Source organism: Bubalus bubalis, chromosome 1, assembly GCF_019923935.1.
Source record: "Bubalus bubalis isolate 160015118507 breed Murrah chromosome 1, NDDB_SH_1, whole genome shotgun sequence".
Lineage (NCBI taxonomy): Eukaryota > Metazoa > Chordata > Mammalia > Artiodactyla > Bovidae > Bubalus > Bubalus bubalis.
The window spans coordinates 80,224,062-80,368,240 of record NC_059157.1 but is presented as its reverse complement, the minus strand read 5'-3'; the positions used below and the strand labels follow the sequence as shown (position 1 = coordinate 80,368,240).

Sequence of the window (144,179 nt, the reverse complement as noted above, 5' to 3'; positions counted from 1 at the left end):
TCAGTGGTTGATGACAAAGGGGGAGTTGGGCTTTCATTTTCCTCAGCAGGGTCTGAGCTCTGCTGGGTTAAAGACTCTCCTCATTCCACCTTGTATTCCACCCAACCCCATGTCTGGGAATATATCGTTGATTTTCTTGACAAGTGTGGGAAATAACTACACAGAAAAATGTTAAAATTCAGAGAAACCAGAAACTTGTTTCAGAGACAGTGTTAGTGAATCTGACTCTCTACACAGATCAATATTCAAAAAAGTATGGCTCTTTTCTTTCTTTTTTACAGACTTGTAACTTTCCTTATGGTAGGCAATTCTATGTATTTGATGAAAAACCATGAATAAGCATGATTGAAAATGTAAAACAAAACAAACAGACAAACAAAAACAAGTCCAAAATGAAACACTTCTTCAGCAACCAAAATGCCTAGACTACAACAAACGTTAACTCTGACCACATGCAAAGCACATTGCCTAGAAACCCAGAGCAGTGGGTTTGCCCAGCAACTTCAGATCCCACCAGTTGCTCCTGGGAAGAAGCTGACATGGTGACAGCAGCATGAAAGAAATACAGAAATGCAAGTCATCTGTAAAGGATAAGGAAAGGAACATAAGTGGATCTAAACATTTTAGTTGTTATATGATGTTTAAGAAACTATATAAAAGATGAAGCCCTGACTCTCATTGTTTTGGTCTAAGATTCATACTGTTTATGAGGGTTATACCATGTGTGTTATGGCTTCCACCCTTTCTGGGCAAAATATGTTCAAACATGATGTTAGCTTTTAGTAGTCAAATGGTATTAGGCTTGCTACTGCTGCTAAGTCACTTCAGTCATGTCCGACTCTGTGCGACCCCATAGACGGCAGCCCACCAGGCTCCCCCGTCCCTGGGATTTTCCAGGCAAGAACACTGGAGTGGGTTGCCATTTCCTTCTCCAATGCATGAAAGGGAAAAGTGAAAGTGAAGTCACTCAGTCGTGCCCGATTCTTAGCGACCCCATGGACTGCAGCCTACCAGGATCCTCCGTCCATGGGATTTTCCAGGCAGGAGTACTGGAGTGGGGTGCCATTGCCTTCTCCAGGTATTAGGCTTAAATATGTTCTATTGGCCTATATGTTTTATTGATCTCACAACCCTATATGTATTAAACTCCCCTTTGATTTCTCATTAGGAATAACTAGACAGATATAATAATTCCAGATTATAGAATGGATAGAGTGAGATCACCTCTTAGCTGGATTATTGCTATGTTGTACTTCTGTTTCAGTGTGGTCTGGCCAATCCTCAGATCATAGTTTACGCTAATAGAAAAAAAAAACTTTATAAAAAGTAGATCTGGTCTTGTCACTCTGCTACTTAAATGTTACTGATGGTTCATCCCTAAAATCATATTAAAATCTAAATTAGTATGTTATTGCTTTCCAGTAATTTGTTATATTTCCTCAGTATTCTGAACATGCAAAGCCATTTTAAACCTCCACGAGTTTGTCCCAGCTCTTCCATAGCCCTGGAATAATCATTCATCTCCTCTCAATCTGATAAGCATCCATGCTATGCTGTGCTGTGCTTAGTTGCTCAGTTGCGTCCAACTCTTTGCAACACCACAGACTACAGACCACCAGACTTCTCTGTCCATGGGGATTCTCTAGGCAAGAATACTGGAGTGGGTTGCCATGTACTCCTTCATGGGATCTTCCCCACCCAGTGATCCAACCCAGGTCTCCTGCATTACAGGCAGATTCTTTACCAGCTGAGCTACCAGGAAGCCTGATAAGCATCTACTCACACTTAAAAATCCAGCAATAATATTTGAGGAAAGCCGTCCTGATTTCTTCCAAACTAAAGTAACTATCAGGAGGGCTTTCTTCAAATATTATTGCTGGATTTTTAAGTGTGAGTAGATGCTTATCAGGCTTCCTGGTAGCTCAGCTGGTTATAGTAACTATTCGGAGAAAGCAATGGTGCCCCACTCTGGTACTCTTGCCTGGAAAATCCCATGCGTGGAGGAGCCTGGTAGCTGCAGTCCATGGGGTCACTAAGAGTCGGACAGGACTGAGCGACTTCACTTTCACTTTTCACTTTCATGCATTGGAGAAGGAAATGACAACCCAGTCCAGTGTTCTTGCCTGGAGAATCCCAGGGATGGGGGAGCCTGGTGGGCTGCTGTCTATGGGGTCACACAGAGTCGGACACGACTGAAGCAACTTAGCAGCAGCAGCAGCAAAGTAACTATTACAAATCCAATGTTCTAGATCTGGCCAAAGGAGGAGTTTAATAAATTTTGTTAACTTATGAATTAGAGTCCTTTTCCAGGACATACTTGAATCTCTGATATAAGTAATCTTCTGGTTATAATTTTAACTTCATTACATGTGAGTTACAGTCCTAAAGTAGGGGTAGTCAAAGAGATTTGCCATTTTATCATTATATAAAATCATATCTATTTGTCAACTTACATTTAAGTTTTGGAACCATCTTCCTCTTAAGGAATTTATGTCCTATCCCCAAACTGTTTCATGAAAACAGATTTCAGAATACAAATTTTTCCTTTAATGAGCATTCTGGTTTAATCCAGGTATAATAGAGAAAACTCAATTTTTCATAATTACATTAATATATGGGATAGGTTAATTTAATAAACAACATATGAGGAATCCATTTTAGTTAAAAAGAATAACAGACCATGTGATTATCTGGCAATTTTTATATTCTTTGTATTCTAGGTCTTCATATTTCTCTGATTCACTCCCATTCCCCATCTAACAGTCTAATAGACACTGTTATTGAATCAACTAAGACTTCTTCCTTGAATTGTACAAATGAAAATTAGTTATGAACTTGTGTGTCTTCTTTAGAATGCAGGCTACATGAAAGTAGGGACCTGGATATGGCAACTTGCTTAAAACTCTATCGTAGTGCTTTCCTCAATGTTGGAAATGTAGTAGTCTCTTTAACAAATATTCATTAAAGAAACAAATGCAAATATTGAATGTGCAATAAACATATTGGGCTTCCCTGGGGTCTCAGCAGTAAAGAATCTGCCTGCAAGGCAGGAGACAGAGGCGACACAGGTTCAATAACTTGGTGGGGAAGATCCCCTGGAGGAAGGCATGGCATCCCACTCTGGTATTCTTGCCAGCAAAATCCCATGGACAGAAGAGCCTGGCAGGCTATAGTCCATGAGGTCGCAAAGAGTCAGATACAACTGAAGGGACTGAGCAGGCACACAATATACATATTAATTTTTCCATTTTTAAAAATAGTCAACACAAAATTTTTCCATAACGGGTTTGTGGAGACTTAATTTAATAAAAACACATAAAAATAACCAGTGCTAACCTCTCAAACATTCTTTTAAATTTTCCTACAGAAGGATGTATTTAGTACTTATTATTTGTTAAGAACAATGTTTATAGTAAAGACTAGACCAACCTGGAGATATTTCTGCAACCAACATAAGCAGATACTTGTGGATCTATAATCAGTTTTGCAGAACATGAAGATTTCCAAACTTTATTTTGTTGCAAAATATCTGCTACTCCAAGTACTGACACAGTTTTAAAATGCAGACACATGAAACTCTACCTAATGAGTATGCAAATGTGGGTGCTTACAAATCTCCTTTGTGTGAGGACACATGGATATCTGGCATAAAATAAGATAAAACATTTATACCCACAACATTGCCAGGAAGGGAAGATTAGGTTCTTGTGTGCTAAGAGAAGGGTTTTTATTTTTTTTTTTTTATAGACAATGAGGTCTGAAGACAGAGAGAGAGCAAGAAAAGAGAGAAAGGAGAGACAGAGAGAAACTGTTTTGATCTCAGTAATTATCTCCTAGATCAATGGAATTTTTATTGACATATTGATGAATAGGTAATATTCCCATCAGGTTAAAAAAAAAGATGGTAGGATGGTGAAGTGACATTCAACATGAAGAAAGAGCATATTTCTCATTGAAGAACACTGAGGTTCTACTCACTTTTTAAAACCCAGTGATAATGCTTTTTAACAAAATAAGAAATACCTGCTTCAATTCTGTCATCTAAATCAGGGAAGAATTTTATTTTGATAATGTATGCAAATGAATTTTTTTTTTCTTTTTGGAGGCTGTGTTCAAGTGCGAATCTAGTCTGCTGCTGCTGCTGCTGCTGCTGCTGCTAAGTCGCTTCAGTCGTGTCCGACTCTGTGCGACCCCATAGACGGCAGACCACCAGGCCCTACCATCCCTGGGATTCTCCAGGCAAGAGCACTGGAGTGGGTTGCCATTTCCTCCTCCAATGCATGAAAGTGAAAAGTGAAAGTGAAGTCACTCAGTCGTGTCCGACTCTTAGCGACCCCATGGACTGCAGCCTACCAGGCTCCTCCGTCCATGGGATTTTCCAGGCAAGAGTACTGGAGTGGGGTGCCATTGCCTTCTCTGGCAAATCTAGTCTAGTGATTGATAAAAAAGTAGTGATGTGGGGAATGAGTTTTTTTCTTTTTTTTCTTAAGTTACTAAGACAAGTTTGACTATTTGTGACCCATGCACTGTAGCCCATCCAGGGAACTTGTAAGAACAAGAAAAAACAGCAATATATGTTGCTCTGTTGTTTTTCACTAATATTATCAAACTTAATAGCTTTTCTCTGGTGCATTTTGAAATCTAAAAAAGTACCTATATTAGAGGCAGCTTATTAATAGGAAATTGAGTGGGGAGGTTAGAGTGTAGTTCGACAGGGGAGTGAAAATGGGGACTATTTTTTTCTTGTTTACAAAGGCATGCTGTTCACATTTTTCTGATATGAAATAATAACGATGACAGTTGGTTAACATTTTGCTTACTCTCTATGTATGACCCTTTTGCATTATCTCTTTAATATTCATAGTAACCCTAAGAAGTTGGTTATATTATACTTGTGATTTTTTGAGTGAAAACATTGAGGGAGAGAATGGTTAAATACTCAGTCTCTGGTCACACAGCTAATAAACAGTCCTCAGATTTGAACTCTAGTCTGACTGACTCAAAAACCTCTCTTGTTGGCTTTGTTATTGCCACCACATCAGAGAAGGAGGGTAGCTAATCTCTGGGTGTGCTGAGTGACAAGATCTCAGGGAAGTGGTGTGAAGAGGGTGAGAAAGAGTTGAGGGACCTAAGTGAAGTGACCCAGAGAGAGAATGTGTATGGGCTCAGTGTGAGATCTAAAACCTATTATTTGATGGAAGTATTCTAATGATGAAGAAGCAGAGTTTACTTACATGAAATCCAGAGTCCCATTTTCCTAAAAAGAAGGTTATAAAGGGATAATTGAATGCACCATACATGAAGGCCCAGCCTACTTGACGTGTGATACACCTTAACATTTCTTCCTTAACATCTTTGAAGCTGATATTTAAACTCTGCACTAAAATCACTTAATCCATCACTGTATCCTATCCATGCTATATTTTGGATGGAACTCAGAAATTATTTTAAGTTACTTAACAATTCAATTTAAAGAGAGAGAAATTAAAATTAGTACTTACAAAAGAGATTCAAAAGTAATAACATCAGTTCAATTCAGTTCAGTTCAGTTGCTCAGTCGTGTCCGATTCTTTGCGACCCCATGAATCGCAGCACACCAGGCCTCCCTGTCCATCACCAACTCCCGGAGTTCACTCAGACTCACATCCATCGAGTCAGTGATGCCATCCAGCCATCTCATCCTCTGTCGTCCCCTTCTCCTCCTGCCCCCAATCCCTCCCAACATCAGAGTCTTTTCCAATGAGTCAACTCTTCGCATGAGGTGGCCAAAGTACTGGAGTTTCAGCTTTAGCATCATTCCTTCCAAAGAAATCCCAAGGCTGATCTCCTTCAGAATGGACTGGTTGGATCTCCTTGCAGTCCAAGGGACTCTCAAGAGTCCCTCTCAAGAGTCTTCTCCACCACCACAGGTTAAAAGCATCAATTCTTCAGCGCTCAGCTTTCTTCACAGTACAACTCTCACATCCATACATGACCATTGGATAAACCATAGCCTTGACTAGACAGACCTTTGTTGGCAAAATAATGTCTCTGCTTTTGAATATGCTATCTAGGTTGGTCGTAACTTTCCTTCCAAGGAGTAAGTGTCTTTTAATTTCATGGCTGCAGTCACCATCTGCAGTGATTTTGGAGCCCCCAAAAATAAAGTCTGACACTGTTTCCACTGTTTCCCCATCTATTTCCCATGAAGTGATGGGACTAGATGCCATACCCCTCTCCAAATGGACCTATTTACATTGTATTCACACAAATATAGTGGAAAGTCCTGGGTAGTTTCTTAATATTTAAAGTGACCACTGAAATTAAAGCATAAATGTAGTGCAAGTCTTTATAAATTTTTAAAGAAAATTTGGTCTTGAAGGAATTTTTGTTACCAGAGGAGGTACCCATTACATTGATCTAAGGACATGAAAACTATATCTAATTTTTTCTCTATGTTGTGAAAAGTTATTAGTTAACTCATGGGAATTCTCTGGCAGTCCAGTGGTTAGGACTCTGTGCTTTCACTACTGAGGACTTGGGTTCCATCACTGGTTGGAGAACTAAGTTTCCACATGCACAGTGTGACCAAAATAATAATAATAGTAATAACAAAATAGTTAACTCATGTGTAATAGAAGTAGACCCAAGGTTATAACTTAAGCACATGGTGATACTGTAGCACATTTATGTAAATTCAGAATCCATTAAATTCCTTAGGAGTTATTAGAAATTCATTTGCTGTTTCACAGATCCGATGCATTGGGATTTCAGATTTACCACCTGTTGTCTCTGTTGTTGTCTGGTATATGTTCAATAGCTTGAAAGTGAAAGTGAAGTTGCTCAGTCATGTCCGACTCTTTGCGACCCCATCTGTCCATGGAATTCTCCAGGCAAGAATACTGGAGTGGGTTGCCATTTCCTTCTCCAGGGGATCTTCCCAACCCAGGGATCGAACCCAGCTCTCCTGCATTGCGGGCAGATGCTTTAACCTCTGAGCCACCAGGGAAGCCCTGGTTCAATAGCTTAGATAGTGTTAAATGAGGTGGTATATTATGGTGGCTGGAAATGAAGACTCTGAGTTCTTACATACCTTGAAACACACATGACTTACTTCTTGTTAGCTATGTGGCTCTGAGCAAGTTCTTTATTCTGTACCTTAGTTCCTCCATATGTTCAAAATGAATGGTTATAGGACCTGGTTATTTGGTTATAAGGATAAAATAAAATAATCAGCAGCCACACTTGATGCTGAATATAACTAACTGCGCTGAACTTGAGCAATAATCATCATTCAAGGAGTATCATGGCTAGCATTGACAGAATAAGCAAATAAAAATAAAGGATCCCCAGTTAAGTTTGAATTTCAAATAAAAAATACACAGATAAATTTAGTGTAATTCTGCCCTATGTGATATTGGAAACATAACACTAAAATATTATTTATGGTTGATACTTTATCTGGCAATCCTAATCATAATGCTGATGATGGCATTCAATGATTTAATGTAAACAGTTTTGTTTGAATATATAAATAAAATTATTGACTGGAAATTTTAAAGTGACTAATATTCATGCATTTAAATATGTTAATTTTGCTACATAGGCTAACCTTCAATCTACGTGTGAGCATTCTAAGTTGCTTCAGTTGTGTCTGACTCTTTGAGACCCTATAGACTGTAGCCCACCAGGCTCCTCTCTCCATAGGGATTCTTCAGACAAGCATATTGGAATGGGTTGTCATGCCTTCCTCCAGGGGATCTTCCCGACACAGGGATCAAACCTGCATCTCTTATGTATCCTACACTGGCAAGAGGGTTCTTTACCACTATCACCACCTGGGAAGCCCAACCTTCAATTTAAATGTATTCTTATTCAACAATAGCTAGAGATCATTTATTCAACAGCTAGTATAGACGCTACTAGGTTACTTCCATTCGTTGGTAAATGAGACATCAAACAAGAAGAAATGACCACACAGAGTGATAGTGATCCAATTTCAAATCAGTAAAGGCTTTTACTCAGTATGGTACAGATACAGAGAGACCATGGGCTAGAGGTCCTTGAGAAATATCCTGCAAATAATGTACCAGATATTATTGCTCCATGGGTAGGATAAGTCCACAATGCTGAAGACCAGACAGGAAGATGATGTGATAATAACACAGATAAATATAAAATTACAACTGTGATAAGTATGCTAAAGGAGGTATCAATATGTGGTGCTGTAAAAGACAGATGAAGTTTGGATGTGGTCAGAAAAGTCAGGGAAGGCTTCTCTGGGAAGCAATAGTAGGATTGAGATCTAAAGGATAAGAAGGAGTTAAGTAGGAAACAGAGATACAAGAATATCATTTTAGGTAGAGAGAATAGCAAGCACAAAGATCCCAAAGAGGGAGGGAGCATGATGTTCAAAGAAACAAAAAGAGGACCACTGCAGTCAGAATGGTAGAGAGGAATGTGAAGAGTCTAAAAGGTAAATAGGGCCAACCCATTGGGTGGCATCACAGACTCAATGGACATGAGTTTGAGTAAACTCTGGGAGTTGGTGATGGACAGGGAGGCCTGGCATGCTGGTTTCCATGGGGTTGCAGAGTCCTACACAAATGAGCAACTGAACTGAAATTTGGGCTTCAAGTTGTTAGTATTTATCCTAAGTGCCATTGAAATAATTTGAGTAGAGTGAAGGGTTGATGAATATGTGTTTTTAAAGTATGTTCAGGCCGCTTTATGGACAGTGGCTTGGAGGAGCCAATGGGAACTCTGAATGGAATCAGTAGAAAGTTTTTCCTAAAAAATATAATTTAAGATAAGTCTTGGAGGATTTAAAATGAAGATGAAAAATAAGATGCAAAGGAAAAAGAAATATCTGCTTCAAATTCTGGATCCAGGAGTACACTTGTGTGATTGGAAGAGGGTCCATTCAGTGATGGAAGAGATTGTCCATTTAATGGAACATGGAAAATGTTTGTATTGATGGAGGTGGAGTAGAAGGAAATTCAAAAGCCAGTAGAAGTACCTTGTGAATAAAGGTAAATTGTTTATAGTAACCCTGTAAGTAGTGAGTAGTTACGGAAACTTTTTAGTAAAAACATAATTATGAGGAGTGCATTGATTTTTTTTTAAAGTTCATACAGTATCAGGAATACATAATTTAGGCTAGGAAATATAAATTGGAAACTGTGGGACTAGTTGGGGTTCCCTGGTGACTCAGATGGTAAAGAATCTGCCTGCAGTGCGGGAGACCTGGGTTCAATCCCTGGGTTGGGAAGATCCCTTGGAGAAGGGCATGGTAACACACTCCAGTATTCTTGCCTGGAGAAACCCCAAGGGTAGAGGACCCTGGTGGGCTACAGTCCATGGGGTCTCAAAGAGTCGGACATGACTGAGCGACTAAGCTCTTAGTTACATATCTGCTGCTGCTGCTGCTGTTTTCTCTCTAAGTTGAGTCGACTCTTTGTGACCCCATGGACTGTAGCCCACCAGCCTCTACTGTCCATGAGATTTCCCAGGCAAGAGTACTGGAGTGGATTGCCATTTCTTTCTCCAGGGGATCTTCCTGACCCAGGGACTGAACTCATGTCTCCTGCGTTGGCAGGTGGATTCTCTACTGCTGAGCCACCTGGGAAGTCCCTACTGTAGTACGATTACTGTGAAGAGGAAAAAGTGTGATTTATAGACTTGGTTTGGAGAGAATGGAAGCAGAAAGATAAAAATAATGATGAAGGAGCAAAGAAGAGGTTGGGAATTAAATGCAGTCATATATCAAGCCCAAGGGAGTAAAGAAAGAAATCCAAGGAAGTGAATTTCAAATGTAACCTGAATTTAAGTAGTTTCCAAGGTTTATCAATCAGTTTTGCTATTATCATTTATGCTGAGGTCACAAACTCAAAGCCTTGGTTTATACAACAGCACATGTTCATTTCTTAGGCTATAAGCAGACTGTGGAGTGACTGTGGCTGTGTGCCAGGCATCTTCTTCCCTAGATTCGGGCAGAAGGAGCAGCCCTATTAAGGACATCTGGTTCTCCTGGCAGAGGAGAAAGTGTGAGGAAGAATCATGAATTGTTCCTCAGAAGCTGCACAGGTGCTTTTATTGACTAAAGAAGTCATACAGAGAATCCTGATATCAAAGGGCAAAGAGTATAATCTCCTTATAGGGAGGGGCCATAAAAAATGTTTAAATGAAATTAAACAATCATTAGCATTCTGACTCAGCAATCCACTTCTAGTTACTTACCCAAGGGAAATGCAGACATAAAGCCACACAAATCTGTATGCTAATGTTTGTAGAGGCTTTATTCCTGATCATGAAGAATAGAAACAATCCTAATAGTTATCAACTAGTGAATGGAGAAATATGTGGTGCATCCATACAACAGAGTAATATTCAGCAATAAAAAATCAGCAAACTACTAATGATAAATGTAACACCATGGATGAATGTCAAAGACATTATGCTAAGTGAAAGAAGCCAGATTTAAATGGTTACATACCATATCACTTCATGTATATGACACTCTGAAAAGGGTAAAACTGTGGGAAAAGAAAACAGACCAGTGGTTGGAAGAGACTGGTGGTGGGGGAGGCCACTGACTACAAGAGGAAACAAGGACATTTTTGGAAGGATGATGGGAGTATTCTATATTTTAACTGTGATGGCAGTTAGACGACTGTATGTTCATCAGAACTCATAAAACTATACTCCTAAAGGGAGAAATTTTATTGTATGCAAATTATGCCTCTATATTGAGTAACCTGTATTTGTTAGTTAGTAGGAAATCACTTTTACTTCCATGAGTTACTTCATATATAATTAAAAAATGAATGGATGCCTAAAAAGAAGTAATTGATTAACAGAGACAAAGCAAACAAATGAATATGCAAATGTTCATTTATCTTCAGATGTTTTAGAGGGGGACAGTAATTCACAGATTTTGATATAGTTTCCTAAATTGCAACTTAATTACTAAATTTTACAATTAAGAAATTTAGCTCTTTATTTCCCTTTTAAGGAAATACCCTCAGCATGTAATGTATATCGTGGAGTTTATGGACTGTGAGTTTTACAAGAGAAGTGGGCCTCAGTAAATAATTATAAATTGCTTTTTAGTCATTTCAATTCCCAAAGAAATACTGCATAATCTAAATAAGGAATGCTGCATTTTAATGGACATAATATTTTAATTTGGTAGTTACACAAAACTGTGTTCTGGCAGTTTATAAATTGTATGAACATGTGCAAATTCAACTGACATGCATTATTCAAGAATGAATAATTGTCCAGAAAGATGAGCAGAGAGAGAAGAATGAAATATAATTTATTTGCCTCTCTCTCACTCTCATTCTCTTTCTCATTTCAAGATAGCACAGCAAATAAAGAAAAAGAGGGAAGGATTACTTGGTTACTTTTACTGGTGATCCAGTAGACAGGAAAAAATAAACTATAATAGTATTGGAGAAAAATAGTTCACATCATTGTTTCTGTCCAAAATAGTCATATATAATTTAAGTAATTCAGTCAACTAACTGGTGAACTAAGATAAATATCAGATTAATTTTTTAACTAAGTGTTTTGAAACAAAACAAAATTAAATCACACTGATTGCTTATGGGTATTTTCAGGGAGGGAAGAGGGAGGCTAAATTTATCAGTACTGATGTATTAGACACTTGTACTACAATGTACTGAACACTTCCATGTGCTCTGATTGTGAAAGATCATTTTGCAAAAAGAGATTATTGCTGATCACAATTCATGAACTCTTTTTGTGAATCCCAAGATAGCAAAGTAATGCTACAGTTCAGCATCTTTTGATTGATATGGACCAGAGACAATCAGAGGGTATGCTTTTCATTTCTATCTTGATTCTAGAATCCTGTGTAGAATTTTGGTGGGAAGAGTCTTTTTCTGTTTGAAATTAGAATCTAAATTATGTTCCCTGTTGGGGCAGCATTGTGACCCATCCTGTCTAACCATTCAACATTCCCTAGGCATCTTTAATAAGGAGCAGTACCAACTATTTCATGCCTAATGGTGTGTGCATTACAGAGGCACTGTTGCTTTTTGTTCCCCTCACTGTCACTTCTTTAATCACAAACCCTTTGAGAACCAAAGTGGTTGATTAGGAAGATATTTAGAGTAATCAAAAATCTACTTTTATCCAAGTACTCAGCTATCCTCTCAGAAAAATTGATAACAAAACACAAGATCAATTGTTTATATTCTTTTTCATATTCTTTCCCATTATAGCTTATTATAAGATTGATGGCTCAGATGGTAAAGCGTCTGACTGCAATGTGGGAGACCCAGGTTCAATCTCTGGGTCGGGAAGATCCCCTAGAGAAGAAAATGGCAACCCACTCCAGCACTCTTGCCTGGAAAAGTTGAATGGACAGAGGAGCCTAGTGGGCTGCAGTCCATGGGGTTGCAAATAGTTGGACACAGCTGAGCAACTTCACTTTCACTTTTTCAAAAGATATTGAGTATAGTTCTCTGTGCTATGCAGTTGCTTATCTGTTTTATATATGGTGGTTTATTTATGTTAATCCCAAACTGCTAATTTATCCCCCTCTCCCTGTGCTATTTATTTTGGTAACTATAAGTTTGCTTTCTATATTTCTGAGTCTTTCTATTTTGTAAATAATAAGTTCATTTGTGTCATTTTAAAATTTTGCATATAAGTGATATCATATGATATTTATCTTTCTCTGATTTACTTCACTTAGTATGATAATCTCTAGATCCATCCATATTCTGCAAATGGAGTTACTTCATTTGTTTTTATGGCTGAGTAATATTCCATTATACAGATGTATTATATACCACATCTTCATTTTCTATTTGTCTGTCAATGGACACTTAGTTGTGTGCATGTGTGCTAAGTCGCTTCAGTCATGTCCAACTCTGTCACCCTATGGACAGCAGCCCAGCAGGCTCCTCTGTCCATGGGATTCTCCTGGCAAGCATACTGGAGTGGGTTGCCATGCTTTCCTCAATGGATTTTCCTGACCCAGGGATTGAACCCACATCTCTTATGTCTGCTTTGGCGGGTGGGTTCTTCAGAGCTAATGCCACCTGGGAAGGCCTTCGTTGCTTCTGTGTCTTGGCTATTCTACATAATGCTGCTGTGAACACTGCAGTGCATTTAAGAAAGATCACATTTAACAAAAAGTGGGCAATGTTATATATTTAGATATCTCCACTCTTGTTTAGTATATTTTGTGTATATATATATACATATATATATATGTTTCATCCTGCTCCCAATGATAATTCTTCCCAATAATAAGTGATTTGTAATCCATCAGTAGGCTAATATTCTGGGTATTGTGTGCAATCACCGTCATGGAGCAACCAGATAATGTTCCCTGGGAAGACTAGAATGATGTGTGCAGGTCATTACTCTCAATCACCCCAAAGTCAGCAGCAGACAAGGAAGAGATTTCCATTATGTAGAGACTAGGCAATTGGCTGAAATTGAGTTTCTTGCCCAGCACAGCTCCTGGGCATTAGAATTGTGCTTCTCATAAGATCTTTGTTCCCACATCCTTGCCCTAAGAGTTTCTAAAAGCAGATCCACAGTAAGACCATGTTTAGAGACATTTGGCTTTTGGCTTCTTCAGGGCTCTAACTTTTCCCAACTTCCCCAAGAATTTTCACCCACACCCTTTCGTTCTCTCATAAATAAATACACAATTTTTTTTTTTTTTTTTTGCCTTCTCTTCCCTTATAATAGGACTATCAGACTCTTGGAGAGGAGCACAGTCATCTGTTAGAACAGACCCTTAAATGCATTAGCAATTTAAAAAATTATTTAGCCTTCCTTAAGGATAAAAAGAACTTTGTTTTAAGAAACACAGTGTTCTTGCCTGGCTCAAATTACAACAGGGAAAAGAAGAGGCTTCATTTTGTCCTGGGAAGGAGGACCTCTAAGGAGGAAATTGAAAGGCTTCTTCTAGTGTAATGCAAAGGAAACTTGGATTTTCATATCAAAAACATAAGCTGAATGTATATATATATTTTAAAATAAAAGAAGAAAATCTTAATTCACCCAATTTCCTTTAAAATTGTTGTTTCAGTCTCCTATTTTCTTTCCCCCTCTTCTTTTCCCTCTCCTGTTCCACATTTATATAAAGTATGCTCCATAAAGCAGTTCAGAAAAATTATTAGGATCCTAGGTCAAAGAGAAAAAAGTGAAATTAAAGAACATCATCTACTGATTTCCTCTTTCCTCCAAAAAGATGAAAGACTTTTAGTTTTTCAAAGGCTGCTATAAAATATCCAAATACTCACCAAGGCACAAAGGCAGTAAAGTATAGCTGAAAGAATATCTGAATGGAAGTACACTATTTTAATGACTTGGTCAAGTTTTTCAACTTTTTTTTTTTTTATTTCTCAGCTTCTTTATCTGAAAATGAACGAACTCTGCTAGATCCTATAATTATAGAAGTCTATGAATCTTCCCCATCTGCAGCTTTTTATTACCCTTAAGCATTAAAACAGTTTGATAATGTGATATATAAAACCACTCCTATTTATTGACTTCAGACAACTAAAATGTTGTACTAATGAGATTCAAATCTGCCTCTTTTACCCAGCTATCTACGCACATGCTTGCACTTGGACAGAATTCTTTAATGTCAGATAATCTCATACCAGGTATTTCACAATAATAATAAAACAAGGAATAATACCCACACACACACACACAAACACACACACACACACACACACGGTACAGTGGTTGCCACTGGCCTCCTTTCTTCTCTTTCCCCTATCAAATCTGCTCTTTGCTTAGTTTTTCCTATCAAGATGTATATGATGTAGAAGATGTAAGATATTAGTATTGCAGTGGTATGTGCATTTTAAAAGAGGACAAAGATGGAACTCTAACCTCGATATTTCAGTTACAGATGAAGGAGAGGGCAGGAGCATCACTCTTTGGCACCCCTGAAATCATTCAGTGATGATTCTGCTGGCAGAAAATTCGATGTGTTAAATGAGACTTTTGGACACAACAAGAAGAAAATGTGTCCAAAAGTGGCACAAGACCTAGGGAAATATAAGCTAAAAGAATATTGGTATGCAATATAGAGGAAAAACCAATCTGCCAAGATGTTCATTATGGGGTTATTTTCCAAATAACCCAGTCATGAAAACAACAATGTAACAGCCACATAGGAAGTAATTTAAATCATAAGCTATTCAGGTAGGAGAATTCATAGTTCTTTTTTTTTTATTTTTTTAAAATTTATTTTAATTGGAGGCTAATTACAATATTGTATTGGTTTTGCCATACATCAACATGAATCCGCCATGGGTGTACACGTGTTCCCCATCCTGAACCCCCCTCCCACCTCCCTCCCTGTACCATCTCTCTGGGTCATCCCAGTGCACCAGCCCCAAGCATCCTGTATCCTGCATCGAACCTGGACTGGCGATTCGTTTCTTATATGATATTATACATGTTTCAATGTCATTCTCCCAAATCACCACCCCCAACACAGAGTCCAAAAGACTGTTCTATACATCTGTGTCTCTTTTGCTGTCTCGCATACAGGGTTATCGTTACCATCTTTCTAAATTCCATATATATGCATTAGTATATCATATTGGTGTTTTTCTTTCTGGCTTACTTCACTCTGTATAATTGGCTCCAGTGTCATCCATCTCATATTTCTTGAAAAAGATGGTTTATAAAAACCAGAGAGTAACATGAGAAATGTTTACATATTTAAAAAGTAGTTTTAAAAATATTATATATACCACCTAAAAAGGTACAGCAGGAATATTTATCTGCTTCATTTTTTATACCCCTATATCCCAGGCTCTATGAATCACTCCATGAAGACCTACAAGACCTTCTAGAACTAACATCAGAAAAACATGTTCTTTTCCTCATAGGGGAGGACTGGAATGCAAAAGTAGGAAGTCAAGAAAAACCTGGGGTAACAGACAAGTTTGGCCTTGGAGTACAAAATGAAGCAGGGCAAAGGCTAATAGAGTTTTGCCGAGAACTGACTGGTCATAGCAAACAACAACAACAGAAGAGACAACTCCAGCAATACAAGAGACAACTCTACACATGGACACCATTAGATGGTCAATACTGAAATCATTGATTATATTCTTTGCAGCCAAAGATGGAGAAGCTCTATACAGTCAGCAAAAACAAGACCATGAGCTGGCAGTGGCTCAGATCAGGAACTTCTTACTGCAAAATTCAGACTTAAATTGAAGGAAGTAGGAAAAACCACTAGACCACTCAGGTATAACCTAAATCCAATTCCTTATGATTATACAGTGGAAGTGGCAAACAGATTCAAGGGATTAGATCTGATAGACAGATTGCCTGAAGAACTATGGACGGAGATTTGTAACACTGAACAGTAGGCAGTAATCAAAACCATCCCCAAGAAAAAGAAATGCAAAAAGGCAAAATGGTTGTCTGAGGAGGCCTTACAAATAGCTGAAAAGAAGAGAAGTGAAAGGCAAAGGAGAAAAGGAAAGATATACCCATTTGAATGCAGAGTTCCAAAAAATAGCAAGGAGAGATAAGAAAGCCCTCCTCAAGTGATCAAACAAAGAAATAGATGAAAACAATAGAATGGGAAAGACTAGAGATCTCTTCAAGAAAATTAAAGATACCAAGGGAATATTTTATGCAAAGATGGGCACAATAAAGGACAGAAATCATATGGACCTAACAGAAGCAAAAGGTATTAAGAAGTGGTGGCAAGAATACACCAGAAGAACTATACAAAAAAGATCTTCATGGCTCAGATAACCACAATGGTGTGATCCCTCACCAAGAGTCAGACATCCTGGAGTGAGAAGTCAGTGGACCTTAGGAAGCATCACTATGAACAAAGCTAGTGGAGGTGATGGAATTCCAGCTGAACTATTTCAAACTGTAAAACATGATGCTGAGAAAGTGTTGTACTCAATATGCCAGCAAATTTGGAAAACCCAGCAGTGCCACAGGGCTGGAAAAGGTCAGTTTTCAATCCAATCCTAAAGAAAGGCAATGCTGAAGAATGTTCAAACTACCACACAATTGCACTCATCTCACACGCTAGCAAAGTAATGCTCAAAATTCTCCAAGCTAGGCTTCAACAGTACGTGAACCAAGAACTTCCAGATGTTCAAGCTGGATTTAGAAAAGACAAAGGAACCAGAGATAAAATTGCCAACATCCTTTGGATCATAGAAAAAAGCAAGAGAATTCCAGAAAAACATGTGCTTCATTGATATACTAAAACCTTTGACTGTGTAGATGACAATAAACTGTGGAAAATTCTCAAGAGATAGGAATACCTGACCACCTGACCTGCCTCCTGAAAAATCTGTATGCAGGTCAAGAAGCAACAGTTAGAATTGGACATGGAACAATGGACTGGTTCCAAATTGGGAAAGGAGTACATCAAGGCTGTATATTGTCACACTGTTTATTTAACGTATATGCAGAGTACATCAGGAAAAATGCCTGGCTGGATGAAGCACAGGCTGTAATCAAGACTGCTTAGAGAATTATAAACAATCTCAGATAGGCAGATGACCCCACCCTTATGGAAAAAGTGAAGAGGAACTAAAGAACCTCTTGATGAAAGTGAAAGAAGAGAGTGAAAAAGCTGGCTTAAAACTCAACATTCAAAAAACCAAGATCATGGCATAGGGTCCCATCACTTCATGGCAAATAGATGGGGAAACAATGGAAACAGTGAGAGACTTTATTTTCTTGGGCTCCAAAATCACTGCAGATGGTGACTGCAGCCATGAAATTAAAAGATGCTTGCTCCTTGGAAGAAAAGCTATGACAAACTTAGACAGCATATTAAAAAGCAGAGACATTGCTTTACTGACCAAGGTCTATATAGTCAAAGCTATAGTTTTTCCAGTTGTCGTGTATGGATATGAGAGTTGGAGTATAAAGAAAGCTGAGCACTGAAGAATTGATGCTTTTGAACTGTGGTGTTGGAGAAGACTCTTGAGAGTCCCTTGGACTGCAAGGAGGTCACACCAGTCAATCGTAAAGGAAACCAGTTCTGAATATTAATTGTAAGGGTTGATGCTGAAGCTGAAGCTCCAAAACTTTGGCCACGTGATTCAAAGAACTAGCTTATTGAAAAGACCCTCATGCTGGGAAGGATTGAAGACAGATAGAGAAAGGGACAACAGAGGGTGAGATGGTTGGGTGGCATCACTGACTCGATGGACATGAGTTTGTGCAAGCTCCGGGATTTGGTGATGGACAGGGATGCCTGGCGTTCTGCAATTCACGGGGTGGCAAAGAGTCAGACATGACTGAACGACTGAACTGAATTGATTTCCTAGGCATCTTAAACAGTATCTAGCACACAGTAGGTGTTCAATAAATATGTGTTCTGTGATTTTATTGATGAGTCATTTAAAGTAAATATTGAATGGTGATATACAAATAAATGCAATGACAGATCTACATTAGGGTGTGAAATTATGGTACGTACTTTTTCCTGATTTTTCCTAACTTCTTCCTTTTTTCTCCCACTTTGCTGTCCATATATATCCTGTTGATATGCAGTCGTGCATATATTTTAGTCTTCCTCTACCTCAGTACATGTCTGTTTATGTTTGCAATCTGAACATAAATGATAGTTCAATGAAGCGGGAAATCAGGAATTTTTAAAAAGATGATATTTCTTTGAAAAACAAGATATCATGTGATATGTACTTTTTGTAGCTACAGTCCTGTCTACAGCCAGGGACAACTACATAGCACAGAAATGACTTCTCTCTGTTTCAGTCATGAGCTAGTTTTTCCATTGTACATTTATTCCACAGTTAATAAAACAGAGCAATTCTACTTGTTTTTTATGTTCTGCCAATGAACATACTGCTAAGAACAATAAGTATGAAATAAATTGCTGTGTTTTTTTCAGAGAGAATTAGTTTCTTACCATGAAGTTTAGCCAAGTCAGGCAAATTAAACCTAAACAATAAAGCTTCAATTAGACATGTTATAATGCAGACTTATGCGTAGAGTTTCTGAGTAGACTGCAGTTATGGAAATCAACAGATATGTAACAATACACTGAACCTCAGATTTTAGTTTTATTTTAGTAGCATATGAAGCCTGGGACAAACTGCACTATTTTCAAACTCAAAATTGCAACCTATAATTGCATCCACAGCTTGATGCACATCATTGTGGATGGTTCCTTTCTGTTCCAGCGTTATTTTTCCATCCATTCACTGTTTGCTTCTTCAGGAAATTCACTTGCTAGCTGTATAATCTTAGGTGAGTTGGTGAATAATTTTGGCTTCAGTTTCCTCATGAAAGGCAGGCAGTATTTGTCATTGTCTTATACGAGTTGCTGCGGTTGAGTAACACATGCAGCATTTTAAAAGTCCTGGCATACCTCAAAAGCGTTAGCTCCTTTTACTGTGCCCCAGGCGCTCTGCTAGGAATTGCAGGTATGGTGATGAAAAGGATGGGCTTAGTTGTGGTTCATGGCAGCCTGTATCAAAGTGGGTATCTTCATCAAAAGACAGTTCGCTATGGCCCTCTGGAGTTTCTGCATGGCTTATGAGCAGCAGCACTGACAGCCTTTTGTCCTGATTATCTTCTCAGGGATGTTTATATGGAGAACAACCTTGGAAGAGAGAGAGAGTGTCTTCCCCCAGAGAAGAGAGCTTTGGCTTGTTTTCTACCATTAAAAAAAAAAAAAAGCCTCTCTGGGACAAAATGTGGGCAGATTTGCTTGAAGCTAGTTCCGAAAGACTGACACTTTCTACATTTGAGATTCCTTTACTGCAACCCATTTTATGTACACATGTCACCTAGATCCTGTTATTCCTCCGTGTAATAACTGGGGTATCAGGCAATCAGGGCAAATGTTGATATTTAGATATAGTCATCAATGTGAATAATCTTTTATTTCTGATCCAGGACCTGTTTGACTTCTCCTAGCATCCAAGTTAACTTGTTAACTTGCAAGTTGGATAAAATTTCAGATTTTTCACAATTGCTGACTATCATTAGGTAAATTATCAGAAGTATATAACATGTCTGAATAAACACAAAAATGTACATACATTCTTGTGAGTGTAGAAAAATTGAGGATAGCTAAATGTTATAGGAATGTTGTACAGTAGGATGAACTTGGTATTAATCTATTAATTTATTGAATTGACACTAAAAACCTTAGAAACAGGATAATTATCTAATCAAAACTACTAGCTAATGTCAGGAGTTTATGCCAGTCTTGCCTACTACTTTTTCTTCACTGCATATTAGAATAACTGGCATATAGTATAGTATATTGCATATATTGTTAATAAATAAATATGTAACTTATGAATATATTTATTAATAAATGTGTTCTTTTTACTTCTTTCCAATTTCCCTAATAGGATAGGTGCCTTTGCATGGGAAATCCAGTCCTTTGTTGAATGTCATTTTTGGAAGTTCTTCCTTACTGTAATAGTCAAGCTTCCTTACTGTATTACATTGTGATAATATAAAAAGCACAACATAGGAGTGAATGGCATTGCATAATAAAAAGTTTATTTCTATGCTAATACCATCATTCAATATAAATTAGGAAGCTCACCTTCCTAGAGGCTTTCTCTTTCATGACATAAATCAGAAATTGGGGCTCTTCTGTAATGTTGTTCCTACCAGGGATAAAATGAAAATGACCACGTTGTCTCCAGTGTACTTAATTTGAACTCAACTTTCATTTCTTAAACTTAACTCATTGATTCCAGTTTCTTCCTTGGAACAAAACAGAACAACAACAGCAATGAAAATTTATTCTTTTCACATGATATGACATAATATTTATTTCCTTTGGTCTCTACTTTTTCTAGCCTCAATTTTCACAGTTTCCATAATCAGGCCTTACATGAAATCATCCTCAACTACTTTACCATTCTGATTATTTTTCTATGGCCATCTATTAGGTAGTCCATAGCATTCAAAGAATATCACTGAGAATGGAATATATCTCAGTATATTCAGATTTTTGTCAGAGAGATTAGAAAGGCCAATGCCTCTAGTCTTTCCTATTATCTCATGAGAATTATGGGACGCCAGGAGGGATAATATTTTTCAGTATTAGCAGATGCTGGCCTATCTCATTTCATTTTACCTGTTCACCTCTCCTCCCTTTAGGTCTCTAGACTTCAGGTGGGCATTGCCTCGAGGAGTGGTAGCTATGGAAACCAGACAACAAATATATCAAATTCTTAACTTCTAAATTCTGATAAGAACCATGCAAGAATACTTGATGATCAAGTTTTTCCTGACTTTGATGAGATAAGAACTCTCCAGGCTAGAAGAAATAGGGAAATGTAGAAGAAGCTAGAATATTAGACACTGGTAAAGGTATAGGAGAGCAGGTTTCAGGCGCTCTGTCCACTCCCCTCCACCCTCACCTTTAAAGTCAGTTCTAGAAAAGGGAGGAGGAAAAACAGAAGTCAGTCATAAGTGAAATTGGAAAAGACAGAATTTCCCAGGCCTCTGCCCTCTCTCCAGCATGCTGAGAGACACAACATCCTTCAGGTGGCTAGGTGGGGTGTCAGGCTTGAGAACTCCAGGCAACTGTAGGCTCCCGTGCATGGCCTAGGGCCACAGATGCATTGCTGTCCTGCCCCTGCCACACTCCACCTTCAATAGCCTAATATTTCAGGCAGGAGTAAACAGGAACGATCTGAAATGTCCAGTTTAAACCTGAAATCATTGAATACATCCAGGAAAAGTTGAAAAATTTCTGAAGTAACTTGAGTTCACTTATACCTAAGTGAACTTATATCTAGGATTAACTTGTTTACCTTTAGGAAGACTCAGAGTTATAATAGGAAATATGTCATATCTTAGAAAGATACGGCCAACTCTTTTGCATTTCTAAGGACACAACTTAAAATATTTTGACAACCATAGATGGTTTGTTGTGAATGGACAGGTACTGGATTTGGCTTTAGAAGATCTAGGTTGAATGAAGTCACCTTCTCTATGTATTTGGCCCCATGAGAATTTCTCTCTTAGCAACAGTTTTATCATAAAAAACAGGTATATATTATGACTTTCTCATGGGCAGAATGAGTGTATGAAATGAGGTAAGTGCCTAGAATATGATTTTATAGTGTATAAACTGTCATGAATTTATCACCATTAGCCTATTTCTACCAGGTGACTGTGGTCTTAAAATTAGGCTAAATTTAACATATGTGATTTGATGTTACACTTTGATATTGGATGTAGAAAAACACTCCAGTTTAGTGCTTCTTGAATTTAACATGCATAGAAACCACCTGGAAGATCTCCTCACAGTACAGTTTCAGATTCAGTAGGTTTGGGATGCAGCCTGAGGTTTCCTACTTCTAACAAGCTTTCAGATGATAATGAACCTGTTGAACTATAGACCACACTTGGAGGAGCAATGCTGAAGTTAATGATGAGGTTTTGCATAGTTCCTGAGCTGAAAGTAACAATTAATATTCAATATCGTGTCTTACATTGCCTTAGAACAGCTTTATCTCTCCCATCTGTTCATATCGAGCTCCTCATATTTGTAGCCTATCTGAAGCTGATTATGTCATGACCTGATTATCAAATGCTCTGAAATTACTTTTAGATTTTTAAAAATATTTATTATCCATAAAGAACATGGTGTACTTCCAGGGAAAGTATAAACAAATAGTTCAGTCCTTGAGAATTTATGGGTTTTAATCCCACAAAGTTGGCAGCTGATATGATATTATTTCAGTTATCCACTTTTAAGAAAGAATAAAGTTTATATTTGGATACTATAAGTAAAAAATAAACTGGACCAGTATTAAGGCAGCAGAGGTACTATTTTATTTAGATGGTTTGAGTGCATCCATATCCCCTCAAGATTCCAGGAAGGTGGTATACACAGAGGACAGGTTATCGTTCATGCTTTTGTCCCTCTGGTGAATAATACCACTACTGTCGAGAACACAGAACATCACTGCAGACATCCGAGATGAAAGATGTCTGTTCAATCACAAGAAAAAGTTGTAGACTAGAGACGGTGGTTTCCTATGATAGAATGGGTAAATTTATTCAGAACTGCTAAAGTTGCACATCAACTTTCTACAAAATCCTCTTTGAGACAGATTGTTTGGGTGATCATTTAATCACATGATATTTGATTTCCTTATCTATTGTGAGGATTAGATGAATTGCTAAAAGTAAATGTAAAGCATTTAAGACCTGCCAGACACATAGCAGACACTATGTAAAGGTTAACTATGATTATTATTGGTGTTATTTCTATTACTGTTATCATTATTTCTTAATTCCCCTTTCTTGATCAAGTTTCTGTTATGATTAGATAACTTTAGGAAGTCCAGCCATAACTATACCATCAGGATGGACTTGACTTTGCAATCTCTCTGGACACTAATATATAAAGGATGAGCTACTATAATTTATAATAACTGGAGATGATATACATCTCCTGAAATCTCAGTGGACTCTGTATTTTTCAGTTGCAACATAGTTGTATTATACTAAAGAGATTGCTTACATTAAAATCCTTAGAAAATAAAAAAAAAGTATTTTCAAAAGTATTACTCATCAACCAAACATTTTGATATTATTCCAAAGAAAATATGAAAATTAGGCTAAAAATATTTAAAGGTATATTTTCTAATATTCATACAAAAAGTCCTTTGCATTTGTGTTCTTCCTGTTTGATGTTTAAAGAGACCAAAGCAAGACCATTTATAGATTAACAATCCACAACATTCACTGATGACAGAGAGTCATTCAATTCAAATTTATCTAAGCAGGGTCACAGTGTACCCACTTTTGGTGCTGTAGGAAACACCAAAGAAATATCTAACTCTACCTCCTCCCTCATAGAATTTGTTTTTTGAATCTTTTCATGATGGAGGCAATTATGATAACTGAAATGATCAGTTCAAAATAAAGAACAATAAAAATAATAACTGTATACAATCAAGTCACCAAATATAAGGTGCAAGCAATACAAATTATAATGGTATAAAGAAAGTTAATTTTCAAACGTTAAGATACACTACCTAGAATCAGTGATACCTATGTTGCACGTGGAAGTAGGTGGGATTTTGAATATATTCCAGGTATCTATAGCCACAGGGATAATAACGTTAAAACATCCTTTCCAGTGTGACCTATTTATACAGTAAGAACAAAGTGGGCAGCTGGGATGCAGCTAAATTACTCTAAGGACTTGAAATGTGTGCATACCTTTGTAGGTGTGGAACAAACACAATGCATGAAAATCTGGCAAAAAAACTAGCAGCCAAACAGAGGAGTAATTTTTTGTTTGTTTATTTCATAAAAGCTATTGGCCTTCAACAGGGTCCAAAATGTTTTCCTTAAATACAAAGCCTCTTTTGTGCTTATAAACATAAATTACCTATGAAAATCATGATTTGCCCTCGTGTTCCAGGCCGACACCTCTTGTGTCAGTGAGAGCACAGCCCATAGTGTCTCCTAGTGCCAAGGGGTTGCGGGGAGGTGCGAGGCATCCTGTTTCCTCTCTGCCTTCTCTCCTCTGAATGACAGCAACATGGGCTTTTGGCTTCATTTATCCTAAAATATTTAAATCAAATTATAAAACTAATGTATTAAAAATGAGAAATAAATTCAAACCAGATTATGCTGGCTGCTGTGATTTATTAGTCCAATTGGTCTTTGTCTGTGGCTTGTTAGCCTGGTGGGTTAGAACACAGTGTTAATGACGCCAAGATCAAGGCTTTAGTCCCTCCTGGCCTATTTAGCTTTGTTCCATTCCAAGGACAGAACTGCACCCACACCAGGCCAGACTTCATGTGAATATATTCCACTTGTCACAAGCTGACAGAGAGAATGTAGTTAGATTACTCCACATCAGCCATTACTACCAGCAAAACTAGCAAAAAAACAACCAACTCAAGGTACACATTGAACTAATGGTCTGTCATTAGCTTCTATGAGGACAAATGATCCTTTCACGGTGAAGTACATACTCTTTGCTGACTTGTTAATGCAGGCTAAGAAGTGTCTTGTTATCTGTTCATCTTATCTCACTGTTCCCAACTTGGATTCCTTTATTATTAAATCTCTATTTAAGTATATAAATAAGTAGTACTATAAAATCTTACAATTCCAGCCAAAGTTACTAGAGGAAAAATAATCTCAACAAACTTTACACAGGGAGCCTGCTGACTGTTTCAAAACTGCATTCTAGTACTAAACAGAGGTACAAAGAGTTTCAGTGAACCTCCAGTGAGTGAAAAATTGGTGAAGCAGGTGATGATGCCATTTGCTGTATGTCCCTGCTGCATTGACTGGAGATAAAGTCTCATTTTTATTAAACAAACAAAACTAGAAGGACTGAAAATAGACTCATTATTAAATTGTAAGTAGATGAAACTTCATCCTTGGAGTCTTTACATGAGAGCTTCAACTTGTAACAAGCACTGTGTGCTCTGACCTAAACACATCATAAGAGAAGTAAATAAGACAGAGAAGTGGCACTTTATTAGATGTTTAAAGTCATCAGGAAAAAAAATACCATCTTGAATCAGAGTACAAATAATATCTCTGTAAGAAACCCTGCCTAAGAAATTCTTGCATGGATGTTTTTAAAACAATCTGCAGAGAGAACATGCTGACTCTTATAAGCTTAGCTATTAAATCTCACCAGGCTGGAGAGAATAGAATAATGCAAAACACAACAGGCATGTGCCATGCACAACTCTTGCATGTCCTGTGCCCTAGATTGTCCATGGATTCACAGGCCTGGCTGGTTGGCTTGTGCATTTTTAGATCAGAACTCTTAAAAGGACCCACAAATTATTTTTTTTAAGTATTTAGTTGTTCTGTAGTTTGTCTGTTTCACAACTTACTGAGGAAGGTTTGTGACAGGGAAATAAGCTAACATTTTGAAGTTCAGCATGAGTTGATTTCTCCCCTATGAGCTTTATATATTTTATTTATTAATCCTCACACAAGTCCTATAAATATAACTATCTCCATTTAGACATAAGAAAACTGAAGTTCAGACGTTTGTCTGGAGCTAAGGCTTGAAAGTATCTGAAGCTTACAAGTATCTTCATGTAAGTATCTGAAGGCTCTTTGTGACACTGATTTTATTTTATTTTTTTAAATTTTATTTTATTTTTAAACTTTACAATATTGTATTGGTTCTGCCATATATCGAAATGAATCCGCCACAGGCATACACGTGTTCCCCATCCTGAACCCTCCTCCCTCCTCCCTTCCCATTCCATCCCTCTGGGTCGTCCCAGTGCACCAGCCCCAAGCATCCAGTATCATGCATCGAACCTGGACTGGCGACTCATTTCATATATGATATTATACATATTTCAATGCCATTCTCCGAAATCATCTCACCCTCTCCCTCTCCCACAGAGTCCAAAAGACTGTTCTATACATCAGTGTCTCTTTTGTGGTCTCGTACACAGGGTTATTGTTACCATCTTTCTAAATTCCATATATATGTGTTAGTATACTGTATTGGTGTTTTTCTTTCTGGCTTACTTCACTCTGTATAATAGGCTCCAGTTTCATCCACCTCATTAGAACTGATTCAAATGTATTCTTTTTAATGGCTGAGTAATACTCCATTGTGTACATGTACCACAGCTTTCTTATCCATTCATCTGCTGATGGACATCTAGGTTGCTTCCATGTCCTGGCTATTATAAACAGTGCTGTGATGAACATTGGGGTACACGTGGACTCTGTTGGAGAGGGAGAGGGTGGGAAGATTTGGGAGAATGGCATTGAAACATGTATAATATCATGTATGAAACGAGTTGCCAGTCCAGGTTCGATGCACGATACTGGATGCTTGGGGCTAGTGCACTGGGACGACCCAGAGGGACGGTGTGGGGAGGGAGGAGGGAGGAGGGTTCAGGATGGGGAACACATGTATACCTGTGGCGGATTCATTTTGATATTTGGCAAAACTAATACACTTTTGTAAAGTTGAAAAAAAAAACCAAAAACTTATGGTTACCAAAGGGGAGGTGTTAATTTCTAGGATTGTGTCCGAATTTTTGCAACCCCAGAACTGTAGACTGCCAGGCTCCTCTGTCCATGGTATTCTCCAAGAAAGAATACTGGAATGGATTGCCAGTTCCTCCTTGAGGGGTTCTTCCTGACCCAGAGATCACTCATCCCTTATGTCTCCTGCATTGGGAGGCAGGTTCTTTCCCACTGGTGCCACCTGGGAATAACTGAATCACCTTGCTGTACAACTGAAATTAACACAACATTGTAAATGAACGATACTTCAATTTAAAAAATGTTTAAAAACTGTATAAAGTGTAATATGTAATATGACTTATGTACATCGTGAAATGATTACTATGGTAGGTTTAGTGAACATTCATCATCTCATATAAATACATTAAAGAAATTAAAAAAAATATTTTCCTTGTGATGAGAACTCTTAGAGGATTTACTCTCTTAACAGCTTTCAGATATAATGTCAATTATCTCTACATTGTTGCACATTACATCGCTAGTACTTACTTATAACTCGAAGTTTATACTTTTTGACTACCTTTATCTAATCCCACCTAGCCCCACCCCAACCTCTGGTAACCACAAATCTGATACTGCTTTTAATAGATTATGAAAAGAACCAAATAGAAGCTAAAAATTAATAGGACTTTTCAGGAAAAAAAAAAAAAAAAAACTTCTCAATTCTACCGAAGGAGGAAATTTTGAAGCTACTTCTTTAATCCCTAGCAATTAATTTTTTAAATGCACTTCAGAACTTTCAGGAGCTCCCTACCCACGTCTTTCCAAACCAGTTCTTAAAGCCAGAAACTCAGGTTCAGCAGGAAATTTTAATTAAATTGACCCATTAGACAAATAATTGATGAAGGAAATTTCTGTGAGCCTTATTAATTCTGTTATCTATCTTTTTATCTCTTTCACAGCACAAACACATAAAGTTAAATATAAATATAGACCATTTTGTCAGACTTAGTGCTCATTAACTTTTATATAAAGTATGGTATGATGATAATTTTTTTAAAAACATGTATTTTGGAATCAGACCTGGGGTCAAATCCTGACTAGGCACTCACCAGCTAGGTAATCTTTAAGCTATTTAATTTTTCTGACCTTTAGCTTTTTCATATCTAAAATGGTAACACCATCTAATTCATGGGATTTTTGTGAAAATTAAATGAGTAAGAGAAAAAGAATCTTAGCATAAATGCCTGGTTCATTGCAGGTGCTCATAAAATGTGAGTTCCCCTTTTCATCATCTTCCCCATGAAGACGCGAAAATATTGATCCATATAAACCTACTACATTATTCATCTTCTCATAAAGCACATGCTTTAAATCATCTAACAATTCTATAATGTATATTTTGGATGGTGAAACATCTACTGCTAAACAAAGCCTATCCCTATAACTGTGACAATATTGAACCTCAAATGAAATTATCCTTTCATAAAGCATACAATCATGATTTCATTAAGTATGATATAGTAGTGAATATGAATGAAACATGGGCTTCCCAGGTGGTGCTAGTGGTAAAGAACCCTTCTGCCAAGACAACAGAGGTAAGAGAAGTGGGTTTGATCCCTCAGTTGGGAAGATCCCCTGGGGAGGGCATGCCAACCCACTCCAGTTCTCTTGCCTGGAGAATCCCCCTGGACAGAGGAACCTGGCAGGCTACAGTCTATAGGTCGCACAGTCAGACACAACTGAAGTGACTTAGCATGCATGCATGAATAAAACATATATTTTACTTCTTCATGGATCATAGTGAGGAGACAGGAAAAAAAAGAGGGGGTTAAAAAAGCCTATATATGAAAATAGGATAAATACTAAGAAGGGGATGTGAGCAGGCTGTTATTGGAGAGATTAGTGGGGGCAGAATGGGGGTGCACTTTAAATTGAAAAATGTCTTTGAGGAAGCATGTTTAATCTAAGCTCTAGATGGTAAGTAGGCCAAGTGGGGGGAAATTTTTTCCAAGGAAAGGGTGCATGCAAAGACTTAGGGAGAGGGCTCATTGGACGGAAGCAAGTGGTAGGATGACATGTGCTAGAACAAAATTGCAGAGTGGATAGGAGGAGATGGGTAGAAATGGTACAGGTTAGCTGGCAGAGGCAGAGAGAAAGAAACACAGAGAGAAAGAGAAAGAAGGGAAGAGAGAATTCATGATAAAAAAAGCATTATATTCACCAGTGAGTTAAAACTTAGTAGAGCTAGCTGGATTAAGAGTCAGATGGGAGACATGAATCCTTTATTATTATTCCTTGAGTTGGTCTAAATTCCTACTTGGCTTCCCTGATGTCTAGGACTATAAAGAATCTGCCTGCAAAGCGAGAGACCCAGGTTCAATCCTTAGATCGGGAAATCCCCTGGAGGAGGAAATGGCAACCCACGCCAGTGTTCTTGCCTGGAAAATCCCATGGACAGAGGAGCCTGGCAAGCTACAGTCCATGGGGTAGCAAAGAGTGGGAAACACTTTCACTTTCTCTTATATATATATATCTTAATCTGAGTATGATATTAGCATTTAAAGATTGGTTTATGTATTTTTTTAAAACGACGTGGTTCCTAAACATGGATCAATTTTTCACCTGGTGGTCAACTGAAGAAAAGGCAAATTTTTCAATGCTGGAGGTTAAATTGTCTGTTGAACTTTCTGAGACACAGTACATGTGATTTTGCGGGGGTTTGAAGAAATGTTCAATAATAATTTGGGACATGCATAGTTTCACTTGCTTTATTTATTGACTTTCAGTTCAGTTCAGTCACTCAGTCATGTCTGACTCTTTGCGACCCCATGGACTGCAGCATGCCAGGCCTCCCTGTCCATCAGCAACTCCCAGAGTTTACCCAAACTCATGTCCATTGGGTCAGTCATGTCATCCAACCATCTCATCCTCTGTCATCACCTTCTCCTCCCACCTTCAATCTTTCCCAGCATTAGGGCCTTTTCAGATGAGTCAGTTCTTCTCATCAGAAGGCCAAAGTATTGGAGTTTCAGCTTCAACATCAGTCCTTCCAATAAACTGATTTCCTTTAGGATGGAAGGGTTGGATCTCCTTGCAGTCCAAGGGACTCTCAAGAATCTTCTCCAACAGCATAGTTCAAAAGCATCAATTCTTCGGCACTCAGCTTTCCTTATAGTCCAACTCTCACATTCATACATGACCACTGGAAAAACCATAGCTTTGACTAGAAGGACCTTTGTTGGCAAAGTAATTTCTCTGCTTTTTAATATGTTGTCTAGGTTGGTCATAACTTTCCTTCCAAGGAGTAACTGTCTTTTAATTTCATGGCTGCAGTCACCATCTGCAGTGATTTTGGAGCCGAAAAAAATAAAGTCAGCCTCTGTTTCCAGTGTTTTCCCCATCTATTTGCCATGAAGTGATGGGACCGGATGCCATGATCTTAGTTTTCTGAATGTTGAGCTTTAAGAACCCCATATAAGATATATTTCTGTTCCATGAGTCTTGGGCTCTGGGCTAGTTTTTGTAGTAACCTACAAAACTCTGCTAATTTTTGTAAGTAACTTGCATATAGAGGTGATTTGAAGATGGATTAGATCTCAGGATGAGGGGATAGAGTAAGATGAGGAAAAAAAAGCCCAGAAAAAAAACTAAAAAACTCGATATTTTGAGTTTAAGTAGAGGAACATTTGGTGAAGGAGATTGAGAAAGAATAGCCAAAATATAAGAAGACAGATTATCAAAGAAGGGCATAATGGTAGGATGTCAAGAGAAGAGGTAAATTTAAGGAGGGATTAATCCACAGTGTCAAAATTTACAAAGCATCAATTAGGATGAAGTTAAAGACATAAATTTAGAATTGTTAACATGATCATTACTGGTGACATTAATAAACTTTAGTGGGGTGATGAGGCAGAAATATGATTGTATATGGGTGGAAGAGTGAATAGAAAAGGAGAAAGTGGATTTTTGAGGGTTGGTAATGGTGGATAAGATAGGAGACAGTAGTTATAAGAAGATGTGGGTCAGCATGCCAGAGGAACACAGTGAAGTTGCTGGGCACTGAAGAGAGTACCCTGAAGGCAGGTGATCTAAGATGATAACTGCGTAAGTGGTTTAACTGTTTTACATGGGACTTTTGATCTTCTGTTTTTATGTCTATTCTACTAGTATTATCAGCATCACCTTTTGGTCCAGACAACTAGAGTCCCTCCTTGGCCCCTGAGATTTAGAGAGCCTCTCCTCAGAGGCAACTGTAGGGCAAAGGGGACATGCCCACTGAAGTCCTCTCTTCTAGCCTCTCCTGCCCCCCATTACACTGGTGATTAGTTTCCTACTGCTGCTGTAACAGATCACCACAAACTCAGTGACTTAAAGCAATATAAATTTATTGTCTTATAGTTCTGGGGGTCTGAAGTTCAAACTGGTGTGGTTGGCAAGATTGCATTTCTTCTAGAGACCCCAGGGGAGCCTACTTCATGCCTGTTCCAGCTTTTAGAGGCCATATACTTCTTGGTTCATGTTTCTTTTCCATCTTCCAGGTCAGAGATGGCCTGGAGAGTCTTTCTCACTTCCTGTCAATAGGACACTGACTCTTCTGCCTCCTGCCTACCCTCTTAAAAAGACACTTGTGATTACTTACACTGGGCTCACCCAGATAACCTGGGATCATTTTTCTATCTTAAAATCCATTCATTAGTAGGCTAAATTCCACTGCAATCTTAACTCTCTTTTGCTGTATAAGATAAACATATCCATAGGAATTATTCTGCCTAGAACACCTATGTTTTTGTACTCAAGGGTTGACAGCTTTGTGAGTAGATGAACCAAGTCTACTTCCTCAGAGCCATACTTGCCAGAGCAGGATGCATTATCAGTGGGCTCAGCTGAGGCCAGAGGGCTGGCCAAGAATCAACTCTTTATACCCTAGGAAGAATGTTTGGATACACATGCTGAGCCATCTAACACGTGCGCTGCAGATCTCATTTGTTTTCTCACACTAAGACTCTAAGCTAAAGACAAGCCTAGCTGTCATCCTTCTAAAACAAAAGGCAGCCCCTGCTTTGCCCTATCTTATCCCAAGAGATATTGGGGAGATCCACTTCAAGTTACCCCTCCAAAAGAAACTGGTTTGCAGGGTTCACCTCATTAAATTCCAGCTGGAAAATTTGGAAATATTCTGGGAAATTTTGTGGGTGGTGCCAAAAATATAGTGACTGTAAATCCTTGACTCAGAGAGATGGAAACATTGAAGGCCATCTAAGTATTCTATTGGTGGTTTCCCAGGTGGAGCAGGGGTAAAGAACATGCCTGCCGATGCAGGAGATACAAGAGATGTGGCTTCATTCACTGGGTTGGGAGGATCCTCTGGAGTAGGAAATGGCAATCTGCTCCAATATTCTTGCTTGGAAAGTTCCATAGACAGAGGAGCCTGGCAGGGCTATGTCCATGGGGTTACAAAGAGTCACATACAACTGAGCATACACTCATACAAGTATTCTATTAGAGCCACAGTGGCTGGGATATGAAACAGTAAGAGGATAAACACCAGATGGGCTTGAGTTTCACGTCACTCAACCAGAAGAGGAGTGGGGTAGACTGAAAGAAGAAAATAAAGATAAATGAGTAATTTTTGAGAAACTTGAACCCAGAAATACAAATCATCAAATTCCATCCTATTACTATGTTATTCCAAATAATTGTGACACCTCTGCATGACAGATATGAAAATGAGTACATCATTGGTCAGATTGAAATTTCTGGTCTGGATGACTCACTACTGTCAAATGCAATCAGCCTACATTCCCCCAACCCACTCCTTTTTCACAACTCTAGGTTCACCAAAAGATGATCTCATCTAGAACCTCTGCTTATATGCAGTAATGAATATGTACACATATGCACACCCACATATATATGTGTGCATGTAAATAAATAAATATATATATGTATATATATATATGTGCATGTGTGTGTGTGTGTGTGTGCATGTGTTTGTTTATATATATTATTGTGGGTGGTAGAAAACTGAACTAAGAGTCCAGAGACTGGGATGCTTTGATATTAGTTCTGCCTCCATTTCCTGTCTAACTCTTTGTGACCCCATGGACTGCAGCACATCAGGCTTCCCTGTCCTTCACCATCTCTCAGAGCTTGCTCAAACTCATGTCCATTGAGTAGGTGATGCCATCCAGCCATCTCATCCTCTGTCCCCCTCTTCTACCTGCCTTCAATCTTTCCCAGCATCAGGGTCTTTTCTAATGAGGAGGCTCTTCCCATCAGGTAGCCAAAGAATTAGAATTTCAGATTAGCATCAGTCCTTCTGATGAATATTCAGGATGGATTTCCTTTAGGATTGACTGGTTTGATCTCTTTGCGGTCCAAGGGACTCTCAATAGTCATTTCCAACACCACAGTTCAGAAACATCAATTCTTTGGCATTCAGCCTTCTTTGCGGTCCAACTCTCATATCCATACATGCCTACTGGAAAAACCATAGCTTTGGCTAGATGGACCTTTGTTGGCAAAGTAATGTCTCTGTTTTTGAATATGCTGTCTAGGTTGGTCATAGCTTTTCTTCCAAGAAGCAAGTATCTTTTAATTTCATGACTGCAGTCATCATCTGCAGTGATTTTGGAGCCCAAGAAAATAAAGTCTCTCACTGTTTCCATTGTTTCCCCATCTATTTACCATGAAGTGAAGTGACTAGATGACAGAATCTTTTTTTGAATGTTGGGTTTTAAACCAGCATTTTCACTCTCCTCTTTCACTTTCATCAAGAGGCTTTTTAGTTTTTCTTTGCTTTCTGCCATAAGGATGGGGTCCTCTGCATATCTGAAATTATTGATATTTCTCCCAGCAATCTTGATTCCAGCTTGTGCTTTACCTAGTCCAGCATTTTGCATGATGTACTCTGCATATAAGTTAAATAAGCAGGATGACAATATACAGTCTTGATGTACTGCTTTCCCAATTTTGAACCAGTCTGTTGTTCCATGTCTGGTTCTAACTGTTGCTTCTTGCCCTGCATACAGGTTTCTCAAGAGGCAGGTAAGGTGGTCTGGTATTTCCTTCTCTTGAAGAATTTTCCACAGTTTGTTGTGATCCACACAAAAGCTTTAGCATAGTCAATGAAGCACAAGTAGATGCTTTTCTGGAATTCTCTTGCTTTAGATCACTTGTTTGCTTATCTTTGAAAGAAGATGTTATAAACTAGGTGATCTTTTTTATTCTTTTCTATTCTAAAACCCTAAACTTCTACCTAGGGGAAGTCAGACATATCTTCTCTCCTACAAGGACTCCAACTTAGCTTTCCTTAATAGGAATTATCCTACTTCTCTGTCTGGGCATAATTTATCTTCATTTTCTTCTATCAGTGCAGGATAGGGAGGAAGAAAGACACCAAAACATATATATTGCATTATAGAAAATTTTGCCAAACACCTCCAGACTTTTGAGCCTATGACATTAGTGTCTAAGAACTATGTCTTATTCATACATTAAATATTTGCAACATACTAATCAGAGGCTCTATGGGGCACGAGGAAGATGCAGAAATTGGAGCATGAACATGTTCGAGCTAGTTCTGCTTTTATTTTCTAAGTCAACAAATAGAACCTGAAAACCTTCTAAATGTTAGATATACAAGATATATATGATTCAGTGATAATCTAGTGGAGGAGACATATCACACACATAATTGTACAAAAATAATCAGTTTTAGATATATTATCTGAAGATAAAGTTAGAAGTGTTAAGTGACTATACTTCTTCCTAGAAAGGGAGGTCTCAATTCAGATGGCTGAATGGACAGTTGCAGGAGATGGTGACATAGGTAAGAATGTTAAAGAGTTGGGACTGTTAAAGAATGTTAAAGAGTTGGGACTGGGGAAATTTTTCTAAAAAGAGGGGCAAGCATCATTACTTAGTTGGATTTGCAGTGACTGGAATGGAAGAGAATGGACAAATGGATCAGAAGAGGTTTGAACCTGGGGCCTGGAAATCAGGTAGGTGCCTCTTGCAGGATTCTGTGTGAGAGATCTCCCAGTGAACTAAGGATCATAGCAGCAGAGATAAAGAGATTAAGCAAGAGAGTCAGTAGAAAGTATAAGTGGGGATGAAATGGTCTCCAAGACCATATGTGGAGGCTGTGATGTTGGATGATACCCAGATTTCCAGCTCAGCAACTAGGATGGAAGTTTCAATACCTGAAATGGAGATCAAAAGAGGAAGATCAGGTTGGGGCTACGGGGACAATATTAGTGCCATTATGACTGAGGTCCTACAGAAGATCTGTGTGGAGCCATCTGGACTGAAAAGATGAAATTTGAAACAGAGAAGATGGGTATGACCAGTGGTTTTCAACTTGAGAAAAAGCAGTAATAAGTATTTTAAATAAATTTGTATATGTCTTACTTATTGCCACCCTATTTATCTAACTTATACACAGACCACATCATGAGAAAGGCCCGGCTAGAACAGTTATAAGCTAGAATCAAGATTGCCAAGAGAAATATTGCCAACAGCCTCAGATATGTGAATGACACCACTCTAATGGCAGAAAGCAAAGAGGAACTAAAGAACCTGTTGATGAAGGTGAAGAAGGAGAGTGAAAAAGCTGTCTTAACACTAAACATTAAAAAAAAACCCTAAGATTATGGCATCCAGCCCCATCACCTCATGGCAAATTGTTGCTGTTTTTCAGTCACTCAGTCATGTCCAACTCTTTGCAACCCCCATGGACTGCATCCCATCAGGCTTCTGTCCTTCACTGTCTCCCAGAGATTGTACAAATTCATATCATTGAGTAGGTGATGCCATCCAACCATCTCATCTTCTGTTGTCCCCTTCTGTTGTCCCTTCTCCTCCTTCCTTCAATCTTTCCCAGCATCAGGGTCTTTTCCAGTGAGTTGGCTCTTTGCATCAGGTGGCCAAAGTATTGGGCCTTCAGCTTCAGCATTAGTCCTTCCAATGAATATTCAGGATATATTTCCTTTGGGATTGACTGGTTTGATTTCCTTGCAGTCCAAGGAACTCTCAAGAGTCTTCTCCAACAACACAGTTCAAAAGGATTACTTCTTTGGTGTTCAGCCTTCTTTATGATCCAACTCTCATATCCATACGTGACTACTGGAAATACCATAGTATTGACTGTAGGGACCTTATATTTCATGGCAAATAGAAGGAAGAAAGGTGGAAGCAGTGACAGATTTCCTCTTCTTGGGCTCTAAAATCACTGCAGATGGTGACAGCAGCCATGATACTAGAAGATGATTGCTTGTTGGCAGGAAAGCTATGACAAACCTGGACAGTATGTTAAAAAGGAAAGACATCACTTTGCTGATCAAGGTCCATATAGTCAAGACTATAGTCTTTCAACTAGTCACATATGATTGTGAAAGGTAGACCATAAAGAAGGCAGAGCACCAAAGAATTGGTGCTTTTGAACTGTGGTGCTGGAGAAGACTCTTGAGAGTCCCTTGGACAGCAGGCAGATCAAACCAGACAATCTTAAAGGAAATCAGCCCTGAATACTCATTGGATGGACTGATGCTCAAGCTCCAATCTTTCAGTCACCTGATGTGAACAGCTGATTCATTGGAAAAGACCCTGATGCTGGGAAAGATTGAAGGCAGAAGAAGAAGAAGGGGACAGAGGATGAGATGGTTGGTTGGTATCACTGATGCAATGGACATGAACTTGGGCAAACTCCTGGAGGGAGACCTGGTGTGCTGCAGTCCATGGAGCTGCAAAGAGTCAGACATGACTAGGCAACTGAAGAACAACTGATAGGAATATATCCTCTGTTACAGAAAGCACAATGTCTAAGTGGTGAAAGCCCTTAATAAATATATTCTTAATTTTCAATTAATCAGAGAATGAGCAAGTGAATAGGAGCTACTATGAGTAGCTAACAGTTCCTATCCAGTTACTACAGTTTGTATATTTGAGTGTATGAGAGAGGGCATGTGTGAGGGTACATGTGTTTATATATTTGTGTGTCTGGCTAGTTATATATAACCATACACACATTTATATTTATAATATTATAAAAATTAATAATGTAAACAGTATGTTAGTACTATACATGAGTATTAGTCTGCTAGGGCCTCCATAACAAAACATCACAGACTGTGTGGCTTAAACATAGAAATTATTTTGTCACTGTTTTGGAGGCTAAAAATTTAAGATCAAAGTACCCTCAGAGTTAGTTTCTGGTGAGGCTTCTCATCCTGACTTGCTTCTCACTAGGTATTACAAGCCTGCCAAAGCAGACAGACCTCTGGTATCTCTTCCTCTTCTTATAAACACATCAATCCTAGATTAGGACCTTGTGTTCATGACCTTTATTAACCTTAATTACCTCCTGATAGACTGTGTCTCCAAATACAGTCTCATTGGGCGTTAGGCTTCAGCATGGTAATTTTGGGGGGCCACATCTGTCCGGAACATCAGTACAGTTGACATCCAGATTAACTTCTCAAAGGCTAGTTCCTGCAAACAAAACGAGATTGTTCTGTGTTACATATGGAGGGAGGGATACACTCGGTCAGAGACTTTGCTTCTTTACAAAGTAAGTATAATTCTTTTCTACTTTACTTGATTATATTGAAATACAATTATATTGGAGAAGATTGTAAACCACTTGCAAATAAATCTTTAAACAACAGCTGGATGTAGGTTTAATCGCGTGTCACTGTTTGTTATTTTATGGAAACCAGGTTGAAAAGGCCACAAGAGGTTGACATCCCACAGGAGGTCATACCGTGAAGGTGTAAACTTAAAGCGGAGATTGTAGAAAACCGGGCTGCATTCTTGGCATGTGTGCTCTTGCAAGGAAGTTAGCACTTATGGTTATATTTAATGTAGGAGCTAATCCCACTTCATTTTGCGCCTGCTTTGTTTTACCTCTCAGTACACTTGGCCTTCATTTAGCCTCGGCCTCTACGTTGGTGTTCCCTGTAAAATCTCGGTGCTGGGAAGCCCTCGCCCCGGCGGCCAGGTGACAGGAGATGGGCTGGGAATCCGCGGAGCTTTTGTAAGGGCGTGGAGCCTCTCGCATACCATTCCCTCCCACCATCACCCCACTGCCGGGAGGCGGAGAGGGCTTCCAACTTCGCTCCAATCGGCGGCCGGTCCTCCCCGGGGTCCCCCTGCTGGGCGACCGGCCCGCCACCGGCCGAGTTGGAGGAACTTCGCCGAGCTCCGCTTCAGACCCGCAGAAGAGAGCGCTCCCTCTCCTTCCCGGCCAGCCCCCTCCCAGTGCCCCCGCCTCCTGGTCCTCGCCCAGCCGGGAGCGCCGGTGATAGGACGAGCCCCGGGCGTGCATTGTGTATATGCAAACCAGAGCCCGGCTCCGCAGGTCTGCCCAACCCCGGCCGGCGCTCCGCAGCGGCTGGCGCGGCGGTGGGCGCCAGAACCCCGCACTGTCATGTCCCCGCCGCGCGGCGGGCCATTGCGTCCCCGAGTCGCTATATAAGCGCAGGCCAGGGGACACCCAGAGGGGCTGAAGATGAGGGTGCCCGCGCATGGGCCCCCGCTAACTGCCAACTCCTCCCGAGCCCGAGCGGCGCGCGGAGCCCGCGGCCGCCGAGGACCCGTCTTGGCCGCAGAAGCAGCTGGAGCTGCGACAGAGGCGGCGGCGGAGCCCGTCGCTCCAGCTCGTAGAGCCGCGGCCGCAGCCCCGGGGCCGCCGCTGCCCCGGCTGCCATGAGTTGTGCGGAGGTGATGTATCACCCCCAGCCGTATGGAGCGCCCCAGTATCTGCCCAACCCTGTGGCAGCTGCAACCTGCCCCACAGCCTGTTACCACCCGGCGCCCCAACCTGGCCAGCAGGTGAGTCACCGACCGGGCAGCCTGCCGGGGGCGGGGGCGAGGGGCACGGAGAGTATCGGTCTGGGGCTCCCGCGACGACGTCCCTCTGGGATGGGTGGCGCGGAGGATGCTCTGAGAGTTGCGGGAGCGCCCTTGAACAGAAAGCCATCGGAAGAGAAGGGCAAAGCAGAGTTTCGGGAAGGACGAGCAGCCAGGTGGCCGACGGGTGGGGATTCCAAGTGAGAAGTTACCTGGCTGGGGGCTTCAGTGAGCTGTGGTCATAGCCACCCTAGCTCTTAGGGCTCAGTTCTTTGAAGCTCACCAAGGGCACCTGTTTTAAGAATATGTGAGTAAACTTCCTTTAAACCAAGTATCTTGTTTCCTTTGAAAAGGTGGAGTGTACTAGGGTTTTCTTGATGAAAAGGATGAAATGCGTCACTGACACAGGGAAGGCTATCCGGATAGTGAGCCCACGGAATGTCTCTTCTGGGACTTTTTTGGTGGAACATGGGTCTAGTGTGATATTCGTCAAATTATATTAGAAGTTCTCTGTAAAGTCTGTCTTCTTCCATACTGTGACTTAGGGGGCAAGTATTGATCCCCAAATCCCTCATCTATTTTTAATTCCATCAAAGCACAGAGGTGCGATGGTTCAGTCTATTGGACAGAACCCTCTCCTTTCCCAAGCCAAGAAGTAACCTTGGATCACTGGATGCTGGATCTCCACCATGCCAAGAGTGACTTGAATGCTGTTAGATAAGAAGGGTTCAGGAACTAGGGAGATGATAGCGTTCCTTTAGAAGGGAGAATAGGGTTCTGGGGAATTTAGCACTCGGTATCCCTGGATGTTCCTTTCTGGATGCCACAGAGTGTCAAGGGTTAGTCAGCCTACATAAAGCACATACATGAGCACGTGGCCAGGGTGTACCAAAGTAGGGTCCTCAGACTCTGGGAGTTAGGCTGGGTTGGTTTGGTGAGACTTAAAAAAATGTGATTTATATACTCTGAGGTGGGATCTAGGTGCGCTTTTAATAATAACATCCACAGTGTTTATTGATTTTTTTTGTTTGTTTGGTTTTTAGTTTCTTAAAAACCCTGTGTTTTATTGTGGTCTTTAGGGTTTGGCTCTTTAATTAACCTGGTCATTTAAAATATTTCCTCTACTTCTGTCTCTTTACTAGATTTATTGTGCTACTCTTTGGAAAGAAATGATAACTTCTGTTTATAATTTAGGGACTGAAATTCAGCTGATTCTGGAAGGGTACATACTCTAGATTCATCTGGTGAACAGTATGAGCTTAACCAGGACAACTAAGGCAAAAGAGGAAGGAGCCTCACTCTGTGGCTTTTTTTTTTTTTTTTTTTTAATATTCATCAGCTTCAGCATTTAAAAGCAAGATTACTTTTAGGGAGGGGAATGGGAAAGCTTTGTGGTCAAGGGTAATAGGTTAAAACATTTTGGTTAGGCTCTTTGTTTACATTCTTTGGCTTTAATATAAAAGATATAGGTAATGGAGAAAACCATTTAAATCCAAGTCAGGCAAGGGATGCAAAGAGACATTGGATATCTGTTTGTGTGTTTTGTGAACACTCTGTTTCAGATGAACCACCCTCTTCTTTCCTTTCTTCCATTGCAGACACTGTAGAGGCCTTCAGTTATCAATTGAAACATAGATGAGCAGTAAACTCAAACTTTACTAAGCATTCATAAAGGTATTTTTCCCCATCAAAAATAACTTTAGCAGACTACTTTTGAGTAAGATTTTATTTTCTAGAGTTGTGGAAATAGTTGCATTAAAATATGAATATTTAGTGAGGGTTAGAATTGGAATAATTTTTTGAGCTAGAAAATAAAGTTTGGTACCAGAAAAATTGTAAATAACTAATCATGAAATATAGTTTTTAATAAAAAATGACTCCAATGTCTTATCTAACTTTTGCAGTAGCCCCGGAACTCAGTTCCCAAATTGCATTCTTTTGCTAAGACCATCAACAAATCAAAAAATGAGCTTTCTTTTTCACTTGAAATGTCTACCTTGATGAGTATCATATATTAGTAAATAGTAATTTCTGCTACCCTTTGGGCTTCTGTAGATATTGTTTAAGTAGGCGTTAGGCTGAGTTGAGCTTAAGAACTTTGTTGAGAAGTGTGCTTGAAATTTTTATGTTGCTTTTACTACATTAGCTTGTTTGAGATTATTTTGTTTTGTGGAGTAAAGAAACTATTTGACTATAACTGGCTAGCAAAATAAAAGACAGTAGTGTAACTCCTATTCTTTTACTGTCAGGAGTTTATTTTGATGACCTATATTTTCTGTTGGAAAAAAGATTAAATCAGGAAATTGTTATCAAGCTGACAACATTTTTAGACTATGTGGTGTGTGGGTGAAGTGGGACTAATATTGACTTGTCCTCAACGTAGTCATCTGAGAATACATATTTTGGTTGTTTTTGCATTCCATAAGTTTTTATCATTATTATCCATGAAGATTGTTTTCTCTGCACATGGAAAGTGACCCCTAGTAGCATCTTGCCTGAGAGACAAAAATAAGAGCTACAAGCCCTACTACATTAAAAAAATTGATTTGTTGAGGCCAAGAAGCAGAAAAAGTGATAGAGTGACAAAGTTTAATCATCATTTAGAAAATGTTAGAAAAGATAGCATTAAAGTTTTTCTGTCACTTCTGTATATTCAATTATTGTAGTGTATCTTTGTGATTTTTCCCTCAAAGCCATATAGCTCTGAAGTCCTTGTAAATTATTATGTCATAATGGTTTGTTACACTGGATTTTAAACTTAAGTATATTTTCCTTTTAATGTATGATTATATAGCAGAAAATTCTTTTTGAAATAGTAGAACTTCATACTCCAGGCACATGTACTCTCAGCTTTTCCCCTAAAAGCACAGAGTATGTTTGAAATCTTAAGTTTTATTTTTTTTATTTGAACATACTATACATTGTTGGTGGGTAATAGGTTAGCACCTTATGTAAATATACCTGTAGAGTCAATTTTATAGTCCTTGACGTTACTTCCTAGAAACTGCATGGCTGTGCATACATTTTAGTGTGGTTTCTAGAGCCAGCATTTGTTGAGGGCTGCTAAGCTCTCTGGTCCCTGTGCCCACCATTTCTTCCTAGCTCGAAAGTATCAGCGCCTACTATCTCCTCAGGAGAACTCTTGACCCCGTCTCTCAGCACATGCTCCAAAGGCATGATGATACTGCAGAACATGTACAGAAAGGAATGTACTTCTATCCTAGTAGTGACAGTAGGAAAAATGAAAAAAAAAAAAAAAAAAAACAACTCAAGATATGTGTCAGGAAAAATTGAGGGAAATAATGTGAAATCATAAATTCCCTTCATACACTGTGGATTCCTCATCTTGAATGCGGGCAATCTGTGGTTGTCTAAAATCTCCCTCCCCCTCCCCCCATACTCTCATAATGTTAACATTAGGGAGATACTTAAAGCAGAGCTTTCAGAACTGGGTAGTACATAGACGAGGCAGTGAAAACAGAGGAGAATAACCCTTGTTCACTAATTGTGCATAAGGGTTTTTAACAGTCACACTTTGGGCTTCATATATGAGTATATTTAATCTCCCCTCTTCCAGGGTGACAGCTGGGTGACTATACATGCATGCTTCCACTTAAGAGAATTAAAAGTCTTGGGAGGCAGAACTCCAGTTATAAGTTTGTAAGGGATTTTTCAAGCTCTTTCTCTGGCCTCTGCCACTTTGGTTAGGTCATAAAAAGCTTTCCGAGATTCTGTTTGTTAGGGAAAAAAACCCTGGAAAACACACACTTCAACCCCTCCTTTTCCAGATGCAGAAATGCATGTTTATAGGGCTGAAATACCTGACTAAAGATTTCAAAGCTAATGGGTGACAAAATTATGACCACCGGATGCCCTGCTCCCTAGTATAGCATCTTTCCACCATACCATGCAGTCCCCTAAGTTTTTTTTTTCTTGCTATTGTGCAATAGACTTATTTTTGTCTTTAGTGCTCCAAATCAACTTTTTGATAAAGAAGATTAATATGCAGTAGATTCTTTGGCCTTGGGGCTTGAAATTCTTTCCAAGTCCTTGGTAGTGTACGTTTTTAGTTTAGGCATTCCAAAGTCCTTTTGCAAGCATTTGTATAATGCTAATGACTTTTGCTATGCATGTTGCATCCTTTGTTGATGAAGCAGAATATCAGTTAGCAAATGAACATGTATTTATTTGAAAATAATATTCAGGAAGTGGTATTAACAGTCAGCTTTAGGTACCTTATATATCATTGCTATTCCAACATAAGTTTAGATTCATTAAGAGAAAAGCATATAATTACATTCTAAATAGTTTTAATACACAGGCCTCTTATTTAAGTGGGAGGATCTAATTTTCTTGCAACTGTAAGCAAGGACTTAAGTGGATTTGTAAGAGTCCATACAGGACTTCTTTGAGAAAGAACAGCCTCTCTGATTCCATACTACACAAAATAACTTGACTGTAGAGACTGAGAAGTTTCAAGTGCCTCAGAGCTTTATGCTCCCAATAACTTTCCAGCCAGAAAATTCAAAGCCAGAAGGAAAATTAAACTTTAAACTAACTAAACTGAACTGTTGTCTCTGGCAATCAACCAAAGCGGAGATTACAATACCGATAGTACAGGCAGGCTGGAAAGCCATAAATTCACATGCAGTAAGGCTTCATTCACCAGAAAACCAAATGCCAGGACAAGGAAGCATTCTGTGGAAATTTAAGTTAAGGATATTTTCTCTCAGTGCATGGAAGTCCTTCTTTACCTAGTGCTTGGTAGAGGCTCACATCTCACAGAGTTGGAGAGGACCGGGAGATGATAAAGGGAATGAGGGTGATCAGGAGGTAGAATGATCCTTCATGGTACCTCTTTTCACAACTACAGAAGAGATGTTGTGCTGACCCAGTTTGGCAATATGTACATTTCTATCTTATATCTTTCTGTGCAAAGGGGATTTTCAGTAAGACTAAAAATATTATGCTCGGCTATTATACAGAGTGAAGTCAGAAAGGGAAAAACAAATATTGTATATTAAAGCATATATATGGAATCTAGAAAGATGGTACTGATGAACCTATTTGCAGGGCAACAGTGGAGATGCAGACATAGAGAACAGACATGTGGTCACAGGGAGTAGAGAAGGAGAGGGTGGAATGAATGGAGATAGTACCATGGAAACATGTACACCACCATATGTAAAATAGCCAGTGGGAATCTGCTATATGACTCAGGGAACTCAGACCCAGGCTCTGTGATGGGGTGGGAGGTGGGAGGGAGGTTCTAGGGGGAGGGGACAAAAATGTATACCTATGGACTGATTCACATAGATGTATGGCAGAAACCCACACAATATTGTAAAGCCATTATCCTTCAATTAAAAATAAATAAATTAAAAAACAAAAACAAAACAAAGAATATTATGTTTGGAATGTTTAAGTCACATTCTAAAGTGAATTTGAGAAGTTAAGTGACTGCTGTTCTAAAACCTGGACACTTAACTTGAATCTCATTCTCATAGGCCCTATTTCCAGTTGGCTTTAAAAAGAAATCTCAAAACTGATAAATCTAGTAATATATAACAATTTATGGTATTATCTCTAGGAAAAACATCTTCATTCAAGAAACAAAGCTCTCTAATACTTAAGTTTCCCGACTCTGGCAGAGACCAGTGAAGGAAATAATTTTGGTCAAAACTCTGCACTGAATCTTTCAAAAAGCACCTCTTTCAGCAGCTGGTTTTCTACTTTAGCTATTCATTTAGGAAGATCCTAAGAATGCCTTGAACGATTAGATACCAACATTTGCTGCTAGAAGTAAGTCATAAATGCCGTATTTATAGATATTTCAGCAGATATCAGATTTATGCTAGTAATTTACAAGTATGATCTAAACTAGGGTAACTGAATTATTTTTCACTTGTCTCCTACTTTAGTAAAGAAGAAAAAAAAAAAAAAAAAAAGGAAAGGAAGAAAGGCCTGAAGTGAACAGGTGTCCTTTTCTCTTGTATTATTTTAGTGTGCCAAAACACTTGTCCTTAGTGGATAGGGTGAGAGGATTCGAAGGATGCCTCCTTTCCGGTTCCTGTGAAGACAGCTAAAGGAATTACCAAACTAATTCCTAGGAATTGAGCTAGATGACCTATGTCTGCAAAAGAATTAGTCTTCACTGATCTGTAGGTTTTTTTTGGCCAGTATTCTGAAAAATCAGAAGAGGCAGCCAATGTAAGAAACAAAATTAAGTGTGAATTTGTCTAGAGCTCCAGCATGTTGCTTATTAGGATAGAGAACTGTACAAGATCTCTGAGATAATCAAGTCAAAATTCCTCATTTTCAGAAGAGGAAGTTCAGGGCCAGAGGTTTTGGTTCTTTACCCAGATTTATGGACTAGTTGTGGTCAAATCTCCTTAACCATTCCAGTTCTTCTTTCTACTGTGTTCCCTTCCCATTCTGGGCTTCCTTAGAAGCCAGAAAAGCAATTAGTAATTTACCCAGTGTTGCTGTCTTATTTTCTCATATAAAAATTTTTGAATATTAGCTACTTGGAGAAATTAGACAATTAGCCAGGTAGATAAACCCTCAAGTTCTCTTTATCATTTTCCTTACAACCCTCTCTCAAATGCTTTGACTATCCTTTTTGTGGCTCCAAGTCTTTGCACAATGACTGACACAAAGTAGGAATTAACTGACAATTCCATGAATAATAGATAAATTTTTAAAAGTGAAATCATACCCTAAATCTTGTAATAGGATTATACAAACATACCAGAAATTTATACGTCAGAAATGTTGTTTCATTCAAAGCAGTCTGTTTGAGAGAGAACACATACCCTCATGATGCGATCATTGCTTAAAACATTTTGGGAATGCAAATTTTGAAATTCTCTCTCAGCCTGTGGCACATTTTTTTGAACATCTTCAAAACTGGAAAATTTTCATCCTTTAAGGGGGTGGGTTTGATTTTTTGATAATGACCAGAATCATTGAGCAGCAAGTGTGCTCATAAAGAGCCAGTGTTATTTTTGGTTTGCTTCTCCCACTGTTAAGAAAAATAAAAACAAACACACAAAGCTAACAAACAAATCTTGAGGTATGAATGTATCTTGTAAATTGACCCTGCTCATATTTCCAAAATAGTATTTTCAGAAAAACTTTATTTTGTTTCTAACTTGCTAAGGGGACAACATATTTCTAGATATAGAAGGTCAGGTTCCTCTAGGTATACATATATTTTGAAAAACAATGCTTTATTTAATAGTCATATTTTGATATGTTTGCATTCCTAATTTTTAAATGTTATAACTAACTTTTAACTTTTCTTAGCATATGATACCATGCTGACTGTGGGCTTCTGTTTGTTTATTCAATTAAATATTATATACAGGCTCATTTTCTTTAATCGGTTTTCTTGGCAGATGCTTTCTAGTCAGACAGGAATAAGTTCTAATCCCATCCCTGCCATTTACTAGTTAGATGCTGACCAAATAATTCAGCTTTTGCATATATAAATTGAGAATAATTATTTAGACTGCATATTTGTGCACTGGTGAGAGTTAGTGAAACAAAATACATCAAAGTTCTGGGAACTATCTTCCTTATCCTGATCCTCATCCTGACCTCCCTCCACCTGATTCCCCCTCCTCCAAATAGACTAAGGGCCAAAACTTCAAGTCTCTCTGAGATAGATTTAAAAATCTGTTATTCAAGTAAATTCAGAAAAATATGATCAAAGAGAAATGCACTACTTTATGGGATTTATAGTTTTGAAACATTGACTAGAGGCTAGTGGACCTTTCTTATAGGCCCTAACCATGTCTGTCAGGATGAGAGAACCATTGCCTTAGAGAAGAAAGTCAGTAGAGATTTTAAGTTATTTCTAAATATTCAGTGATTCATTAAAATATTTTTGTTTCCTTAGAAAAAAGTTTCCACATATGCACAGTGATCATTTGGCATTTTGTAGGCTTAAGCCTTGGGGAGTTAGTGGTATTTGGCTCCTGACATGGAAGTCTTTCTCTTGTCAGACAAATCCTTTCTCCGGCACATTCCTGTGTGAGTTTGTCTCTGTTGTGCCTGATGGCAGTCTGTGAGGTGGTTTGGTATGGTTTGCACTGCCTAGCCAGACTTCCTTCACACTGCTGCTTTCAAGTCTTTCAAAGTTAATTTTAACTTTGTGGTTGTTAGCTCAGTCATTGTTTCATTTAACTGAGGGTTATTTTACCTGAAGAAAACTTGTTACTATTCTGCCATGAGGGGTACATTCAATAAGCCAACTTGTAGTCTTTGAAATTCCTTCTGATGACTTATTTTTGTTAACAATTCTTAAGTGTCTAGTAAGAAAAGCATGAATACTTCTGACAGACTGGGCTATTTTTAGGGAGTGATAGTGCATTTTAAGAAAAATATGAACCACATTGCCTTTCAGCCTTGATTCAGGAAATCTATCTAGGTTCTGATGATTTGAGATTTATTTTCAACGTTTTGAATTTTGTATATTCTTTTCAAGAACAAAGATCGTGCTAGGGAAGTTTAATTCCAAGGAGCATACACCAAGTAAATATAGAATATGCCAACAGTGTACATAAGTAACATACTTAGATTTTTTTTTTTTTGAAGGCAAAGAATTGATTTATAGTCATAGAAGAACAGATAACAGAAGGTAGTCAGGGCTTAAGAATCAATGGGGAGGAAGATTAGAAAGGTGTGAATGTCAGCATGTGAATCAATTGCTGTTTTAATTTTGTGTTCCCATTTTCCTCATGATCACACTTAATGTTCAAGAAATGTGTGTAAGTTCAGTGTTGGCATTTTAGGAAGCTATCTGGCTAATCAGATACTTTAGAATTCTTATTTTAACCAGTGCTTTTGATGGTGAGGTCATAAATGTGCTTGTGTTGTAAATGTAAATATTTAATTGGTTCACTAAAATTTGTGAAAATTGATACAACTTTATCTCAAAAAAAGTGAAAGAAGTGACAATAAATATGCTTTATGTCTTGTCCATTGGTCAATAAATCATAGGCTCCTTTTCTATTTTATTTGTTTGATAGTCTCCAGCAAATTCATTTAATTAGTAGAAGATCTGCCCCAAAAAGCTAGGAGAGAGAAAAAATAATTATTTTATAATCATCCAAGTGTATTTAAATAAAAGCATATAATATAGATATTTTTGTAGTATTGTATTTGAAAGGAATATTCCAATATATATTTATATCTAACCATATATATATATAGATGTATATTATATATAGGAAATATAAAGATTATAGAGAATCAATGCATCCACTGACAGAGAATTGACAGATAAAAGGGATTTTGATACAATGGAAGATTTGGCTTATATTTTCCCATTTCATAGTGAAAAATGTGTAAATTTTAGATTAGTTTATTTGTATCCAATCACTTAACAATTGGGCAAAAAAGAATAACATGAAATTATATAGCAGTTAGAAAATTGTGCAATCTTTAATAGACTGAAAATGTATAGTTTAAATTCAACTGCCAGCAATGTAAAAATTAAGATAATTTTTATCTTTATTATTATTATCATCATTATTGATCATAATACTATGCTATATTTGCATACAATTATCATCATTATTGATCATAATACTATGCTATATTTGCATACAAATGGAAGCTACATTTGTATTTGATTTGCAGTTCAAGTCTTTCACATATAACTTATTTTATTTAAGTGTCAATTGCTAATTGGGATAAAATAAACACTTGCCTTTCTTTGGATAATTAACATAGCCAGGGCTCTTTCATTTAAAGAATAAATGTTAAACAAAGGAAACAAGTAGATGCAAAGCCTGACTCTCACAAACTGATTCTGTGCTGAACGTTAACAGAGAAGAAGAAATTGATTTAATGGATAATACTGAACACTTGTGGCAGTGAAGCCACTCTGTAGTAGTTTTAATTTTTTTCCCCATATAAAAACAGTGCTTCTTTCTAACATGCCTGAGAATTCGGCAGAGTGTGTGCATTTGCTTAAAACCGTATAACTTCGGTAAATGCACGTGTGAATAGAGAGTGCCATCAAGAAATTATACTATTCGTTTAACTTCATAATGGAATTTATAGTCAGGAGTAACTTTAGAGGTCAGTTAGTTCAATATTCTCATTTTATATATAACATGTTACTATGGTGTTTTTATTATTGAAGTTAAACATAAACATGTTCAAATCTATGCAAAACAAATTGTAAGAATTTTGTAACCACTCAGTCATTACCAATCACTTATTCATCAGCAAGGCATGTTCACTCACAGGGAATGAATTTTCTATTCATCATGAATCGATAACCCTACTGAAACAAATTTTAATTAAAAAGGAATATATATGTATGTATGTATGTATGTATATGTAGGTATACACACACACACGTATATAATAATAGCCCTAAATAATAACCAACAGCTTGTAATGTGGCTGAACATTTCAGAGCCTACCTCACATAAGAACAACATATTCATTGCTGGGGAAAAGTGTTCAGTTTTTTGAATGATACGTTTATAATCTGTGGCTATAGATTTTGAAGCTAGTAGTTACCATTAGAAACATTAAGAGTTTGGGTTCTGTGTTTCGATAACATTTGACAATCTATGCTTACTGATATTCTAGAATGATTCACTTCTTATCTACTCACATTCACTTTCCAGCATCCATTTTTCTCTGAAATAAGAACAATGGTATAACAAATGGTCAGGTTTTGTAGGTATACAGATGATAGGATGCTCATTTTGTCATTAAAATAATGAATTTTATAATTTTGTAGCATTATCTTTTTATATATATATAGTAAAATTGTTGATTATAAAAGCGATAGGTACTTGCTACAAAATATTTGGAAATATTGGAAAGCAGGAATAAGAAAATAACAACTACAAGCCTACCACCCAGAAAAAGAATACAAAACATAACATTTTGGTGATTTTTTTCCACACTACATATCCTTCCCTGCCCTCCTCTGACACACATGCGCACGCATGTGTACATCTGTATATTTTTCGTATTCATTCTGGGCCCACCACTTGTACATTCTGTGACCTTTTGCAAGGTCAAAATAATAACAATAATAAAAATAAAAATAATAAATAATAAAACAATAGTAAACAATGTTTGTTGTAGGATTGTAAAGATTAAATGGGGTAATAAATATGAGTGTCAGTCATAATATAAACTATGTCTATAGCTGTGATTATGTTATTTTGAAAATATTTTAAAATTATCAAGTGTTTTTCACTTTGATTTGAAAGCCATAGTAGCCATTGCTAGTACTTGTATTATTTTCAGTAAGTCATCATAATACCTTTTTTCCCTCCTTTTATGATAATGGTGGTAAGTGGAACATCTAAAAAATATGTTCCATGCAAAATGGATCTTCACACAGGCTTATTCTGTCATTTTAGTTTGATTTTTGAGAAATGAGTTCAGCACATCTGCCAAATCCTTTTATAAGATGCTACATTCCTGTTTTTATTTTAGTGTATTTCATTTATGAAAAGCTCTTTTCTTCTCCACCCCTCCCCCAGGCAGTGAGGCCTCCTTCTCTATTCCTCCCCATCCTGAACTATAATGTTGCTGTACATTAAATCTTTAAAATAGAAAATGCGAACAAAAGTGGAAGGGATCTGTCACTTTCTTTTTTAAAAATTCCTTCTTTTGGTATACCTAGGTTAAGAAAAAAAAAAAAAAACACACACAACTGCCTTTCACAGTCTGAGAATATGCCATGGGATAAAGGACATTTTTTTCCCCACCAAATCTGAAATAACAGTCTTTTTTTCAGGGTGGGAAGCAGAAAGCCGGTTTGGGGAAGCGGGTGGGGGAGATGGAGTAAAGCAAATGAAGAAGAATCAGTTTGCGAACATATGTTAATATTTAGAGTCTTTTTTTTTTTTAAGTGAACAGTTAACTAGTTAATGCTTTTTAAATTTTTTTTACAAACTGTCTTTGATACTGTGTTTTGTTTATTCCATCCCAGAAGAAGTTAGCGGTATACAGCAAGATGCAGGACTCTCTGGAAGTCACCCTTCCCAGCAAACAAGAGGAGGAGGAGGAGGAGGAGGATGAGGAGGAGGAGGAGAAAGACCAGCCTGCCGAGATGGAGTACCTTAACTCTCGCTGTGTCCTTTTCACTTATTTCCAGGGAGACATTGGGTCAGTAGTGGATGAACACTTCTCAAGAGCTTTGGGCCAAGCCAGCACCCTTCATCAAGAATCTGCCATTTCAAAAAGCAAGATGGGGCTAACCCCCTTATGGCGAGGTAAGAATTCCAGAGCAGATGCTCTCCAGGCCACTGGCTGTGTTTCGCAACCGTCTGTACCAGGTTCCAGCTGGAGACCTGCCCCTGGAGGACGGATATCCACTCGCTTTTTAATTTTTAAGGACAGCAAGGAATTTCTTTCAGACAAACAGCTGGATCAGTTTTGTCACATGTGGAATGCAGGGTTGGAAAGGATGCAGTCACACCCCTTAAATTCCTCATGGAAAGTAGTGATGCAACCGGCCTGAGTTTATAGTGGCAGGACTGAGCTGCGAAGCACCATTCCTTAAGCCCCGCTGGCCCAATTTGGATCTCTAAATAATGGGCGTGCCTGGATCAGTGTTTAAAAATTAGCTCTTGCTCATTCCACTAGGTGCTATGTGGTGACATAGCAGAGATCTGAGTCTGCCCCAGGAATACAGACTTTGAAAGCCTTCTGTGTTTGCTTGATGGCTTACTCTGTCCCACTCTGTTGTGATGTTAACTCTTTGTAGTGTACAAAACAGATATCAGTGACTGTATCTGCCTGATTTCTGCTTTTTTTTTTTTTTTTAACCTTAGTAAAGCAAAGCAATAGATTGGGCTTCTTCTCCTTTATTTCCCTGTCCATAGAGGTCACAGAAGTGTGTTCAAATCTGATTTGTGACTCACAGAAAATGAGCAGGTGACTACTTAATGGAGATAATTACAACATTAGAGAAAAAACAATCCATCATTCCAATGATCATTTTAGAGAAATGCATTATGAACTTTTCTTCTGAACTCACCTGGTTCCAAGAAGAATCTAGTGAAATGGTTCTCAAAGTGTGGTTTCCAGGACTGGGAACATGAGCGTTGCAAGGGAACTTGTTAGATACGCAAATTCTTGGGCTAAGCCCCAGACCCAGTGAATCAGCAACTCAGAGGTAGAGTAACCTATGTTTTAACCAGCCCTCCCAGGGATTCAGGTGCAGGCTCAGGTTTGATGGTTGTAGATCTAGTGCTGTGAAGATCACAGATTGCTGCTGCTGCTGCTACTAAGTCACTTCAGTCGTGTCCGACTCTGTGCGACCCCATAGACGGCAGCCCACCAGGCTCCACCGTTCCCGGGATTCTCCAGGCAAGAACACTGGAGTGGGTTGCCATTTCCTTCTCCAATGCATGAAAGTGAAAAGTGAAAGGGAAGTCGCTCAGTCGTGTCCGGTTCTTAGCAAACCCATGGACTGTAGCCTACCAGGCTCCTCCATCCATGGGATTTTCCAGGCAAGAGTACTGGAGTGGGGTGCCATTGCCACCTCCTAACTCAGACCTTTGAATTAGACAGAGGGTCCAGAAGAGGCTCTGGGAGTTACTGTAACAAGTGCCCCAGGCGATCCTGTGATGAGGAAAGGCTGGACACCTGTGTTAGGGGCGGGTGAGAGGTGATGAGTGGCCACTTCCTTCTCAGCATCAGTAGAAGGGTTCATACTTGCCTGTCTGCCTGCTTTTCCTTCCCTTTCCTCCTCTTCCCCTCATTCTATCCTTTCACCATCCCTCCCTTCTTTTCTCCTTCCTTCTAGTAAATATGAAAATGTTAATATACACAGAGACTCTAAAGAGGAAGGTGGAATCCATACTCAAGTGACCTAGACCTTGACATAGGTGAATTGGGAAGCATATTGCTTACTTGATTAATAACTATGGACTTACCAAAGAAACTTAGTCATTCGAACACTAAGATGCTAATAGAACCAATGATGTCCTATTAGATAGCACATTGTGAATACTTTTTAAAAGCATGGAGGGTGAAATTAGGAAAAGTTCAGTGACCTAGCTGGCTTTAATGAAGTGTTTGATATATCAATAATAAATGCTATCATGACAGCCAGTCCTGGGAGAGTGAGTGAAACTGTCAGTCACTCAGTTGTGTCCGACTCTATGCAACCCTGTGGACTATAGCCTGCCAGGTTCCTCTGTCCATGAAATTCTCCAGGCAAGAATACTGGAGTGGATGCCATTCCCTTCTCCAGGGGAAAATGCAATGCCTAATTCTTTTAGCATACTGACATATGCAGCCCAGTGACCACTGAACTTGGAATACAGGAATGAAAGTTCCAAATTACAAATAGATGTAAGAGTGATTGTCTAAAGTATCATAACCAGAGTAGTTTTAAGTGAAGTGTTGTGTAAATGTAACAACGCTACAATTCATTGTTTTCCCATAATCTGCCTGACTTAATGGAGAGGACCTTTAGAAAGACGTCAAATTTTAGCATCAAAAGGGTGGATAATGGTAGTGTTTTAGTATTATTAGAATTTTCTTGGCATTATCTTTAATTTGGCCTACAAATCTGTCTCCTGTTTCATTCATTGACATTGACTTATGCAGCAGATATTTATTAAGGTCCTGCTATGTTCTACGTAGTGGGAATATATCAGTGGATAGGAGAGTCTAAGCTTGTACACTCATGAAGCTTTCTAGTAGAAGAGACAGACAGTAAATATATCAATATATTGAGATGCAAGGTATTGTTTTACCTTGTTTTATTTAGGGTGACAATAGATGGTCTAAGATTTTTATTTCAGTACATACCCAAAGGAAATAAGAGTGCTTCTCATCACACAAAAATCTAGAGGAAGATTACTGAAGACAGATGAAACAGCCAGTGCAAAGGACCTGAGGAAGGATTGAACTTGAATGTTCAATGAGAAGTCAAAATGCTGGTGTAAGTGGAGTGAAAGGAAAAGGTGTAGGTAGAGACCAGAATTTTTAGAGCTTTGTAAGTTAGTTTATCAGAATAGCACAGGCAAGCATAGCATGCTCTTCAATCTTCATCTCTCCCTCTTCAGCTAAGACTGTATGTGTCCTGTTTAGTTATCTCACATCATTTCCCCAATACTCAGGATAATGCATTTCTATATGAAAAATATGGAATATAAATTGAATGATCAAGTGATTAAATTAAATGAACCAAATTCATACTATGTACCCAGGATAAGAAAACAAAAAAGTCCTTAATAGAGAATTTATGGTAATAAGTTGTAAGAAATCTTTGGGTACAGTTTTATTTATAAAATAAGGGACTTGAATTAAGGGATTGTTGTGTTTCTCCGTGAAGTTGTGATTTCAAATGTATTACTTACTATCCAGTTATAAATAAAACTTTGTCATAGTTGTGAATTGGTGTTTTTAGTTAAGTGTACATAAGTTGAATAAGATTCATAGGAAATCTCCAACATAAAATTAAGAATTTGGTAACTATGTTATAGAAAAATGTAATAGGGATTCCCATGTCTGGTGAAGAGAGTTGCTTCAAATATTAACTGCCAAAGCAACACCAGTTTGCACAATGCTGTCTTTGGTTGGATTATGTTTGTTTGGGGTTCAAAATTGGACCTTATTATTGCCTGGTGGCAATGTTATCCTCGATATTCAAAGTATCTCTGAGAGTAGCTTCAACTATAATATGTGTTTATTATTACTCATCTCCTATTGTTGTTGTAAAGATTTTTTTGATGATATATATGAATAATTTAGCATAGGGCTTCATGCAAGGTATTAACTGAAGGTCAGATGACTTTTCTCTCTTAAGTAAGTTTTCACTCATTTGGCACACAGAAAACCAACCTTGTATCTTTACTCAGAAACATTGTTTTCTGGAAGTTTGTATTCCTGGCAAAAAGCACAGTGTCTTGAACATACTAGATATGGAAGGCTATTGACAATTTTGATGGCCATGGAGTAATACTTTATGAGGAGCTGTTGACCAGCTGTATTAAATTAAAGGGTCTAATTTATGGCACGAGGTTTTTTTTTTTTTTTTACAGTGCTGCACAAGTGCTGCAGTGCTTCAAAGGAATTTAAAATTGAATTATGTTTGATTGCCGAATATATTTCTACATAAATCTTCAGACAAGTGATAGAGTGTCAGCTAATGATGGAATCGTGGTCATACTTTGAGCTTGTATCTTGATGGACTTAGGAAAATCCTCTCTAGATGTTTTGTGATTTTTCCTGTCCTTTCCAAAGGAAATATTTGTCCTTTATTAGGCACAACATCACATGAACTACCTCTTCTCCCACTGTATCTTCTAATGGATTATATAGGGCTTCTCACTTAAGAAAACCTAATGAATCTGATTGTCTCATCCCATCCAAATAGAAACATCAGCTTCAAATATATCTATTCACTGATTTCAGTGCTTAAGTTTTATTACAGAAAGTGTGTATGTGTGTGTTTGTGTGTGTAGGAAAAGGGAGTAGTTAAGTCAAGACATAGCCAAATAGATCACTGACTTAAAAACTATGCTGAATGGTAAACTTGATATTTTTTTTTCCTTTTATGGTTGCAAAGTAAATATATTCTGCATAATTGATCTACACAGTGTCTTCTTGGAGCAACGTTCTCATAAGAAAGATCTCTCAAAATGAGCATTAAACTTAGACAGCAAATAGGAAGAAGGGGAAGGAGGGCCTGTCTCTTGGGTCAGCTGACACAGGGAAGGAGAGAGTTGAGCGGCCTCTCCAGAAGGCCATTGGAAGTGATCATTGTGGGGAAGTTTAAAATAAACACTTTGGAGAAAATTGAGGTCTGGTTTATCTCAGTTACTTGCCTTCAGGGATTATGGGCATCTGATAGCACCCCATGAAATTCTCATTTTAGAGTCACAAGGACTATTTTGAGCAACTCTAGAACAAAATAAGTGGAGTTCAATCTTTGTACATAATAGTAATGCTTAATTACTGAGTGACAGGTAACACTGGAACACATATCAGTTCACCTCTGACCCCAAAATTTATTTTTATAGAAAGTAGAACAAGAGGAAGAAAATTGTAGACTGAGAAGGGAGGAACATTGCTTTTCACTAAGGTTAATTAAAAAGGTAAATATTATCTTTTAGCATGGATGTTTTCAGTCAGTATTAATTCAAAGCATATGTTTTCTGGAAATTTTTAAGATCTTCAGTTCAGTTCAGTCGCTCAGTCATGTCCAAGTCTTTGTGACCCCATGAATCACAGCACACCAGGCCTCCCTGTCCATCACCAACTCCCCAAGTTTACTCAAACTCATGTCCATCGAGTTGGTGATGCCATCCAGCCATCTCGTCCTCTATCATCCCCTTCTCCTCCTGCCCCCAATCCCTCCCAGCATCAGAGTCTTTTCCAATGAGTCAACTCTCTGCATCAGATGACCAAAGTATTGGAGTTTCAGCTTCAACATCAGTCCTTCCAAAGAACACCCAGGACTGATCTTCTTTAGGGTGGACTGGTTGGATCTCCTTGCAGTCCAAGGGACTCTCAAGAGTCTTCTCCAACACCAAATTTCAAAAACATCAATTCTTCGGTGCTCAGCTTTCTTCACAGTCGAACTCTCACATCCATACATGACCACTGGAAGAACCATAGTCTTGACTAGACGGACCTTTGTTGGCAAAGTAACGTCTCTGCTTTTTAATATGCTATCTAGGTTGGTCATAAGTTTCCTTCCAAGGAGTAAGCATCTTTTACTTTCATGGCTGCAGTCACAATCTGCAGTGATTTTGGAGCCCAGAAAAATAAAGTCTGACACGGTTTCCACTGTTTCCCCATCTATTTGCCATGAAGTGATGGGACCAGATGCAATGATCTTAGTTTTCTGAATGTTGAGCTGTAAGCCAACTTTTTCACTCTCCTCCTTCACTTTCATCAAGAGGCTTTTTAGTTCCTCTTCACTTGCTGCCGTAAGGGTGCTGTCATCTGCATATCTGAGGTTATTGATATTTCTCCTGGCAATCTTGATTCCAGCTTGTGTTTCTTCCAGCCCAGCGTTTCTCATGATGTACTCTGCATATAAGTTAAATAAGCAGGGTGACAATATACAGCCTTGACATACTCCTTTTCCTATTTGGAACCAGTCTGTTGTTCCATGTCCAGTTCTAACTGTTGCTTCCTGACCTTTTAAGATCTAGAAACCCATTTTTCATTTTAATATAGTCTTCATTTTTGGTGGCTCAGACAATAAAGAATCTGTCTGCAATGCCAGAGACCTGGGTTCGATCCCTCGGTTGTGTAGATCCCTTGGAGAAGGGAATGGCTATTCACTCCAGTAATCTTGCATGGAGAATTCTATGGACAGAGGAGTCTGGCGGTCCCCAGTCCATGGGGTCACAAAGAGTTGGACATGACTGAAGGGCTAATACTTTTACTTTCTTTTTTTTTCAAAATTAATAAAATATTTTTTAAATTGTTTAATTTTCTCTTGCATAAAATATTTACCTTTAGATTTTTTTCAGAGAAACTGAATGTTAATGTAAAACATATCCCAGCTACTGTGAAATTGAAAAGAACCTGTTGATATACCATTTAAGCTCTTTTATGTCTCTCAGACATATTTCTGTTAAAAAATCACACCAGTGAGATTACTGGGTATGCATTGGGTGGGTTTATTAGACAATTTATTTTTTTTCCTTTTTGTTGTTGTTTAGAAATAGGGTATGTATGTTTGTGTGTATTTTTTAATCCCAAATGCAAACTGAACCAAAGTATATCTAGACATTTTGTACGTGTTAGACTCAGTGTGAACGTCATCCAAATATTGTGTCATTGAGCCCAAAGTCACCATAGAGTGTTAATATCACATAGTTCTGAATTGCTGAAAAGTAATATTGCATGGAAATACTGTGTGCAGTTTTTCATAAGCTTTTTCATCCAAAAAATGTGGCTGTGATTAAATACTTGTAAGCAAAGAGTCATGTAATGAAAAAAATTTACATACATATGAAATAAGCATACTGATTCCAGGCATGAAACAAAGAATATCATCTGTTTCTTTGTAGCAAGAATTTCTTTTTTAACAATCAAGATACCAGATAGTGATTTTGAAATGTAGACTTGCCCATAAACATATTTTCTATTCAATATCTTTTCATTTATTTGTAGAATGCAACATTATTTTTTCAAAACACTGCATTGATCTCTGCAAACTTTAAGTTAATCTCAGGAGACACACTGACTGGGAAAGTACTAAAGTTGCTTCTAATTTGATTTTTCCCTGGCACATTTTAAAGCTTTGTTCAGCCTTTATGGGGTGTGTTTTTTAGAACAGACTTCTACTTTCAATGATAACATGTTCACTAATCACAATACAATATGTAATAAATAGGATAATATTTTTGTAAGGAATTTTTTCATTATTTATATTTCTTCATGCCTATCCAAAATGTGTAAACATCTGTACCATATATTAGGTCCGTGGACATGAATGAAAGAAACAAAAGGAAAGCATCCAGGAAAATGGCATATACTCTCTGTACTTTTGACATTTTAATGGGAGATATTAGTAAGGAGAACTCTATCTCTGGCACACACCTGTGGGTTGAGTTCAGCTGTTATTATGGGATTCTGGTCCCACAAGAGATAAAACTTATGAGCAGAATGAAGAGTTTGGTACCAAAGATTGGATCTCTGAGAGCAAAGGAGCAGGTCGGTGGTGGCAAAGCTGCACTATGTAATATAAGAAGCCTCTATAAGCTCTTTCATGAGTTTTGAACTTTAAATGTCGACTGCTTTCACTGTGAGTATGATAGAAATATTCTACAAATGTCCGTCATTTATAGTCTTCCTGGGTGGCACCAGTAGTAAAGAACCTGCCTGCCAATGCAAGAGACACAAGCGACATGGGTTCAATTCCTGGGTCAGGAAGATCCCCTGGAGGAGGGCATGGCAATCCACTCTGGGTGTTCTTGCCCGGAGAATCCCATGGATAGAGGAGCCTGGCAGGCTACAGTCCATGGGGTCACAAACAGTCGGAAATGACTAAAGCGACTTAGCACCGCCATCATGTAAGGCAAATTGAATTTTCTTCCTACACCTTACACAATTTTCCTTCTTGTCATTGGCACCCAGGTTTCATATGTCAGAGGAGGACAATGCCTAAATTGATCACATTTGCCCAATGCCAGAAGGCTTGACTCTAAGCGCTATTTTCCAATAGATTGTGATTGTGATAAAACTAAGTCATCCGAGTAAAACTTTGCCAGGTCTGCTGGAAGCTTTGAAGAATAGTTTGCTTTTCATCCTTTGCCTCTACAAGATCATCATCATTTATGTTTCCTCAAGGATTTGAGATCCAAGGAGATTCTGGGCAGGGGCCGGGGGGAGACTTGAATTGAGACACTGAAAAGTTGTCTATCTGTGGATGGGGTGGATGATAGTTCTGCCGTGAGGCTGATGGGGAGAGAGAGGAAGAGCTTACAGACTTAGCCTTTAGTGAAGCTAAATAAAGAAAATATTTGAAACAACCCAGTGATATCCTAATTATGTTCATCAAAGTGCATATATGGAAGTTGAGTCAAGTTACTTAAAATTTCCCTGAGGTTAAAAAAAAAAAACTATGTCCTGAAAGTTTATGAAGAACGTGGACATGTCTGACATGTCCACGTTCTTACTTCAGAAACTTTTATTTCACATAAACTTTTTCATATAAACTTATTTCACAGTACTTCTTGGGATATCCTTCATTTCATGGAGATATCTAGCAAGGTTCTTTTATGTGGAGCCCAGTATAAAAATGCTGTTGTACTGTACATGCATAACTAATTTACTAACAACCTTATTTTTATAGATAGAAATAATCCATAGGACAATTTCACAGAATGGTTAAAAGCATGGGGCCAGAAGATACTTGGAATTAAATGAGCTCAAATGCCTTATATTTGATTGGAAGACAGTAAGCCACAAACAAGCCAACAGATCACTTGGGGTCCTACAATAAGAGAGGATGATTGCTGGATACCAGCTCTCGACCTGGGCTCTCCAGACTCCCAGGCCAGGGCTTGCTCAGTTGCCTGTGCTGGAGGCAACAGGCTACAGCTGGAGTAGCTATCTCTCTAAACACAGATCTTACCATAACCCTTCCTAGGAACTATACTCCATAAAAATTAATTTAAAAAGAAAAAACAAAACTCTTTTTAAGCTCACTGGACCTCCTCAGGATAGTACTCACATTTAGTGCATGACTTGTTTAAGGCTATGAAAAGCCAACCTAGACAGCATATTAAAAAGCAGAGACATTACTTTGCCAACAAAGGTCCATCTAGTCAAAGCTATGGTTTTTCCAGTAGTCATGTATGGATTTGAAAGTTGGACTATAAAGGAAGCTGAGCGCTGAAGAATTGATGCTTTTGAACTGTGGTGTTGGAGAAGACTCTTGAGAGTCCCTTAGACTGCAAGGAGATCCAACCCGTCCATCCTAAAGGAAATCAGTCTTGATTGTTCATTGGAAGGACTGATGCTGAAGCTGAAGCTCCAAAACTTTGGCCATCTGATGCAAAGAACTGACTCATTTGAAAAGACCCTGATGCTGGGAAAGATTGAAGGCAGAAGAAGAGAAGGACAGAGAATGAGATGGCTGGATGGCATCACCAACTCAATGGACATGAGTTTGAGTAAACTTGGGGAGTTGGTGATGGACAGGGAGGCCTGGCATGCTGCAGTCCCTGAGGTCACAGAGTCGGACACGACTGAGCGACTGAACTGAACTGAACTGTAAGGCCATACCCATGTGGGTCCTTCTTGGACTGTAGTATGTTTGCCACCATCTGCCCACTGAGTCCTTTTTTGATTCCTCAAATGCTGCTTTGTGCAAGTATGTGTACTTCTGGCCTTTCTCCACACACTTTTTCATTAGCTTAAAACACTCTTCCCTAACTCTTCATATGGCTAGCCCTCCTGACCCTTTTGATTTTGCTGTTACTTTCTAAGCCAGTTTCAATGCCCTGTCTGTGTATTTCCCCTCCTGAGAGCACAATCTAAGTTACATTGCTCATGTCTATTTATTTCTCTGTTCCCTGCCAGATGTGACTGAAGATGGCATCTGTCCAATCATCCGTAGTCACCCCATGTTTCATGCATAGTAGGACATCTATAAATATGTCATGAACATTCAGTGGAGAAATTGAAGCAAAGCTGGGAATTGTTCTCTCTCTTGCTTATTTATCTCCAAGTGCTATTCTTTGATATCATTCCCCCCTTCTCAATATCTCCTCCAATCCATAACCCACCTGAATCTCCTCCACTCATGATTTCCACAGATTTTTCACCAAATTCTAGGTGTTCAGGTTATAGTTACAAGTGTGCTGACTTGTGGCAGGCACAGTTGTGATGAGTGACAGCCATTCCTTGCCTCAGCTTCTACATCTCTAAAATGCGAATAATAACAGTAACTACCTCATAAGTTTGGAGTGTGGACCCAATGAGATCAACCCATGAAAAGCTCCTGGCCTTGTATCCAGTACTGGGTCACTGACATTAAATGTAAACTATTATTATTTTCAGTCTAGAAACTCCCAGACCTCTACAGAAAAACTAAATGGGAATACATCTTTCTTGATGTAAAGTGAGTGCTGGCAAGTATCCCTAAGTATGATCTTACTTCCCTTTGTTTTGGCATTAAAATGGTTAGTTTGAGTGAAAATTGTATTTGCCTTTAAAAGAAGTTGGTAAACATCATTTGCAATCTACCTGAATCATGTCCATGGCATAACCTTTTTTTTTTTTTTTTAACCTGTGACGTATGTACCCGTGACCTCGGCTCAGACCTAACTGCATTAACACACACAGGAGAAAGCGAAGTTTTCCAGTCCTAGACTTGTCCACCTCAGCCTAGACAGTGACCGCCTAAACTAAGCCAGCAACACTAAGGGCTCATTCATCATCTGGGCCCCTGCGCATTGGCTTGGCGTGAAACCTGTGTCTGGTATCATTACCTGGTATCATTCACCTCCGTGTGGGGAGAAAAAGAGTGCATACTCATTAGCTTCCTTGAGAATACTGGACAAGTAGAGGCAAGTCTATCCCAGAACTGAATCTTATGTAAATAATGTTATTTTTCTGTCTTCTCAGACAGCTCAGCTCTCTCAAGCCAGCGGACTAGTTTCCCGACTTCCTTTTGGACCAGCTCTTACCAGCCCCCACCCGCACCCTGTCTGGGGGGCGTTCATCCTGACTTCCAGGTCACTGCACCCCCGGGCAACTTTACGGCCGCCGACCCCAGCCCCTGGCCGGGACACGGGCTGCATCAGACTGGCTCCGCCCCTCCACCTCCAGTGTCGGAGTCCTGGCACTACCCGATGGCATCTCAGGTGAGCCCGTCCTACGGGCACGTCCACGACGTGTACTTGCGGCACCACCCCCCGCACGTGCATCACCGCCACCACCACCACCACCACCACCATCACCACCACCCTCCTGCGGGCTCCGCCCTGGATCCACCTTACGGGCCCCTGCTGATGCCCTCCGTGCGTGCGGCCAGGATTGCCGCGCCCCCGTGTGACATCACAAAGACAGATCCAACGACAGTCACCACCGCTACCTCAGCGTGGGCCGGAGCCTTTCACGGAACCGTGGACTTAGTGCCTAGTGTGGGCTTTGATGCAGGTGAGCCCGGCGATTTCCTCCTTTCTATAGAAAGAAGAAAAATGCCTGAAACGAATCATTGAGAATGGAGGGTGTTTTAAACATTATGAAGTATATTTTTTTTCTCTTACAAGGAAAGTTAAGCTTTGTCCATATGGTTTTAAATTCACCGTTTTGCAACAATTCCTGCATTCCTGCAGAAACTGGTGTGACTACCTGAGAGAGGTCTCAGAGCTTTTCTCCCATTTCTTAAGCTAGTAGCCTGTGTATTTGAATTGGAATCTCTGGTACCTTATGTTTACAAAGATTTAAGCACATTGGTTAAATCTCCCATGTCTCCATACTCTCTAAGGGTGATGTGTAATGCCTGACAATTCAGATCTAGTAAGTTTCAGTAATTTTCCCTTCTCCCTTTTTGTCAGATCTTATTTATGATTTATAAACCAAACTACTTTCTGAAATGCAATTCATGGAATATAATCATGGTCTTTGAAAAGAATTAGGAAATGAATTTTAAAGGAATGGATTTCTCTTCTCTTCCTACTCCTTTCGTTCCTCTTCATTTGTCTTTTGTTATTTCCCTCCTTCCTCCTCCTCCTCTTTCCTTTCTCTCTTTCTCTTATTTTAAAGCATCAAACTTAAGACAGTACTCCAAAATTTATATTCAACAGATTTGGGGAAAAAATAACAGTAAGGGAAATATTTCTTCAAAGGACATTCAGCTCCTCTCTGGAATTCACTAGTTCTGAAAACCATGGTGTTAAATGCTTGAGCTTGGTTTTTTGAACAGACTACTCATATTAATAGTGTTATTTGTTCCAAGTTCAGAAAAATCACAAACATCAGAGGCTAAAAAACAGATCAAGTCAGTGATTATATCCCCAGAAACTACATTCTAAAGACAGCCACCACCACCTCTAATCCCAGGTTCTTTTCTGAGAATCCTTGTGAAAAATTAGGGCTTTCTTTCCAGAGGTTTAAGGAAACACACTTTTACATTTTTTATAAATTTTAATTATTTCCTTATTTTTCCCCTGCAATGAGAAAACTCACTCTTTTCATAGTGTTCCTTAGTTTTCCTCTTAGTGTTGTTGTTGTTCAGTCACTGAGTCATGTCTGACTCTTTGTGACTCTATGCACCGTAGCATGTAAGTTCCTCTGTCCTCCACTACCTCCCTGAGTTTGCTCAAATTCTTGTCCATTGAGTCAGTTATGATAACCATATCATCTTCTGCCACCCCCTACTCCTTTTGCCTTCAATCTTCCCATCATTAGGGTGTTTTCCAGTGTGTCAGCTCTTCCCACCAAGTAGCCAAAATATTGGAACCTTCAGCATCAGTCCTTCCTTATTATTCGTGTGTTGTTCAGTTGTTCAGTCATGTCCAACTCTTTGTGACTCCATGAACTGCAGCACACCAAGCTTTCCTGTCCTTTACTATCTCCTAGAGTTTGCTCAAATTCACATCCATTGAGTCAGTGATACTTTTTAACCATCTCAGCCTCTGCTGCCTCCTTCTCCTCTTGTGCTCCATCTTTCAGATCATCAGAGTCTTTTCCAATGGGTTGGCTTTTTGCATCAGGTGGCAAAAGTATTGGAACTTCAGCTTCAGCATCGGTCCTTCCAATGAGTATTCAGGGTTGGTTTTCTTTAGGATTGACTGGTTTGAACTCCTTGCAGTCCAAGGGACTCTCAATTCTTCTCCAGCACAACAATTTGAAAGGATCAATTCTTTGGCACTCAGTCTTCTTTATGGTCTGGGCTTCCCAGGGAGCGCTAGTCATAAAGAACCTGCCTGCCAATGCTGGAGACATAAAAGACAGATTTGATCCCTGGATTGGGAAGATACCCTGAAGGAGGAAATGGCAATCCACTCCAGTATTCTTGCCTAAACAATTTCATGGACAGAGGAGCTTGGCAGGCTATAGGATCACAAAGAGTAGGACAAGACTGAAGTGACTTAGCACAGCACACACTTCTTTATGGTTCAACACTCACATCTAATCTGTACATGACTACTGGAAAAACCATAACTTTGATATATGGACCTTTGTTGGCAAAATGATGTCTCTGCCTAGATTTTTAATATGTTGTCTAGATTTGTCATAGCTTTTCTTACAAGGAGCAAGTGTTTTTGAATTTCATCACTGTAGTCACTCTCCACAGTGATTTTGGAGCCCAAGAAAAACAATCTGTCATTGTTTCCATAGATGTTTCCCCGTCTATTTGCCATGAAGTGATGGGACCAGATGCCAAGATCATAGTTTTTCGAATGTTGAGTTTTAAGCCAGCTTTTTCACTCTCCTCTTTTACATTCATCAAGACACTATTTAGCTCCTCTTTCCTTTCTGCCATTAGCATGGGATCATCTGCACATCTGAGGTTGTTGATATTTCTCTCAGCAATCTTGATTCCAGCTGTGATTTATCCAGTTGGGCATTTCACATAATACACCCTGCATAATATACTCTGCATATAATGTACAGCCTTGGTGTATTCCTTTCCCAATTTTGAACCAATTCATTGTTCCATGTCTGCTTCTATTACTTCTTGTCCTGCATACAGGTTTCTCAGGAGGCAGGTAAGGTGATCTGATATTCCTGTCTCTTTAAGTATATTCTTAGTGTACAGGATTTTAAATCTGAATGCCAATCCACAGCAGAGAACTCCACAGAGTAACAAATGCTCAGCATCCATTTATGTTCATCCTAACCTAAGTAGAACATCCTTACCTTGATTAACTGGTTCTCCACTAAGCTTTTCAATGTTGGTCATTGCCTAATGTCTCCAATCTCTGCTTCCTGTTTAGTCTTTGGGTTCAAGCTGCTTTTCTAAACTATCAGGCAAGAACTTGGTTGGTTCTTCGTCTATGTAAGAAGAGAATGTGATGCAGATAACCACCACAGGTTTGCCTCCATCCTTTGCCACATACTAGTAGTATGAACTCTTGAGTCATTCGATGCCTTGGGCCAGATAGAATGAGAGTCCCAGTGAGTTAGCGGCCATCATTGGCAGCCAGTCTCTGGAGGCTCTCAATTTCCCAGAACCTGTGTGGCCAAGGTTAATAATGCTTTTAGAAGCAAAGGGAACATTCACTTCTTTCTTAGTTTGGGCTGCTTCAGCAGAATACTATATACTGGGTGTGGTAAACAACAAATATTTAGTTCTCAGAGTTAGGTCTCTGGGAAATCCAAGACCAAGATGCCAACACATTCAGTGTCTGGTGAGGGCCCACTTCCTGAATCATAGAGACTTTCTTTTCAATGTGTTCTCATTTGAGGTGGAAGGGACAGATGAGTTCTCTGCACTCTCATTTATAAGGGCATTAATCACATTTATGAAGACTCCACCTTCATGACTTAATCTCCTTCTGAGGGCCTCACCTATAAATACCATTACACTGAGGCATAAGATTTAACGTGAGCTTTGAAGTGGATGTGATTGCCTTTGCTCTCTGTTTCTGTCACTGATTACCTACTTTTGTACTTGTTAATTTTGATGTGAGCCTGATTCACTGACTCATTGTTTAGAATTTTGGCCTGAAATAATCTCTTTGGAATGAAAAGTCATCCTCCTACCTTCAGGAAGTAGGAGAAGATTTTCATTCTCTATGAAGAATCTAGAGAGAACCTATGTGGATGTATTATATAATAGTTCTTAATGCTGAGCTATGAATTAATATGTATTGAGTACCCACTATATAAGATATTGCCAGAGATATTATATATATTTATATTATAATAAGTATATATACTATATTAATTAATTAATTTTTTTTAATTTTATTTTATTTTTAAACTTTACATAATTGTATTAGTTTTGCCAAATATCAAAATGAATCCGCCACAGGTATACATAGGGAACACATGTATACTATATTAATTTATATATTATAATAAATAAAATATATAAATAACATTTATTATTATATATTATATCAGATCAGATCAGTCGCTCAGTCGTGTCCAACTCTTTGCGACCCCATGAATCGCAGCACGCCAGGCCTCCCTGTCCATCACCAACTCCCGGAGTTCACTCAGACTCACGTCCATCGAGTCAGTGATGCCATCCAGCCATCTCATCATCTGTCGTCCCCTTCTCCTCTTGCCCCCAGTCCCTCCCAGCATCAGAGTCTTTTCCAGTGAGTCAACTCTTCACATGAGGTGGCCAAAGTACTGGAGTTTCAGCTTTGGCATCATTCCTTCCAAAGAAATTCCAGGGCTGATCTCCTTCAGAATGGACTGGTTGGATCTACTTGCAGTCCAAGCAACTCTCAAGAGTCTTCTCCAACACCACAGTTCAAAAGCATCAATTCTTCATTGCTCATATTATATTATATTATTATATTATATATTATATAATAATGTATTAAAATTTTATATATATATATATAATTGCTTTTAATTCTTAAACTAAATCTAATATGGATCTTATCCAGTTCAGTTACTAATAAGGAAATGGCTTGGTTTTCCTATTTGAAAACATCTTCCTAAATCTCAAATGCCCAAGCTATATTTGACCCCAAATCTGCCCCAAACTAAGGCATTGCTGGGGTAGCATCTGCCTTTTTATGTAGGTGAATGAAAGTATTGATTAAAACTGTTATATTAGACTGTAAATGATTAATATTAAGGAATGAAGATTTACTATAGGACATATGTGGTGCTCCTCTTTGTCATTGTGGGTTTAGGATGATGATCATGAGTCATTCCTATCCATAAGTTTAACCCAGTTGAACAAACAAAGACAAGGAAATCAAGAAGATAAAGGTAAAATCATAGCATAATTATCACCTGTGTGTGTTTAGTCACACAGTCGTGACCGACTCTTTGTGACCCCATGGATTGTAGCTTGCCTGGCTCCTCTGTCCATGAGATTTTCCAGGCAAGAATATTTCTGTGGGTTGCCATTTCCTCCTTCAGAGGATCTGCTGACCCAGGGATCAAACCCACTGAGCCATTGCATCAGTACAAATTTAGGCCAAATTAGAGATCTTAAATTAGGCTTACTACCACAACTGAGCTTCCTAGAATCTTCATCTAAATTTAGATTCTGGTAGATCCAATCCTACCGAAATATTCTCTTCAAAGGAGATTCCCATAGACATCTTCCTTGTCACACAATTTAGAGCCTTGTTACTGTGAAAAGCGATAATGATTGGTCAGGTTTGCCACAGAAAAGTATAAACTGAGGCATGCCTTACCTTACACAGGTAGCAGAAGGAGCATGCCTCTCCCTTCATATGAGGTCTGACCCCAAAAAGAGAGGATAAAAGGGATGAAGCCTTCAGGACTCATTTTCCTCTCCTAAACTCAGGCATCATATCAAATATCTAATCTCTCTTCTTTTAGGAAGGGTTAGAAGTGTTTTCAGTCAGTTTCCCCAAGAAACAGACCCTGAGACACAATTTTGCTTGTAGAAAATTTGTGTAGTAGTGCTCTCAGGACAACATCTTTGTACAATAAGAGAAGAATTAACTAGGAGAAGTCTCACAATGAATAAGTTCAACTGAAACTTAATGGATTCTACAGGGAGTTCTGGAGCTGGGATGACTTTTTAAAATTATCCTGCCTTAAGTCAAGGTGGATGGACTTTTATGTTCTCACTTTGATCAGTTACTGTGTGTATTTGCCCTTGGAAAAATAGTCAGTACATTAGGCAAGGTGGCCTTGTTTAGCTGAAGGCAATTCCCAGAGAGAGACAACTGAAGGCTCTGTGCAGTGAACATCAGGAAAATGAGTATCTCAACACAGAATACAGAGGGATCGACAGTCCCCAGTGTCCACAAAGAGGAACAACAGAAGGGCAGTAGCTACTCTTCCACTTATCTAACTACTTGTTAAAGAACAGAAGTTTCTATATCATAAGCCCAAGCTGGAAAAGGTAAGATTGTTGAAAAGAAAGAGAGTCCCTGTACAAAATCTGTGCAAGGTTGACCTAACCATGCCACCCAAAGCAGCTCAGAACTCAACATCTATGTTAGGTGGTTATTGAGCAGCTGTGAAAAGAGCCTGCATTCAGGTGATATAGGGATGAAACTTTCCAAAGTCTAGGTTCTTAGGCCACCAAAGTGTAGGTCATTTTCACATTAAGAGGCAAATAAATTAATCCAACCACTTTTTGAAAGGTATTTGGTAAAGGATACACTTATTTCCTCAGGAGGGAAGAGGTTTAATAATTATAGGTGCATTTTTGTTTTGCAGTCATTTAATGAAATTAAGAAGTCTAGGAGGTTGAATATTATGTAATGCTTAGTGACCTAAGAAAGTTTTAGAGTACCTTGTATGGTATAATCCAAGGGTCAGTAAAATTTTTCTGTAAATGGCCCGATAGGAATATTTAATGCATTGTGGGGATCACACTGTTTTTGTTGCCACTTCTCAACTTTGCTTTCATAATATAGAAGCTACCACAGACAAAAAATGAATAAATGATGTACCTATGCCCAATTAAACTTCAATGGACACTGAAATTTGAATTTTGTATGCTTTTTGTATGTCAATGAAAATGATACTTAGTTTTTTCATTCCTTCTTTCTCAACCATTTACAATCCAGTCTTCCATTCTTAGCTCATGGATTATGTATAAACAGATGGTGGGCCTGATTTGGTCTATGGGCTATAGTTTGCCGACCTCTAGTATATATAGTCCCATGCAAATACTTTTTAATCTATCTGTATACATACATATGCATGTATGTGCCTGAAAGTATATACCCCAACATATAATGGTCATTGCTGCTAGTAATTTGTGTGCAACATGAGCTTTGAAGTGAAACTGCCTGGTTTTATAAGCTTAGCTCTGTTCCTTGCTAGCTACAGAATTTGGGGCAAATTTTTAAATTGCTTGGTGCCTTTAATTTTTTATCTTTAAAATATGTCTCATTGGATGGTGTTGAGGATTAAGTAAGTTAATGAAGTTAAACATTTAAAGATGTGCCCTGCACATAATAGATACAATATAAATTCTAGCTACAAAATAGAAAGTGATCAGACCCTCACTCATTTTAGCTTTAAAAAATTTATTATCAAACAATATTTCACCTATCATATACTTCAGCATGTTAAAGCCTACACTTCAGTGGGTTTTAGTATGTTGATGATGTTCTACAAGTATCTGTATATCTAATTATAAAGCATGTTTATTACCTCCACAAGAAACCCATAACTGTAAGGAATCAGTCCCAATTTCCTCCTTTCACTATCCCCTGGCAATCACTAATCTACTTTCTGCTCCTATGGGTTTTTTTCACTGTGGAAATTTCATATATAGAGAGTTATACAGTATGTGGTTGTTTCTGTCTGCCTTCTTTCCCTTAGCCTGGGTTTTCAGGATTCATCCATGTAGCATGTATAAGAACATCATTCCTTTTTGGGGTGGACATTAGTCCATTGTATGGATATACCACATTTTGTGGGCTTCCCAGGTGGTGCTAACAGTGAAGAACCCACCTGCCAATGCAGGAGACATAAGAGAGATGGGTTTGATCCTTCCCTAAGTTGGGAACATCTCCTGGAGGAAGGCATGGCAGCATACTCCAGTATTTTTGCCTGGAGAATCCCATGGACAGAGGAGCTTGGTGGGCTATTATCCATAGGGTCACAAAGAGTCAAACATGACTGAAGTGACTTAGCATGCACGTATGCCCCACATCTTGTGAATTCATTTATCAATTGTTTTTTTTTTTTCCTACTTTTTGTCTAATAAGGATAGTGCTGTAATGGGTACTCATGTACAAGTTTGTGGGTGAACATATATTTTTAATTTTCTTGGGTATGTACATATATACTAGAACTATGGGGTTGAGAGAACCTCACTTTATTTTGATACCTATTTCTTAAAGATTTAAAGAGAATATACTTTAACTGTAATTAATTTTTTAATTAATTAAAATTAATTTTTAAAAGATTTATTACAGAATATTGTAATATAGTAATAAAATAGAGTTCTGAGGTTTAGTAGACAAAATTCTTCTGTAAGAATAAGGAGAGATAGTCCATCTTTTCTGAAGGGCCGAAGGTAAGGTGAGGAGAGTGAGGTGCCGCAACACAGAATATAAAGAAATATTCACTTTCTGGGGCATGCAAGCACATAAATCCTTAAATTTTGCCTCAACCTGCCCTGGCCCTACTTTCGCTATCACTTATTGCTCCCTCTGTTGAATGGGTATTACATAGAGATCTCTTGGAATGATCAGTGTGTTGATATAATTGTAGAGCATCTCTGTCTTCCCTCCTTGTGCAAAATACCCTTCTTTACCAAAAGGCTGTTATCAAAATCTCACATAAAACTCTCCTCTTTTCCTTAGCAGTCACAGAACTGAGTTCGGTTCCTTGAGAACAGTGGTTTCTAAATACAATGAGAGGCTTAATTGAAAAACAGAAAGATTTTTGGTGAAATGAATTTGTTAACATTGCCTTCTCTGTACATCCCATTGAGATCAGAACTCAGTTTAGTATATAAAAGGCTATTATCCATTCTTTAGTAAAGAAACATTCTTTAGTAAAGAAACATCTTAAATTTTGCTTAATAGGAGATCTTCCACCTGACTTTCTTTTGGGCACATTTTGTTTTTAGCATACTTATTAACTTCCCATGGAATGCTCTTTGGGAAATGCTATTACTGTTTTTCCATCATAAAAGCCATGTGGTTTTCAACTTCTGCTAGTAACTTTCACCTAACATGTAGCTACTGTGAAGAGGTATGGTTTAGAAAGGGTAGATGGGTTTGAAGAAAATACCTAGAAGGGTAAACAGAAGAAGAGAGGACTCAGGATATGGAGGATTAAATTCAGTAATCTCAGAGTGTTGTATGATACCCTTTGTATGTCAGGAAGAAGAGAGTTAAATGTGGAAATATTTGTGATTTTGATACAATGTATTATTAGATATGTATATATAAATGCAAGAATATCATGCTCAGATTTTTTAATGATGACATTAGGTAAATTCTGACTTATAATTCATCTTTTAGTGGCCATAACCAAAAAATGCATCTTATGGAAATGCTGTCATATTTTCTGTTATTAACAACAATTTCTCTGATGTAGGACATAAAATGTTGCATATTTCAGCCAGTTTTAATTGATTTTTCAAGTAAGATTTGTTAATGAGGTCTTTTTTTACTGAAATACAAAGTTGAATTTATTTGTAGGTTCCATTTCATCCACTGTATTTAAATTTACAGAAAGGAAAAAGAGTCATGCTTTGTGACTTTTTTCCTGTAAACACAAGCTGCTCAGGGCTTGAGATGGTTTTCATCTCTAGAGTCACAGATTTATTTTTCTTAGCATCCCTCATGTTATTTTAGCTCCAATTTTGTTATAATTTTTTTTTTACTTTGAGGAATGTCACAATAATTCTATATAAAATATACATAAACAGCTTAGAGTTGAGGCATACATATTCTTTTGCTAATGTATATTTAGGTAGCTTAAAATTTAATAAACCAAACAATAGTCAATAATATTCTGTAGTATATCACAGGTTCAAGAAATCTGGAGCTAAAAGAGAATTAACATATATTTATGTGCTTTCTGGTTTCTCAAACATTTTGTCATATAAGCATTAACTGTGTGTGTGTAGCCTTAGGTGGCACTAGTGGTAAAGAACCCACCTGCCAATGCAGGAGGCACTAATGTGGCATGTGTTCAATCCTTGGGTCGGGAAGATCCCCTGGAGGAGGGATGGCAACCCACTCCAGTATTCCTGCCTTGAGAATCCCATGGACAGAGGAGCCTGGAGGGCTATGGTCCATGGGGTCACAAAGAGTCAGACACAACTGAAGCGACTTAGCATGATGTGTGTGTGTGTGTGTGTGTGCATGTGCTTGCAGTTGTCTCTGGCTCTTTGTGACCCAGTGGACGATAGACTGCCAGGCTACCTTTGTCCTTTGAATTTTCCAGAATATTCCAGACAATAATGAATATACCTTCAGATATTGAAATCAAGATTACTTATGATAGAATGGGACAGAGTTCCTCCTAGACAGAGAAAAACTGTAACAACAATAGTTAACAGATATGAAAATTTCTTGCTAAATGGGAGTTATGAAATTTTCCAGGAAAACTCAGGAAACTACTTTTCTAGTATTCTCACAAATTTTGAGGCATGTAGCAAATTATTTCTGAAGAGAGTTTCATACCGATGGGCTTGATTAACTTGGGTATAGATATATACTCTGTTAAGAAAGAAACCTGGAAAAAATATTTTGAACTCCTAAATTGTGATAGTGGATAGGAAGCACTGGACAACAATAGGGAAGTGAGAAGTTCCCTTATCTTTTTTTTTATTCTTACAAATGACCTTATCTTTTTTTTTTATTCTTCATAGACACTTTGTGTCTGAAAATATTATGAGTAAAATCACCTTAAATAGTTTTCTGAATTTTTTGTGGTATAAGACCTGTAAACTACATATATATGTATGTATAACTATAACTTTATAGTTATATTTATATTTATACATATGTATATATATTTATACATATATATGCGGTGCTGTGCTTAGTCGCTCAGTCGTGTCCAAATCTTGCGACCCCACAGATTGTAGCCCACCATGCTCTTCTGTCCATGGGGATTTTCCAGGCAGGAATACCAGAATGGGTTGCTATGCCCTGCTCCAGGCGATCTTCCCAACCCAGTGATCAAGCCCAGATCTCCCGCATTGCAGGCAGATGCTGTACTGTCTGAGCCACCAGGGAAGCCCATATATATCAAGTTTAATCTGAATCTTCTTATCTGAATATTTTGTGAAAAAGACATCTTTCATAAATGACAAAATGTATTTTAATGCAATCTAAATTGTAATTATTGCTCACAATAATTATATGGTGTTCTCTTAGAAATAAGCTAATTAAATTACTTCTTTGCTTAGGATCAAGGTGATCAATCTTGCTTAATACTATATGGATGCTTTACATTGAAATCCATTAGAAATATAAATATCTTTGTTTTATCAGATGCAGGAAATAAAAGACCAGGGTAAAAATAGTTCAACTTTACTAGAGTAGCAAATGGACAAGCAGTTTCTGTCTATGAAAGAGAAATGGATATCAAGTTACCACTTGCTCTTTCATGTAGCCTGTAAGTTACCATCTCTCTAGATCACATCTCAAAACCATGCTTTCTTGAAGGTGGGTCTGGTGCTGACAAGCCTGGGCAAAACTTAGGCATGAAAGTTCTCAGAATAACCTTGCTAAGCTATTTTAACATCTCATTTTAAAATGTCACAAATTTTGGTATTTGGATCACGAAGGATATAAAAATCATGGAGCTTTGCATAAAATAACCTCTTTGAATTTGCATAAAATAACCTCTTTGAATTTGTTTCTCTCTATAGATATTTACATTAGATGTTTCTATAGATATTTATATTAGATGTTTCTCTTTATAGATATTTACGAAAAAAGACTAAAGGAAACCTAAGACATTTGAATATTTACAGGATAGTATAATGCTCCAATTACAGGCTTTACAGCGAAAGAGAGATGTATTAAATTTGGAGAGAAATCATCTCAGTTCAGTTCAGTTCAGTCGCTCAGTCATGTTCGACTCTGCGACTCCATGAACCGCGGCACGCCAGGCCTCCCTGTCCATCACCAACTCCCGGAGTCCATCCAAACCCATGTCCATCGAGTCGGTGATGCCATCCAACCATCTCATACTCTGTCGTCCCCTTCTTCTCCTGCCCTCAATCTTTCCCTGCATTAGGGTCTTTTCAAATGAGTCAGCTCTTCGTATCAGGTAGCCAAAGTATTGGAGTTTCAGCTTCAACATCAGTCCTTCCAATGAGCACTCAGGACTGATCTCCTTTAGGATGGACTGGTTAGAATCCTTGCAGTCCCGGGACTCACAAGAGTCTTCTCCAACACCACAGTTCAAAAGCATCAATTCTTTGGTGCTCAGATTTCTTTATAGTCCAACTCTCACATCCATACGTGACCACTGGAAAAACCATAGCCTTGACTAGATGGACCTTTGTTGACAAAGTAATGCCTCTGCTTTTTAATATACTGTCTAGGTTGGTCATAACTTTCCTTCCAAGGAGTAAGTGTCTTTTAATTTCATGGCTGCAGTCACCACCTGCAGTGATTTTGGAGCCGAGAAAAACAGTCAGCCACTGTTTCCATTGTTTCTCCATCTATTTTCCATGAAGTGATGGGGATCATCTAGAGCCGCAGTAATCATTAACAGGATAGTATTAATTATATAAAAATATTAAAGCACTAAGACATTTTTCAGTATAAAGAAGAGAGTGCATTAAAGCAACATATACGATAAAGGCTCAACTAAAAGCCATGTCACTCCTTCCTACTTTACCAGTTCTTTGGAGCATAGTTATTACTCATTTAATACGTTTATGAAGGTTGTGGGGTTGGTGATTTATTGTAATCTTTCATAACATTATTAATGATTTTTACAAATAAGGAAATTAATGAATTTTATTTAATAGTGTCATAAAATAGAATAACAGAGAAGCTTACTTCTAATCATTTGATTTCAGCAGGGAGACACATTAAATGGTTTTTTAATATAGAAGCCAGCCCTAGAACTATGTGATTTTTCAGGGACAGCTGTGCTGGTCGATAGAGATTTACAGATTTCTGGATACTTACCTTGAAGGCATTATCTTAATTAGGATAACTAAAGTGTCACAAAGAAATAGTTGTGGATTAAAGAAAATACTAAGAAGAATATTTGTAAACTAATACTTCCTGTGGACTTTTACTATTTTTTGACAGTTTATTATGACTTGATAACATAAAGACTCTAGTAATTAACAGCTGATTGTGCCACTCTTTCTGCAAACCTTTGTTTGTCTTTTGGCCTGTGGCATAAGCCTATTTTCCCCTGAAAGGAAAAAAAAAAAAAAAAAAACCGAAAGTATGTTACAGTACTTACACACTCTTGAATGGTGTTAGCTGTATAAGGCACATATCCAGAATGACAGTTCCGTGACCAGAAGGGTAATGGAAACCGTCTTTGAGATGCATGTAGAATGCCAGTAGATTCCAGCCAGAGACTGAGATCTGCATTAAAAGCAGCAGGATGGTGAATCAGAGGGAGAAATACATGCCAGAGCACTGCTCTCAGTTTCCAGCATCCAGGGCTAGACTCTGCAGGACCTTAATGAAACTCCGCTGCTCTCCCAGAGTGCTGTAGATCTTCCCATTCTCCATCCTGGCCCTTCATCCAGAGGGGCGTGTGTGTGTGTGTGTGTGCATGCGTGTGTGTGTGCGTGTGCGCTTAGTCATGTCCTACTCTCTGCGACCCCATGGAGTCTCCTCTGTCTATAGCATTTCCCAGACAAGAATATTGGAGTGGCACTGCCATTTCCTACTCCAGGGGATCTCCCAGACGCAGGGATCAAACCCACGTCTCTTGAATTTCCTGCACTGGCAGGTTGATTGTTTACCATGGAGCCACCTGGGAAGCCCATCCTTAGGATGGTGCCATAAAGTTACAATGCCCAAAGCATGGAGGTTTCTTCTCAGAGATTCTCTTCCAGTCTTACAGGACAAATGCAGACACATTCTGAGAGAATTTTGAATGTTTTAAGGTGCATTTGTATAATACAAATAAATGCCTGTGTGTGTGTGTAAATCCTTGCAAAAGACATCTTGGTTAAGGGAAAATGCTATTTTCATATATTGCTGTTACAAAATTAGAGAAGTATAAGTTTTTTTTTTTTTTTTGAAGTAAACTGAAATATGTACTACAGTTAAAAATTCTCCTAAATTTTGACCCAGCATTCTTCTCTTGTGAGTCTGTACCACACAAATACAAGCAGCAGCATGCGAGGACAGGTACAAAAATGTTTATTGTGACAATGTTCATAATATCTCAGAAGTGGAATCAAGTGATTGCTATTAAGAGGGGATCTATGAGTGAAGCATGTTTTGTGTGATGTTGCTGACTAAAAAAGATGAAGAAGCACATTTAGATGCCCTTTTCTTAAAAAGACTTTTTGATATGGACCATTTTTAAAGTCTTTATTGAATTTGTTACAATACTGCTTCTGTTTTATATTTTGGTTTTTTGGCTCCAAGGAATCTTGGGATCAGGGACCCAACTTGCAAACCCTTCATTGAGAGGCAAAGTCTTAACCACTGGACCACCAAGGAAGACCCTATATGCCTTTTTTTTTTTTTTTTTTTTTGGAATAACAGATGGCAAGAAATCCTGTATGTGTATTTATGCATTTCAATGAAAGCAGAGTAGACTAGTTTGTTAATTTGTGTTTCCTTTTGGGACTGAAGGTATTGTTTTCACTAATGTGGTTTAAGGCGGAGAGGAGGAGGAATTTATAAGAGAAAAATATGTTTGAGTGTGTGTGCGTATGTGTATTCCTGTGTATATATGAGAAAGAGACAAGGAAAAAGAGGAGAAATATTGATTTTTATCAATAATTTACTCTTCCTCCCAAACTTAGGGAGCTAAGATGAAGAACTGATGGTAAAATGATGGTAAATGTATAGGGAACATTAATCTTTGCAATGTTTATGGAAAAAGCAGAGGGCCAAAAAATAGATTCCTGGACCTGTATTTTATTTTAGCTATATTGTGCTGAGCAAATCTCAAAACCCCTCCACTCTTCTTTCTTAGATGCAAAATAGAGATGATACTTCCTACTCTGACACAACCAGGAGATTCCAATGAACTAATGCACATGGCTGTGTTTTCTAGATTGTGACATATAGTGCAGAACTAAAGTTCTCCTTATTCTTCATACGTATGGTACATTTCAAACAGAAAAACAAAGTCACACTGGAGATGTGAGGCATCATGCATGATAGAGATGCAAACTTAAAATTCTTCCATCACTTCCTGTTTCTAGTTTAATTTATTTCTGTTCTTGAAGAATAGCTGTAATGTTTGTCAGAGCCAAATTTCCCAGTAGTGGTGTCAGCTGGTGTTGGCCATACAATGAAAACCGGGTACTTTTATATTATTGGGCAGATTATGAGAAAAGGGAAGACAAAGAATCAAGTAAATAAGGATTTGAAGGGTCATCAGAATATTTTCACATTTTAAAATATAGTTTTCTCCATCTGGAACTCTCTACCATGTGGTTCTGTTCAGTTCAATTCAGTTGCTCAGTAATGTCTGACTCTTTGCGACCCCACAGACTACAACACACCAGGCCTCCCTGTCCATCACCAACTCCGGGAGTTTACTCAAACTCATGTCCATTGAGTTGATGATGCCATCCAGCCATCTCATCCTCTGTCATCCCCTTCTCCTCCTGCCTTCAATCTTTCCCAGCATCAGAGTCTTTTCAAATGAGTCAGCTCTTCGTATCAGGTGGCCAAAGTATTGAAGTTTCAGCTTCAATGAATATCCCAATGAATCAGATCAGATCAGTCGCTCAGTCGTGTCCAACTCTTTGCGACCCCATGAATCGCAGCACGCCAGGCCTCCCTGTCCATCACCAACTCCCGGAGTTCACTCAGACTCATGTCCATCGAGTCAGTGATGCCATCCAGCCATCTCATCCTCTGTCGTCCCCTTCTCCTCTTGCCCCAATCCCTCCCAGCATCAGTCTTTTCCAATGAGTCAACTCTTCACATGAGGTGGCCAAAGTACTGGAGTTTCAGCTTTAGCATCATTCCTTCCAAAGAAATCCCAGGGCTGATCTCCTTTAGAATGGACTGGTTGGGTCTCCTTGCAGTCCAAGGGACTCTCAAGAGTCCTCTCCAACACCACAGTTCAAAAGCATCAATTCTTCGGCAATCAGCTTTCTTGATAGACCAACTCTCACATCCATACGTGACTACTGGAAAAACCATAGCCTTGACTAGATGGACCTTTGTTGGCAAAATAATATCTCTACTTTTTAAAATGCTGTCTAGGTTGGTCATAACTTTCCTTCCAAGGAGTAAGCATCTTTTAATTTCATGGCTGCAAGTCACCATCTTCAGTGATTTTGGAGACCCCCAAAATAAAGTCAGCCACTGTTTCCACTGTTTCCCCATCTATTTGCTATGAAGTGATGGGACCGGATGCCATGATCTTAGTTTTCTGAATGTTGCGCTTTAAGCCAACTTTTTACTCTCCTCTTTCATTTTCATCAAGAAGCTCTTTAGTTCTTCTTCACTTTCTGCAATAAAGGTGATGAGAGATTACTAAAAAATATATCCTATCTCACTATGATTATGGATTTTTGGATATTTGTTTTTGTCACTCATAGATTGAAAGGAAATTTTATGTGCAGAACAAGGAAGTTAGACTATGCATGTAGTTAAATTCACCAAAACTCCATTAATAAAATATTTGCTATCTTCAAAAGTTGTGAGTAAAATGTTTTCTTTTTCCATTCTAGTATTAATTTTATGAACAAGTTTCTATGGGTAGCTATATAAATTGGATGGAATCTCTTGCTTTCTGAAATGTTTTCTTAAAAATTGCAAGCAAATGTGGGCTGCACAGTTTTCTTTTGTTTTCTTGAAGGAGTTGTCATCAACTCCCTGTCATTGGGATTGGCGATTTTGTCAAAGTACACAATGTCTTTCCGAGAGAAGCTTATTTGCTTGCCTAGGAGGGGAGCTATAGAGGTTGAAAAACTGTTTAATTATCACATGATTCCAAATAAATAACCACTCTAAACATTAAAAGGTTTGTTTCAGGGGTCAGCATATTTCATATCAGCAATTATCTTTTCAGTACTGCTTCCCTATTTACTGTATCACATATAGCGGTACATCTAAAAGAACCAGCTCCTATGACAAAATCGGTTTCATAACTTGTATCCAGGCAATTTTACATTAACTTTGAAATAGCCTACAAAGATTCTATACAAAATTTTATGTGGCCGGTGGAATTGACAGGTTCTTTTTATTCACTTTCTGGCTAACTCTTCTCTTATTCTATTTATCAACAATATAATGTTTCACAAACAGTTGTCTGTGGCCAACATGTTCTGAATTCCTTGGCAAAAAGATGACCAAAAAAATTCTTGCAATAGACAGATGAGAGGCCAAAATATGCCATTTTTTTTTGTTTGTTTGTTTGTTTGGTTACAGCCTGATATACTAGGGATTTAATTTTTGTCGACCACAAGCATGTGTTATAATGCTTATTTTCATAGCTGCCTTGTTTGAGCACTATCAGATGACACTTAGCATCTTCACAGTCATTGAAACCCTATTTATGTTTGCTTGGATTGGACAGAGGTTTCTGGAATATGTCAGAGAGCACGATTGTGTTCATGCCACAGAGAAGTGAGATGAAAAATTACTGATGTCAGTGAAGAATTGATCTATATGCAACATGTCTCATTCTTACTGAATATTTTCCAATATGGTTTGATTTAATGGGGGGAATGATTACTTAAACTAAGTAGGCATAAAAGATACATTGTACTTCTGCAGTTAAAATGTGAGAGTCCTTAACTAACTCATAGTTTCAGGTAGAATACTTGCTGTGTTGTGTCCTTAATTAAGGTTTTATGGATAAGTAGTGGATCCAGATTACCTCTGCCTCTGGTTGGATTATCTATTTTCTGGATCGTAAAGCTGTCACTGCATAACCTAGAAACCTTTTTAAAGATGCATGTTTGGCTGCATTTGTTATCCAGCAGATGTCTGGATAGTTAGAATCTCTTGAGAGTATTATAACTTGTGGTTTCAGTTACAATAAATGATCTAGGCGTTTCTTTCTTTCTTTTTTTTCTTTTTTGGTCTTGTTCCTCTCCAGTTCTGGGGGAAAGTCTGTAGAAGAAATTACAGAAGGTATTTTATTTCACTCTTCCCCATTCCTTTTTTCCTTTATTCTTTGTCTCTATCTTCAAAGTTACTTTTTATCTGCTTTTGAAATTGAGGTCACTGACTTGGTGAGCAGTGTCTACACACCATATTGCACCTCCTGGGCCCCAGCTTCTCTCAGCCAAGAGGTTATCACACTGACATTCATGTTTTGAGCATGGTAAATTGGTGCTATGATCAAAAACTCTACTCAGTGCTCTGTGGTGATCTAAATGGAAAGGAAATTCAAAAAAGAGTGGATAATGTATATGTATACCTGATTCACTTGCTCAACAGCAGAAGCTAATACAACACTGTAAAGCAACTATGCTCCAATAAAAGTTTAAAAAAAAACACAAAGAACAACAATAACAAAAGAACTATCAACTCTATGATTTGTATTTTATATTTGTCCTAAAGGTCAGTTGTAGAATGACTAGTTCAGATTTGTAATTACATATCCTGATGCTTAAAGTACTTGCCAGTTCCCTCCTAGCTGAGCATTTAAAGTGCAGGAATCTGAGGAAATGGATATCGGTAAGGGCAAAAGTTGGAGAGTCAGTGCACGAGTTTGTGGTTTTGGAGGGAGGAGGGTTCTGAGAGGGCAGAAAGACTATGTGCTTGCCGCTTAGGCCAGGAGCAGAGGGAGACACCTGGCCACTGAACTGCTAGTCACCTGCAATCTTGGCCTCAGGTGTATGGGTCCCATGCTTCTTCCAATAATGTAGTAAATTATGGTCTACCAGTAACATCAAGTTCAATGGGCTTTAAATTTTTCCTTCTCTTTTGAATCTGAATTAAAGAGATTTTGACAGGTTTAGACAGCTTTCACCTCATTGTTTCTGACAAGACTACTACGTGGACATTTTAAGACAATTCTAAATGTACCAGGAAAATACCTCTACACACTGAGAACGCTCCCTCTGCTAATAAATGATTATGCATTCATAGTTAGGTATCTTTTGTCATTGTTTTATTGTGTAAGAGTTGTAATGATACTTGGATGATTGTAATTCAGTTTAACAATAAGTTTAATCTTTGGTCTGGTTTAAGAATACATTCTTGTTTGTGATGACTTTTAAAATAATTATTGTCCAAAGTTTAGGTAGTAAGTATGGAGGTATTTAGTGCTCATTAAATTGGCCAAAAATGTGTGTGATACATGAAAAAAAATACAAATATACCTAATATACAAAAGGCATTTAGAAATGAATGAGGAAATTATTTTGTTATTAATCAAAGCATAGAAAGTCAGCCAAAAGATAAAACACAGAGGAAGAGATACTAAATCACATAATGTTCAGCTTCACAAGAACTGAAGGAAATGCAAATTGAAACACTTAGATACATTGAATCTATAATAATGATAATAGTAAAAATATGAATATTGATGCAAACTACTGAAACATTTACCACTCACCATGAATTATGTAAGTGTTTATGTAAGTGTAAATATATTTATACACTTGGGTTCAGCGATTATACAAATGTATTTTCAGGAAGCTATCTCACCTACCAAAATATTCACATAAGTAACAAATATATTTTTATACACACACACACACTGTGTGTGTGTATATATTCAAATTATGCATATCTATATAGAATTGAGTAATTTATGGTATAGGGAAGAATGAATAATGTGCATATTGAAGAATTAATATTCTTCAAAAGAGTTGATCAACATATACTGGCATGAAATGGTTTTGAAAGTCAATATTGCTGGGGAAATAAGCATTGTTGTTACATGGGATAAACAGTGGTGTATGTATGTACATCTGAAGTATACTCAGCAAGTTGTGTGATGACAGGGTACATTATACAGAACTTTTACTTTCTAAATACTTCATAACTTGATCTTTAAACAACAAATCTATGATATTTTGAGGGTGTTTTTTTTTTTTTTTTAAGTTTGAAAAACAAATGAAGGGACTTCTTCCTGATGCTTAAGCATGATTTATCTTGGTATTTACCTGCAGTGAAATCAGTTCCCAAACTGAATAGCCTTCCACTCTTATTTTTACCCCTTCATTAGTGTTAAGGTACCCCAATTAGATCTTATTTAAACATTCTTCATTAGCGTTTAAACTGATTGCCCAGGTGCTCAGACAAATGCAGTTGTATGGTAATCATCAGTGATAATTTTATAAAGTAGAAGAAGATGATGTGACTGTCTCTCACATCACCTAGTTTGTTATCATTTTGCAGTGTGTCAGTGTTAGATGTTAGGCTGTTGGTGAAGGCTGGGTAATTTTGATATAGCAGCCAATACAGCATTGTGTATATTTGTATTTGTGATAATTATGGCTTTTCTCTCTTAAAGCAAGGATGAAGCAGGTATTCATGTTTTAAATGTAGAAATAAACCACCAGCATCTTTTAATATCAGTTCAGTTCAGTAACTCAGTTGTGTCCAACTCTTTGTGACCCCATGAATCACAGCACGCCAGGCCTCCCTGTCCATCACCAACTCCCGGAGTTCACTCAGACTCACGTCCATCGAGTCAGTGATGCCATCCAGCCATCTCATCCTCTGTCGTCCCCTTCTCCTCCTGCCCGCAATCCCTCCCAGCATCAGAGTCTTTTCCAATGAGTCAATTCTTCGCATGAGGTGGCCAAAGTACTGGAGTTTCAGCTTTAGCATCATTCCTTCTGAAGAACACCCAGGACTGATCTCCTTTAGAATGGACTGGTTGGATCTCCTTGCAGCCTTTTAATATACTATCAAGCATTTTGATCCACAGGGGTTTTCTAGATTCTTAATATCTATGAAACTAAGTATTTCAAGTATTTTCTTTACTTTTCAGTCATTAAATATTCCACCTGCACATCCAGGTTTTATGTTCCTATTTTTCTTCTCTTTTTATCAACAGCATATTCACCAGTGCATGGTTACCACATTACCTCTTTTATCTCCAGCAATAAAATTAATTGGAATCATATTAAAGTTACTTAAGAGTGATAGTCAGTGATGTTGTCAAGGGATTATTCTTCTTTAGAAGTAGGATATGCTTTTCTAGTGGATATGACTGACGATCACATGGTCCTAAAACTCAGATGTGCTGGAGTATAACATTTTCAGTAAGCCAGTTTATTATTTACGTCTACCCAATAGCAGAAAATTTAGCTTTTCAATTCATTTATTTCATTCAAGTATAGTTGATTTACAGTGTTGTTAATTTCTGCTATACAGCAAAGTGACTAAGTTGTATATACATTCTTTTTCATATTCATTTCCATTATGATTTATCAGAGGATGTTGATTATAGTTCCCTGTGTAATAATTACTTCACCAATTCTAAGTATTTGTAGTCCAGCCCAATGATTTCTTCATTGCTCAGTTTAAAACACTGTCCCACTTCTAGGTGAACCCTCTTCTCAGATGCTTCCCTCACTCTCTCCCTAGGGATTGCCTGTTTTCCCAGTTGGTCATATGGTGAACATTGTTGATTAAGTGGTCGCTGTCTCTTCTTAGCTTTGCCATTTCATCCCTATCTTGCTTTTGTTTGCAAACATATCCCCTTCCCCACCATTTCTCTGTGCATTCCCCATACAGTCCTCCACTGATGACTACTTCATTAGGCTTCCTAAAGTTTGTGATGCCTCTGAGGTGCTCAGCTAGGGCAGCTCATATCATTTTTTCTGCCATGGGGTACCCACATCACAGCTATGGGATAAAGAGGCAGGCCTGCCAGAAATCTCTCTGAAGCAACTTCTGTATCCTTGTTTGAGGAGCCCATGAGAACTTTAAGATTTTTTCATCAGACACCTAGGACTTGAAGGAAACAAGGGAGGGGGAAGTTTCTAGGCTTTCTCTGCTTAGGCACATCCTGCTGCCATCTCCACTTCCTTATTCCCAGAGGTTTTTTGCAATAGAAGAAATCATGGAGGAGCCTGGTAGGCTGCAGTCCATGGGGTCGCTAAGAGTTGGACACAACTGAGCGACTTCACTTTCACTTTTCACTTTCATGCATTGGAGGAGGAAATGGCAACCCACTCCAGTGTTCTTGCCTGGAGAATCCCAGGGACGGTGGGGCCTGGTGGGTTGCCGTCTATGGGGTCGCACAGAGTCGAACACGACTGAAGCGACTTAGCAGCAGATGAAGCAATAGGCTCCCAAAAATTTCAGCTAGAAAATGAGTTACAATGCCTTGTTACATAGTCAGATCTTCAAATTTTAAAGGGAAATCCTAATATGATATCTTTTAACCAAAACTTCTAAAGGAGATCAGTCCTGGGTGTTCATTGGAAGGACTGATGCTAAAGCTGAAACTCCAGTACTTTGGCCACCTCATGCGAAGAGTTGACTCATTGGAAAAGTCTCTAATGGGAGGGATTGGGGGCAGGAGGAGAAGGAGATGACAGAGGATGAGATGGCTGGATGGCATCACTGACTCAATGGACGTGAGTTTGAGTGAACTCTGGGAGTTGGTGATAGACAGGGAGGTCTGGCATGCTGCGATTCATGGGGTCGCAAAGAGTCAGACACGACTGAGCGACTGAACTGAACTGAACCAAAACTTCTTTCCTACTCCTAAGTATTCAATGTATCTTTCCTATATTTGTACTTCGGTTTTTCTATTCCTGGATTTGGTTTTTCTTTTTTCTTCTGATGGTCAGGTGGTTATGATATTGGAACTGAAGCGAGGAAGTGGGTCTGTGGGCTTGTGTTTTCTTTCAGGTTTATCTCCTGACTTGATCTCAGACTCTCAAACTCTGAAGTGAACAGTGTGATGTCTTTGTTCTTTGGTCCCAATTCTGACAAACACCTGATGAGTCAGATGGCCACCCTACGCCTTCAGTTTTCATACTGTGGCAGTTTATTTGGGTGGGGGCAGGGAGGCGTGGTTACACATCTATTCATAAAACATGTCCTATTACATGATCTGAAGTATAACAAACGACTGTGTAATCATCTTCTGTGACTTAGAAAAACTTTGCAAATGTATAGTTTAAAAAAAAAACAGAGTTATTTTATTAACACTGGTATCAGTTCTGATAAATCAGGGTGTTTCTAAATAGTGCAAAAATCAATATTTAAAATGTATTGACTTTTCTTTGAATTGATTTAATGAAAGGATTTTGACTCCAGGAGTTGCAAGAATACAGGCTGGTGTCACAGTCTACAGACAATATAATCCACAAAAGGGGAGCCATATACATTGTGGTTAAAACTATTGACTCTGATATCAAACCACAAACATTCAGTCCTGGTTCTACCACATAATAGTTGGCATAACCTCTCTTACTCTCAGTTTTCTCATTTGTAAAATGAATATAAAATATATATATATCCATTATATATATAGCGTGATTGGAAGCATTAAATATTTCACATAAAATAGCACAATGTCTAGTGTGTTCAGCCCTAAGAAAGTGTTTGCTAACATTATCATTGTTATGTTTATTTTACTTTCACTGAAAATATCAGTGTAAACAACCTAAAACAGAGTTACTAATATCAAGAGATAAACATGGGTGATTTCAGCAAGCCAGTAAGTAGATTTCAAAATGTGTTGTAAACTAATTTCATATAGGTTTGAGTTTGAGGAGTGAGAAGCAAAAAAAAAAAAAAAAAAAAGCATGAATAGTAGCAAAATAATAGTAGAGTGGATTTTATGTTTTTGTAAGAAAATTTGGGGAACCCCCAAGTATCTGTAGATCATGTAAGGATCATGGATTAAAGATTTATGCATCCAGTCCCATCACTTCATGGCAAATGGAAGGGGAAAAAGGGGACAGGTTTTCTTTTCTTGGGCTCTAAAATCACTGTGGGGGCTTCCTGGGGGCTCAGCAGTAAGAATCCACCTGCAATGCAGGAGACACAGAAGACTTGAGTTTGATCCCTGGGTTGGGACTATCCCATGGAGGAGGGCATGACAACTCCCTCCAGTATTCTTGCCTGGAGAATCCCATGGACAGAGGAGCCTGGCAGGCTATAGCCCATAGCGTTGCAAAGAGTTGGACATGACTAAAGCAACTGGAGCACAAAATCACTGTAGACAGTGACTGCAGCCATGAAATCAAAAGATCATTACTCCTTGGAAGGAAAGCTATGAAAAAACCTAGACAGCATATTAAAAAGAAAATACATCACTTTGCCAACAAAGGTCTGTACAGTCAAAAGTATGGTTTTTACAGAAGTCATGTGTAAATGTGAAAGCTGGACCACAAAGAAGGCTGAGCACTGAAGAATTGATGCTTTCGAACTGTGGTGTTGGAGATGACTCTTGAGAGTCCCTTGGACTGCAAGGAGATCAAATCAGTCAACCCTAAAGGAAATCAACTCTGAATATTGATTGGAAGGACTGGTGCTAAAGCTAAAACTCCAATAGTTTGGCCACCTGATGTGAAGAGCTGACTCATTGGAATGGACTCTGATGTTGGGAAGGTTTGAAGGCAAAGGAGAAGCGGGGTGGCAGAGGGTGATGTGGTTAGATAGCATCACTGACTCAATGGACATGAATTTGAGCAAACTCCAGGAGATTGTGGAGGACAGAGGATTCTGGCATGCTACAGTTCATGGGGTTAAAAAGAGTGGGCCATGTCTTAGTGACTGAACAACAACAAGACCACATCAAGAATCATGAGTTAATGATTTTGTCTCCTTTCACCACTGGGAAAACTAAGTGTACTGACTGATTCTTAAATATTTTAATCTTCCTTCAACAAGTGTTTAACAAGAAAAATCATATCCCTGTTACAACTTACTAGTAGTAGAGTCTTTTGTCTGTGGTTGTTCCTTTTCTTTATACTTACTTTGAAATTTACAGGTATGGATACCTTGTAATCAAAGGAAAAGTTGTATTTATGTCCCATCACTGAGAAGACATTAAGCCAAAAGGACAACATTAGCCATTTAATATGTTGTAGGCCATAGGTGAATTGAGCTTTTTAAGGTTTGCTTTGGAGTAATGCAGACTTGGAAACACAGTTGAAGAGCAAGAGTTATTCCAACCATTAACTCTGATTAGAATATTTAGGACTATGTAAAGTAACATAATCCTTGTCCACAGAAAAAGGCTAACAAGATTTTGGTGGAGTCATCTCTTTGCAAACTAGGGATTGCTTTTATTTAAGAAGAAAAAAAGACACTCAAACCACTTGATGATTCCAACACTATTCATGACTTGCAGTGCTGACATTCTATAGATTGATGGGGTCTTCAAGTGTGGAAAATACTGAGTCATACAGAAGATGAGACGTTTTAATAATGAAAAAAATATTTATGCAGTCAGCAGATTGTCGGTTAAGGTGGTTTAGATTATAAAAGTCACCCAACAGAGACTTTGTCAGGTTGCAAATTATTCTGACCACAAAATTATTTGAAAATGAATAAAGCAAACTTAGAGTGAGTTGATATGCCCCAGATCCTTTTTATTTTTTTTCTTCCTCCTCCTCTTCTTTTGAAATGGGAAAGGGAAACTGTGGCCTCTCTGTCTAAACATAATGCTAGTACATGAGATAAAACTTTTTTTTTTTTAATTTTATTTTATTTTTAAACTTTACATAATTGTATTAGTTTTGCCAAATATCAAAATGAATCCGCCACAGGTATACATGTGTTCCCCACCCTGAACCCTCCTCCCTCCTCCCTCCACATTGCATCCCTCTGGGTCGTCCCAGTGCACCAGCCCCAAGCATCCAGTATCATGCATCGAACCTGGCCTGGCAACTCGTTTCATACATGATATTTTACATGTTTCAATGCCATTCTCCCAAATCTTCCCACCCTCTCCCTCTCCCACAGAGTCCATAAGACTGTTCTATAGATGGCACTAATCATTTGGCATTCAGAAAGAGTTGCTTTTTCCCGGTATACAAATGCTATAAAACCAAAGATCGTGCCTTGTCATTCTATGAGGTGCTTCTTTGACTCCTTTTTGTTCTTTTTCATTTTATGTAATTTGTTTAGTATAGTGTCTTAATGACTCCCATAATGACTGACTAATTGTATCTGTTTTGTAATGACATCCATTGCTTTACACAATTATTTGACAAGTTGAAAGACAAGAGATAAAATCACTACAGATGCTTTAGTGAGGCTTTCCTGGTGGCTCAAATGGTAAAGAATCTGCTCACAATCTGAGAGACCTGGGTTTGATCGCTGGGTTGGGAAGATCCGCCAGAGAAGGAAATGGCTACCCACTCCAGTATTCTTGCCTGGAGAATTCCATGGACAGAGGAGCCTAGCGGACTACAGTCGATGGGGTCACAAAGAGTTGGACACGACTGAATGCACACACACAACTATTTTTTGAAAGAGGAGGCAATAAAAATAAGTAAATTTAGTTCACTGCCTTAGTCCAAAAGTATCATCTGATGTTTGCTGAAAAGTGTTAACTGAAACGCTGCCTAAGTATGCCCTAGAGATTAGTAGTATCATTTTTTTCCCATATCAGTAACTTTTGAGATTAGAAATAAGAAAGCTTCATTTATATTATTTTATTTGTTATTCATACCTACTCTAGTAAGATAAAAGCCACAGTAAAGAATGGGTACTGTGCTAATAGCCCTGCTCCAGTCTAGAGTTTTCTTGGTCACTTAGTATTGATTGGATTTTTGAAACTTGTGAGCTCAGTTGTCACTTTGGTTTCTGTATCTAGTGCATTGTAGAAAATGCCCAGTCTGAAGTGCTACACATATTGATACTTTTCTATTTCTCACACCTTTTCTAGGTCTACAGCATCAAGACAAGGGCAAGGAATCACCGTGGTACTGAAACACACAGTATTATCAAGTTAAATTTGAGCATGAATCCATGGTCCCACTGGGAAAAGATGCTGCCAGGGACTGTCATTCTGCAGTGGGACATATAAGATGTGGAAGGAAAAGAGGAAGTGCTATCCAGCTGACTTTGGTTTGGAGCCTTTTCTTGAGAAAGCAGAATGAGTCCTAGACATTGAAGAAAAGCATTTTTGTTTATTTCTTTCCCTCATCTGAGCCTTTGCCAACTGTGCAACTCTCTCTCTCTCTCTTTTTCTTTTTGTCTTGCTTTTATCAATATATGGTTTAATTTTTGGTTTGACTTTTTCTTTTTCCTTCTTTTTGAACCAGTTACCTTGTCAGGAAAAGATGAACCACAAAGAAAATGTTCATTCTTTCAGGAACACAATTTTGTATTTCTATGTTCTTCTATTTTTGTAAAAATACAGGAAGTTTGATTTAGCATTGATGGGCTATTTTTGAGGGATTTTTTTGTTTTAATATTGTAAAAATTGTTAAGTTCTGTTTAAAGAACTTGCTCTCAGAGAAGCACTGGCTAAAGTGTTTAAAATGCTTGTCTCTAAGATGTCTGTGATATGCTCTGTGCTCTAAGTTACCTCAAATGTTTGATAGTCTCTCCTTTTTGCGAAAGTAGCACCATAGCCAAGCCAATATAGTATTGTTTTACATTAAGTCTCAGTGAAAATTTAATTCCATGATAGCTTACTTAGCTCTGAGTTACATGTGTAGCTTGAAAAGGAAGTTTTTTAATGATCACACTAAAGAAAAGCTATTCATTACTTTGATTTCTCCCAAAGACTGCTTAGAGGTTGACTAAGAAAGTTTTCATAAACTTTGAATTAGATGGAGAATTATCTTTGTAGTCCATCCAACTTTGATAAAATGGAACCAGAATTTACAACCAACTACTGGAAAAAAAAAAAAAAAAGCATTTAACCATGCTATCTTTGAGTGCCAGTGACTTATTTTTCTTGTTTATAATGATTCATTCATGACAATTTTAGTCATATTTTAAGTGAGTTTTTCCTGAAGATAGTTTGAAAGGATTCTATTTGGGAAAGTACTAGACACATGACAAAACCTTTCATTCAGTGGCTGTTTCTGAGAGTTTGATCCATCATTATAAGTTGAAGGATAATGTATTGCATGTGTATTGTTTAAACAGGTTTTTGCGAGTCTTATTTGTTTAATTCTGGTTTTAATTGATCTGATTCTTTTTAAGAAAAGAATTGGGAGCAAGATAAATTTTTATACTATAATTACTGAAATTAATTTAATAAGCAATTTATTATTTGAAATTTATTTCTGGGGACTCAGGATTCAACTTGACATGTCCCTCAGGATCTAAATAAGAAAAGTTGGGATTATCATTAAAATACAATTAGGAAAAGATTAAGGTTATCAAATAGCAGTTATTGATATTTTAAGAACTTTTAATATAAAGTCCATTCTTTCAGACACTTCCAAGTTGGGTCATACTAAAAAAGTAGTGTTACATAGATATTTTAGTTTGTTAACAATGTTTCTCAAATTTTTCCCATCCCTGTCCTCATCCATGTGAAATTAAATGTTTAGTGAAATATCATTTTCCATCTTAAATAGGATAACTTATATCTGTGAACATTTTAGGTATAAGAACAATGCAGTCTGCTTAGCTAGGCAAAATTCTCATGGATCATTTTCAAATTTCCCTATTGTTCCATAGTCTTCTTTCCTGGTGCATCTTATTAGTTATAAATTTATGCCCTCTCTTGTATTTTCATCACTATATTTCTTCTTAACCAGAGTCCATTTAACAGGGTATACACGTTTACCTAATGTGAGGTCCAAACTTAAGGAATCGTCCACTTACTAATGATTTACTAATGATATGAACTTAGATTTCTAGGGAGTGGTTTGATTAAATTATCTACATTTTGATCTGCAGTTTAATTTGATATAGTTATTTGTGCTCTGCCTTTATCTGTGTAGCACAAGGTTTAATGCATCTTTAAAAGTGGTTTTATTTTGTATCTTCCTGAATTCTTAAAGGCCAGTATTCAGCAGCTCCCATGGGATGGCTCAGTGGGGATGATTTATTTTTCTCTTCTTCCCTTGGAACCTGTTAATTTTGCAGTTTCTCTTAGAATTGTGTGGTATTCCAGTTCATTCAGATCTCTCAATTGGATTTTCCCAATTTTGAGAAGAAATAAATCAACTCTCTGCTTCTTTCCTTACTCTCTAGTGAATTGAGTTGAAGGAGAGAGAGCTGACAGATAGCTTTACCCTAAATTTAGGGTGGCACTGTGCCCTCTGTCACTCCTGGTAGCTATCTGGTAAAATATTCCTCGGCTCTGAGGACCCAAGAAAAGTTAGGGACCTAAATTCTGCTGTACACAGGAGAGATTTGTGAATAAGATCCCCCATTGAAAACAGGCCCAGGTGGTGTTGGCACTTTGCAAAGACTGGATTCTTGCATATACAAGGAGTGGATCAAAATCTAAGTCAAAGAAGAATGGGTGTGTCTCTGTGACTGTCTGGCATGCATCTGTTACCATTGTATTACCATAACCACCAGATGTCATACAAGGGATGAGTTGTAATTTAGTATGATAGTCTGAGTTTAAGCTTAAAATGCTATCATTCTCTGGATGGATTTTCTCCCACCAAAAAGATACAGTAATCTTGGAGGTTTCCAGACTGTGTTATTGAGGGCTACCATTTCCCTCTCCAGTTTCATTTGGAAACACTCCGCTTTTGGTTATTTTACAAATTATTCTTTATTCAAGCTTTCTAAAGATCTGTGAGCTAGACCCTAGGAAATTATCTCATTGATTTTCCATCTAATCTATGTTTCGACCACTAAACTATCTTGATCTGAGGAACAATAAAATAGTGACTAGTTAGATCCTAACAGGTTATTTGGTTCCTCACTGTTTATTTGAAAAGCACCTCTAAATGTTTAAAAATCAATGTTTCATCTTAATAAGGTTAACAATCCCTTCTTAACTTCCCCTTTAATTTTTCTCCCCTCTCTTTCATCTTAAAGTTATGTGCATTACTATTTTAGGCAAAAAATAATGGTGATTGCTGTACATTTTGCCATGAGAACAAGTGGATTGCAAGTAACTGAGGAATTAATTTCTTTCATGTTGTAACAACCTTTAAAAAAAAAATTCCAGGCACTGACATAAAAATGTGCCCTTATGAACCTCCTTATTTGTTATGCAAATAGCAATCAGATACTATATTATAAGAAACTGCATTCTGTCCCTTACTGTGTAGCCCTTCGTTACATAATATATGCCAGATTAAGAAAATGGGTCAGTGACACTAAGCAGTAGAAAAGACAGTATTTATGTTACAATTCTGACTGGAGGATGAATGGAGAAGCAATGAATCAATGAACAAAAATTGACTTGGACATTAGGTCATTTTCTGAATTCTGGCTTAGCCACAATTAGATGTGTGTTTTGGGTCTTCATTTATTTATCTCATGAGTAAAGTAGGATAATAATACCTAACTGGCAGGCTAGGAAGGTTGGAAATTATATTACACACACACACACACACACACACACACACACAAACACTCAATAACATGGCTCATAGTAGACATTCAGTTAATGACAGATTCCTCAAGTATCTGTCAGTTGAGTAAGTAAATAATCAAATTGAGCTCCCAAGTGTCCCTTTTCTTTACACACCCATATCTATAGCAAATTGATATACAGCTGTGCTTTTATGTAAGAAATTGTTGCAAGAGAATCTTTGTCTTCTACTAGATGTTGATGATAAAATGTAAATTTCTTAATTATTTCCGATATTTTAATGTGCTGTTTATGAAAGAAAATAAATTAACTTCTTAGTGGCATGTAGGTCCAACTCTGAGCTTTCTTACGTTTCAGACTTATATTTATCCAGAACCCTGTGATTATTGTCTCCAAAATGAAAGTGACAGTTTCATGAAATTACCAAAGTTTTTATTTTTTTCATTATATATTGGGCTTTTTCAGCACCTAGAATAAAAACATCTCCTTTGAAGTTATCCGTTTTTTTTAACTTGGAGGAAAAATTGCAAAATATGGTGGAAAAAAATTTTTCCGCATGAAAAGAGGAGAAAAAAAAAAACAAAAACTCTTTACAGTCTCAGTCAGCAGATTTATTTGACTTGAGAAAAAAGAAACAACTTCATTGGAAGCAGATGTTGACACTGTGTCAGTTGTTGAAGATGGAAAGGGTTCTCTTGAGCCATTGTGGTTACAAGGGAGGTATCGATGGCCATTAGAATTCTTGTGATTGAGCATCTTCACAGCAGATAGGACAGTGCAAAAGCCAAAACTATGATACCAAGACTGAAATCAGCCTGCCAATTTTAATTTACCGGACCCTAAAGACTCAGTTGTTTTATTTTTTCCTCCTCCAGAATAAAAGTCATATCTTTCAAAAGATTTAAATGGATTTTGAGAGAGAAATTAAAATATATTCTCTAAAAACATGGCCCAAGAGCCTTTTATTATTAAAGATTAAAACTAATATTCAAGTCATTTTAGAAGAATCAGGGTAAAAATTTGGTTTAATGGTATATGTTGAAGAAATAGTCTCAAAGACATAGAGAGCAGACTTCTGGTTGCCAAGGGGGAGGTGAGATGTGGGAAGGAAGGATTGGAGCTTGGAATTAGCAGATGGAAACTAGTATATTTAGGACTGATAAACAACAAGGTCCTACTGTGTAGCACAGGGAACTGTATTCAATATCCTGTGATAAATCATAATGGAAAAGAACATGAAAAGGATATATACATATATATGTGTGTGTGTATATGTGTATATATATATATATATCTATGAACTGAGTCACTTTGCTGTACCACTGTACTGAAAAAATTAACACAACACTGTAAATCAACTATACTTCAATTAATTAGAAAAATAATGTGTATTGAATAAGGATATGTAAACTGTGCACAAATGGAAGGCTCTAGAAAGTGGGGAAAAGGTGAGGTCCACAAAAGAACCTCACATCCTAATAGCTCCTCAATGTTAATTAATTGGTGACTTGATCTTAGAGATTGGGCACAGAACAGACTTTCAGAATTTTTCAGTAGGTTTTTGTCTATTTAGTGCTCTCTGGGAATTTCCCTCTGTACACTTTTCCAAAGTATAGAAATAGTCATAATTAAAATATCTTAATTCTGTTATTTCTTTTATTGCCCATTGTGTGTGCTTGTTTGAAAAATATTTTTATGGTTTCAAATAATTGATCCAACTAATGTTCTCTTGAAATTGCAAATTAATTTGATCCAATTCAATTATCCAAATCTTCTTTTAAAATTTTAAGAAATGATAAGTAAAATTTACCAATTCTCTTGTGTAAATAAACAGCCACGACTTCTAGAAAATGACAGGTCATCATCATTTAGCTTTCTTGTTAACAATTTCTGGACTACTCAATTTTGACCTAAGAATAACTCTTTTAGAATACAATATCCTTTAATTAGTTGTTTGGTATATGTATGTGAACTCGTCTGTGATATCTTTTTATATTGATAGAGCTGTACATTTTTTTCTTTGCTATGACTAGGGCAAAAATTAATGATTATTTACACACTTGATTTAATTTTTTAGACTGTTTACAATCTTAGATATGGTATCTGATTTAAAAATCACTATTCCATACCTGTTTCTGGATACACAATTTATGGAAGGGTTTTTATGTGAATTCTTTGTATCATTTTAAAGTTCATGTATTGAAAGGGAAAACATAGACTCTGTTTTCATCACATAAATTCAGATCAGGTGAAAGCTTTTGTAAAAATGCATACATAGTACAATGAGATTTATATTTGTCACTTGATTAAGTGAACTGAAAACATAATAGAAATGTTATCTTAGAACCCTAAAAAAAAAAAAAAATTCCAGATGTATTAGTTTGATGAGCAATTTTATGCTATCTTCCTTTTTACATGCCCAGAAAGAGAAATTAATCTTAGCTCTATTGTCATTCTTAATTTAGAAAGAATATGTAACTCATAAAATTTTAGCTGCACAAGCTAACTATAAAATCATATATATATATATATACATATATGTATATATATATATATATATTTGTTGTTTTTCATCAGGATGGAGGAAGAGACATTTTTGTATTTCTATTCTCTCTTCAAATAGGTCTTATAACTATGTGTTGATGATATAAAATAATGGAGGACTTTGTAGTTAAAACAAATGTCATCTTCAGTTCAATAAATAATGTGAACTCAATGCTTATATTTTAATGTAGCAGTTTGGTTTTGTCCACATTTCTTGACAATTACCTAAAGCCCTCTGTTTTTTTCTTATTCAGTTAAGCAACTTACAAGTATCTTTAGAAATTAAAACACCTTAGGTGTTGTTTTTTTTGTAATGGGGTTAATTTTACAGCCAAGGGATTTGTGTGTGGTGGTGAGAATTGTATGGTTAGAAAACAAGGGTTATAACAGAACAGCAAGTGAAATGGGCTATATCAATTACATAATAACAGGCTTGGGAACTTTTTAATACAATGCTTCTGAAGTTATCAATTAACTCTTTAGCAGAGGTGTTCTTTGTTGTTTTGCTTTTGCATTTGTTAATGTGGAACTTGCTGTAAGTCCTGTGGAAAACTTTGCTGACAATTCATTGACATTGAAGAAATATGCCTGGATAGGAGAAGTCCAAGACCTTATATTTTTAAAGGAAGCTAGAGGTTCCCTTGGAGAAGGAAATGCCAACCCACTCCAGTGTTCTTGCCTGCAGAATCCCAGGGATGGGGAGCCTGGTGGGCTGCCGTCTATGCGGTCGCACAGAGTCGGACACGACTGAAGCGACTTAGCAGCAGCAGCAGCAGCAGAGATTCCTTACATGGGCCCTCTATTTTCTTGTTAAATAAATTTCTGATGTGTAAATGCAAAGCTTGGAGACCAGTATTTCAATTAGTAGACATTCATCATCACTGGTGAAAATAACGTGACACAGCCTTCTTAACTGTTTTCCATATTCAGACTAGACAAGTGTAATGAGTTATCTGTGGTTACTATAAAAAGTTACCACAATCTTAATGGCTAAAAGTGACACAAATTTATCTGGTGGCTCTAAGTCCAATATCCAGTACTGGTCTCAGTGGGCTAGAAGCAAGATGTCAGCTGTGTTCTTCCAGGGAGAACTATTTCTCTGATGTTTCCAGAGTCCTTAGCTCATGGCCTCTGTCTTCCATCTTCAATGCCAAGAAGTACTGGTCAAGTCCTTGTCATATGGTATCACTCTGACCCTCTCTTTTGCTTCTCTTTTACAAGTTTAAGGACCTTTGTAACTGCATTGGCTCTGCCTGGATAATCTAGAATAGTCTCTCCATCTCAAGTTCTTCATTTTAACAAAAGTCCTTCGATGTGAGGTAACATATTCACAGGTTGTAGGGGTTAGGAAGTGAACATTTTGAGGGTGTTATTCAACCTACCATAGTTACTATTGGATTTCAGTTAATGGTTATCAGCGTTTTAATCTAAGAGGGTTTAATGTATCACTGTAAATAGCAAGGCGTGTTCCATGTTTTCAGTGGTCATTTGTGTAAGGATTCATCTAAATTCATTTAAATAATTGCATATAAAGGAAATTCTTGTTATTTCAAATATTTATGTGCTTCTTATAGTGCCTTGGAATCCAAAGGGTTATATTGTGTTTATGTCAGAGAGGCACTCAGGGGGGTGGAGACCAGGACATCTGGTACAGATTCTTCCTAGCTGAAGTGTGTTTTCTCTGGGGACAATCATCTACCATTTAATTGTTTTGCTTCCTTTTTTGGGAATATATGCCCATCCTGTGATGTCCTAAGTCTCCAAGCATCTTATTTGACCTGTTTATACTCATTTGACTAACTATCCATATATGACTACATTGACGTGGTAAAGCTTTTACATTCCTGTCCAGATTGAATCCTTCCATCTGTTATCAGTTAAGCCGTGGAAAAACTGTTACGGAAAGCAAATATGTTTTGATACATTTAATGTGTAAAGTAGGAACCTAGATTCTGGAATGCTGTTGATCAATAAATGAACTAGAATCTCTTCAAAACAACACTTAAGCCCCACTGTTTTACTTTCCATACCAAGTTTGGCTGTGGCTGAATGAAGAACACCAGCATTGATCTTTGCTTTGCACTTGTACAAGAGACTATTTGTAGGGAGCCAAATATAGCCACAGAGGATTTAATATCTTGCCAAAAAATACAGAATCTGTTCCCCTTTAAGCACGACACTCTATCCTTTTCTTGTGGATCTTGCTAAAAGGAAAATATAACTTTCAACTAGCCCATTCCTCTGCTAGAAGTTCCCTAATCTTTTTCAAATGGGCTATGTGTGGTTTTCAGGAGATTTATGGTTCAAAAGAAAAAAAAAAGGCTATATGAGAAATCCATTCAGTGTTATCATTTTTCTTACAAAAAAACAACCCCTAAATCAAGAATGAGAGTAAACAGTAAGGAGGAAAATCACACTTTTGTGGTTTCAGGACTAACCAAGGATCACTGGGTGATCTTTGTGTTTCATTTTATATTGAAACAAAAGTAATAATAAAAAATTGGCTTCAACCAACCAGGTTCTTTCTCTGCTTTAGAACACGGATGTTTCACACTGAATGTTGTCTGATGGGTAAATGAACGAGTCGAAATTTCTCTATAATGTGGGTAATGACAGTGCCTGTTCGGTCTCTTATGTTGTATATACAGAAATTTGAAAGCAGTGTTGCAAATATCACCAAGAAAATAAGTTTTGCACAGTGACAGCTTTACCAGACATCTCCGTGTGGGATTTTAAAACAAACACAAGGCTGTTTGGAAATACTTTGTATATGTAAATATGCAAAATATACTGATGAGTGCTAACAGCTGTATGGTGTACTCCCTTATCTTTGAGCAGAATATTTTGGTGGCAGCAGCTATTTTTTTCCATCTTTACTTGCCATTTCCCCCTTTTGTCTCCACCCACTTACCCATCCATTACCTCCTCTTAAAACACACTTAACACCCTTCCCCCCATCCCTCCACACTGCTTCCAAGAGAGTCATTTCAGTAGATTCCCACTGGAAAAGGCGGGTGGTGCCTTGAAGGAATGTGTGACTTGTACTATGGTGTAAAGGTTGAGCTTCAGAGAACTTGCTTGCACTTGCTCTGACACCAGCCCCGCACACAGCCCAGACACTCTGCAGGCCAGATTCCATTAAGGCTCGTCATTGCCCAGGGAGGGAAAGTCCTGTGGAGAGTGGCCTTCCTGCCGTGAAGATTCCAAAGATCAGTGTAATCACTTTAAGTGTGTGTTATCAAGTTCTGTAATATCAAGACGCTCATCTATTTATGAAAATAAGCATATGCCTTTCAGTCCAAAGCCTTAAAAGGAAGGGAGGGAGGACTCAACAGAAGTTAAAAATGAAAGTCACTTCTTACAGGATTTTGACGGGTTTGGAGAGGAGAAAAGGTGACAGATGTAAAAGGAGAAACCCTGGGTTCCTAGGACCAGTTCCATGAGAAATGTGTTGATATTGCTGAGACCCAAATTTCCAGTTTCTCTGTCAGTTGAAGATCAAATGCAATAAAAGATGCAAACTGCTTTGAGAAAACTAAAAGTAGATAAAAACAGACAGGAAGTAATATTTACTATAAGTCCTCTATATACTTTGACCATTACGTGAATTTATCTCAAGGAATTTTCACAAATAGCAACATGTAGATAGCGTTATTTGTGAGGCTGTTAGCAATATTTTTAAAATGGGGATTTGAGTTTTAGTGATGCTGGTTAAGAGCTATGTATCCTTGAACAATTTCCTCAGCCTTTTTAAAAAAACTCTCTGTGTTCACCCATAAGATGAAGATATTTAAAGTAACTATATCATAGAGTCATGAAGATTAATAAAGTATGTAAATAGTTTAATACCAGGTAAACACTATGGATTTCTTATCATCTTATTTTTCTCTAATCTGAGTACTTGAGCCCAAGGGCACTTGGCTACAAGTAAAAGTCAGGATTCAACTCCCTCAGATAGAATCTTAGAACAACACACTGCTCCAATGTTTTTGCTATTGTCACATCTAAATGTATTTGTTGTGAACATATTTTAATCATCTCTTAGCCAACTGGAATAAAAGAGTCAGTAGGAGGAACTAAAAATGTCCAGAAATAGCTAAGTTCTTTAAAAGAGTGAGAGTAATGTGGCTTTCAGGAGCCAAATAGAGTTCTGACAGATGTTGCAATTCTGGAGCATTATTTGTAATTTGGGAATACAGAATCAATTCACTCAACATATTCTTCTGGTCTGAAGGACACTGATTATTTTTCTACTTAGATCAACCTCAAGTCTCAGTAAAATAGTGAATAATGGGTTAGAAGAATTGTAACTTTTTTCTGCTGACATCTTGTCATAGTTTTCATCTGAAGGTGTCAACTCCCTAATCTCTTTAGGGATGAGCTCTCATTCACTGTGCTGAAAGAATCAATGTTACATTTTAATCCTGATTGTTTAAAATAATTCAGGTTATGTTTATGCAGTATTCTCATTTCTCATAACCTGAGTGTATGTTGGGTCAGGAGTAATGGTGGTGAAATAAATCATTTTAAAATACACAGCATCTTAACTTGCAGATTCTCTGTTAGAAAGCTAAGAAATTACAAGATTTGGTTTTGATCTTTTTTACTCTCTAATTGTTAGTTGTTTGATATGTGGAAAGTACTCTTCCTCATTAGTTAAAAAAAATGCCAACCCCTACTTTGTAAAGTAGACATGTGGATTAAATGAGATAATGTATAAATGCCTAATACAGACTTCTCAAAGGGGTATGATTTCCTGTATCAGTTACAAATGCAGCAATTTACTAGGCACTTGTAACAAGGACATTTACAACAGTCACCCCACTGAATCCTCATACAACTTTCCAAGGTGGGTTTTTAATTCCCACATTACAGAGGAAAAAGCTGAGTTGTAGAGATTTTAGATCACTTTCCAAAGCAAAAGTAGGATTGTATCCTCTGTCTGTATACTTACAAAACTCACATCTTTCCCACTGCACTGGTTTGCTTCTCAATCTACCTAAAGATTAAAATTGAGTGCCTGCTGTTTGCTCGTGTTCACATGCAGAATATAAGAATGAGTATAAACACGCTACTCTGGGTGATGGGATGCTTGGCTTCTAAACAGCTTATATTGCAAACTAGCTGTGCTCCCTGAACTAAATTACTGTACAGCTAATTTCATGACTGAGACACTATGATGAATAATCCAAAGTCTAGTCAAATTTCGCATCAGAAATCAGATTATCATAAACTTGTGCAAGAGCGAATTAATTCCTGTTTTCGCCCTCCTCCAAATCCCATAAAAACAGAACAGAAGAAATATCCCTCTCCCAGAACCCAAGAACTTGTGTGTGCATATGTGTACAACATATTTTTCAACTATATATACTAAAAATACTAATAAAAGTAAAAGTACTGATTTCAATCCCTAGAGGCTGTGGTCTTGAAGTACGTGTGTGTTAAATCTTTTCCCTTTGACAATTGTCAGTGAACATAGCGTGTGTACTGACTGTTTGAAATAAGCCAAACTACTCTCCTATTAGGCAGTGCACCTTCATAAAAACAAGTCTTAGAAATGTCAGCTCTTTCATGGAAATGTTCTTTGGTACAACCACTGCTCATTACTCTGCAGTACAACTGGGCCTGTGAAACTTCTGAACCTCTGTTTTCTGGCACCATGATGATGCCCTTAGACTTGTCAACAGTCTCTGATGTTGATCTTTTTATTGCACTTCTCAGAAGAGGCTTTTACCTGTTTTGATTTCTTTGGTTGCTCATAATAGCTCTTTCCTGCCTCCACGTTGCTCAGTTCTGGCTCCTGGAATGAGCCGGGATCAGGCTGTGCTGAAACCCAAAAGAATTATCTTGGAAAGTTATTCACCTAAGGACTGATTTATGATCTTTTGGGCCTGAAACATAAAAGTAGGGGGTTAGAGGAGCTCTTTAAAGAAAATACAAAATGATGCTAAATTACATATGAAAGTGAATATTTAGAATGAGAAAATACAACTAATAGATTTTGGAAAAACTGATAAATACCATAAACACAAAACTTAGAAAAATGATGGAAATTTGTATTAATACCTGCTTAAGACTCAAGTGGCTTCCCTGGTAGCTCAGACAGTAAAGAGTCTGCCTGCAATGCTGGAGACCTGGGCTGGATCTTTTACTTTCACTTAAGACACAAGCGTGGTATAGCATGCTACTCTTCCAATAGCTAGCCAATTGCCACATTTCAAAAATGCTCCTTTTCCAGTGCCTTCTTGTACTTGGTAGTAGAAACTTCATGAGCCCTGCTCATAGAGTGATAAGTTCTCAGCACCTAGAAACAGCACAGTGAGAGGCTGAAGTATTCCTAGGAACCACTGATACATTCTCTCTCTCTATCTCTCTTTAGTCGCTAAGTCATGTCTGACTCTTGCGACCCCATGGACTGCAGCCTGCCCCCATGGACAGCTCCTCTGTCCATGGGATTCTCCAGGCAAGAATACTGATACATTAGGGCATGGTTATTTATCTTTCCCTGGAAGTGTTTGAGAATACTATGAATATATACCATTCAGTCCAAATCCAAACTGTATATCTACCAACTCAATTTTCACTTAGCTTAATTCCCACTACCCCACTCAGGAAAAGTGTAATAGGGACATCTGAGTTTAGCAAAAAGAAAGTATTCTGAAAAAGTTGTGGTTAAAATAGCTTATTTTTGGAAAAATTGCAAAAACATATGTCAACATAAATGCTGGGATCCATCCCAAGTCATTGGAGTGGGCCCTGAAGCTTTAGCTTCTTTAGCTTCAGGGCACATCTGTCTGTGTACATGCCACTTCAACAAGTCCCACACATGTCATCCTTAAAAGACTATTGGTGTGTGGCTTTGCATTCTTTTCAGTTATTGTGATCTCCTTCATTACTTAGCATGCATCACAACTTCCTTTGTGTATCATTAAATAATTCATGGCCTCCTTTTCAAAGACTTTTCTTTCCATTCCCATCACAAGATGCTGACCATCCTCAATTGCTGTCTTTGACTTATTCTGAGGTAAGCTGTGATGGAAACACCTTCATGCCTTGGAGAGGAGGTCCTGCTCCCTTGTGGACAGGTGTTTACACCATGGATCGTCTCTCAGAGACCAGATACTAAAGGACTCGAGGACAAAGTGTAGCTTCGAGTAGAATTCTGAGGGGGCCCTTTACACCACTCTGAAGCCACCATATGGTTCTCTCCATGGCTGCGGCATGTGTTCCAGGCAACATAGCACCGCCATTTGTAGGATGAGCTCTGACACTGGGAATTGGCCCAACGGCGCCTGAGGTCCTGGATGTTTCCTTCCCCAACCTTCACACCACACAGAGGACTCAGGTGTGCTGTGTGGGGCATCTCAAGCTCAGCGCTACTGAGAATGAGCCTGCAACAACAACACACTTGTTAAAGATGTCATTTCATGGGCCCTGCCGCAAACTTGCAGAATCATAACTTCTTAGAGGGGGGCCCTGATCCTCAAGAAATTTTCATACACTTTAAAGCAGCTTCAGAAGAAATACTGTTAAGTGGTTCCTATTAGTTTCCTGCTAGGATCACAGTTTTGAGAAATACCATCACTTGTGCCCTCCCCTCAGAGTCTGTCGATTGATCTGGGTGGAAACATCAATGCTATTTTAATTACATGATTAATTAAATCACATAATTTAATTACGTGATTTAGAGTGATTCTAGAGTGAGGCCAGGGTTAAGCACGGAGGCTACTGGGTAGATCTGTGAGAGTTGCATCCAGCCTTTGGTCCAAGTTGGGGGTCACAGTATCGGCTCTGCATGCATTTGGAAGGGGCAGGTCAGTGTAGCCCACATCCTTCATGTTGGAGCTGAAATGTTAGGTGTCTGTGGGAGGGGAGAGGATGTGCAAACAGGAAAGAAAGCAAATCACAGTTTGGTTTTCCTGTAGGAGCTCCTTGTTCCTGAATTTCTCCTGAGACAAAAAGCTGGAAAAACTGGCATCTTCAGCGTTTCAGGGTCCTCCCATTTCTGGATGCAGTGGGAGCAGGTGAAGGCATTGTGCTGATGCTTTTGAAGGTATGTTCTCAAGATGTAGATGTGACTCCTCAACACAGCCTTGCCTGAGACCACAATCCATGGAGGGGGAGAAGGGGGGGTAAATGGGAGGCTCACAGGTAAATGCCCTGTCCCGGGTCAGAGGCTGTTGGCTTTTCCTCCTGAAATGCCATAGACTGAGGAGCTGCAAACATTTAATTCTCTGCCTCTCCTGTTCCTGCCTAGCAAGGTGGTTTTCAATTACTTTTTTAAAATTGAAGTATAGTTGATGTAAAATATTATGTTCAGATGTAGAATATAGTGATATACAATTTTAAAGGTTATATTCTATTTATAGCTGTTATAAAATATTGGCTATATTCCCCATGTTGTATAATATATCCTTGTAGCTGATTTTATACATAATCATTTTTACTTCTTAATTCCCTACTCCTGTATAGCCCTACCCACTTCTCCACGCTGGTAGCCACTAGTTTGTTCTCTATGACTCTTTTTCTTTATGTTCACTAATTTTTTTTTGATTCCACATATAAGTAATACCATACAGTATTTTTCTATGTCTGACTAATTTCATTTAGCATAATATCCTACAAGTCCATCCTTATTGTTGCAGAGAGCAACATTTCATTCTTTTCTTTTTTATGACTATAGTACTGTATGTATTTGCCACATATTCTTTAACCAATCATCTGTTAATGGGCATTTTGGTTGCTTCCACAAATTGAAGAATTGTATATAATGTTGCTATGTTCAGATATATACCCAGGAGTGGAATTGCTGGGTCAAATGGTACTTGCCTTTTTAGTTTTTGAGAATCATCCATTCTGTTTTCCACAGTGTCTGTACTAATTTACATTCCTACCAACAGTGTACAAGGGTTCCTTTTCTCCACATCCTCGCTGACAGCCATACTGACAGGTGTGAGGTGATAGCCCATTGTGATTTTGATTTGCATTTCCCTGATGATTAGGAATATTGAGCCTTTTCATGTGCCTGTTGGCCATCTGCACTTCCTCTTTGGAAAGTGTTTATTTGGGTATTCTGCCCATTTTGAAATTGTATTGTTTGGAGTTTTGATGTTGAGCTATATGAGCTATATGTTGGATGTAAACCACTTATTAGTCACATCATTTGCAAATAGTTTCTCCTCATTCAATAGATTGTCTTTTTCTTTCATTGCTGATTTCCTTTGCTGTGCAAAAGCTTTCAAGTTTAATTAAGCCCAATTTGTTTATTTGTGCTTTCATTTCCCTTGCTTTAGGAGACAGATCCAAAAAAATATTACTACAATTTGTGTCAAAGAGTGTTCTGCATAAGTTTTTCTCTAGGAGTTTTATGGTTTCTGGTCTTACATTTATGTCTTTAATTCATTTTGAGTTTATTTTTATATATGGTATTAGAGAATATTCTAATTTTATTTATGTGTAGTTGTCCAGTTTTCCCAATACCAATTATTGAAGAGACTTTCTTTTCTCCATTGTCTATTCATTCATGTGTCCTTTGTCATAGATTAATTGACCATATATACCTGGGTTTATTTCTGGGATGTTTTGGATTTGTGTTTTTAACAGTTCCAGTTCCTATTTGTTGTAGTACACTAAACTATAAAGTAAAAAGATGATAAGAGAGTTCCATCTTAAATAGCCAAGATTAAAAAAGGCTTCAGTTTGAGAGAGGGAGGCAGAAGCAAAAGCTAAAATTTTTTGGAAGAAATTCAACATAGGCAAATAAGGAGAAAACAGTTTATAAGATGACTCTAAACTGAAGAAATTTGTGTGCAAATAACCTGAAGCTGATAGCAGTAAGGAATGAGTTATCTCCTGGATAAGCCAGTTTTGTTTACCTTCAAAAATAAAACATAAGTGTTTATAATGTTTGTACCGACTCATAATTATGAAGAAGAACTATATCACATGCTCCACCCTCGCCAATGAAGTCTTACTATCAGTTCAGTTCAGTTCAGTCACTCAGTCATATTTGACTCTTTGCAAACCCATGAACTTCAGCACACTAGGCTTCCCTGTCCATTACCAACTCCCGAAGCTTACTCAAACTCATGTCCATTAAGTCAGTGATACCACCCAACCACCTCATCCTCTGTCTAATACAATTATGTAAAGTTTAAAAATAAAATAAAATAAAATAAAAAATCTTTCCCAGCATCAGGGTCTTTTCTAAGTGAGTCAGTTCTTTACATCAGGTGGAGTATTGGAATTTTAGCTTCAGCATCAGTCCTTCCAATGAATATTCAGGACTGATTTCCTTTAGGATGGACTGGTTGGATCTTTCTTCTCCAACACCACAGTTCAAAAACATCAATTCTTCGGTGCTCAGCTTTCTTCACAGTCCAACTCTCACTTCCATACATGACCAGTGGAAAAACCATAGCCTCAACTAGATGGACCTTTGTTGGCAATGTCTCTGCTTCTTAATATGCTGTCTAGGTTGGTCATAGCTTTTCTTCCAAGGACCAAGTGTCTTTTAATTTCATGGCTGCAATCACCATCTGCAGTGATTTTGGAGCCCCCCCCAAAAAAGTCTGTTACTGTTCCCATTGCTTCCCATCTATTTCCCATGAGGTGATGGGACCAGATGCCATGCTCTTAGCTTTCTGAAAGTTGAGCTTTAAGCCAATTTTTTCACTCTTCTCTTTCACTTTCGTCAAGAGGCGCAATCTTTTTCACTTTCTGCCATAAGGGTGGTGTCATCTGCGTATCTGAGGTTATTGATATTTCTCTTGGCAATCTTGGTTCCAGCTTGTGTTTTATCCAACCTGATATTTCTCATGATATACTCTTCATATAAGTAAAATAAGCAGGGTGACAATATACAGCCTTGACATACTCCTTTCCCAATTTGGAACCAGTTTGTTGTTCTATGTCCAGTTCCAACTGTTGCTTCTTGACCTGCCTACAGATTTCTCAGAAGGCAGGTCAGGTGGTCTGTATTCCCATCTCTTGAAGAACTTTCCACAGTTTGTTGTGATCCACACAGTGAAAGGCTTTGGCATAGTCAACAAATGAAACATTAGTGAAAGAATGCTTTCTTAGATTATCTGGAAAAAAGTGGATTCCCAACCTGGCTGTGTCACCAATAATTTATGTACTTCTGGAAAAATTGATAAATATCCTTGCCATATTTCTCATCAGTGAAATAGGGTAAACTAAACAAAACTAGGTGACCTCTAAGACTTCTGGGCTTCCCTGGTGGCTCAGACGGTAAAGCGTCTGCCTAAATGCGGGAGACCTGGGTTCTATCCCTGGGTCGGGAAGATCCCCTGGAAAAGGAAATGGCAACCCACTCCAGTACTCTTGTCTGGAAAATTCCATGGATGAAGGAGCCTGGTAGGCTATGGTCCATGAGATCACAAAGAGTTGGACACAACTGAGCAACTTCACTGGTTCACTAAGACTCCTTCTATCTCTAAATGTTCTCTGTTTCTATAGGCATTTTAAAAAAAGAAATGTAAAGCTATAATGCTAACCTAGTTAGACATCACCATTAAAATTTTCCTGGGGTCAAAAAGTTTTGAAAAGAATAATCTAATGGGAAAAGTTTGTCAACTTCTTCAGAAGTTAATGGAAGGCTGAAATATAAAAATTTAATAATGACAATGTGTACACAGCAACACAAAGAAAAATTCCAAGTCTCTTTGCAACAAAATGCCATTGGTGTTTATGTAATCTTAAGAGAATAAAAGCAGGAGAGACAAAATTCTCTTAGGAATTTGACATTCAAGAATTTATATTTCTATCACAGCTTGTCCTTTAAGGAGCCAATGTTCAAACCTGTGTACAATTAGAAGTTTTGCTCATCCCATGCGTTCAGTGTGCTGGATTGATTTACTCAATGATTGGAAACTAGGAATGTAGAATTAAAAAAAAAAAACAAACATTTGCAGCATTCCTATAAGTAATTATGTACAACACAATAAATAAAATTATAGACATAAATCACTAAAGATGACTTGTCCCTATTTGTTTAGTTCTATCTAGTTTTAAAAACAAAGTCTTTGTGGTGTGTAAGCCTAATTTTGGAGAAGGCAATGGCACTCCACTCCAGTACTCTTGCCTGGAAAATCCCATGGACGGAAGAGCCTGGTAGGCTGCAGTTTATTGGGTCGCTCAGAGTCGGACACGACTGAGCAACTTCACTTTCACTTTTCACTTTCATGCATTGAAGAAAGAAATGGCAACCCACTCCAGTGTTCTTGCCTGGAGAATCCCAGGGACAGCGGAGCCTGGTGGGCTGCTGTCCCAGGGGTTGCACAGAGTTGGACACGACTGAAGTGACTTAGCAGCAGCAGCAAGCCTAATTTTAACAATCCATGTTGGCATCTATGACTTCCACTGGAAAATTAATAATAAAATTGCAATAAACACTTTCTTAGATTTTTATTTTATATTGGTTTATAGTTGATTTACAATGTTGTGTTAGTCTCAGGTATACAGAAAAGTGATTCAGCTATAAATATACATATATCCATTCTTTTTCATATATGCTATTACAGAGTATTGAGAAAAGTTCTGTGTGCTGTACAGTAGGTCCTTGTTGGTTATCTATTTTATTAATAGAGGTGTGTATATGTTAATTGCCAAACTCCTAATTTATCCCTATGCACCCTTTCCCTTTGGTAACCATAAGCTTGTTTTCTATGCCTTTGGGTCTACTTCTGTTTTGTAAATAAATTCATTTGTATCTTTTTTCAAGACCTCACATGTAAGTCATATATATTTGCTTTCCTCTGTCTGATTTACTTGACTTAGTATGATAACCTCCAGGTCCATCCATTCTGCTGCAAATGGCATTATTTAACTCTTCTTGATGGCTGAGTAATATTCCATTGTATATATGTACCACATCTTCTTTATCCATTCATCTGTTGATAGACACTTACATTGCTTCCATATCTTAGCTAGTATGAACAGTACTACAGTGAGTATCGGGGTACATGTATCCTTTCAAATCAAGTGTTGTTCCAGGTGTATGCCTAAGAGTCAGATTGCTGGATCATAGAGCAACTCTATTTTTAGTTTCTTAAAGAATTTTCACACTGTTTTCCAAAATAGCTGCACTAATTTACATTTCCACCAGTAGTGTAGAATGGTTTCCTTTTCTCCACACCCTCTCTAGCATTTATTGGTTGTAGGCTTTTTGATGATAGCCATTCTTACTGGTGTAAAGTGATGTCTCATTGCAGTTTTGATTTGCATTTCTCTAATTAGCAATGTTGAGCATTTTTTCATGTGCCTCTTGGTCATCTGTAAGCTTTCTTTGTAGAAGTGTCTATTTAGGTCTTTTGCTCATTTTTTGATTGGGTTATTTTTTTGTTTGAGCACTGAGCTGCATAAAAATGAAAGTGTTATTCACTTAGTCGTGTCTAACTCTTTGCAACCCCATGGACTGTAGCCCGCCAGGCTCCTCTGTCCATGGAATTCTCCAGGCAAGAATACAGGAAGGGTTGTCGTTCCCTTCTCCAGCAGATCTTCCCAACCTGGGGATCGAACCCAGTGTTTCCTGCATTGCAGGTAGATTCTTTACTGTCTGAGCTACCAGGTATACGCTGTTTGTAAATTTGGAGATGAATCCCTTGTCAGTAGCATTGTTTGCAAATATTTTCTCCCATTCTGTAGGTTGTCCTTTCATTTTGTTTATGGTTTCCTATACAGTGCAGAAGCTTTAAAGTTTAAGTCTTTTTTGTTTGTTTTTGTTTTTCTTTTCATTACTTTCAGAAGTGGATCCAAAAAGATATTGCTGTGATTTATGTCAAAGTGTGTTCTGCATATGTTTTCTCCTAAGAGTTGTAAAATATCTGGTCTTACATTCAGTCCTGTATGATATTTCTAGTTTATTTTTGTGTTTGGTTTATACAGTCTTCTAATTTCAATTTTTTATACATAACTGTCCAGTTTTCCCAGCACCACTTACTGAAGAGACTGTATTTTATCCATTGTATATTCTTGCTTCCTTTGTCATAAACTTATTGACTGTAGGTGTGTGGGTTTATTTCTGGGCTTTCTACCTTACTCCAGTGATCTATAAGTCTCTCTTTGTGCCAGTACCATACTGCTTTGACTACTGAAGCTTTACAGTACTGTATGAAGTCAGGAAGTCTGATTGCCCCAGTTGTTTCTCTTTCTCAAAATTATTTTGACTATTCAGGATCCTTTGTGTTCCCATATAAATTTTAAGATTTTCTTTGGTTTTAAATGTGCAAAAAAAAAAAAAATAATTGGTGATTTGATAGGAATTGTGTTGAATCTATAGATTACCTTGGATCGTACAGTCATTTTGACAATATTGATTCTTTCAATCCAATAATATGGTATGTCTTTCCATCTGTTTGTGTCAACTACAATTCTTTCAGTAGTGTCTTATAGTTTACAAAACACAAATCTTTTGCCTTGTTAGGTAGGTTTATTCCAAGGTATTCTATTCTTTTTGATGTGATGGTCATTGGGATTGTTTCCTTAATTTCTCTTTCTGATCTTTAGTTGTTAGTGTATAGAAATGTAACAGATTTCTCTGTGTTAGTTTTGCATCCTGTAAATTTACTGAATTCATTTACTGCTTCTTTTCCAATCGGGATTCCTTTTTCTTTCTTTCTTTTTTTTTTTTTTAATTTAATTTAATTTTATTTTTAAACCTGAAACACTGTATTAGTTTTGCCAAACATCAAAACGAATCCGCCACAGGTATACATACGCTCCCCATCCTGAACCCTCCTCCCTCCTCCCTCCCACACCATCCCTCTGGGTCTGCTGTAGCTGGGACTTCCAAAACTATTTTGAATGAAAGTGGCAGAAGTGGCCATCTTCGTCTTGTTCCTGATCTTAGAGGAAATGCTTTCAGGTTTTCCTCATTGAGTACAATGTTAGCTGTGGGTTTGTCATATATGGCCTTTATTTTATTGAAGTAGTTTCCCTCTATGTCCACTTTCTGGAGAGTTTTAATTAAAAATGGGTGTTGAATTATTTTATCAAAAAATTTTTTTGCATCTATTGAAATGGTCATATGGTTTTTACTCTTCAGTTTGTTGATCAATCACTGATTGATTTGTGAATATTGAAAAATCCTTGCATCTCTGTGATAAATCCCACTTGATCATGGTGTATGATTCTTTTAATGTATTGTTGAATTCAGATCACTAGTATTTTGTTAAGGATTTTGAAGTCTATGTTCATCAGTGATATTGGCATGTAATATGCTTTTTGTTTTATCTTCAGTTTTGGTGTCAGGATGATGGTGGCCTCATACTATGAGTTTGGGAATGTTTCTTCCTCTGCAATTTTTTGGAATAGTTTGAGAAGGATAGGTGTTAGCCCTTCTCTAAATGTTTTATAGAATTCACCTGTGAAGCCATCTGGCCCTGGACTTGTATTTGTTGGGAGTTTTAAAATCATAGTTTCATCTATGTTTTCTATTTCTGCTGGTTCAGTTTTGGGAGATTGTACCTTTCTAAGAATTGGTCCATTTTTCTAGGTTTTCCATTTTATTGACATATAGTTGCTTATATCATTCCCTGGTGGACTCAGATGGTAAAGAATCTGCCTGCAATGCTGGAGACCTGGGTTCACAGTCCCTTGGTTAGGAAGATCCCCTGGAGAAGGGAATGGGGATCCTTTCAGTATTCTTGCCTGGAGAATCCCATGGATACAGGAGCCTGGCAGGCTACAGTCCATGACATCACACAGAGTTGGACACGACTGAGTGACTAACACTTTTGCTTTCATTTTTGATTTCTTATGATCCATTATATTTACTTTTTCATTTGAAATTTTGATTTGAGCCCTCTCCCTTGTTTCCCTTGATGAATCTAGCAAATGGTTTACATATTTTATTTATCTTTTCAAAGAACCAGCTTTTCGTTTCACTGATCCTTTACATTGTTTTCTTTGCCCCTCAGTGAGCCACAGTTGCCCTCTCCACCTTCCCAGGAGACCCTGTAGCTCCAGCAGGTACATGTGGCCCAGTCTCCTATGAAGTCACTGTTTTTTCCCCTGTGCACATTTTCCCAGTGCACACAGGATATTGCGCCCTCCAGGAGTGGAATTTCTGTTTCCCCCAATCTTGTGGTATTCCTGTGTTTAAGCCCTGTTGGTCTTCAAAGCCAAATGTTCTGGGAGCTCCTCCTTCTGATGCCAGAGCTCCATCCTGGAGAGCCTGATGTGGGACTTGGAACTCCTATAGGAGAACCTCTGTGATATAATCATTTTCCGTTTGTGGGTCACCCACTCATTGGATATGGGATTTGATTGTGTTGTGAATGTGCTTCCCCTACTATCTTTTCTGGTAGTCTCCAGTTTCTTTTTTTTCCAGTTGTTGTTCAGCCGTTTGTTGTGATTTTGGTGTTTTTGTTGGGGAAGGTGAGCTCACATCCTCTACTACACTATCTTGCCCTCAGACCCCAGACTCAATTAATATTTGCTAGCCATTTAATTCCTTATGTTCAAATTTCATGTAATTATCTATAGTCTTTCGCCATTTCATCAGGAGGAACAATTATCACCATAACCTAAAAACTACCACCTACTCACACTGCCATCTCTCATGAGGGATAGACCAAATTAAATGGATCCAAGTCCTTTGTCCTAAAACCATTCTCATCCAACTTGGCCTATCTCAGCTGTGTTTCTGAGTTTCTATCATGTTGTCTTTATCACTAATTTGACCAAATCTTCTTTCCTTCACTTTTCAAAGTTAAATGCTTCAGTTCAGTTCAGTTCAGTCACACAGTTGTGTGTGAATCTTTGCAACCCCATGGACTGCAGCACACCAGGCTTCCCTGTCCATCATCAACTCCCGGAGCTTGCTCAAACTCATGTCCATTGAGTAGGTGATGCCATCCAACCACCTCACCCTCTGTCGTCCCCTTCTCCTCCCACCTTCAATCTTTCCCAGGATCAGGGTCATTTCAAATGAGTCAGTTCTTCGCATCAGGTGGCCAAAGTATTGGAGTTTTAGCTTCAGCATCAGTCCTTCCAATGAACAGTCAGGACTAATCTCCTTTATGATGGACTGGTTGGATCTCCTTGCAGTCCAAGGGAGTCTCAAGAGTCTTCTCCAACACCACAGTTCAAAAGCATCAATTCCTCAAAGCTCAGCTTTCTTTATAGTCCAACTCTCACATCCATACATGATTACTTGAAAAAACATAGCCTTGACTAGACAGACCTTTGTTGGCAAAGTAATGTTTCTCCTTTTTAACATGCTGCCTAGGTTGTTCATGACTTTTCATCTAAGGAGTAAAGGTCTTTTAATTTCATGGCTGCATTCACCATCTGCAGTCATTTTGGAGCCCCCCAAAATAAAGTCTATCCCTGTTTCCACTGTTTCCCATCTATTTGCCATGACGTGGTGGTACCAGAGGCCATGATCTTAGTTTTTTGAAAGTTGAGCTTTAATACAAATTTTTACTCTCCTCTTTCACTTTCATCAAGAGCCTCTTTAGTTCTTTGCTTTCTGCCATCAGGCTGGTGTCATCTGCATACCTGAGGTTATTAAGATTTCTCCCAGCAATCTTGATTCCAGCTTGTGCTTCATCCAGCCCAGCGATGATGTGCTCTGCATATAAGTTAAATAAGCAGGGTGACAATACTCAACTTTGACTTACTCCTTTCCCGATTTGGAACCAGTCTGTTGTTCTATGTCCAGTTCTAACTGTTGCTTCCTGACCTGCATACAGATTTCTCGAGAGGCAGGTCAGGTAGTCTGGTATTCCCATCTCTTTCAGAATTTTCCACAGTTTGTGGTGATCCACACAGTCAAAGGCTTTGGCATGGTCAATAAAGCAAAAGTGGATGTTTTTCTGGAACTCTCTTGATTTTTCAATGATCCAACACATGTTGGAAATTCAATCTCTGGTGCCTCCGCCTTTTCTAAATCCAGCTTGAACATCTGGAAGTTCACAGTTGATGTACTGTTGAAGCCTGGCTTGGAGAATTTTGAGCATTACTTTGCTAGCATGTGAGATGAGTGCAATTGTGCGGTAGTTTGAGCATTCTTTGGCATTGTCTTTCTTTGGGATTGGAAGGAAAACTGACCTTTTCCAGTCCTGTGGCCACTGCTCAGTTTTCCACATTTGCAGGCATATTGAGTGCAGCACTTCCACAGCATCATCTTTTAGGATTTGAAATAGCTCAACTGGAATTCCATCACCTCCACTAGCTGTGTTCATAGTGATGCTTCCTAAGGTCCACTTGACTTCACATTCCAGGATGTCTGGCTCTAGATGAGTGATCATACAACCATGATTAACTGGGCCATGAATATCTGTTTTGTATAGTTCTTCTATGTATTCTTGCCACCTCTTCTTAATATCTTCTGTTTTTGTTAGGTCCATACCATTTCTGTCCTTTATTGTGCCTATCTTTGCGTGAAATGTTCACTTGATATCTCTAATTTTTTTGAAGAGACCTCTAGTCTTTCCTATTCTATTGTTTTCCTGTATTTCTTTGCACTGATCACTGAGGAAGGCTTTCTTGTCTCTCCTTGCTATTCTTTGGAACTCTGCATTCAAATGAGTATATATTTTTCCTTTTCTCCTTTGCTTTTCACTTCTCTTCTTTTCACAACTATTTGTAAGGCCTCCTCAGACAGCCATTTTGCCTTTTTGCATTTATTTTTCTTGGGGACGGCCTTAATCCCTGTCTCCTGTACAATGTCATGAACCTCCATCCTTAGTTTTAAGGTACTCTGTCTATCAGATCTGTCCCTTGAATCTATTTCTCACTTCCACTGTATAATCATAAGTGATCTGACTTAGGTCATACTTGAATGGTCTAATGGTTTTCCCCACTTTCTTCAATTTAAGTCTGAATTTTGCAATAAGGAGTTCATGATCTGAGCCACAGTCAGCTCCCAGTCTTGTTTTTGCTGACTGTATAGAGCTTCTCCATCTTTGGCTGCAAAGAATATAATCAATCTGATTTCGGTACTGACCATCTGGTGATGTCCATGTGTAGAGTCTTCTCTTGTGTTGTTGGAAGAGGGTGTTTGTTATGACCAGTGCACTCCCGTGGCAAAACTCTATTTTCCTTTGCCCTGCTTCATTCTGTACTCCAAGGCCAAATTTGCCTGTTACTCCAGGTGTTTCTTTACTTACTACTTTTGCCTTCCAGTCTCTTATAAAGAAAAGGACATCTGTTTTGGGTGTTAGTTCTTGAATGCTTGTTTCCCCTCTATTTCTTACTCCTGGTCAACATCCTAATGCATACTTAGTTGGTTTTCTTTCTCTTTCCTTCTTTCTAATTCTAGGTAGATTATCTGCAGGGGGTTGATGCCCTTTTCACTATGCAGTGATAATTGCTCAGTGTAACCAGAGCAGTTCACTCCAAGGTGGAGGGGGAAATATTTTCTCCTCCTAAGTGAATTGCTCTGTTCTAGAAAGGACAACTGCGCTTGTTTATTTGTAGAGATTGTTTGCTCTCAGATCTCTTTCTAAACTCTCCAGTATTTCACTCAGTATCGTAGGAGGAGTGACCCCCAGCAATGCCAGGAGAATGAGGAATGAAACCAGGAGTTTGGGAGAAGTTGGGATATTTCTCCCTTTCCTGCTCTACTTTGAATAAGATCTCTGGCAGCAGCTATGTCTCCAGAGATGACTATGGCTTCTCTGTGGCCTCCATTCCTGCCATACTTCCAGGTAATTCTGGGTACCCTTGCCTCAGGCTCCCTTAATACTGATCCCCAGTTACAGAGGAAAGTGGCTTCCTATTGTTACTAACCTCTGGTTTGTTTCACCATATCCTTAGCTCTTCCATCAACATGAAACCAATATCTTGCATTCAGTTTGCTTTGAGGACCCAGAGTGATTTCTGTATGCTGCTGCTGCTGCTGTTAAGTCGCTTCAGTCACGTCCAACTCTGTGCAACTCCATAGACGGCAGCCCACCAGGCTCCCCCGTCCCTGGGATTCTCCAGGCAAGAACACTGGAGTGGGTTGCCATTTCCTTCTCCAATGCAGGAAAGTGAAAAAATAAAGTGAAGTCACTCAGTCGTGTCCGACTCCTAGCGACCCCATGGACTGCAGCCTACTAGGCTCCTCCATCCATGGGATTTTCCAGGCAAGAGTACTGGAGTGGGTTGCCATTGCCTTTACCTGGTTGAAATGTGGCAGAGACAATTTTACCTATAAGGAATAGTCCTAGGAAACAAACCCTCAAGAAAGGATGGAGCTTAGAGTTGTTCACATGTTAGAGCATAAACGTAAGAATGACATTTTTGCAGGCAAAAAAGGGGACTTTTGGTAATCCATGGTATGCAATAGCATCAAAACTATTTGAAGTATCAGGGCTCTAAGAGCTGAACAAACTGCTGAACTTGTCCACCATGGCAATAATGGTTATAAATATTGTAATTGAAATTGTATTGTATTGTATTTGAAACAGCATTGAAGGCCTTTCCAAAAAAAAAAGAAAAAGGTTAACTCAAAATTTTGAACTCTTAGCTCAAAATTCTGTTAAAAACCAAAGAACATCATAACAGTATTAAATGGATTTTTAAATTTGTAGACATGGTTGAAGATCAGCATTAAAGTCTTATGGTACAGTTTGGAGGAATTTAAAGCAAGTTGGACAGGAAACTTTACCAGTTTTATTAATGAGGAAGGAATGATTTCCTCAGACATGGACAGAAATATTTGTGTGTTCTCAGAGAAAGCTGGAAACCCTGGGCCTCCAAAATTTAATAAATCCCATAATTGAGCCCCCAAATTCATTTGCCAGTTGAAACAACTTCCTTCCTCTTTTGGAGGAAATTAGCCTTCTTTCATAAAATACCCACATCATATTTCTAAAACTAGAGTCATTTATTGGGTTACCAATAAAACCAAGGGGGAGAATCATAATTATTTTGCGAGAAGGAGGCTTACAGAGCACACAGATGCAAAGGAATTGCTTATATTTACCATGTGAAAGCTAAGAATCATGTACGTGAATTGACGTTGAGCATGATGGACTAAGAGGTAGAATAGAAAATTAAGTAGGCTGTATCTATCAGATGCAGGATTTAATGGACTAACTCAGCTAGAAATGACGAACCGTTTGCTTGGTTGACTGACTGAAGCATGGATTCCACAAAGGGCTATGTTTTATGAGGTCAAGATGCCAGTTTCCCTGTAATCATTTAGAGGAAGGAATCCAACAGGCTTAATCTAGTGATGTTACTATAAAATTATCATATGCAATATGCTTTCTCTCCTTTTGACAATGTTGCCTGAAAGTTACAGAAAACACTCCCACCCCTGGGGCATTAGGAAATGCATTATGAAGGGAGAAGCAGAATCCTTTCAAACTTGGTGTTAGCTGTCATGAATAGACTGGGTATGATGGTAGAATCTGCCACTGAATTAATCTACATGATTTTAATGGGAATGATAAAATCCCAGAGTGACAGAAGCCAGCTGACAGTACTTAACCATCAGAGATAAGAGCAACTGCCATTCAAAGTGTTTTAAAGTCTAGGGATCAAGGGCATGGCTGATTGATTACAGGGTCCTAGGAAAAAATATAATAAAATACAAATATGGGGAACAAAATCTTTCATCATTGCCATAAGATGTCCTCCCACCCAATTTCTCTATGCTACGTCATCTATAAACCAGAACCCCTTGACTGAAGAAGCGACCAGGCCCTCTTAAGGAGGGTCTTGCAACAGTTATGTGTACAGACTGTAAGGCATCCTCTAAACACCAGCCAATAGGGTAAATAGTCATTTTGTCTGTGACTCTGCTGCAGAAAGAGAAAAACCCCAGACACTGATTGTGAGTTGACCTTAATCCCTGTGGACCTGAAATGCCACGATGATTCACTGAAGCTTATGGTGACCAGTAAATAGAGTTTGGCCCAAGTCTATTTCAAAGTAAGCCTATTGAATCTATCCTTTGGTTATATTCCCAGTTTCTGAAAACTACATAGTTCGGTAAAGTAGATGAAGAAAATAACAGACTTCAGTTCAGTTCAGTTCAGTCACTCAGTTGTGTCCAACTCTTTGCGACTCCATGGCCTGCAGTACGCCAGGCCTCCCTGTCCATCCAAAATGACAAATTTGGAAGACCTTGAACTAACCTGTCCCATGGACACACTGAATCTATACCTATATACAGGGCAATTCATCCTGAAGACCTGAAGGTTGGTTGAATATCTTCTGCACATTCAATTATAGACCACATAAAGAAGGAAAGACCAGTCACAGACACATTATCTATGGGAATCGCGCCCCTGATGGAGCAACATTCAGAAGGGAGGGCTATCAGGGAGGGACCTGTGTGCAGACTTGCAGGGCCTGGGGCACAGTATAAAACCCAAAATTTGTTTTCATAAAAATAGATAACATATTTCATAAGTGGATTATCTTAGCGTCCACATTGGTTCCTCCTCCAGCACCATCATCCATACAATTTCAGAGCACCTTACTCTCGATCATACATCCCACACCTCATTACTTCTAACTGAGAACCTATTTCAGTGTGAGAAAAGACAGTAATCCACATCCACCAAATGTACTTAACTCATGTACTGGCTGATCCAGCCGAATAGTGGAATGACCAAAGATTCAGTGTGAGGGCCACCAGGGAGATAACACCTCTGAGGTTGGTTGTGCTGTTTTACAGACTTTGCTGGACTTGCTCTGAAATAGTGACATGGTGCTAGTGTTATAGAGTTCACTGGTCTGGGAACTAAGAGAAGTTGGAGAGACCCTTCATATTATACTTGACAAGATAAGAATAAACGTGATAAATTCAGTAAGAGTGAAGTCTAGATTTTCTCTCCCCCTTTTTCCAAAGATTTGATTCCTAGTGCTAAGAGCCAATACAGAGACAAGAAGGCCTTTAACTTATATGCACATTTCTGGCATGCGAGACTTTCCCCAGGGCATTGAATGCCCTGATTTTTGTGCATCCCCTATGACATTCTAATTGAGCCCAGAGGTATCCTGACATATTTTTTGTTTCTTAATGAAACTAGAATTTTCCTATCTTTTCTAAGGCTCACCTGTGAATCTGCAATACAGTTTGGTCTTGGGCTTGTTTGCCGGCTTGGAATGCTTTCCCAGTCACTCTTCCAACCTCCTCGTCCTGCAGGCCCTCTTTGGTTGAACAGTGACCAGCATGCATTCAGACCATCTCCACCCTGCCTAAGTTCTGAAATAATGATAGTTCAGGAGACAGCGTGCACTGTGCTACTTCTCCTTTGTGAGTTATTCTCCAACAAATGCTATGTATACTTCTCTAGTAAATACTACGTGTATATTATAAGTACATGGGTTCCTTGTGGTATGTGTTTTGATTTCCTTGCAACAAACAGGATACTAGTAAGGTTTTGCTTTTCCTTCATGTAAACTTGTGGATGCTGTTTTGCTAGCTATCTTAGTTCCTAATAAAGGAATATTTTGATCCAAGGGATATAATTATTTGCTTATACTGGAAGTAGAGACTAACACCTGGCTATTTTGAGCTCCTCATTCTGCTGAACCATCAGAGATAAAAAAGGATGGTTATAAAACCTAGGGGAAAATAGATTGCTAATAATTTATCACAAGAAGAAATATGTATGGAATTGAGGGGATTCCTAGGGTGCATCTTATTACTTCTGTATTTCATAGTAAAGATCAACAGAAGATAACATAAAACCTATAAAAGACAGGGCTCAAGAAATCAGACCCTTCAGAAAAGTAGGTTTGATAACCCCAGTAAGTAATGAACGTGATCATACAAGGTATAGGCTGAGGGCAAGAGTAATACAATTATAAGAATTAAATTACATAGCTTTCTAGTTGTAGTACTCCAAAGACATGGTACCATTAATGCAAGTTATACTCAGAGTGTTTGGAGATATGGCTACTCCAACTTTTTTCTTGATCCTTGAACTTAGATCTCAGGAAAGAGACATGAATCAGACATGGATTCATTTCATAGGAGCTCAAGATATAGGAAAGCGTACCAAATTCTCTTTCTTTCTTATCCCTTAGACTTGTAAGGAAAGGTCAGTATGATTATGTCAGCTTCATCTTTGAAGCAACTGCTTTTTACTCTACATGTATAAGAAGTCTTAAGATCTTAGTCCTTTTATTAAGACCACCCTGAATGAACTGTGGGTGTGTTAGTCACTTAATCATGTTTGACTCTTTGCAATCCCATGGACTAGGGCCTTCCAGGCTCCTGTATCCATGGAATTCTCCAGGCAAGAATACTGGAGTGGGCTGCCATTTCCTTCTCCAGAGGACCTTCCTAATCCAGGGATAAAACTCAGGTTTCTTGCATTGCAGGCAGATTCTTTACCATTTGAGCCACATCCTAGGGCTTAAATGAACTGAATGAACTGGCCCCATATTTAAAAAATCTCATTACTTCTTCTGATTTTCTAGACACCAAATAATTAGCTTTATATACTCTTACTTTGACTATATTTTGTGATTTTTGATTTAGCACAGGTGATTTCCCCAAACTTGATTTTTTTTTTTTTTTTTAATTATGAGGAAAAACTATTCTTCCCTAAATTAGGGAAAATCTTCCTAGGCCAGAATAACCTATCAGCCCTTGTCTCATGGGTGGGACTTGGACATGAATGAAATTATCATTTTATTCCCTCTAATAATTTTACATTTCTTTTAAAGCAATAGTTAAGTTCTAATATCAGTTCTTCAGTCTATAAGTGCACAGCTTAAAGTAGTTATATTCTTATTGTCACATATAATTTATCTTAATATTTTATGATTAGCTATTAAGAATCTGCCTGCAGTGTAGGAGAGCCAAGTTTGATCATTGGGTGGAGAAGATCCCTGGAGGAGGGAATGACTACTGACTCCAGTATTTTTGACTGGAGAATTCCATGGAAAGAGGAGCAAGGTGGGCTACCGTCTATGGGGTTACCAAGAGTTGGGCACAACTGAATGACTAACACTTTTACTCTAAGTATTTTATGTGCTTAGCCATATATAATTGCATTGTAGAATCTTTATAAAAACTCACTTTTATGGCTTAGTGGCTGTGTATATTAATATATTTCTCCTGATTAATAAGTAATTCATAGCCCATATTTTGGAGAACAGAAAATGCTATTCACATATAAAATATTACTGTTTCTGCAGGTAGTATCTTTAAATTGTCAGCAAATTAATAAATGCACCCTACTTAGAGCTAACCACACACAGTGTCTGTGCAAGTCATCCTGCTTTTGATTTTTGTCTTTAAAACTTGACTTTTTGCAAATTTCTTCTCAATGTGTTGAGTCTAACTTGTCAGATATTTCATTAAAGGAAATAGGTCTTATTGAAAATAATTTTGGCATTGTTTATCTCAAAAGATTTTTTTTTCATATTAGTCTTTGTTACTTTACTTTCTCTATTACCTTTGTAGAATGAGTTGAGATTATATGAAAAATTTTATGAAAAGAATATTTTATCTTTTTAACTGAACATTTCTTGACTGTAAGTGATGTTTTAGGTCCGCATTTCCAGTGTTATTATTAATGTAGGTAACTTTTGTTGAAAATAACTAGCTGTGACTAACTAGATTATTGCAAACCAAAGTAAGTTCCTTGAAATGCATTTTTAAACTAACATTTAGAATGACTATTGTCAGAAATATAGTTCAACATTGTAATCTCAAGAAAGTATAGGGAGCTAATATATTTCTGAATATTTTTCCTTAGGTCTAAATATACTCTCCTCTAAACTTTAAAGGAAATTTACTTTGGGGAATTGAAACATGATTTATCCTTTCAATGAGAAAATATGTGATTGACTTAGTTCATGATATTAAATATGATAAAGTTCATTGACAATGGTCTAGCATTCGAATGTGTTCCAGTCACAGTTCTATGTATCATTAGTATTATAATTATGAAAGTTGTTTTACTGGTACTTGAACTATTCTTCTAAGTACCATCAGAGATATTGAAACTGATTTTTAAAAACCCTATTCTATTACCATTTCATTATCTAAACATTCTGATAATTGAAGAATAATGCTCTTCAAATACTGACAGAATCCCAATCTGCAGTCACATTTGAGTGACAGTGGAAATGGTATTACAACTTTCTGAACCTAAATTTATAAATTTGTTCAGATAAAAGGATTTATCTTGAATATTAAAATGTACTCTCTAACTAAAAACACCAAGCCCTTTTAATACATGTTAGTGTCCCTAAAAATAATTAAACCTACTGTAAAGAATTTTAAAATAAATTTCATCTGTAGTAAAAAAGTATATAAATTCCCTGAAAGTCAAACTTCAAAAACAAATGTACAAACAAAATGTTAAAAAGAAAACACTCTTTTTAATGTGATTTCATCTTATTATTTTGTCTTAGTACAAGTTATGTAGATCATTCAATATATTTTACTTAATGGTTTTTTGGAATCTGGTTTCTGGGAATGTCACTGATTATTCTTATTGTAGGGTAAGCTTGGTACATCATTCTTTTAAACCAAACAGGATATTCAGGCTAAGATCATCCAACCTCAGAGGCTTCATCCAAGAAACATTTATTTCACACTAACTATAGTTGTTGACAAGGGATCTCTACTCCACTTAGCTGCTCTAGAACCCAGCTTACTCCTTGGAAGGAAAGTTATGACCAACCTAGATAGCATATTAAAAAGCAGACATTACTTTGCCAACAAAGGCCTGTCTAGTCAAGGCTATGGTTTTTCCAATGGTCATGTATGGATGTGAAAGTTGGACTGTGAAGAAAGCTGAGCACCAAAGAATTGATGCTTTTGAACTGTGGTGTTGGATAAGACTCTTGGGAGTCCCTTGGATTACAAGGAGATCCAACCAGTCCATCTTAAAGAGATCAGTCCTGGGTGTTCATTGGAAGGACTTATGCTGAAGCTGAAACTCCAATACTTTGGCCACCTCATGCAGAGTTGACTCATTGGAAAAGACCCTGATGCTGGGAAGGATTGGGGGCGGGAGGAGAAGGGGACAACAAAAGATGAGATGGCTGGATGACATCACCGACTCGATGGACATGAGTTTGAGTGAACTCTGGGAGTTGGTGATGGACAGGGAGGCCTGGCGTGCTGCGATTCATGGGGTCGCAAAGAGTCGGACACGACTGAGCGACTGAACTGAACTGAACTGAACTGTTTACATCTTGAAGTTGCAACATCTGGAACATTTAGTCTTTTCAACCTTTTTTTTTTTTGGTGAATTCATTTTGGAAATTAAACATGTTCCTCTTTCTTATATCTAATTGGCTCCAACTATTCACATGATTCTATCAAGCTGCACGAACATGGAGAAATGTGGGAAGAAATTTTTGGTGAACATGTTCTCTGCCACAGCCATGAACAATAATAAACATTTATTGTTTACCTTGACTTATGTTAATCACTGAGCAAATAGCTCAGTAACATATTAAGATATTAATTCTCACTTGACCCTAGGAAGCCTATAAACCAAGGAAGTATTTCTTCAGTAATACAATCATCAAATTGAAATGATACAAGAATCTTTCCAAAAGATTCCAAGAATCCCTTCACAATTGGAAGAAAGAAAATATCCAGTAAAAATTAACTGAAACACTGTATTTTCCTACGGATAGGAACATAGCTGCTTATTTTTATTATTATATATAGTTTTAAAGTCAATTGCACTTTAAAATAGATGAGCCTGTGATACAGAGAGCTTATATGCCTTATTTAACACATGCAACCAATAAATACTGAGATGAGGTTTAATTCATTTCTGAGTCTACAGTCCAGACAACTTGCGTTTATGGGATTTGGTAGCTTTCTCTCTGCAAAAGAATATTTCAAGCACCACAGTTCAAGGTAATAATCCTATGGTCACAGTGATAGTTCTTTATTGATCTCCATGTCTCTTCTGTGCTCTCTGTCAAAGCTTTGAGATGAATCTTCCTTTGAACAGTCAGTTTTTATGATGCTTTATTATCATACTTTATTAGCTTTGTAAAATGATTTAAATTGTGGTTTACCAGAGAAACAAAAGCTAAAATTTGTATGTGTATGTATTTTATTCATTGTGCAAGTTCAAAGTCAGCAGAGTAGGCTGGCAGTTGGGAGACCTAATGCTGCAGAGAAGACCTAACGTGGTTAGGGAAGAGCTAATGTTGGAGACTAAAAGCAGAATTTTCTCTTCTTTGGGGGATGTCATTCTTTTTTCACTTAGGACCTATTTTAGACAGGAGAGGAGTGTTAGGGTGAGATTGCAGTCATTCAACACTGGTAGTTTAATGTAAGAACCATTTATTTCAACTGACTGTATGAGGCTATATTACGAGGCTACTCTGCTTTATTCACAGGCTACTGATTTGAATGTTAAACTTATTTAGAAATTAACTTCACAGCAATATCAGACTAGTGCTTGCCCAAATATATTTTAGCATCATGTCCTACCCAGGTTGATGCATAAAATCAGTGTTACAGATGAGAAAACCTCTGATAAAATACTTAGAAAATTATTGTGCTGTGTGCTAAGTCACTTCAGCATGTCCAACTCTTTGTGACCCTATGGACTGTAACCCTCTAGGCTCCTCTGTCCATGGAATTCTCCAGGCAAGAATACTGCAGTGGGTTGCCATGCCTTTCTCCAGGGGATCTTTCCAACCCAGGGATCGAACCCATGTTGTGTCTCCTTCATTAGCAGGTGGGTTCTTTACCAGTAGTGCCACCTGTGAAGCTCCCTAGAAAATTATTGAAGGTAGAAATTTTTCTTGTGTATTAATGTAATATGTACTTTTTAGAATAAATGCATACCAACCAAATGTCTTTCCAGACTCATTTTACATTTAAGTATTTTAAAAAATATCCACAATTAGGTCCAAGTCTGCAGAATATTTACTGACAATGTTGACTTATTTTTTCCCAGAGAAGAAGCTGCTATCCAAGTGAAAGCACTCAATGCAACTCAACAAATATTCACAGAGCATCTGTTGAAAGTGAAGGACAAGACCTATTCTCTTCTATATCTGTTGTGCCATTCATTTTCCCTCATATGTAGCCTTACACTCTTAATTATAGCTTTACTTCCTTAGACCTTGATTTCCTAAGATAATTTCCCTCCAAAATGATATGCTTCTTGACATAAGGGACCATGTCTTTTCTTGGTCCATTACAGCTCTACAACACAGCTCTGTAACACTGTTCACAAAGCCAGTACCATAAAATATGGCTTCAATATGTTAAAAATAAAATTCCTTCTATTTTAGAGATTTTTGTTTGGAGAGTAATGAGTTAAAACAAAACTGACAGTTTATTTTTATTTTTATTGAAGTATAGCTGATTTACAGTTATGCCAATCTCTGTTACAGAGCAAAATGACAAAAACACATCTATACATTCTTTTTTATATTCTTTCCCATTATAGTTTATCACAGGATATTGAAAATAGTTTTCTGTGCTACATATTAAGACTTTGTTGTTTATCCATTTTAACGTAATAGTTTCCATCTACCAACCCCAAACTCCAGTCCATTCCTCTCCCTCTCCCCTCTGCCTTGACAGCCACAAGTCTTTCTATGAATCAGTTTCTGTTTCGTAGGTAAATTCACTTGTGTCATATTTTTATTCCACATATGAGTAATATCATATGGTATTTGTCTTTCTGACTTAACTTAGTATGATAATCTCTAGTTACATCCACGTTGCTGAAAATGGAATTATTTTGTTCTGTATATGGCTGAGTAGTATTCCTTTGTATATATGAACCACATCTTCTTTATCAGTTCTTCTGAAAAGCAGACTTATTTTAAAAGAATGACTTATTTGTCAAAAATATATCTCAGGAGCAATTTGGTGGAAGAAGTACAAAGCTGAGTACAAGGAGAGCTGGTATCTCCTTCTAGCTCAGTGGCAAACCGAGTGGCAAACTCAGGGCATGTCAACCCTTCCTGCACCTGAGATCCCCTCTTGGCAAAGGAGAAGCTTATATCAGAGAGCTTTAAGACTGTAGAGGTTCTATAATTCTTTGAAATAGTCTAGGAATTTATTTACATTTTTATTTCTCCTAAATTATCTTGGTTATATTATACAGGCTTAAAGATGATTTCCTTAAAATATAGTAAATATTAAAATAATACCTTTAAATTGTTTTGCAATTTTTAGGAGAAAAATCTTGTAGAAAGAATTCTATAATTAACAAAGAAAATCCAGATGGCACATTATAAACAGAAACATTCTGGTGTTGTATCATCCTGTTGCAGTTGAAAGATATTTTGAAAAAGAAAAATAAAAGCAATGCTAATAGCTTTGAAAGGACTGGACTTCCTTCAACATTCTGGCTGACATTTTTGATTATTTTCTACGTTGTTCTGATTGACAGTTTGAATAAATCTACATGAAATATTAGCAATCTATCCCCAAACAGTGTCAGAAACTCCATGCTCAGAATGAGTGTCAAACTCCCAACATAATCCACAATTACAAGGCTCCTGCAAATCACAGTCTTGTCATTTTTTTTTAAAAAGAAATCTACAAGCATAATAATTGCTTCTTGGTAGGATACATTTTTTTCCCCCTGAGGGGTCAAATTTAAACCATCTGCAAACAGATGGAAAGGAAAGTGGAATTAGGACCGCTACCAAACTCTTCTGCAGCTGTCGGGATGTATCTGAGGCAGCCCCAGTGGTCCTAACAGGCAGTACTACATCCTGGGAGAAAGAAGCAGGGCCTCGGGGGAGAGGGACATTCTTCTCCTGGCTGATTGTTTGGACAGACATGAGTAAGTGATGACTGGATTCATCTTTGCAGAATACTGTTTCTCTGCACCTGGCCTGTAGGTTTTACTCAAAGTCTTTGGTGTACTTTCAGGTCATCCGGACATACTGTGGTTTCCAGTCCTTCAAGGGAGAACCAACTCAAGCCCCGGCCCTAATTTCTCACACCTCCCACACCCACATTTTTCTTGTTGTGATCATCACCAGATCTCTCCTGTTTGTTTTAATCTTTGAAGAGAGCAAGAAAAAGAATAAGAAGTCTAGGATACTATAGAGCGTAGCCATTTCATGAAATAAAATGAAGCTGCTGCTGCTGCTAAGTTGCTTCGGTCGTGTCCGACTCTGTGTGACCCCATAGACGGCAGCCTACCAGGCTCCCCTGTCCCTGGGGTTCTCCAGGCAAGAACACTGGAGTGGGTTGCCATTTCCTTCTCCAATGCATGAAAGTGAAAAGTGAAAGTGAAGTCGCTCAGTCGTGTCTGACTCTTAGTGACCCCATGGACTGCAGCCTACCAGGCTCCTCCGTCCATGGGATTTTCCAGGCAAGAGTACTGGAGTGGGGTGCCTAGACCTGTGCAACAAAGCAAGGGTCTTCTGGAGACACCCACACTCATTACATGTTGGGTTCACCACCCAGGCCCTTCTCAGTTTCTGGATTCTTCAGGTGACAATCATTCTAGCTTGCTGTATTTTTTTTTTTTTAATTTCTTATTTGTTTGTTTCATGTAAGCAAATTAAACATGTTCCTGCTTGGTGTCTCACATAACTTGCCAAAGTCAAATGGATTCTTGGAACATTAGGTCTCCATTAAAAAGAAAGGGTAAATGAGAAAAGCATACAGAAGAAATACTAGTTTACAACAAGAAGACTGTTTTCCTAATAGCCATCGCCCATACTGTGTTTTTGTTGATGTTTGGATTCTTTTTCCTCTTCTTTTATGAACTCTGTGATTTTTACTAGATGGAAAAGTGATTCCATATTAAAATTTCTCACAGTGGCCAAAGCATTTTACTATTATTTCTCAGACACGTCGCACGCCATCTAGATTTTGCAGTGTGTGCTCCCTACATACCTCCTTTTGAGGACGCTCTGATACCTCACTTTCCTTGTCTCAGTCTTACTCATCATTTAAGACTCTTCAAAGCCATTCTTCATTCTGCATGAGGCACTTATTTCCTGCTACAGTTATAAGCCACACAGTAAATTTTACCTGGGTCTGTGATCTCTCGGCACTTGTATTAATACTATTTTCCTGAATAGACTCTTAATCTCTCCGTGGCCAAGATCCTGTGACACACTTCTCAGTGTTAATATCTTCGAAGCACCTTACTCAGTAGGAATCATGAAAAGATGATGATGGTAATAACTTGAAGTCCCATTTGGAATGGTACATTTAGGATGGAAAAACAGTTGAGAAACACTCATGGAGATAAATCCATCATATACTATTGTCAAGATGTCAGAGTAAAAATATGTTGAAAGGTAAAAATCCTCTGGGCTTAAGTTTCACCATTTATCATGACTCAGTAGAATTCAAGTTTGCCTTTTCATTAAGAGCAGAGCTGTTTTCCAGAAAAAAGGGTGGAATGCAATGCAGTTCTCAGCACAAGAATGAGAAAGTAGCTTAACACTTTGAAAATTAAAACAAAGGCCATTACTGGAAATGTAGGCAGAAAGAAAATTGGAACCCAAAGATGAACGAGCTTGGGGGAAGAAAAGATGTGATTGGCCTCAAATACACTGATAGTCCAGAACAACTTCTATACTAAAGAAGCTATAGCAGAAGGGGCTAGGTATGGTCAGACTTTCTCCGTGGGGTCCTTACAGGATAAGTTTGCAATGTTGTTGTCTGTTCAATATCATGGAAGTGCTTCAAGTGTCAGTCAGCCCTATGATTACTAAAATTTTAAAAAATTATTAATGTGAGAGTCATATCAATATATTGATTCACTGATCTATTAGCCCATCATTTATCCCTGGAAGGAAAGGAGACAGGAAATGGCAGATAATCAAATTTGCATTGTTTTAGTGCCTTTTGTCTTGACGCTGTTTTGAGGTCTTTGTGTATATTGACCGTCTTAATTATTACAATAGCTTTAAGAGGTGTTTGCTGTTATTATCCTGGTTGTTCAGAGGGAAAAAGAGAGGCACAGAGAGGTTAAACAATAGGTTCAAGCTCACACATGGCTTGTGAGTGGAAGAAATGGAATTAAAAAAATTCAAACGGGAAGGTCCATAACCACTGCACTGCTGCTGCTGCTGCTAAGTCGCTTCAGTCGTGTCCAACTCTGTGCGACCCCAGAGACGGCAGCCCGCCAGGCTCACCTGTTCCTGGGATTCTCCAGGCAAGAGTACTGGAGTGGGTTGCCATTGCCTCCTCCGTAACCATTGCACTAAACCACCTCAAATGTCATTGGATATTTCAAGTAGTTTTGGGACAAGAATTGGGCAAGAATGAAACAGATTGTAAGTTTATAGTTGGTAATCCGAATAGACAATTGGAATTTGAGAGAAGTTAATGAAGGCAGGCAACTAGTACATTTATTATTCAATGGTTGCTTTCCGATCCTGAATGAGGGTACCTCTGCAAGAATATCGGAGAAGGCAATGGCACCCCACTCCAGTACTCTTGCTTGGAAAATCCCATGGAAGGAGGAGCCTGGTGGGCTGCAGTCCATGGGGTCGCTAAGAGTCTGACACGACTGAGTGACTTCACTTTCACTTTTCACTTTCATGCATTGAAGAAAGAAATGGCAACCCACTCCAGTGTTCTTGCCTGGAGAATCCCAGTGATGGGGGAGCCTGGTGGGCTGCCGTCTATGGGGTCGCACAGAGTCGGACACGACTGAAGTGACTTAGCAGTAGCAGCTTCAAGAATATGTTTTAATGCATTGTTAGAGTTCTTGCTTGGTAATATGTCAGGTCCCTGGCCATCAGCAGGCTGGGTGCTGGTAGGGATGCTAGTCCAAGAGCAGTCCAGGAAGCCATGGCTTCCTCCATATCTCTGGCTTTAGCACAGTTGTGATTCTGATGCTGATAGAAGGTCCTATTCTGTTGTGGCTTCCCTCTGCAAATCAGAATTACTATACATCGTCAGTAAAGATCTCCTGGAGGAGGGCATGGCAACCCACTCCAGTATTCTTTTGGGGAGAATCCCCATGGACAGGAGAGCTTGATGGGCTACAGTCTATGGGGTCACAAAGAGTTGGACATGACTGAAGGGACTGAGCATGCATGTCAGTAAAGATGCCCTGCCCTGGAGTTTACTGCAGTTAGTGCTGCTTGATGTAATAGAGCACTGAGTGCAGGTCGAGTCACACCTCCAGTCTAACAAATTTCATTCCTACATTGCTTGTAGAAACACCACACTTATGCTTATCAGATGGTGAAAATGACCATTATATTCATGTATTTCATCCTGGTATTTAACACAGAACCTGAACCATTATATAACTCAAGCCAATATACTTGGATTAAAATTTGTATCCTTAAATGTTTTTCAACATTTGAAAATATTAAAAGCACAAATAGTGATCATTGAATCTCCCACATAATCTCATGTTCTAAATGTATCCTCTCATTCAGGAGTTAGATTAAAAGAGTCTCTATTGTTTAATGTATGGTCAGGCCACTCAAGATGGTTGCTCTCTTTTCTGGATATCCACTCTGGGACCAATGCCTGCCTCACCTTTATCCTACTCACAAGACTGCTCTTCCTGTATATTTGCCCTGGGTCCCAGCTAGGGATTGTACTTAGGAAAGGGGCAGTGAAGGGCACATCCTTTTGGTTTCCTGCTAACTAATGAATCCACATGATGCTGGGCATGTGTGCTAAGTCACTTCAGTCGGGTTCAACTTTTGCAACCCTAGGGACTGTAGCCCGCTTGTCTTCTCTGATTGTGGTATTCTCTAGGCAAGAATACTGCAGTGGGTTGCCATGCCCTCCTCCAGGGGATCTTCCCAGCCCAGGGATGGAATCCAAGCCTCCTGTGTCTTCTGACCCAAGGATCGAACCCTTGTCTCCGGCATCTCTTGCATTGGCAGGTGAGTTCTTTATCACTAATACCTTCTCGGAAACCTCCACATAACGTCAACTCTCCTTTAACTAGAAACCTCTCCTTTCTCACTGGGAGAAAAGATTGCTCCCACAACCTACCTGCCATGAACCACACATGCTGGACTGTTGCTTCCAGACTTGGCTCCAGAAGTGTAAGCTCCCTGATCCATTAAACCATTGATGTCTCTGTTGATGACGATCCATTAAACCATTGATGTCTCTGTTGCTGACTCCAGGCTCTTTCTTTGGTCTTGAAGCTAGGCAAACACAGGCCTTGCAGCCCAACACTTAATGTGTTACTTTGTATTTATTTCTCAATCCACCATCCTTGTATAGGAGGTCAGTTTAACTTTCACCTGAAGTATAATTATTTTCTTGCAAATATTTCAGATTTCAGTACACTGACTACTAGGATGCCTCTCTCACAGCTTTTTGTTGCTGCTGCATTTTGTTAACCATTCCTGCCACTCGTCTGCCTTTCCAGTTGCCACTGTTTCCTTTCCTAGAGATGAAATGCTTTTCTTTAGGTTTTCTTATCATTTCCACATCTATCACAGAAGATCTTATACTATTTGTAAAGCAATGTTAAACTAAAATCCAGGCTTATAGAATTTCCAGTTCAAGTTATAACAGAGAACACATATATTTGTTTCACTTCCTTCCTGAAAATTCAGTGAAGTAACAATACAAATGACAAAAAAAGGAGCTGAGTAAAGTGAAGCTATCGTCAGAACAAATATTTAGTTAATTCCTAAATAATGAAATTCAGATGAAATTATTTGAAAGATAAACCAGATGAAAGGCACCCAAGTTTAAAGCTGAGAAAGAAAAAAAAAATTCATAGCAAAATAAAAATAAACTGCTATGTATATTAAAAAAAATCACCAACACAAAATGTTAAAAATAGACTTGAAGGAAAAAAATCCATGAAATTACTGGAATATACACAAAAAAAGAAAGGAATGGATAAGTAACAGATCAGTATGAGAGATATAGACAGTCATTCTGGGAAGGACAACATTTATGAAATAGGAATTCCAAAAATGCAGAATGAAGAAAATGGAGGGTGTGGTAGATAAAATAGTGGTTCCAAAAATGTCTATGTCTTAATTCCCAGAACTGTGAATATGTTTCCTTATAAAGCTAAAGGGAATTTGCAAACATGATTAAATTGAAGATCTTAAAATCGGAAGAGTCACCTGAATTATTCAGGTGTGCCCAATGTAGTCATAAGGGTCTTTATAAGAGGACGATGGAGACGTCAGAGTCAGAGAAAGTGATGATGGTAGCAGAAGTTTGATTTGAGGAAGGAGCCCTGAGCCAAGGAAGGCATGCAGCCTCTGGAAGCTGGGGGGAAAAAAAAAAAAAAGGAAATGGGTTCGGTTTTAGAGCAACCAGAACAAACACAGCTCTGTTGACACCCTGATTTTAGAACTTCTGATCCCCAGAACTACAGATAATAAGCGTGTGTTGTTTCAAGCCACTAAGTTCATGGTAATTTGTTACAAAATTAGTGAGAAATTAATAGAGAATTAAATGATCGAAGGGAAAGTAGAGTGAAATTTCCTAAAGGAAAAAAAAAAAAAAGAAAAAGAACTGTGCATTCAAAATTGAATGAATCTCTCTAGTACAAAATAGCATTCAATGAAAATAAAAAACGCAGCTAGATATATCACAAAATTTAGAACAAGAGAAGCTCTTAAAAGTTATTGTCAGGAGGATTTAAAAGTTAAAGCTATGCTAAACAGCCACATGTTTTTGCTGCATAGTTGCTAAGTTGTGCCCAATCCTTTTGAGACCCCCTGGACTGTGGGCCGCCAGGATCCTCTGTCCATGGGATTTCCCAGGCAAAAATACTGAAAGGGTTGCCATTTTCTTCTCTAGGGGATCTTCCCAACCCAAAATCCAACCAACATCTCCTGCATTGGCAGGCAGATTCTTTACTGCTGAAGCACCAGAGAAGCCCAAGCAGTGACATACAAAAGATTGATTTAAAGATGGACATCATATTTCTTGCAAGCATCATTGGATAGAAGATGATGGAACATCCCTTTGAATGGATGTTTAGGGCAAATGGTTTTAAAAATTAATATCTATCCACAGGAAAACCATTAATCAGGGAGAAACAAAGGTTTATTTTAAAAATGTAAAATTTAGTTTTCTAGCTGTAAATGAAAGTGTTAATAACTCAGTTATCTCCAACTCTTTGCAACCCCATGGACTGTAGCCTACCAGGCTCCCCTTTCCATGGAATTCTCCAGACAAGAATACTGAAGTGGGTAGCTATTCCCTTCTCCAGGGGATCTTCCCAACCCAGGGATCGAACCTGGCTCTCCTGCATAGCAGGCAGATTCTTTGCCATCTGAGCCACCGGGGAAGCCCTTACTAGCTGTAAATCCTTCCTTAAAGAAATACATAGAAGTATGCTCTGGCAAAGTAAAGCCTGAATCTGAGAGAAAGGAAAATAAGGAATTTAAGAACACATGTACTAGATTTAGGAAAATAAATGATAGAAAGTTCTGGATGCATGATATAGGATGCTTGGGGCTGGTGCACTGGGATGACCCAGAGGGATGGTATGGGGAGGGAGGTGGGAGGAGGTTCAGGATGGGGAACATGTGTATACCTGTGGCGGATTCATGTTGATGTATGGCAGAACCAATACAATATTGTAAAGTAATTAGCCTCCAATTAAAATAAATAAATTTGTTTAAAAAAAAAAAGAAATTTCTGGATAACAGGTAAGTAACGGTATAGAAACCATGAAAATAAATGGGAAGTCAATTAGTTCTGAGAAAAACTTGTTCAAGAAGAAAATGAATATCCTGGGACAAAGGTTGTACTGAGGAAGCTGGATGGTCTTGGAGGCAACATAAATGCATATTAAAATAAAAAACCTATAAAAAGTACACTGCTGCTGCTTCTGCTAAGTCACATATCCTCACAATTATACCAGTTTTCATTATTTCTTTGTTAATTGAAGCTAAATTCTATATTTGAAAAATTCATAAAAATATGTGTTTGGTCACATCAGGAAGTATAGATTACTTAAAAAATCTTTTTAAGGCAGAGATGGCTTTCAATAAAGGCTCTGATTTTTAATGAATATTGAATCTGCTGCTCTCCTTACTGAAAATTTTTTATCACATCAAAGCTGGACAATACATTTCAATTCATACATGAATTAAAAATTACTTTAAATACAATACTATGTAAAAGGCTCTGTCATAATGTAGGCATTTATCATACAGTTTTTGCCTTCTTATTCTACCCTTGGAAGCATAAATTTGAACTCTATTACTATTCACTATCCTGCATAAGATCTTAGATTCTCACAATTTATAAGAAAGAAAGAAAGAAAGAAAGAAAGTGAAGTCGCTCAGTCATGTCTGACTCTTTGCAACCCCATGGACTGTAGCCTACCAGGTTCCACCATCCATGGGATTTTCTAGGCAAGAATACTGGAGTGGGTTGCCATTTCCTTCTCCAGGAGATCTTCCCAACCCAGGGATTGAACCTGGTCTCCTACACTGTAGGCAGATGCTTTACCATCTGAGCCACCAGGGAAGATTCTCACAATTTATAAGAACATCCTCACTTTAACTTAGTGCTGAGATTCTTTTTAGAATCTCTTTAGAAGCAATTCCTTTTCTAGTTGTCTACTTACAGCCAAAGTCTAAATATCAAAAGCAAGTACTGATGTGAAGATTCTTCACATTTTCAAGTAAGAATATTTCTTTTCATTATTGTAGTTCAATAAATGCTTGTTTAGGGAGTAGGGAGGAGAATCTTAAATTGTTTCACAAGCATGTTCCTTTTTACACCTACTCTTACTACTCATTGCCCAGAGAGTTTGAAAGAACATCCTGGGATGCCTGACAGTGTAGTTGCAAAATCTGTAGTGGTTGAAACGGTCCAACCATTTTTAAAAACATTTTGTTTTCAGTTGAGACTTTTAATTTTTGACATTATTTGCAAATCCAGGAATTATTTTTAAGGACAAAAAGAAAGAACCTGAATTCCCACTAAACAATATTTCTTCAGTTTACTCTGGTTTTGCTACTTGTAGCCTCCCATTATCTGACTCCCTAAAAAATATACACATTCTTTTGTCATTTTCTCCATATTCAGTTTAGTTCAGTCGCTCAGTCATGTCCGACTCTTTGCGACCCCATGGACCGCAGCATGCCTGGCCTCCTTGTCCATCACCAACTTCTGGACTTTACCCAAACTCATTTTCATTGAGTCAGTGATACTATCCAACCGTCTCATCCTCTGTTGTCCCCTTCTCCTCTTGCCTTCAATCTTTCCTAGCATCAGGGTCTTTTCAAATGAGTCAGCTTTTTGCACTAGCTGGCCAAAGTATTGGAGATTCAGCTTCAACATCAGTCCTTCCAATGACATTGGAAGCCAATGACAATGACTAGTTGGATCTCCTTGCAGTCCAAGGGACTCTCAAGAGTCTTCTCCAACACCACAGTTCAAAAGCATCAATTCATTGGTGCTCAGCTTTCTTTATAGTCCAACTCTCACATCCAAACATGACCACTGAAAAAACCATAGCCTTGACTAGATGGACCTTTGTTGACAAAGTGATGTCTCTGCTTTTTAATATGCTGTCTAGGTTGGTCATAACTTTCTTTCCAAGGAGTAAGCGTCTTTTAATTTCATGGCTGCAATCACCATCTGCAGTGTTTTTGGAAGCCAAAAAAATAAAGTCTGACACTGTTTCCCCATCTATTTGCCATGAAGTGTTGGGACTGGATGCCATGATCTTAGTTTTCTGAATGTTGAGCTTTAAGCCAACTTTTTCACTCTCCACTTTCACTTTTATCAAGAGGCTCTTTAGTTCCTCTTCACTTTCTGCCATAAGGGTGTTGTCATCTGCATATTTGAGGTTATTGATATTTCTCCCGGCAAGCTTGCTTGCAGTCCAGTGTTTCTCATATGTACTCTGCACATAAGTTAAATAAGCAGGGTGACAATATACAGCCTTGACATACTCCTTTTCCTATTTGGAACCAGTCTGTTGTTCCATGTCCAGTTCTAACTGTTGCTTCCTGACCTGCATACAGGTTTCTCAAGAGGCAGGTCAGGTGGTCTGGTATTCCCATCTCTTTCAGAAATTTCCGCAGTTTATTGTGATCCACACAGTCAAAGGCTTTGGCATAGTCAATAAAGCAGAAATAGATGTTTTTCTGGAACTCCCTAGCTTTTTTGATGATCCAGCAGATGTTGGCAATTTTATCTCTGGTTTCTCCATATTAAATGCCTTATATAGATTTTTGCAGTGTATTTAAACCATAGATAGTATATTTAAAGTGGTTTGAGTCATAACCATAACAAAGAGATTTTTTTTGCAATCATATTTTATCAGCTGCTATTAGTCTAAATATTTAAAATGGACATTTCTTTCCAAACAAATCCTGGGATATCTTTTTCTCTACCCTAAGCACTTTAATTTGGTGTTAAGTCTGTGGAAGCTTCTGAGTGGCCAATGAAGACAGCATGGACTCTACTGCATGTCTCTAGGGCTCTTGCCTTGGGGTTTCTTTCTCCTTATGTTCATCGACGACCAGAGATCTGCAGCAAGGGGAGGGATTCCAAATCCTAGCAAGAGGGATCCCTTGCTATAATACATTCAAATTACCTTCTCATTTTGAAGAGCCCAAATAATGCTTCTCAGTTGTGATGCTTTTTGTTCTCTCATCCACAAACATGCAGGCACAAAAATAACGACTCCTTTCCCTTTGAGGCCTGCTGCTGCTGCTGCGGCTGCTAAGTCGCTTCAGTCGTGTCCGACTCTGTGCGACCCCATAGACAGCAGCCCACTAGGATCCTCTGTCCCTGGGATTCTCCAGGCAAGAATACTGGAGTGGGTTGCCATTTCCTTCTCTAAAGCATGAAAGTGAAAAGTGAAAGTGAAGTCGCTCAGTCATGTCCGACTCTTCACGACCCCATGGACTGCAGCCCACCAGGCTCCTCCGCCCATGGGATTTTCCAGGCAAGAGTACTGGAGTGGGTTGCCATTGCCTTCTCCAGTGTCAGTTAGCAGAGACATGAAATTCTCCTCCATACATCTGCCTGGTCTTGGCCCAACATGACTCATCCCACCACAGAAAGGATACTTACAGACCTGGTGACTTCCAGCGTGGTCCCTCTCAGTTCAGTTTAGTTCAGTCGCTGAGTCGTGTCTAACTCCTTGAGACCCCATGGACTGAGCACACCAGGCTTCCATGTCTATCACCAACTCCTGGAGCTTACTCAAACTCATGTCCATTGAGTCAGGACCAAGAGAATGTCAACTATGTCTCTAACCATGCTGTTTTGCCTTCTTTATCAGACTTGGCTACCTCACCTTAGCACATTTTGTAGAGTGTCCTGGGTCCACCCAAATGATCTCAATGGAAGGAGTGAGTCAGGAAACCCTGGATATGGTATTGTTCTCACATTGTCTAATAGACTTTCCTCACCCCCAGGCCAAACCCAGAGAGAGAATTTTGAGTCACAGGGTAATCTCTCCCCTCCCTCCATTTTCTGACTAATCTTCAAGGTCAAGGCAAAGTGTTATTTCACTTATCACATTGTCACCTTTCTTTCTATACTAACCTCAGGGAACATGGCTGCTTTCTCTAAATACTGGAAAAACCTAGCTTAGTCCTTCGTATATTAAATACAAACTAAAAAAGTTAAGCTTATCTTTATTTTTCTCTACAATGTTGAGATTCAAGATCACAGTCTTATTGTAAAATATTATTAATATTCTGTCATCATTTTTTTCTTTGCATGTCTTCTGAAATACAGTTTAATTTTCTCATCTCCCAAAGACTGATGCCCATAGCCCTGGACCTTGGTCAATTAATGTGATGGTTATATACACAGAAAAGTAAAAAAATAAAGTTCATTAATACTTTTCAAATCATTACCTTCATTGCCATTTTTATCTATCTCCTTTTGAATTTAGGTGTATATTTCAACCATCAATCTGAAAACTTCTATTAGTAGGAAGCCTGATAATCAGTGCAAAGTCTTTGTGCAAAATCTGAATTCCTTATATTCTACTCTACCCTTCACACTCTCCTGTAAATCTCATTTAATAGAACCACTTCTAGCTCAGTGCCATACTCCAGAAACCAGAGTCAGACTTGACTTCATCATTTCTTTCTTCTTATCCTTCTCACCAATTAAAATGTGGCAAATTACACTGCTTCCAGAGTTGCCTTTCCAAAATCCTTAGGAGAATAATTGACCCTTCTAAACGTATGCTTCCTTTTTGTTTTTAAAATGTGCTATTACATAAAGGAGATCATTCCTGGGTGTTCATCTGAAGGACTGATGCTAAAGCTGAAACTCCAGTACTTTGGCCACCTCATGAGAAGAGTTGACTCATTGGAAAAGACTCTGATGCTGGGAGGGATTGGGGGCAGGAGGAGAAGGGGACGACAGAGGACGAGATGGCTGGATGGTATCACTGACTCAATGGACGTGAGTCTGAGTGAACTCCGGGAGTTAGTGATGGACAGGGAGACCTGGAGTGCTGTGATTCATGGGGTTGCAAAGAGTCAGACATGACTGAGCGACTGAACTGAACTGAACTGATTACATGGATCATATATTGTTGAAAGAGTTAAGCGAGATAATGGATGGATATAAATTTCTTGGTAAATGGTAGACTGAGAGACTGATCTGATCTGACTCTTGTTTTTTTCCCCATAAACTTCCACAAATGTCTCCTTTCCTACTGAGTCCTTCTGTATTACATTTAAGCTTTTAGCAAAATATTCAAGATCCTTCCTATTTGCTACCATCTTTAATGACTTGAACACTCAGTTCTCAAGACACTATGAATTTTTTCTCCTTCAGCATCAATCCTTGCTTTTTCATACTTAAGAATGCTCTCCACTGTTTGTCTGACTGCTTAAAATGCATTTCTGCCCCTACTCATTGTGCAGCTCTGCCATTAACTCTCCCAGGGAACTTGGGAAAATTTCAGAATCTCTCTGGGCCTCAGATTCTTAAATTCAAGGCTAGAGATAAACATGAAACTATTTCTGTTTAAATAATTTCACTTGTTTCTTTATTTTTTTAAGATTCTATATATAAGTGATGTCATATATCATATGATATTTGTCTTTCTCTACCTGATTTACTTCTCTTAGTATGATAATCTCTAGATCCATCATAGAAAATGAACTTATGGTTACCAGAGGGGAAGAGGGAGGGTCAATGAGCTTGAGACTAACAGATACACACTACAACATATAAAATCAACAACAAGTTCTTACTCTATAGCACAGGGAACTTTATTCAATACCTTTGTCATAATGTATAATGGAAAAGGACCTAAATAAGGATATAAATGTATATATCCTTTGCTGTACACCTGGAACTAACACAACATAGTAAATCAACTAGACTTCAACAAAGAAACATAAAAATGAAACCAAAAGCATGAGGACTAAGCAAAATAAGGCAAAGTGATGTTGCAAATTTACTGGCTATCATGAGGACCCAGTAAATGTTACACATTAGCTACAGATTGCGTGATTAATTACTGTTTATTATCATCATTATCAGCAGCAGCAGCAACCATTACCCAGAATGCCTTTATTTAACCTTCAAGAGCTAGTTAAAATTTCATCTCATCTGAAAAGACTGCTCCAAAAAAATATGTTCATTTATCCTATTGTGATGCCCTGTGCCATCTTGTATTCATTTCTTCCCAGTTGCTTAGCATCTAGTACCTGGCCAGTAACTGCATATAGTAAATGCTCCATAAACAATTGATGAAAGAAGGAAAACAAACAAACAAAAATAATAAAACTTATTGTGTTGTCAATGTGTGACAAACTGTTCTAAAATATGCTAGGTATTAAGTCACTCAGTTCTCCAATAGCTCTATAATTAGCTACTCCTATTATCATGGGGTTGCAAAGAGTCGGACACAACTGAGCGACTGAACTGAACTGAACTGATTATCATCTTATTGCACAGGTAAGAAACTAAGAGATGAAAAAATTACAGTAACTTGGTCATAACCAAGACTGGAACCAAGCTTATTTGGCCCCAGATTCTGTGTTTAACCTTAATGGTACATTGCTTTTTCTGGGACAGCAGAAAGACAAGAGTACAGAACTGGAAGTTCTCTAAAGTCTTTCCTGTTTCATATTCTGTAACCCTAGCATTTTTCTTAAAGTTCTAATCTAATATATGCAGAAATAATATATAAAATAATATTTCTTCAGGAGTTTTATAAAAGGTTCTAACTATTCACATTTATTCACTGGGCATTTCTAGTCTGATAAAATGACTATGTCTCCTATCAGTTAACCACAGCATGCCTACTCATACTCTCACCTACTTATGATTTTATTCAAGTTCATTTTTTTTTTTTTTTGTGATAAGTGGTTCTGTTTTAAATGGCATCAATTAGGAGTCACCTTGAATCTGGAATTTTATAATTCCTGAAGTTTAAGCTCTGTCTTCATCTTAAATAAAAGTTTTACCCAAATTTGACTATGCTAGATTCATACATTTAAAAATAAATTAGATTGAGTGCTGCTGGGAAGATGATGAGATATTGCAAGGCAAGCATTTTTTGTAGGGTTTTAATCAGCTTCCCTGAGCAGAAAGGACCTAGGGACACCGTATCTGTTTATATAACCCTGGTAAAGTAATGACAGTAAAAAGACTGTATTATAGAGTAAGCTGAATGATGCATGGAAGGACTAGATAAGTAGATTAACAATGAAGGCAGCTGGGGTTCAGTTCTGCTAGGGACCCTTAGAATTGTTTCTCTGCAGGAGAGAAAGCTGGGTCCTTCCCCATCAGGTCTGTCCATCATTGCTGAGGCTTGTGCCCTGTGGGAATTAGTTATCTCACACTACCAAGCTACCCTATGTGCAGGGTGAGTGAGCGTCCTATAACTTCCACGAAAACTATCCAGCAGAAAAGTAGAGTAGCAGGCATATGAACGGAGATGCTGCAGGAGTGCATGTAACAGAGTCCACAATTGAAGCTGGCTTTATAGGCTTGCTTAGGGAACCTTAACAGTGAACCCCTTTCATACCCCGAAATCATCTTATACAGCATTCTTTTTTGCTGCTCAGAAATTTCACTGCCTCACATGAAGTTCAACTTTTTAATAACTTTTCGAAAGTGTATCTGGCTGGCACCTCTTTAGAAAAAGGATTAAAAATAAACTGAGTGTAGCAGATTCTAGTTCCTGCTACAGCTGTGGGTCCCAAGGTTATAACTGCTATTCACTGTCTCCCTCTCCTACCACTAGAGTCTTCTCACACCTGGCCAGCTCTCCAGTTGGCATATTAGCTGCTTGTCTGAAAGCAGAACACAGACCTTCATCCCTTAGTCATCTGAGTCTTTGTTTACTTTGCTCCTTTGCAGGCAGTTATTGCTGATGCCTTTTTCTGACATTATTGAGCATGGAAGCACCGAATGATGGCACAGTGATCCACCTCAGTGTCCCAAAGACTCCTCCTCCATGCCTCCATGACGTGGCAGTGACCACAGAAATTCTTGATAATCACAGTCAGCAACATTGCCAATTTACTAGCTCCTTTATTTACCTGCTCGTCCACAGGTATAAGGAGCCCAGAACAACTAGGCACAAGTTGAGACTTTTGGACTGGAGGAATTCTTAGTATTAATATATACTTTGGAAGAACATTTCTCTGCCAGGGTTAAAGAGCTCAAATTCTGCAGAATTTAAAGTTGCAAGAATAAGCACAAACCCCCTTGTGGTTTATTGAGAAGTATGGTGACCGTGGTTAATCCTTCTTTCAACATTTGATTCCCACACCTGTGTATTCTAGTACTAGGACAGACATCATATAATACCCATCGATTAAATATGAGCATTGCATCAGAGAAGGCAGTGTCCTAACCATAGAAGGTGTCTTTGCCATGCTGGCATTTTGACTGAGTTTTTATGAAGCCATTCTTACATTCTGTCAGATTTTCTGTGATCCTGTGATCACATGCCTCCAACTTGAATGCAGAGTTACATCTGATTCACTGCCATGGGTGGGAGGAATAAGATAACCTCAAGTTTGCTCTTGATATTTTACCCTTATTATCTTACTACCTCTGATTCTCTAATCAGAAATCTACTGTAAAGTTTTCAACAGCTTCTAAATATTTATGATCTTTGAATAAAAACTCAGTGTTTTAGAAAATAATACGGGGTAAGTCTGCAAAACAGTTGGATCCATTGCAGGACAAGTTTAGGCCAGAAATCTATTTGCTGCATTACAATAATATATTAGGGATTAGAGTCACTTTAATTTTAGTACTAAGTAAGGCTCAGTTGTCAACACCTCATGATAGACCTTGGGTATTCTTCCTTCTCACTATGCAGTTACTTTAAGGCTATAGGTTCTTTCAAGGAGATATTGGTTAAGTGTTTGTTATATATACTTTTGGTGATATGATAGAATGTTTCCTCAAGAGAATTTGTCTCGTTTTTGGTTATCAGGCCCTAGGTTAGCTCAGATCTGGAAACTGGGCAAAGAATAGTGATGTTTCATTGCAGAGGGTAATAGAAATCTTGGCCTACTATCTCTTGAGGTTTTTTTTTTTTATATATATCAAAGATAACCCTTTTGGCTTTTCATTTATTTCACTCCTAGATGTATCACTGTGTCTCACATCATCATGGGACTCCGTAAATTAAGGACCCCTTATGTATCATACTGAGTTTCCCTTGTGGTGCAGCTGGCAGAGAATCCACCTGCAATGAGTGAGACCTGGGTTCGATCCCTGGGTTTGATCCAGATCCCCTGGAGAAAGAAAGGCTACCCACTCCAGTATTCTGGCCTAGATAATTCCATGGACTGTATAGTCCATGGGGTCGCAAAGAGTCGGACAGGACTGAGCAACTTTCACTATCACTATGTATCATATTAGTATTGCTGTGCTATATACTAATTAAATTGACTTTAGGGGGCTTCCTGGTAGCTCAGATGGTAAAAGCACCTGTTTGCAATGCAGGAAACCCAAGTTCATTCCCTGGATCAGGAAGATCCCCTGGAGAAGGAAATGGCAACCCACTTCAGTACTCTTGCCTGGAAAATTCCATGGACGGAGGAACCTCCTAGGCTAGAGTCCATGGGGTCGCAAAGAGACACGACTGAACAACTTCACTTTCACTTTTCCTGATGGCTATGGACCACCATCTGGCCTTGGCTATTCTGGAACATGTCATCTTCATTGACATCAGGAATCTCTCTCAGTGCACCAGCCCCTAGCATTCTGTATCATGCATAGAACCTGGACTGGCAATTCGTTTCACATATGATAATATACATGTTTCAATGCCATTCTCCCAAATCATCCCACCCTCGCCCTCTCCCACAGAGCCCAAAAGACTGTTCTATACATCTGTGTCTCTTTTGTTGTCTCACATACAGGGTTATCATTACCATCTTTCTAAATTCCATATATATGTGTTATTATATTGTGTTGGTGTTTTCTTTCTGGCTTACTTCACTCTGTATAATAGGCTCCAGTTTCATCCACCTCATTAGAACTGATTCAAATGTATTCTTTTTAATGGCTGAGTAATACTCCATTGTGTAAATGTACAGGTTCGATGCATGATACAGGATGCTCGGGGCTGGTGCACTGGGATGACCCAGAGGGATGGCATGGGGAGGAAGGTGGGAGGGAGCTTCAGGATGGGGAACACATGTACACCCAGGGTGGATTCATGTCAATGTATAGCAAAACCAATACAATATTGTTAATTAATTAGCCTCCAATTAAAATAAATAAATGTATATTAAGAAAAATAATAATAATAAAAAATTAAAAAAGGAGTCTCTCTCTCTCATGACATCATCTCTTCCTACTAATTCTGTCCTACAGAGGCCAGCCACGCTGAGCTTCTCAAAGATACTAGTGTTCTTCATTAATGCATGTCTTCTTAAGTACTTCAAGTATCATCATTGCACACCTCAGATTCCTCCTTATTCAGTATCTTCTCCATAATTTTATCATAGAAAACCTACTAAGGCTGAACATTAAGTCTCCTTTGTACTTTTTATACATTTACTATTAAATTCCAGTGTGTGAATTTCACCAAAGTTTCCCCCTAGATGTGGCAAATGAAAGTTTTGAAAAATTTTCATGAAGGCCTTTGACTTTTCCATCATTCCCTGAGTTAATAGGTGGATATCTCCATAACTGTCATTCTCTTTCTTCTTGGTTTCCAATATGAATAAATAAATAAGCAAACAAATTAAAAAGTTGGCTAATTCCATGGTTTTCAAAATTTACCATTGTCCCCATTCAGTTCAATGTCAGAGTTACTCCATAAACCAGGCTTCTCTCTCCTGCTTCTCATTCCATTCTAAAACAGGTGAAACTATGAGTGATCATGGTGTCCAAAGAGGGATGGTGTGGGGAGGGAGGAGGGAGGAGGGTTCAGGATGGGGAGCACATGTATACCTGAGGCGGATTCGTTTTGATGTTTGGCAAAACTAATACAGTGTTTCAGGTTTAAAAATAAAATAAAATTAAAAAAAAAATGAATCTTGTTTGGAAGGTGATACCCAGAAGCAGAAATGAAGAGATGAGGATAAATGACACAGGAAAGGAAACTATTTGTTCTCACTGAGAGCATTGGCACTTAATCCCTCTGTGGGCTACAGTCTCTCTAAAAATCTGTATTGAATGCACTTGTTGAATGAAAAACCAGAGGATGGGACCTTGTCACTACCCCCCTAGCTCCACTGATTAATGGATTCATTGACTCTGTATTTCTGGGCTGCTTTGAGGGTAGTACCTGAATTGCTATAACAGAAAAGCAGAGAAATATGGCTGGTGTTTCATATTGGATGGATAAGTGTGATGAGCTCTGTTTATGAAAAATGCAACTTAGTTTTCAGTGGTCTGAGGGGACGTGTCATGGGACACAAGAAGAAGCATTTCACTTATATTAATGATCTCATTTTTACTCAATATATCCATTTTATAGATGAGAACATTTAGGTTCCGATCCTGAAATAATGTACACAAGATCACACAAAAAGTGATAGAATATGACTAAAGCTCATAAGAAATTAAGAATCTCCAGTCCCACCCCAGACCTACTGAATCAGAATCTTCATTTAATAGGATCACTGCTGCTTCTGCTGCTGCTAAGTCGCTTCAGTCGTGTCTGACTCTGTGCGACCCCATAGACAGCAGCCCACCAGGCTCCCCCGTCCCTGGGATTCTCCAGGCAAGAATACAGGAATGGGTTGCCATTTCCTTCTCCAATGCATGAAAGTGAAAAGTGAAAGTGAAGTCGCTCAGTCGTGTCTGACTTGTAGCGACCTCATGGACTGCTGACTTGTAGCGACCTCATGGACTGCAGCCTACCAGGCTCCTCCGTCCATGGGATTTTCCAGCAAGAGTACTGGAGTGGGTT

The 144,179-nt window shown here is 38.3% G+C and overlaps 1 protein-coding gene across 1 annotated transcript; it reads left to right on the top strand.

The window, feature by feature from the left end:
- The first annotated feature begins 38,320 nt into the window (after positions 1–38,320).
- VGLL3 (vestigial like family member 3) lies at positions 38,321–96,978 on the top strand. The gene is made up of 4 exons (XM_006046313.4): positions 38,321–38,805; positions 50,801–51,083; positions 61,924–62,457; positions 88,855–96,978. The coding sequence occupies exons 1-4, from the start codon at positions 38,680–38,682 to the stop codon at positions 88,896–88,898; spliced, it is 987 nt and encodes a 328-aa protein (XP_006046375.3). The 5' UTR covers positions 38,321–38,679; the 3' UTR covers positions 88,899–96,978.
- The last annotated feature ends 47,201 nt before the right edge of the window (positions 96,979–144,179 follow it).

Coding starts and splice junctions, on each gene's coding strand:
- VGLL3 (XM_006046313.4), top strand. CDS start 38,680: ATGAGTTGTGCGGAGGTGATGTATCACCCCCAGCCGTATGGAGCGCCC. Junction 38,806..50,800: donor CGCCCCAACCTGGCCAGCAG/GTGAGTCACCGA, acceptor ATTCCATCCCAG/AAGAAGTTAGCGGTATACAG. Junction 62,458..88,854: donor TAGTGTGGGCTTTGATGCAG/GTGAGCCCGGCG, acceptor CACCTTTTCTAG/GTCTACAGCATCAAGACAAG.